Consider the following 144179-nt stretch of genomic DNA (forward strand, 5'->3'; position numbering starts at 1 on the left):
AGTAGCCAATAGGGTTTAAGCTTGTGGAGCCCAAAGAACTGTAAAAGAAAGTTCTTAACCAACTACCATCCCCAGGACAGAGCAGAAAGGCAAGAAACTGAGGTGCCAGGCTTTCTGTGAAAGAGGCCTATTACCTTATCTTCATATCTGCACCCTAAGGGGCAGTCTTCTAATTAAACACACATCTAAGGGCTGACTATAATCTTCTCCAGAGACCTCGAGGGTGGGCACTATCTTTACACTCTTCCTCTGCCACACTACAGGGCACCAGTATATCCCAAAAGGGAGCTTGTAAATGCATCTTGTACCCTAGTTTTTACATCTGGTCCCCCAGTTCTTGTGCCTGTGGCCCAGGGATCCTTGATCTCCTGGCTCTGGTAGGCAGTAGATTTTGTGTTCATGGGTCCCATGGAACTGTGACAAGTGGAGAGTTCTTGTCATACGGCACAGCACAGACAGCAGACTGAAACACTCTTTTAGTCTTTCTATGAAAGCAACTATTTGATCACCAGGCTTCGGCAGCCAGTAGGGTTTGTGTTCATGAGTTCAATGGGATAGTAGCAAAAAAAAAAAAGTTCTAACTGGCTATCACTACAGGGCTAAGTTCATAGGGAATAGACAGAAACACCCATTTTCCAGTCTTCCCCTGAAAAAGGCATATTTACATACTTTAAAAGCTGCTTCCTGAGGTTTTGGCTTCCAATCAGCCTGAATCAATGCTGACTGAGATCTTCCCCTTCAGAACACTGACAGGTCTTGACACACCCTCAACTATAGGGAATCACTAAAATTAAAGTAGGCTACTTGGGCAATCACAAAGGTGACAACCAAGAAGTAGGGCAGAATTGAATGATAAGGCTCATCTCCCATACAAGTCCACTCCTTCACAAGTGGGAGAAGTGGCTGTTTTAACTTACCCATGGAAACCAACAGAGTGTAGGAAAATGAAGAAACAGAGGAATATCTTCCAAACTAGAGAACAAGATAAAACCTTAGAAAAATACCTTAATGAAGCAGAGATAAGTGATTTACCTGATAAAGTTTTCAAAATAACAGTCATAAAGTTGCTCACCAAGTTCACAAGAAGAATGGATGAACAAACTGAGGATTTCAACAAAGAGATAGAAAATACTTTAAAAGTACCAAATAAAGTCACAGAACTGAAGAATACAGTAACTGAACTAATAAATACAATACAGGAGTTCAAAAGCAGAATAGATAAAGCAGAAGAAAGCATCAAAAAACTTGAAGACAGGGTGTGGAACTCACCCAATCAGCAGCAAAAAAAAAACGTGGAAAAGAGGTAAAATGTTTAAGGGATTTATAAGACAACATCAAGCAAAACAACATTCACATTATAGGGATCTCAGAATAAGAAGAAAGAGAGGACAAGGGCAGAAGACTTATTTAAAGAAATAATGGCTGAAAATTTCCCTAACCTGGGAAGGAAGCCACTAATTCAAAGAAGTTTCAGCACCATGCAGGTCATAGGAAACCCATGCAGATCCAGAAAGCCCAGAAAGTTCCAAATAAGACAAATCCAAAGAGCCCACACTAAGACATAATTAAAGTGAGAAAATTTAAAAAGACAAAGAAAGAATCTTAAAAGCAGCAAGCGAAAACTTGCCGCACACAAGACAACCCCCATAAGATTATCAGCAGATTTTTCAGCAGAAACTTTACAAGTCAGAAGAAAGTGGCATGATATATTCAAAGTGCTGAAGAAAAAAAAAAACTGCAACCAAGAATACGTCCCCTGAAAAGTTGTTCAGAATTGAAGGAGATATAGTTTTCCAGACATGTAAAGCTAAGGAGTTCATCACCACTAGACTATCCTTACAAGAAATGTTGAAGGGACTTCTTTAAGCTGAAATGAAAGGGTACTAATTAGTAACAGGAAATCATATTAAACAATAAATCTCACTGGTAAGTAAATATATAAAAATGTGTATTTAGAATAATCTAATGTAAAGGTGGTGGGTTAATCACATATAAAGCTAGTATGAAAGCTAAAAGACAAAAGTAGTCGAAAATAACTATACAACAACTTGTTAAGGTATACACAAGATAAAAAGTTGTAAATTGTGACATCAAAAACATAAAACATGGGCTCATGAAGTAAAAATGTAGAGCTTTCAAATGAATCCAAGCTTAAGTTGTTATCAACTTACAACAGGCTGCTATAAATATAAGTTGCTTTATGTAGGCCTCATGGTAAAGCAAGAAACTATCAAAGATACACAAAAAACTATAGATAAAAGAATCTAAGTATATCCCTACAAAAAAATCATTAAATCATAAAGAGAAGAAGAAACAGGAATTATAAAACAGAAAATAACTGATAAAATAGCAATAAGCACACACCTTTACTTTAAATTAAAACAGACTATTTTCATATCAAAAGACACAGAGTGGCTGAATGGGAAAACACACACACACAAGACCCATCTATATGCTGCCTACAAGAGATGCACTTCAGATATAAAGACACACATCAACTTAAAGTGAAGGGATGGAAAAAGATGTTCCATGCAAATGGGAACCACAAAAAAAAAAAAAAAAGCTGGGTAGCTATACTTAGAAAAAGAATTTAAGACAAAGGCTATAATAAGAGACAAAGAAAATTATGATATAATGATAAAAGGGTCAATCCAACAAAAGGATATTAGATTTGAAAATATTTGTGCATCCAATGGAGGAACACTTAAATATATATAGCAAATATTAACAGATGTAAGGAGAGAAATAGACAATACAATAGTAGGGGACTTTAACACTCCACTTTCACCAGTGGGTAGATCATCCAAACAGAAAATCAAGAAGGACGGCTTGGATTTTTTTAAATTTTATTATGTTATGTTAGTCACCATACAATACATCATTAGTTTTTGATGTGGTGGTCCATGATCCATTTTCATATAACACCCAGTGCTCCATGCAGTACGTGCCCTCCTTAATACCAATCACCGGGCTAATCAATCCCCCCTCCCCCCTCCTCTCTAAAACCCTGTTTGTTTCTCAGAGTCCATAGTCTCTCATGGTTCATTTCTCCCTCCAATTCCCACCCCCCTCATTTTCCCTTCCTTCTCCTAGTGTCCTCCAGGCTATTCCTTATGTTCCACAAATAAGTGAAACTATATGATAATTGACTTTCTCTGCTTGACTTATTTCACTTAGCATAATCTCCTCCAGTCCCATCCATGTTGATGTAAAAGTTGGGTATTCATCCTTTCTGATGGCTGAGTAATATTCCATTGTATATATGGACCACATCTTCTTGATCCATTCATCAGTTGAAGAGCACCTCGGCTCTTTCCACAGTTTGGCTATTGCGGACCTTGCTGCTATGAACATTGGGGTGCATATGGCCCTTGTTTTCACTACATCTGTGTCTTTGGAGTAAATACCCAGTAGTGCAATTGCTGGGTCATAGGGAAGCTCTATTTTTAAATTTTTGAGGAACCTCCACACTGTTTTTCAAAGTGGCTCTACCAACTTGCACTCCCACCAAGAGTGTAAGAGGGTTCCCCTTTCTCCACAACCTCTCCAACATTTGTTGTTTCTTTCCCTGTCCGTTTTTGCCATTCTAACTGGTGAAAGGTGGTATCTCAGTGTGGTTTTGATTTGAATTTCCCTGATGGCTAATGATGATGAGCATTTTTTCATGTGTCTGTTAGCCCTTTGTATGTCTTCTTCAGAGAAGTGTCTTTTCATATCTTCTGCCCACTTTTTGACTTGATTATTTGTTTTTTGGGTGTTGAGTTTGAGAAGTTCTTTATAGATTTTGGATACCAGCCCTTTATCTGTAGTGTCATTTGCAAGTATCTTCTCCCATTCTGTGGGTTGCCTCTTTGTTTTGTTGACTGTTTCCTTTGCTGTGCAGAAGCTTTTTATCTTGATGAAGTCCCAAAAGTTCATTTTTGCTTTTGTTTCACGAGCTTTTGGAGATGTATCTTGAAAGAAGTTGCTGTGGCCGATGTCAAAGAGGTTACTGCCTATGTTCTCCTCTAGGATTTTGATGGATTCCTGTCTCACATTGAGGTCTTTCATCCACTTTGAGTTTATCTTTGTGAATGGTGTTAGGGAATGGTCGAGTTTCATTCTTCTGCATGTGGCTGTCCAATTTTCCCAGCACCATTTATTGAAGAGACTGTCTTTTTTCCATTGCATGTTTTTTCCTGCTTTGTCAAAGATTATTTGACCATAGAGTTGAGGGTCCATATCTCGGTTCTCTATTCTGTTCCATTGGTCTATATGTCTGTTTTTGTGCCAGTACCATGCTGTCTTGGTGATCACAGCTTTGTAATATAGCTTGAAATGCGGAAACGTGATGCCCCCAGCTTTGTTTTTCTTTTTCAACATTTCCTTGGCGATTCGGGGTCTTTTCTGATTCCATACAAATTTTAGGATTGTTTGTTCCAGCACTTTGAAAAATGTCTTTGGAATTTTGATCAGGATGGTGTTGAAGGTATAGATTGCTCTGGGTAGCATAGACATTTTAACAATGTTTATTCTTCCGATCCATGAGCATGGAATATTTTTCCATCTTTTTGTGTCTTCTTCCATTTCTTTCATGAGTGTTCTGTAGTTCCTAGAGTATAGATCCTTTACCTCTTTGGTTAGGTTTATTCCGAGGTATCTTATGGGTTTTGGTGCTATTGTAAATGGAATCGTTTCTCTAATTTCTCTTTCTACAGTTGCGTTGTTAGTGTATAAGAAAGCAACTGATTTCTGTGCATTGATTTTGTATCCTGCCACATTACTGAATTGCTGTATGAGTTCTAGTAATTTGTGGGTGGAGTCTTTTGGGTTTTTCACATAAAGTATCATGTTGTCTGCGAAAAGAGAGAGTTTGACTTCTTTGCCGATTTGAATACCTTTTATTTCTTGTTGTTGTCTGATTGCTGTTGCTAGGACTTCTAGTACTATGTCAAACAACAGTGGTGAGAGTGGGCACTCTTGACGTGTTCCTAATCTTAAGGGAAAGGCTCTCACCTTTTCCCCTTTGAGGATGATATTCGCTGTGGGTTTTTCATAGATGGATTTTATGAACTTGAGGAATGTTCCCTCTATCCCTATACTCTGAAGAGTTTTAATCAGGAAAGGATGTTGTATTTTGTCAAATGCTTTTTCTGCATCAATTGAGAGGACCATATGGTTCTTCTCCCTCCTCTTGTTAATGTGTTCTATCACATTGATTGATTTGCAAATGTTGAACCACCCTTGCATCCCAGGGATAAATCCCACTTGGTCGTGGTGGATGATCCTTTTAACGTATTGTTGCATCCTATTAGCTAGGATTTTGTTGAGGATTTTGGAATCCATATTCATCAGGGATATTGGTCTGCTATTGTCCTTTTTGATGGGGTCTTTGCCTGGTTTGGGGATTAAGGTAATGCTGGCCTCATAGAATGAGTTTGGAAGTTTTCCTTCTGTTTCTATTTTTTGAAACAACTTCAGTAGAATAGATATTATTTCTTTGAATGTTTGGTAGAATTCCTCAGGGAATCTATCAGGCCCTGGACTCTTTTGTTTATTGGGAGATTTTTGATCACTGCTTCAATCTCATTACTGGTTATTGGCCTACTCAGGTTGTCAGTTTCTTCCTATTTCAGTCTTGGCAGCTTATAGGCTTACAAGAAGGCTTCCATTTCGTCCAGATTGCTCAGTTTATTGGCATATAGTTGTTGATAATAATTTCTAATAATTGTTTCTATTTCCTTGGTGTTAGTCGTGATCTCTCCCCTTTCATTCATAATTTTATTAATTTGGGTCCTTTCTCTTTTCTTTTGGATAAGTCTGGCCAGTGGTTTATCGATCTTATTAATTCTTTCAGAGAACCAACTTCTAGTTTCATTGATCTGATCTACTGTGTTTCTGGTTTCTAATTCATTGATTTCTGCTCTAATTTTAATTATTTCTCTTTAATGCATGGCTTAGGCATCATTTGTTGCTTTTTCTCTAGTTCTTTAAGGTGTAGAGTTAGTTGGTGAATTCAGGATTTTTCTTTTTTTTTTGAGTGAGGCTTGGATGGCTATGTATTTCCCCCTCAGGACCGCCTTTGCAGTATCCCATAGGTTTTGGACAAATGTGTTTTCATTCTCATTGATTTCCATGAATTGTTTAAGTTCTTCTTTGATTTCTTGGTTGACCCAAACATTCTTGAGCAGAGTGGTCTTTAGCTTCCAAGTGTTTGAATTTCTGCCAAATTTTTTCTTGTGATTGAGTTCCAGTTTTAAAGCATTGTGGTCTGAGAATATGCAGGGAATAATCTCAATCTTTTGGTATCAGTTGAGACCTGATCTGTGACCCAGTATGTGGTCTATTCTGGAGAAAGTTCCATGTTCGCTCGAGAAGAATGAGTATTCTGTTGTTTTAGGGTGGAATGTTCTATAAATATCTATGAGGTCCATCTGGTCCAATGTATCATTCAAAGCTCTTGTTTCCTTGTTGATTTTCTGCTTAGATAATCTGTCCATTGCTGAGAGTGGAGTATTGAGGTCTCCTACAATTAACGTATTGTTATCAATATGACTCTCTATTTTGGTTAACAGTTGGCTTATGTAGATGGCTGCTCCCATGTTGGGGGCCTAGATATTTACAACTGTTAGATCTTTTTGTTGGATAGACCCTTTAAGAATGATATAGTTTCCTTCTGTGTCTCTTATTACAGACTTTAGCTTAAAATCTAATTTGTCTGATATAAGAATTGCTACCCCAGCTTTCTTTTGAGGTCCGCTGGCATGGAAGATGGATCTCCATCCCTTCACTTTCAGTCTGGATGTATCTTTAGGTTCAAAATGAGTCTCTTGTAGGCAGCATATGGATGGGTCCTGTCTTTTTACCCAATCTGCAACCCTGTGCCATTTATGGGAGCATTTAGGCCATTCACGTCGAGAGTGATTATTGAAAGATATGAATTAATTGTCATCATGTTGCCTATGAAGACATTGTTTTTATAGATTGTCCCTGTAAATTTCTGTTGTATATCATTCTTGAGGTCTTTCCTCTTTTTTTTTTTAAGATTTTATTTATTTATTTGAGAGAGAGAGAGAATGAGAGACAGAGAGCATGAGAGGGAGGAGGGTCAGAGAGAGAAGCAGACTCCCTGCTGAGCAGGGAGCCTGATGCGGGACTCAATCCTGGGACTCCAGGATCATGACCTGAGCCGAAGGCAGTCGCTTAACCAACTGAGCCACCCAGGTGCCCCGAGGTCTTTCTTCTTTTATAGAACCCCCCTTAACATTTCTTTCAGGGCCGGCTTAGTGGTCACATATTCTTTCAGTTTCTGCCGGTCGTGGAAGCTCTGCATCTCTCCATCCATTCTAAATGAAAACCTTGCCAGATAAAGTATTCTTGGCTGCATGTTCTTCTCACTTAGTACCCTGAATATGTCTTGCCAGGCCTTTCTGGCTTGCCAGGTCTCTGTGGATAGGTCTGACATTATTCTGATGTTCCTCCCTCTGTACATAAGGAATCTCTTCCCCCTAACTGCCCTTAAGATGGTTTCCTTGGTTCGAAGATTTGCAAGTTTTACTATTACATGCCGGGGTGTTGGCCTATTTTCCTTGATCTTGGGAGGGGTCCTCTCTGCCTGTAGGACTCTAATGTTTGTTTCATTCCCAGATTAGGGAAGTTCTCAGCTACAATTTGCTCAAATACATCTTCTAGTGCTCTCTCTCTCTCCACTCCCTCCGGGATTCCAATTATTCTGACATTGGAATGCTTCATGGTGTCACTTATTTCTCTGATTCTATTTTCATGGATTCTGAGTTGTTTTTCCCTGGCCTCCTCTTTTCCCTTTTTATCTATTATATTGTCTTCCAGGTCGCTTATTCGTTCTTCTGCCTCAGTTACCCTAGCTGTTAGATTATCTAGATTGGATTGGATCTCATTGATAGCATTTTTAAGTTCTGCCAATTCACCTTTCATTTCTGCCCTTAGAGACTCTATGTTGCCATTAATTGATTTCTCCATTCTAGCCATTGTTTTCATAATTGCTAGCCTGAATTCCATCTCTGACATCTTGGTTATATCTGCATCCATTTGTAAATCTGCAGTGTAAGTCATAATCTCTGAGTCTTTTCTATTTGGGGGGGCTCCTCCTTCTAGTCATTCTGTTGATGGGTGTTTGAGGGAATGTATAGAGTCCAAATTATTGACCAGAACCCAAGCAAGATGCACCTGTTTTCTTGGGACCTTAGGGTTGTTGGCTTGTTTTCCCAGCCCGTCTTCTGTGGGAGGGGCCTGCCACACTGTTACTCAGGCAACCCTGTTTGGGTGGAGTTGCCCTGCCCCCCTATGGCGGGGGATGGGCTCAGCGGGAAGCAGTTTTTGGGGCTTTTGTTCTCTGGCAGCTTTCCCTGGTGGCTTTCCGTGTCTCTTCCATGAGTCAGAGCAGAAGAGACCATTTCCAACCCTCTGCCTCAGAGCAGAGAGACTGCAATCTGTTCTTCAGTGAGCTCTCCAGGCCACACCGTCTCCATTTCTGTCCATGCTGCTATAAACTGCAGCGTCCTGGGTTGTGTGCCCCTCCGCAGCGCCCCCAGTCCTGCCTCCAGGTTGGACCATGTCTCTGCCCTTTGTGCTTCTAAAACCACCAGCTGCTCCCAGCTCTAACGCATGACCCCACTGCTCCGGGTTTCTGCCCTAGGGGCTGCCTAAAGTCCTTTCCCTGCCACTACCGGTCTGCGAGTCTGTGCCCGTCCCCAGCGTGCGAGGCTGTCACCCACCAGTGGTGTAGGATCCCCACATCCAGGCACCCCCCCACTGCCATTTATCCTCTGATATCTGCCCGTGGAATCATGGCTCCCTGCTTCTTACCTCAAAACCAACTGCCTGTGATATTCTGTTTGTAGAGATCCAGATCTTCTTACATCTCAGGCTGGTTTTGTGGGTGCTCAGAGTGGTCTGGTAGATATCCAGCTCAATTCCGGGGACCAGTTGAAATAGGGTCCCCTACTCCTCCGCCATCTTTCTTCTCCCCACTGGAAAGTTTGGATTTAAATGACATGTTCAACCAGATAGACCTACCAGACTCGTGCAGAACATTCCATCCAACAGGAACAGAATACACATTCTTCTCAAGCGAACATGGAAAATTATCCTGGCTGGATCATATGTTAGGCCACAAAACAAGTCTTATAGATTTAAAAAGATTAAAATCATATCAACCATTTTTTCCAACCACAATGGTAAGAAATTAGAAATCAATTACAGGAAACTGGAAAATTCACAAATATGCAAAGATTAAACAATACTACTAAACAACTATTGGGTAAAAAAATATATATATATTAAAAGAGAGATCAAAAAAATGCCCTGAGACAGATAAAAATGAAAATAAAACTTACCAAAACTTATGGTAATGGAGCAAAAGAAGTTATAAGAAGGAAGTTTATAGTAATAACTGCCTACATCAAAAAATAAGAAAGATCTCAAACAACCTGGATTTGCACCTCAAGGAACTAGAAAAAAAAAAAAAGAACAAATAAAGTACAAAGTTAGTAGAAAGAAGCAAATAACAAAGATCAGAGTGGAAATAAAAGAGACAAAAATAACAATAAAAAAGATCACTGAAACTAAGAGATGGTTTTTTGAAAAGATAGACAAAATAGACAAGTTTTTAGCTAGACTCACCAGGAAAAAAAAGGGAGAGTACTCAAAATCAGAAATGAAAGAGGAGACATTACAACTGGCCACAGAAATACAAAGGATCAGAGGAGACTACTATGAATCATTATATGCTGAAAATTAAATTGGACAATGTAGGAAAAAATGAATAAATTCCTAGAAATATATAACCTACCCAGACAGAACAAGAAAAAAATAGAAAATCTAAACAGATCAATTACTAATAAGGAGATTGACTCAGTAATCAAAAACCTCACAACAAACAAAAGTTCAGGATTAGATGGCTTCAGTGTTAAATTCTACCAGATATTCAGAGAAGAATGAATAAAAAACCTTTTAAACTCTTCCAAAAAATAGATTATGGAACACTTTCAAACTCATTTTATAAGACCAGTGTTTCTCTGATGCCAAAACCAGGCAAGGATGCAATAACAAAAAGAAATTATAGGGGCGCCTGGGTGGCTCAGTCATTAAGCATCTGCCTTCCGTTCAGGTCATGATCCTAGGGTCCTGGGATCAAGCCCCACATTGGGCTCCCTGCTCCATGGGAAGCCTGCTTCAACCTCTCCCACTCCCCCTGCTTGTGTTCCCTCTCTCCTTGTGTCTCTCTCTGTCAAATAAATAAATAAAATCTAAAAAAAAAAAAAGAATGCTTAAAAAAAAAAAAAAGGAAATTATATGCCAATATCCCTGAGTACATAAATGCAAAAATCTTGAATAAAATATTAGGAAACTGAATTCAACAATACATTACAAGGATCCTAAACCATAATCAAGTCAGATTTATTCCAGGGATACAAGGATGGTTCAACATCCACAAATTAATTAATCTGATGTACCACATTCATAAAATAAAGGATAAAAATTGTATGATCATCTCAATAGATGCCAAAAAAGCATTTGACAAAATTCAACATCCATCTATGATTAAAAAAAAAAAATCCCAACGCAACAAACTGGATATAGAGGGAAGTTACCCCAATATAACAAAGGCCATAGAAGACAGCCTCATCACTGACATCATACTCAATGGTGAAAACCTGAAAGCTTTTTCTCTAAGACTAGGATGTCCACTCTCATCACTTTTATTTAACATAGCATTGGAAGTCCTACCCAGAGTAATCAAATAAGGAAAGAAAAAAGGTATCCAAATAGGAAAGGAAGACATAAAATTATCAGTTCACAGACAATATAATGTTATATGTAGAAAACCTAAATATTACACACACACACACACACACACACACCTGTTAGAACTAATGAGTAAATTCAGTAAAGTTGTAGGATAAAAAATCAACTCACAAAAATTAGTTGCATTTCTATTCACTAAAAACAGGCAATCTGAAAAGTAAATTAAGAAAACAATCCCATTTACAATAGCATCAAAAAGAATAAAATACTTAAGAATAAACTCAAGAAAGGAGGGGATCATTCCCGGGGACAGAGCAAGATGGCGGAGGAGTAGGAGACCTGGATTTCGTCTCCTCTCAGGAATTCAGCTGGATAGGGATCAAACCATTCTGAACACCTACAAACTCAACAGGAGATTGAAGAAAAGAAGGGCAACAACTCTCTCATCAGAAAAGTGACCACTTTCTGGAAGGTAGGACATGCGGAGAAGTGAATCCGAGGCGATATTCGGGAGGATAGATGGCGGGGGAGGGGCCTCCGTCGGCCGCTTCTGGCAAGTGATAGAACCACGGAGCACAAAATCGGAACTTTTAGAAGTCGGCTCCACTGAGGGACATCACTCCAGTGGCTAAGCAGGGGGTGGAAACCTCATGGGACAGTGTGGTCTCAGGACCCTCGGGGTCACAGAAAGACTGGGGGTGCCTGAGTGTGACAGAGCTCCCAGGTATCGGAGTGGGGAAGCCGGCTGCAGAGACGGAGCCCAGGCGCAGGCTCTCAGCTTGGGGTTGTCATAAACCGTGATCCGCAGCACAGTCGGGCCCCTGCTCCTCCAGCAGGGACCCAACAAGCGGCAGATCCAGGGAGATTCCCCTTCCTCCCCTGGGAGGAGTGGCGCGGGAGCGCACTGCAGGAATCTGCTGGGTTTGGAGACTCCACACCCAGTCGGGTGCCAGAGATAGAAACGCAGGGTCACAGGCTGGGTGAGCATGGAGTGCTGCCGGAGACTGGGGAGACGGGAGTGACTGACTGCTTTTCTCTGGGGCCTCACTGAGGAGTGGGGCCTGAGTTCTCGGCTCCTCCGGGGCGGAGATTGGGAGGCCCCCATTTTCACTCTCAGCCTCCAAAGCTGTACGGAAAGCTTGCAGGGAACAAAAGCTCCCGAGAGCAAACCCGAGCAGATTACTTAGCCCGGACCGGGCAAGGGCAGGGCAATTCCACCTCCGGCAAAGACATTTGGGAACCACGGCAACAGGCCCCTCCCCCAGAAGATCAGCGAGAACAGCCAGCCAAGACCAAATTTACCGATCAACAAGAACAGCAGAACTCCAGCACTAGAGGAATACTGCACATAGAATCCATGGCTTTTTTATCATGATTCTTTAGTCTTTCAAAGTTAATTTTTTTTAACTTTTTTTAAATTTTTCTTTTTCCCTTTTTCAACCAACATCTTATCAATCCCTTTTTTAAAAAACATTTTTATTTTTCATTTTTAGAGTCATATTCTATCCCTTCATAGTAGTTACCCGTATTTTTGGCATATATATATAAGTTGTTCTCTCTTTAAAATTTTGAGATAGTTTCTTCTAACAGATCAAACTATACCCTAAATCTCTAGTGTATGGCTTTTTTCTACTCCCCTGCCTGATCATATTTTCTCCTTTTTAAAAAAAAAAAAAAAAACCTTTCTTTTTTCAAACAACTTATCAATTCCTTTTATAAAATTTTTTATAATTTTCATCTTTACGGTCATATTCCATCCCTTCATCATATCAACCCTTATTTTTGTACATATATAAGTTTTTCTTTCTTTAAAATTTGGGAGGCACTTTCTTCTAACACACCAGTTTACACCCAAAATCTACTGTGTGGCACTGATCTATGCACCAGCATGATCATATTTGATCATATTCTGTTTTTTTTGTTTTGTTTTGTTCTGTTTTTTCTTGTTTTTATCTTTATCTTTATCTTTTTCTTTTTTCTCTCTTTCCTTTTCTTTTCCCCCTGCTTCAGGTCTTTTCTGATTTGTTTGGAGTACATTTTCTGGGGACATTGTTACCCTGTTAGCATTTTGATCTCTCATTAATCTATTCTCTGGACAGAATGACAAAATGGAAAAAATCACCTCAACAAAAAGAACAAGAGGTAGTACCGACTGCCAGGGACCTATTCAATACAGACATTAATACAATGTGGGATCTAGAGTTCAGAATCATCACTTTAAAGATACTAGCTGGGCTTGAAAAAAGCATGGAAGTTACTACAGAAAACCTTTCTAGAGAAATAAAAGAACTAAAATCTAACCAAGTCAAAATCAAAAAGGCTATTAATGAGGTGCAATCAAATATAGGGGCACTAACTGCTAGGATAAATGAGGCAGGAGAGAGAATCAGTGATATAGAAGACCAAATGATGGAAAATAAAGAAGCTGAGAAAAAGAGAGATAAACAACTACTGGATCACGAGGGCAGAATTCGAGAGATAAGCGATACCATAAGATGAAACAACATTAGAATAATTGGGATCCCAGAAGAAGAAGAAAGAGAGAGAGGGGCAGAAGGTATATTGGAGCAAATTATAGCAGAGAACTTCCCTAATTTGGGGAAGGAAACAGGCATCAAAATCCAGGAAGCACAGACAACCCCTCTCAAAATCAATAAAAATAGGTCAACACCCCAACATCTAATAGTAAAACTTAGGAGTCTCAGAGACAAAGAAAAAATCCTGAAAGCAGCTCGGGAGAAGAGATCTGTAACCTACAATGGTAGAAACATTAGATTGGCAACAGACCTATCCACAGAGACCTGGCAGGCCAGAAGAGACTGGCAGGATATATTCAGAGCACTAAATGAGAAAAATATGCAACCAAGAATACTCTATCCAGCTAGGCTGTCATTGAAAATTGAAGGAGAGATAAAAAGCTTCCAGGACAAACAAAAACTAAAGGAATTTGCAAACACAAAACCAGCCCTACAAGAAATCTTGAAAGGGGTCCTCTAAGCAAAGAGAGAGCCTAAAAGCAACATAGACCAGAAAGGAACACTGACAATATACAATAACAGTCACCTTACAGGCAATACAATGGCAATAAATTCCTATCTTTCGATAGTTACCCTGATGTAAATGGGCTAAATGCCCCAATCAAAAGACACAGGCTATCAGACTGGATTAAAAAACAAGACCCATCGATATGCTGTCTGCAAGAGACTCATTTTAGACCCAAAGACACCCCCAGATTGAAAGTGAGGGGGTGGAAAACCATTTACCATGCTAATGGACACCAAAAGAAAGCTGGGGTGGCAATCCTTATATCAGACAAATTAGATTTTAAACCAAAGACTGTAATAAGAGATGAGGAAGGACACTATATCCTACTTAAAGGATCTATCCAACAAGAAGATCTAACGGTTGTAAATATCTATGCCCCTAACATGGGAGCAGCCAATTATATAAGGCAATTAATAACAAAAGCAAAGAAACACATCAACAACAATACAATAATAATGGGGGACTTTAACACCCCCCTCACAGAAATGGACAGATCGTCTAAGCAAAAGATCCACAAGGAAATAAACACTTTAAATGACACACTGGACCAAATGGACTTCACAGATATATTCAGAACATTCCATCCCAAAGCAACGGAATACACATTCTTCTCTAGTGCCCATGGAACATTCTCCAGAATCGATCACATCCTAGGTCATAAATCAGGTCTCCACCGGTACCAAAAGATTGGGATCACTCCCTGCCTATTTTCAGACCACAATGCTTTGAAACTAGAACTCAATCACAAGAGGAAAGACGGAAAGAACTCAAATACATGGAGGCTAAAGAGCATCCTACTGAAGAATGAATGGGTCAACCAGGAAATTAAAGAATTTAAAAAATTCATAGAAACCAATGAAAATGAAAACACAACTATTCAAAATCTTTGGGATGCAGCAAAGTCAGTCCTAAGAGGAAAGTATATAGCAATACAAGGCTTTCTCAAGAATCAAGAAAGGTCTCAAGTACACAACCTTATCCTACACCTAAAGGGGCTGGAGAGAGAACAGCAAATAAAGCCTAAACCCAGCAGGAGAAGAGAAATAATAAAGATCAGAGCAGAAATCAATGAAATAGAAACCAAAAGAACAGTAGAACAGATCAACAAAACTAGGAGCTGGTTCTTTGAAAGAATTAACAAGATTGATAAACCCCTGGCCAGACTTATCAAAAAGAAAAGAGAAATGACCCAAATCAACAAAATCATGAATGAAAGAGGAGAGATCACAACCAACACCAAAGAAATACAAACAATTATAAGAACATATTATGAGCAACTCTATGCCAGCAAATTAGATAACCTGGAAGGATTGGATGCATTCCTAGAGATGTATCAACTACCAAAACTGAACCAGAAGAAATAGAGAACCTGAACAGACCTATAACCACTAAGGAAATTGAAGCAGTCATCAAAAATCTCCCAAAAAACAAAAGCCCAGGGCCAGATGGCTTCCCAGGGGAATTCTACCAAACATTTCAAGAAGAATTAATACCTATTCTTCTGAAACTGTCCCCAAAAATAGAAATGGAAAGAAAAGTTCCAAATTCGTTTTATGAGGCTACCATTCCCTTGATCTCAAAACCAGAGAAAGACCCCAACAAAAAGGAGAATTACAGACCAATATCCTTGATGAACATGGATGCAAAAATTCTCACCAAAATACTAGCCAATAGGATCCAACAGTACATTAAAAGGATTACTCACCACGACCAAGTGGGATTTATCACTGGGCTGCAAGTTGGTTCAACATCCGCAAATCAATCAACGTGATAGAATACATTAACAAAAGAAAGAACAAGAATCATATGATCCTCTCAATAGATGCAGAAAAAGCATTTGACAAAGTACAGCATCCTTTCTTGATCAAAGCTCTTCAGAGTATAGGCATAGAGGGTACATACCTCAATATCATAAAAGCCATCTATGAAAAACCTACAGCAAATATCATTCTCAATGGGGAAAAACTGAGAGCTTTCCCCCTAAGGTCAGGAATGCGGCAGGGATGTCCACTATCAGCACTGCTATCCAACATAGTATTGGAAGTCCTAGCCACAGCAATCAGACAACAAAAAGAAATCAAAGGTATCCAAATTGGCAAAGAAGAAGTCAAACTCTCACTCTTTGCAGATGATATGATACTTTATGTGGAAAACCCCAAAGACTCCACACCAAAACTGCTAGAACTCATACAGGAATTCAGTAAAGTGGCAGGATATAAAATCAATGCACAGAAGTCAGTGGCATTCCTATGCACCAACAACAAGACAGAAGAAAGAGAAATTAAGGAGTCGATCCCATTTACAATTGCACCCAAAACCATAAGGTACCTAGGAATAAATCTAACCAAAGAGACAAAGGATCTATACTCAGAAAACTATAAAATACTCATGAAAGAAATTGAGGAAGACACAAAGAAATGGAAAAACGTTCCATGCTCATGGATTGGAAGAACAAATATTGTGAAGATGTCAATGCTACCTAGAGCAATCTACACATTCAATGCAATCCCCATCAAAATACCATCCACTTTTTTCAAAGAAATGGAACAAATAATCCTAAAATTTGTATGGAACCAGAAAAGACCCCGAATAGCCAGAGGAACGTTGAAAAACAAAAGCAAAGCTGGCGTCATCACAATTCCGGACTTCCAGCTCTATTACAAAGCTGTCATCATCAAGACAGTATGGTACTGGCACAAAAACAGACACATAGATCAATGGAACAGAATAGAGAGCCCAGAAATGGACCCTCAACTCTATGGTCAACTAATCTTCAACAAAGCAGGAAAGAATGTCCAATGGAACAAAGACAGTCTCTTCAACAAATGGTGTTGGGAAAATTGGACAGCCACATGCAGAAGAATAAAACTGGACCATTTCCTTACACCACACACAAAAATAGACTCCAAATGGTTGAAAGACCTCAATGTGAGACAGGAGTCCATCAAAATCCTAAAGGAGAACACAGGCAGCAACCTCTTCAACCTCAGCCACAGCAACTTCTTCATAGAAACATCGCCAAAGGCAAGGAAAGCAAGGGCAAAAATGAACTATTGGGACTTCATCAAGATAAAAACCTTTTGCACAGCGAAGGAACAGTCAACAAAACCAAAAGACAACCAACAGAATGGGAGAAGATATTTGCAAATGACATATCAGATGAAGGGCTAGTATCCAAAATCTATAAAGAATTTATCAGACTCAACACCCAAAGAACAAAAAATCCAATCAAGAAATGGGCAGAAGACATGAACAGACATTTCTCCAAAGAAGACATCCAAATGGCCAACAGACACATGAAAAAGTGCTCAACATCACTTGGCATCAGGGAAATCTAAATCAAAACCTCAATGAGATACTACCTCACACCAGTCAGAATGGCTAAAATTAACAAGTCAGGAAATGACAGATGTTGGTGGGGATGCAGAGAAAGGGGAACCCTCCTACACTGTTGGTGGGAATGCAAGCTGGTGCAACCACTCTGGAAAACAGTATGGAGGTTCCTCAAAAAGTTGAAAATAGAGCTACCCTACGATCCAGCAATTGCACTACTGGGTATTTACCCCAAAGATACAAATGTAGGGATCCGAAGGGGTACGTGCACCCCGATGTTTATAGCAGCAATGTCCACAATAGCCAAACTGTGGAAAGAGCCAAGGTGACCGTCGACAGATGAATGGATAAAGAAGAGGTGGTATATATATATACAATGGAATATTATGCAGCCATCAAAAGGAATGAGATCTTGCCATTTGCAATGACAAGGATGGAACTGGAGGGTGTTATGCTGAGCGAAATAAGCCAAACAGAGAAAGACATGTATCATATGACCTCACTGATATGAGGAATTCTTAATCTCAGGAAACAAACTGAGGGTTGCTGGAGTGGGGGGTGGGGTGGGAGGGATGGGGTGACTGGGTGATGGACACTGGGGAGGGTATGTGCTATGGTGAGCGCTGTGAATTGTGCAAGACTGTTGAATCTCAGATCTGTACCTCTGAAACAAATAATGCAATATATGTTAAGAAAAAAAAAAGAGGAAGAAGAAGATAGCAGGAGGGGAAGAATGAAGGGGGGGAAATCGGAGGGGGAGACAAACCATGAGAGACGATGGACTCTGAAAAACAAACTGAGGGTTCTAGAGGGGCGGGGGTTGGGAGGATGGGTTAGCCTGGTGATGGGTATTAAGGAGGGCATGTTCTTCATGGAGCACTGGTTGTTATGCACAAACAATGAATCATGGAACACTACATCAAAAACTAATGATGTAATGTATGGTGATTAACATAACAGTAAAAAAATTAAAAAACTAAAAAAAAAAAAAAACTCAACCAATGAGGTAAAAGATTTGTACACTGCAAACTACACAACATTGCTGAAAAATTAATGAATATACAAATAAATAGAAATTCAGCCCATGTTCATCGGTTGGAAGACTTAATATTGTTTAAAGGTCTGTACTACCCAAATAAGTCTATAAATTTATTCAATCCCTATCAAAATCCCAATAAATTTTTTGCAAAAATAAAAATCCATCCTAAAACTCATGACATCTCAAGGGAAGGGACCCCAAATATCAAAAACAATCTTGAAAAAAGAATAAAATTTGAGTCCTCACTCTTCCTGATTTCAAAACATTACAGTTACAGTCATCAAAACAGTGTGGTAGTGGCATAATATCAGACCACTGAAATAGAAGAACCCAAAAATAAACCTTCATATATGGTCAATGACTTTCAGCAGGGCATCCAAGACTACACAATGGTACAAGGACAGTCTCTTCAATAAACGGTGCTATGAAATCTGGATATCTGCATGCAAAAGAACAATGATGGACCCTTACTTATACCATAGACAAAAATTAGTTAAGTCTAAATGTAAAGCTGAAACTGTAAAACTCTTAGAAGAAAACATAAGAAGAAAGTTTTATGACATTGAATTTGGCAGTGATTTCTTGGATACAACATCAAAAGCACTGGGAACAGAAGAAAAAAATAGATAAATTGGACTTCATTAAAATTAAAACATCAAAGGACTATATCAACAGAGTGAAATGGCAGCCTATGGAATAAGAGAAAATATTTGTAATCCATAGATCTGATGGGGGTTAGCATCCAGTATTATAAAGAACTCCTACAGCTCAACAACAACAAAATATCCAATTAAAAAATGGGAAGGGGCGCCTGGGTGGCTCAGCCATTAAGCGGCCGCCTTCAGCTCAGGTCACGATCCCAGGGTTCTGGGATCGAGCCCCACACTGGGCGCTCTGCTCCAGGAAGCCTGCTTCTCGCTCTCCCACTCTCCCTGCTTGTGTTCCCACTCTCCCTGCTTGTGTTCCCTCTCTTGCTGTGTCTATGTCAAATAAATAAATAAAATCTTAAAAAGAAATAAAATAAAATAATAAAAAATAAAAAATGGGAAAAGGAGACTTCCAGTGTCCAGTTCAACAACTACACAGCTGAACAGACTGAAAAATCAACAACTCTTCTTGGATCAGTAAGAGAGTTGAGGTCAAAAGGCAGATCACTGTCCCCAAAACTGGAGAGACAGGTGGGCAGATATAAGGAAACATGGCCAACTGCACCAGACACCCACATGTGAGAACCAATGTGAGAACTAGTGTGAGGGCAGGGGAAGTGTGGGGAGGAAACACTGAACTGTAATTGACAAATTTCTGGAGACTCAGCTTGGACAACTCTAGAGTTTAAAACAGCAAGGGAATCCCATCATAGAGGAGCTCCCTCACTTTTGTGAGTTTGACCTCCAGGAGAACCTCCAGGCTCTCATAGTATATATCAGAAGAAAATTCTTCCATGCTTCCAGCAAAGGGTGGAGGAATGGAACCATTCGAAATATGCCAGAATATTCTATTACTCTTAATAAGACCTGCACTCAGGAAAAATAGTAAACCAGAGCCTAACTTGCTGGAAGATTGGCAGAGCCAGGCCAGATAGTGTATCTCACTGAAAGACTCTGATGAGCACTGGGTGTTATAAGCAACTAATGAATCATTGAATACGACATCAAAAACTAATGATGTACTGTATGGTGACTAACATAACATAATAAAAAAAAAGTAGACAGCATGTAAGAAAAGAGGGGCATGTAAGCACAGAGATGTAAATCCTAACAAAGAATCAAAAAGAAAGGTTAGAGATTAAAAACACTGTAACAGAAATGAAGAATGCCTTTGATGGTTTCAGGGTAGACTAGACAGAGGTAGGCATCTCTGAGTTTGAAGATACATCAGTAGAAACCCCCAAAATTAAAAAGCAAAGAGAACAAATACTGAAAAGAACAGAATATCTAAGGACTGTGGGACAACTAAAAAGGCGTGACATGCACATAATGGGAATACCAGAAGGAAAAGAAAAAGGACGAGGAGAAATATTTGAAACAATAGTTCCCCAAATTAATGTCAGACACCAAACCATAGGTCCAAATAGCTCAAAGAACACCAATCAGGATAAATGTGAAAAATAAAAACTAAACTTAGGCATATCATTTTCAAATTATAGAAAGTCAAAGATAGCAAAAAGAATTCTGAAAGAAGCCAAACAAGGAGAGAAAAAAAAAAAAAAACTTACCTATATAGGAACAAAGATAAGAATTGCATGCAATTTCTCCTCAGAAACCATGCAGTCACTAAGAGAATGGAGTGAAATATCTAAATTGTTGAGAGGAAGAAAAAAACCCCACCAATCTAGAATTCTATACCCTGAGAAATTGCCCTTCAAAAACAAAGGAGAAATACACTTTTTCAGACAAACAAAAATTGAGGAAAGCTTTTGACAGTTTGCATGCTTTGCAAAAACATTAAAAGTTCTTCAGAGAGAAGGGAAATGATCCAAGTCAGAAACTCAAATCTACATAAAATAAGAAAGAATTTGTGAAGGTGAAATAAAAACTTGTTTTTCTTATCCTTGATTGATCTAAGATAAATTTTTCAAAATAATAGTAACAATTATATATTTGATTATATTTACTTATGTGTGCTTATACATAAGTCAAATGAATAAAGGCAATAATACAAGGATAGGAAGGAGAATTAGGATTAATTTGTTATTATCGGTATCTTCATTACCCGTGAAGTGATACAGTGTTATTTGAAAGTGGACTCGGATTGGTTGTAAATGTATATTGCAAACTCTATTATGGGTCTGTTCAGGTTTTCTATTTCTTCCTGTTTCAGTTTTGGTAGTTTATATGTTTCTAGGAATTTATCCATTTCTTCCTGATTGCCTAATTTGTTGGCATATAATTGCTCATATCATTCTCTTATAATTGTATAGAAATGCAACAGATTTCTTTACATTGATTTTGTGTCCTGTGACTTTGCTAAATTTGTGTTTCAGTTCTAGCAATATTTTGGTCACGTCTTTTGGGTTTTCTATATAGAGTATCATGTCATCTGCAAATAGTGAAAGTTTTACGTCTTCTTGGTCAATTTATTTCTTTTTGTTGTCTGACTGCTGTGTCTAGGACTTCTAGTACTATGTTAAATAACAGTGGTAAGAGTGGACATACCTGTCTGTTCCTGACCATAGAGAAAAGCTCTGTTTTTCCCCATTGAGTATATTAGCTGTATGTTTTTTGTGTATGGCCTTTATTATGTTGAGGTATGTTCCCCCTCAACTACTTTGTTGAGGGTTTTTATCATGAATGGATGTTTTACTTTGTCAAATGCTTTTTCTGCATCTATTGAAATGATCATATGGTTCTTATCCTTTCTTTTATTAATGTGGTATATCATGTTGATTGTTTGCAAATATTGAACCACCCTCTCAACCCAGGGTGCAAATAAATCCCACTTGATCATGGTAAATGATTCTTTTAATGTATTGTTGGATTCAGTTTGCTAGTATTTTATTGAGAATTTTTGCATCCCTGTTCATCAGGTATATTGGCCTATAGTTCTCTTTTCTAGTGGGATCTTTGTCTGGTTTTGGTATCAGGGTAATACTGGCCTCATAGAATGAATTTGGAAGCTTTTCTTCCTTTTCTACTTTTTTGAATAGTTTGAGAAGAATAGGTATTAACTCTTCTTTAAATAGAATTCACTGTGAAGCCATCTGGCCCTGGGCTTTTCTTTGTTTGGAGAATTTTTTTATTAGTGATTCAGTTATTTTGCCAGTCATCAGTCTGTTCAAGTTTTATATTTCTTCCTGTTTTAGTTTTGGTAGTTTATATGTTTCTAGGATTTTCTCCATTTCTTCCAGGTTATCCAACTTGTTGGCATATCATTTTTCATAATATTCTCTTCTAATTGTATTTCTATGGTGTTGGTTTTTATTTCTCTTCTCTCACTTGTAATTTTATTTATTTGGATCCTTTCTTTTTGATAAATCTGCTTAGGAGCTTATCAATTTTATTAATTTTTTTCAAAGAACTAGCTCTGGTTTCATTAATGTGCTCTGCTGTTTTTTTAGTTTCTATGTCATTTATTTCTCCTCTAATCTTTATTATTTACTTCCTTCTGCTGGTTTTAGGTTTGGTTTGTTGTTCTTTTTCTAGCTTCTTTAGGTATAAGGTTAAATTATTTATTTGGAATTTTTCTTGCTTCTTGAGGTAGGTAACACTATATACTTCCCTCTTAGGACCACTTTTGCTGCATCCCAAAGGTTTTGGACATTTGTGTTTTCATTTTCATTTGTTTTAATGTATTTTTTAATTTCTTCTTTGATTTTCTGGTTGACCCATTCACTGTTTAGTAGCATCTTGTTTAACCTCCATGTATTTGTGGTCTTTCCAAATTTTTTCATGTGGTTGACTTCAAGTTTAATAGCATTGTGGTCAGAAAAGATGCATTGGTATGATTTCAATCTTTTTGTATTTGTTGAGGTCTGATTTGTGATCCAGTATGTGATCTATTCTGGAGAATGTCCATGTGCCCTTGAAAAGAATGTGTGTTCTGCTGATGAAACCCACTTTAAATAAAAAGACACATATAGATGAAAAATTAAATGGATGGACCAAAATATACTATGCCAATGCTAATCAAAAGAAAGCAGAAGTGGTTATATTAATTTCAGACAGAGCAGACTTCAGAGCAAGGGAAGTTATCAAGGATAAAGAGAGGCATTACATAATGATAAAAGGGTCAATTTTCCAAGAAGGCAAACAATCCTTAATGTGTATGCACCTAACAACAGAGCGTCAAACTACATGAGGCAAAAACTGATAGAACTGCAAGGAGAAACAGATTAATCCACTATCATAGTTGAAGACTTCAACACTCCTGAATCAGGAATGGACAGATCCAGCAGGCAGAGATTCAGTAAAGACAGAGTTGAATTCAACAACACCATCAATCACCTGATATAACTTACATCTATAAACTACTACATCCCACAACAGCAGAAAATACATTTTTCTTTTATGTTTTTTTGTTTTGTTTTGTTTTTTACTTAAATTCAATTTAGTTAACATAAAGTGTATTGATAGTTTCAGGGGTAGAATTCAGTGATTCATCAGTTGCATATAACACCCAGTGCTCATTACATCAAGTGCCCTCCTTCATGTGCATCAGCCAAATACCCCATCCCCTCCCTTCCAGCAACCCTCTATTTGTTTCCTATAGTTAAGGGTCTCTTATGGTTTGTCTCCCTCTCTGTTTTTATCTTATTTTATTTTTCCTTCCCTTCCTCTATGCTCATGTTTTGTTTCTTAAATCCTACATATGAGTAAAATCATATGGTATTTGTCTTTCTGTGACTGACCTATTTCACTTAGCACAATACCCTCTAGTTCCATCCACATCGTTGCAAATGGCAAGATTTCATTCTTTTTGATGGCTGAGTAATATTCCATGGACATCTGGGCTCTTTCCAAATTTTGACTATTGTAAACATTGCTGTTATAAACATTGGGGTTCAGGTGCCCCTTCAAATCACTATATTTGTATCCTTTGGATAAATACCTAGTAGTGCAATTTGCAGGTCATAGGTTAGTTCTATTTTTTTTTTTAATTTTTTTTTTAAGATTTTATTTATTTATTTGAGAGAGAGAATGAGAGACAGAGAGCATGAGAGGGAAGAGGGTCAGAGGGAGAAGCAGACCCCCCGCTGAGCAGGGAGCCCAATGTGGGACTCGATCCTGGGACTCCAGGATCATGACCTGAGCCGAAGGCAGTCGCTCAACCAACTGAGCCACCCAGGTGCCCCGGTTAGTTCTATTTTTAACTTTTTGAGGAACCTCCATACTGTTTTCCAGAGTGGCTGCACCAGTTCGCATTCCCACCAACAGTGTAAGAAGGTTCCCCTTTCTCCGCATCCTCACTAACATCTGTAGCTTCCTGAGTTGTTCATTTTAGCCATTCTGACTGGTGTGAGGTGGTATCTCATTGTGGTTTTGATTTGTACTTCCCTGATGCCTTGATTTCTCTTTTTGCTGCTTCATCATTAGTGTACAGAAGTGCAACTGACTTCCGTGCATTGATTTTATATCTTGTGATTTTGCTGAATTCCTGTATCAGTTCTAGCAATTTTTTGGTGGAGTCTTTCAGGTTTTCTACAGAGTATCATGTCGTCTATAAAAAGTGAAAGTTTGATTTCTTCTTTGCCTATTTGGGTGCCTTTTATTTCTTTTTGTTGTCTGATTGCTGAGGCTAGGACTTTCAGTACTATGTTGAAAAACAGTGGTAAGAGTGGACATCCCTGTCATGTTCCTGACTTTAGGGGAAAAGCTGTTTTTCCCCATTGAGGATGATATTCTCTGTGGGTCTTTCATATATGACCTTTGTGATGTTGAGTTATGTTCCCTCTACCCCTACATTGTGGAGGGTTTTTATCAAGAAAGCAACCCAGTAATAAATCCCACTTGGTCGTGCTGAATAATACTTTTAATGTACTGTTGGATCCTATTAGCTAGTATCTTGGTGAGAATTTTTCCATCCGTGTTCATCAGGGATATTGGTCTGTAATTCAACTTTATAGTGGGATCTTTGGTTTTGAGATGTAGGTAATGCCAGCCTCATAGAATGAGTTTGGAAGTGTTCCTTCATTTCTCTTTTTTGGAACAGTTTCAGAAGAATGGGTATCAATTCTTCTTTAAATATTTGGTAGAATTCCCCTGGGAAGCCATCTGGCCCTGGACTCTTGTTTTTGGGGAGATTTTTGACTACTGATTCAATTTCTTTGTCGGTTATGGGTCTGTTCAGGTTTTCTATTTCTTCCTGTTTCAGTTTTGGTAGTTTATATGTGTCTAGGAATGCATCCATTTCTTCCAGATAGCCTAATTTATTGGCATATAATTGCTCATAATAGTCTCTTATAATTGTTTATGTTTCTTTAGTGTTGGCTGTGATCTCTCCTCTTTCATTCATGATTTTATTTATTTGGGTCCTTTCTCTTTTCTTTTTGATAAGTCTGCCTAGGGGGTTATCAATCTTTTTAATTCTTTCAAAGAACCAGCTCCCGGTTTCATTGAGCTGTTCTACTGGGTTTTTTTATTTCTGTATCATTGATTGCTGCTCTAATCTGTATTATTTGTCTTCTCCTGCTGGATTTAGGCTTTATTTGCTATTCTTTTTCTAGGTCCTTAAGGTGTAAGATTAAATTGTTTATTTGGGATTTTTTTGCTTCTTGAGGAAGGCCTGTATTGCTATATCCTTCCCTCTTAGGACCACCTTTGCTGCATTCCAAAGGTTTTGAACGGCTGTTTTCATTTTCATTTGCTTCCATGTATTTTTTTAATTCTTTAATTTCTTGGTTGACCCATTCATTCTTTAGTAGGATGTTTTTTAACCTCCATGTATTTGTGGTCCTTCTAAATTTCTTCTTGTGGTTGTCTTCACGTTTCATAGCACTGTGGTCTGAAAATATGCATGGTATTATCTCAATCTTTTTGTATTTGTTGAGTCCTGGTTTGTGACCCAATATGTGATCTATTCTGGAGAATGTTCAATGTGCACCCTAGAAGAATGTATTCTGCTGCTTTAGGATGAAATGCTCTGAATATATCAGCAAAGTCCATCTGGTCCAGTGTATCATTCAAAGCCTTTGTTTCCTTTTTGGTTTTCTGCTTAGATGATCTGTTCATTGCTGTGAGTGGGGTGCTAAAGTCCTCTACTATTACTGTATTATTATCAATGAGTTTCTTTAAGTTTGTTATTAATTGGTTTATATATTTGGCTGCTCCCAAGTTATAGGGCATATTTACAATTATTATATCTTCTTGTTGGATAGACCCCTTTATTATAATATAGTGTCCTTCTTTATCTCTTAGTACAGTCTTTGTTTAAATCTAGTTTGTTTGATATAAGGATGGCTACTCCAGGTTTTTTTGATGTCCATGAGTATGATAAATAGTTCTCGACCCCCTCACTTTCAATCTAGAGGTGTTTTGGGGTCTAAAAATGAGTTTCTCATAAGCAGCATATAAATGGGTCTTTTTTTTTAATCCATTCTAATACCCCATGTCTTTTGATTGGATCATTAATCCATTTACATTCAGAGTAATTATTGAAAGATATGAAGTTAGTGCCACTGTGTTACCTATAAAGTTGCTGTTCTTGTAGGCTGTCTCTGTTCCTTTGTGGTCTTTGTTACTTTTGGTCTCTCTTTCTGCTCAAAGGGTCCCATTATTATTTCTTGCAGGGCTGGCTTAGTGTTCAGAAATTCCTTTAGTTTTTGTTTGTCTTGGAAACTCTCTCTCTCCTATTCTGAATGACGGCCTTGCTGGATAAAGTATTCTTGGCTGCATATTTTTCCACTTAGCACATTGAATACATCATGCCCGTCCTTTCTGGCCTGCCAGGTCTCTGTGGACAGGTCTGCTGCCCTTATGTGTCTACCCTTATAGTTTAAGGACCTCTTATCTTGAGCTGCTTTCAGGATTTTCTCTTTATCTTTGTAATTTGCAAGCTTCACTATAATATGTTAAGTTGTTGACCTATTTTTGTTCATTTTGAGGTGAGTTCTCTGTGCCTCTTGGACTTGAATGCCTATTTCCTTCCCCAGATTAAGGAAGCTCTCAGCTATAATTTGTTCAAATAAACTTTCTGCCCCCTTTTCCCACTCTTCTTCTTCTGGGACTCCTATAATATGGATCTAAAATCAATAATCTAATTTCTGCATTAGGAATCTAGAAAAAGAACCAACTACATTCAAAGTAAGCATAAGAAAAGAAAAATAAGAGCCCAAAGCAATCCACAGATTCAATGCAATCCCTATCAAAATTCCAATGACATTTTTCACAAAATGGAAAAAACAATTCTAAAATTTTTACAAAATCACAAAAGACGCTGAATAGCCAAAGCAATCTTGAGAAAGAAGAACAAAGTTGGAGGCATCACACTTCCTGATTTCAAACTATAATACAAAGCTATTCTAGTCAAAATAGTATGGTACTGGCATAAAAGCAGACACATAGACCAATCGAACACAATGAGGAGTCCAGAAATAAGGCCATGCATATATGGTCATAATCTTTGACAAGGGTGTCAAGAATACACAATGGGGGTAGGATAATCTCTTCAATAAATGGTTCTGGGAAAACTGCATATCCACATGCAAAAGACTGAAATTGGACCTTTATATTACACCATACACAAAATGAATTAAAGATTTAAATGTAAGACCCAAAACAACTAGAAGAAAACAAGAGAAAAATCCTTGATGTTGGTCTTGGCAATGATTTCTTAGATATAGCAACAAAAATGTAGCCAACACAAGCAAACTCAAACAAGTGGAACTACATCAAACTAAAAACCCATCGTAAGCTAAGGAAATAATAAAATGAAAAGGCAACCTCATGCCATTCACAAAAATTAACCTGAAATGGATCGTAGACTAAATGTAAAAGTTAGCTCTAAAAGAAAACAGAAGATTTTGGAGTGGGCCAAAAATGTTTTTGATAGGACACAAAAATCAAAAATCATAAAAGAAAAAATTTGATAAATTGGATCTCATCAAAATTAAAAACTCCTCACTATTATGTAAAAATTAGATGCGTCTTCAAGTCCCACTCCTTCAGCTCTGTTCGATTACTTGAGGTTAACCTGCCCAGAAAGCTTCTGTCTCAGCCCTGGTCATTTAAGGTGAAACTTGAGGCTGACACATGCACTGTAACACATGGCAATACATTCTAAGCAAGTGTATAATGCACTACAAGAACTGCATTTAATGGATTGCTTTGAAAAGAACAAAGAATCTTTTTGGAATCTGTGGAGTTCTCCAGGCTTATATTTATTGTCCTAACAGTTGGACTTGTCTCCTGGAGAGTCTTTGAGGTCTTGTCCCACATCTTACAGCTGGAAAGAAGGAGGCAAAAGGAGACAAGAGTCAGGAAAGATGGACAAGAGGACAGGAGAGAAGGGCAAATAGGTACCACGCATCACCTGACAGACCAGAAGGGGATCCAAAGAGGGAAGAGGGTAAAGACAAAAACTAGTGTTCCCAAGACTGAGACCCCAGGCACATGGCTGAGAGATGGGGCTCTCCCTGTCCCATGCCAGAAGAGAATAACTAGCTTGCCCTGGTCCAGGGAGTGAACACCATGAGGGACTCTTTTCTGCCAAGAGTCAGGACTCCTTGTGGACTGTGGGAATGGGAACTGTCTGCCTTCTTCTCACAGTACTGGGCAAGTAAGACTCTGAAAGTCAAATTCAGCAAATACTAGGGCATTAAAATGGACATAGTCCTGCCCTCAGAGACAGTCAAGTGGAAAGACATATATAAACCCACCAAGATAAAATTACAAACCAGCATAAGCGCTACAGAGAAAAAGAAGATGTTTCTAATGTAGATTCACATTATCAGATGTTGCCAATACAGGGCCCCAGGAGGGACACAAGCCTACCCCAATCACCTACCTGCGATTCAGCTCTGTGTCCTCTCTCTGGCAGCCCCCTCAGCTGAGATTCAGGGCCAAGGCATGTCCTAGCTGCCATCACTAACTGGGAGCCGGTGGGGGAGACAAATGGATCCCTCCCACACAGCATGGCAAAATACTTACAGCAAGGGGTGCCTGGGTGGCTCAGGTGGTTAAGCATCTGCCTTCAGCTCAGGTCATGATCCCAGGGTCCTGGGATCGAGTCCCGCTCATCGGGCTCCCTGCTAGGCGGGGAGCCTGCTTCTCCCTCTGCTTCTCTCTCTCTCTCTCTGACTCTCATGAATAAATAAATAAAACATTAAAAAAAAATACTTACAGCAAAAGGGGCTTGGCTAGAGGAAGACTGGGGTCCAGGACATGTTATATAAATAAACAAATGGCCTTCCCACTTCTCATCACCAAAAGAACATGTGAAAATAAAATCTTAAAAATTCACTTAGCAATAATAATAATAATAATTAAACTCCTGTTCTAAAAATATCATTAAGAAAATGAAAGGGCAAGCCACAGAGTGGGAGAAAATATTTACAATATATATATATTTGAAAAAGGACTTGCGTCTGGATAGATTTTTTTAAAGGGAAAAAACTCTTATAACTCTAAATAAGACAATACCCAATTTAAAAATGAGCAAAAAAAAAAAAAACGTGAACAGACACTTCACAGAAGATTTATATAAATGGCCAATAAGTACATGGAAAGATACCCAATATCACTGGTCATTAGAAAAGTGCAAATCAAAATCAAAATGAGGAGGTATCACTACATACCCAAGAGAATAGCTAATATTAAGAAGACTGACAATATCAAGCATTGGGATGGATGTAGAGCACCTGGAACTCTCAAAAATTGCCAGTGGGAATATAAAATGCCAAAATCACTTTGAAAAATCATTTGGCCTTTTCTTTTAAGGTTACTTATAGCAATATGACTCAGAAGTCACACCCATAGGTATCTACCTAAGAGAAATGAAAGTATAGGTCCACACAAAATCTTACACAAGGAATGTTCATGACAGCTTTATTCATCTTAGCCAAAAACTGGAAACAACCCAAATGTCCACCAACAGATAAATGAATGAACAAATTGGGGTATATACATACATATAAATGGAAACGAGTCAGAAAAAATAAATTAACACACATGACCTGGATAAATCTCAAAAACATTATGCTAAGAGAGAAAAGCCAGACATAAAAGAATACTTACTGCATGATTCTACTTGCAAGAAGCTCTAGAAATGTCGAATCTAATCTGTAGTGGCAGAAAGATCAGTGGGCACAAGGAAACATTTGGAGTAATGGAAGTGGTCTATATTTGAACGTGGTAACAATGTACACCTGGGTGTAAACATTTGTCCACACTCACGGAACTGCACATCAAAAAAATGGGTGCACTTCATTGTATGCATATTATACTTCAAAGAAGTTTAAAAAAAAAAAAAAATCCCAGGTCTGGTGACTTAAAACATGACACTGCTAAAATAAGCAAGTCAGGAGAATTTTCTCAGTGAGAAAATAGAGCTGAAAATTGCCTATTGCCTCCTGCTAGCTCCACCCTCTGTGGGCACCTTCTCCCAGTGAGACCCAGATTTATGTTCTTGAGCTGCCTACACAGAAAATGGCACTTCTGTACAATAGTCCTTAAAATATATAAAGGGAAATAGTATGTTGTAACAAGCCCTAGACTGAGGAATCAAAAGCCCCTCAGTGCTGCCCCTGACCAGCCAAGCAGCCTAGGTCAAGGAAGTAGCTTCAAATCGGTGACCCCTGGACTCCTTATCTGCAAACTTAGGGTAACCACCAAGAGCCCTGGTGGCTTTTGAGAGGGCAGCACACTGGGATGATGAGGCAGGAGCCACACCAAAGGGGATTTTGAAGGGAGTTTCTGAAGAATAAAACGCTTTTTGTTTCTGATGTTTCATCCAGCTTGACTGGAGTCCTTTTTTTTTTTAATTTTTTATTGTTATGTTAATCACCATACATTACATCATTAGTTTTAGATGTAGTGTTCCATGATTCATTGTTTGTGCATAACACCCAGTGCTCCATGCAGAATGTGCCTCCTCAATACCCACCACCAGGCTAACCCATCCTCCCACCCCCCTCCCCTCTAGAACCCTCAGTTTGTTTCTCAGAGTCCATAGTCTCTCATGGTTCATCTCCCCCTCCGATTTCCCCCCTTCATCCTTCCCCTCCTGCTATCTTCTTTTTTTTTTAACATATAATGTATTATTTGTTTCAGAGGTACAGGTCTGTGATTCATCAGTCTTACACAACTCACAGTGCTCACCATAGCACATACCCTCCCCAATGTCTATCACCAGCCACCCCATCCCTCCCATCCCACCCCCCACTCCAGCAACCCTCAGTTTGTTTCCTGAGATTAAGAATTCCTCATATCAGTGAGGTCATATGATACATTTGACTGGAGGCCTTAACGACAGGATATGGTTTGACTTAATCAAGAAAACAGGCATGTGAGCCCACTGACAGTTGTTAAGGGCTGAGCAGTTGTAAAAGATTGGCACTTTGTCCCCCTCCTGTATCTTCTCGCTTCTCCCATTTCCTCACCTGATCTTGACAAGATAGCTCTCTCCTGGACATCTGTGCTGCACTCAGAACAGGCAGGCCCCAAGGGCTGCCTTATTAAGTAGTGAGTCCATTCCTTTCCTCCAGCCCTGTTCCCTCTTTCCAGGATAATGTCAACAACTGTGTGATGTAATCCATGTTGGAGTCAGCAGTCTGCAGCACCTACAATCACATTGTATCAAATTATTTTAAAATTCAATGTCATTCCCAGAAGCAGGACTGTAGCACTTTGTGGGGGAGGGCACTTGCCAGGGGCCCACCTCCAAGCACCCTCATTCCAGAGTCCCTAGCCCAGCACCTCCCCGTACACCTTCGTTATTTTGCCAGAATATTTTTTTAAAGGTTTTATTTATTTATTTGAGAGAGTGAGAGCACTAGAGAGAGAGAGAGCAAGCATTAGTGGGGGGCAGAGGGAGAGGGAGAAGCAGGCTTCCTGCAGAGCAGGGAGCCCGATGTGGGGCTCGATTCCAGGACCCTAAGATCATGACCTGAGCCGAAGGCAGATGTTTAACAGACTGAGCCACCCAGGCACTCTTGCCAGAATATTTTGCTGTATTTACTTATTCCCCAACTAATTTTCTTTAAACCAACTTCAATTCAGTTTATTATTCTGTAACTTAGCCCATTCTAAATAATATCTGTGAAATCATGGGTGTGATGTGTTAATAATACATTTTTCTAATTTTAAAAATTACATATTTATAATTCATATATACATTTTTATATATTTATATATAATATAAATATTATATATATATATATATATAATTACATATCTATAGTCCACCCCACCAGGGTTCCACATATCTCACTTTGGGTAACACCTCCTAAAGGCACCACCATGATCCAAGCCTACACCTCAACATGGCAATAACACTCATCAATCCAGACCCCATTTTTTGGTTTTGGGTTTGTTTGGTTTTTGTTTTTCTTTTTTTTTAGGGCAAGAGAGTAAGAACAAGGGAGGGGAGGGGTAGAGGGAGAGGAAAAGAGAGAACTTTAAGCAGGCTCAGACCCAGCGCAGAGATTGACATGGGTCTGGATCTCACAACCCTGAGATCATGACTTGAACAGAAATCAAGAGCCAGACACTGAACCGACTGAGCCACCCAGGTGCCCCACAGACCCCATTTTTTAAATAAAGCTACAGCTGTATGCGCTCAGTTTGGATTGAGGTTACTGCTTGTAGGGGGCTATATTAGTTTCCTAGGGCTTCCATAACCAAGTACCACAGACTGGCAGGCTTAAACAACAGAAACTTATTTCTTCATAGTTCTGAGGCTGGAAGTCTGAGATCGAGGCGTCAGCAGGGTTAGCTTCTTCTGAGGCCTCTCTCCTAAACTTGTAGATTCTGCCTTGTTACTGTGTCCTTGTAAGGTCTTCCCTTTGTGTCTATCTGTGTCCTAATCTCCTCTTGTTATAAGAATACCAGTCATACTGGATTAGGGCCCACCCATATGACCTCGATTAACTTTTATTATCTCTTTATTAGTTTTTTTTAAGTTTTTATTTTAATTCCAATTAGTTAACACACTGTAATATCAGTTTCATCTTTACAATATAGTGATTCAATAATTCCATACATCACCCAGTGCTCATCATAACAAGTGCCCTCCTTCATCCCCATCACCTATTTCACCCATCCCCCCACCCCACCCCCTCTGGTAACCATCAGTTTGTTCTCTAGAGTTAAGAGTCTGTTTCTTGTTTTGCCTCTCTGTCTCTCATTTTTCCCCTTTGCTCATTTGTTTCTTAAATTCCAATATGAGTGAAATCGTATGGTATTTGTCTTTCTCTGACTTATTTCACTTAGCATTACACTCTCTAGCACCATCCATGTCATTGCAAATGACAAGATTTCATTCTTCTTTATGGCTGAATAATATTCCATTGTGTATATATACCACATCCTCTTTTTTTTTAAAGATTTATTTATTTATTTATTTCAGAGAGAATGAGAAAGAGCACATGAGAGGGGGGAGGGGCAGAGGGAGAAGCAGACTCCCTGCCGAGCAGGGAGCCCGATGTGGGACTCAATCCCAGGACTCCAGGATCATGACCTGAGCCAAAGGCAGTTGCTTAACCAACTGAGCCACCCAGGCGCCCACCACATCCTCTTTTTCCATTCATCAGTCAATGGACACATGGGCTACTTCCATAATTTAGCTATAGTAAATAATGGTGCTAGACACATAGGGGGACATGTATCCCTTTGAATCAGTATTTTTGTATTCTTTGGGTAAATATCCAGTAGTTCAATTGCTCGATCATAGGGAGTTCTATTTTTTTCTTCTGATTCCTTTTGTTTATTCTTTTTTTAAAAAATTTTATTGTTATGTTAATCACCATACATTACATCATTAGTTTTTGATGTAGTGTTCCATGATTCATTGTTTGTGCATAACACCCAGTGCTCCATGCAGAGCATGCCCTCTTTAATACCCATCACCAGGTTAACCCATCTTCCCACCCCCCTCCCCTCTAGAACCTTCAGTTTGTTTTTCAGAGTCCATCGTCTCTCATGGTTCTTCTCCCCCTCTGATTTCCCCCCCTTCATTCTTCCCCTCCTGGGAGTTCTATTTTTAACTTTTGAGGAAACTCCACATTGTTTTCCAGGGTGACTGCACCAGTTGCATTCCTACCAACAGTGCATGAGTGTTCCTTTTTCTCCACATGCTTGCCAACACCTGTTGTTTCTTGTGTTGTTGATTTTAGCTCTTCTGACAGGTGTAAGGTGGTATCTCATTGTGGTTTTGATTTGCCTTTCCCTGATGGTAAGTGATGTAACTTTTATTACCTCTTTAAAGGCCCAATCTCCAAATACAGTCACATTCTCAAGTACTGGGTGTTAGGACTTCAATGTATGAATTTGGAGGGACACAATTTATCCCATAACAGGGTTTATGCAGGATGGGCAAGAATGGTGACTTAGGGGAATGGCTGGGAGAATCAGATTGCAGGGGATTTCAAAGGGAAAGCTAAGCTTTGAAAATGAAATGAGGAACAAAAAAAGCAACAAGTGAAAAACAGGGCCCAAACAACAACAAAACAAATAAACAAACAACAACAACAAAAAAAAAACAGGTCCAAACATCTGAAGACATTATTCATGGCCAAGAAGTGTTTATATACCAAAAGACTGATGAGTTCCTAGAACATCCCAAATCGAGTCAAAACAACCCAAAAGTTGTTTAGTTACAACTGAAATTAGGAAGGCATAAACAACAGATCAGATGGTCCTTGTCCAAAGACAATGTGTGTAGGGTGTCTCAGGAGGTAAAGGAGGTAAGACAGAAACACATGTGTCTGTGTATCTCAGGCACTGTCCAGAAGCAAGGTGTAAGGTGTGAGGGTCGGGGCGGATGGTGGTGGAGTGGGTTGGTGACTTACCCAGGAACACCAGTATCTGGAGCGACCTTAGTGTAGAGCCAGATGCATCAGGACAGCCCAGCCTGATGTTGCTATTAGGATGACCCCGCTGACTGCCCCGCCTACAAAAGTCTGACACTGGTGGGGAAATGTGTCCATCAGTGAGCACAGGTCCAGTTAGCTTGATATGCAATGTTTTTCATGTTTTATCCATCAGTCTCCTATAAGCATGGTTAGCAGGGTAATTAGGACTACTCCCAAATATTCCAGTTCTCTCCTTCCAAGAACCTGCTAGAATTGCATTTCCCTACTCTTCTGAAATTAGGTGTATCAACTTGACTTGCTTTGGCCAATGAAAAGTGAATTAGTGAACCCTAATGTAAACTATAGACTCTGGGTAGTAATGATTTGTCAGTGTAGGTTCATCAATTGCAATAAATGTACCCCTCTGATGGGGGATGTTGATAATGGCAAAGGGTTGGCATGTGTAAAGGCACAGGTAGATGAGAAATCTATCTTCTACTCAATTTTGTGGCGAACCTAAAACTGCTCTAAAAAAATCTATTTTTTAAGATTTATTTATTTATTTGAGAGAGAGAGAGTGCGTGGGTGGGGAGGAGCAGAGGGAGAGAATCTTCAAGCAGGCTCCCTGCTGAGCATGGAGCCTGACACAAGGCTCAATCCCAGGACCCATGAGATCATGATCTGAACCAAAACCAAGAGTCAGACACTCAACCAACTGAGCCACACAGGTGCCCCTAAAGTCCATTTTTTTTTTTCAGTGAGTGGAAATAACATGGTCACCTCTAGGTAAAGAGTTTCAGAGGAAGTAAGGGATTTGCCTTGGTCCTCTTCCTTCCTCTGTAATTTTTAAGGTGGAGCCTGTATCAGCCTGTACTCCTCCAGGGACAATGATGAGCAGAAGCCCTCTGCCAAAGTACATTGAATGTGTAGCATAAGTGAGCATAAGCATAAGTCTCAGTGCTCACTGAGACTTGGGGATTATTGTTACTGTAGCAAAACCTAGCCCATGCTTACTGATATAGTTGTGTAAGGCAACACTGCTGAGTCTTCTCATCTCATTTCATGGAAAAGAAAAATAGAATTTCTGAACAACAAAGCTGAGAACCGAGCCTTGAGGCAAGGTAACCAGTCTTGAGTGGCTAACTAGCCTTTCTTCTCTTCAACTTGCAACCATTACTACTTGAGGTCTTTCATTTGGTTTAATGACAGCAGCTAACTATGGGAGAAAGTCTGTATCACCCCATACACACTGGCTGCCTGTGGGCCATAACCAACCTACAGACATATTCCTTCAGTTGTGCTTAAAATCCTTAATTAGTTAAAATAAGAAAATTTTACACAAAAATCCACCTTCCAGATTTCTGGGTGCTCAGAAGATATTTCAATCCTCTGTGCCTTTGCATCCTACTTCCTCTGTCTAGAATGCCTTCATCATCTCTACTGACCTCTGTGAAGGCCCAGCTCAAATACTACCTTCTAGGGCAGCAGATGTCAACCTTGACATCCATCATCCCTTCCTACAACTCTCTGCCTTTGAGTCAGAGATGATATGTACCCAAGTCCTGGCAAATGAGATGAAAGTGGAAATATGTTGTGGGCTTCCAGGAAGGCTGCCTGCAGGAAAATGTCTCCACCAGGAACTGGCATTCATTGACACCTTTGCTCTGCCCTCAGTCCAGCCTCTAGAACATGGAATGTGGCCTCTCTCACTTCCAAGTCCCTTCATGAATGCCACATCTAAGTGAGAACTTCTCTAACCATTCTCTTTAAAATATTGATTCCCTCTCCCTTCCAACACTCCTGACCACACTTTCTCTACCTTTTCCTTGCATGACACTTACTTTTGAATGTACTATCTAGTGTATAAAATTATATTATTTATTGCCTGCTCTTCCGTTAGACTATAAGCCTCACAAGGGCAGGGAGTTGTCTGTGATTTTTTTTTTTTTTCTGCTGTGTATCCCAAGCACCTAGAACAGGCCTGTGATAAACATGAATACATATCTTGAATGAGTAAATAACCCTCATCCATTTCATGCAATTTGAAACTCAGGCATTTTTAAAGGTTTGGCATTACCCCCACTTTCAGTTTACACCAAGTCCTGTAGACTGCACCTGTGTATCACCTCTCAGATGTGTCCATCCACCCTCTGCCCCCAAATACCACCTGCATGTGACTCTCCCTCACTTCCCTCTATGTATTACAACAGCACGCTAACCATCTTCCTGCTCCCAACTCTTCCCCTCCATCCTGCAGAGGACCTCCCACATCACTACCCTGCTTAAAACCTTTTTACGGCTCCATCGCCTCAAACTAAAGTGCAAACTCTACAACTGTCCACAGACCTACACAATCTGGCCCCAACTCCTACCATGCCTCCTTATCCTCTAATCCACCTCCAACATACCCCAGACCTAGAAAACTCCTCACTGTTGTCCAAAGAGCTCTCCTACACACCTTTATATCTTCCACCCCTTCTGCTGAAAATGCTCTTCCCTGCCTCTTTCACCAGGCTTGCTCTGGCTTATCCTTGGGAACTTGTGTACTACCTCTTCCAAGAAGCCTTCCCTAACTGCTCCTCAGGCTGAGCGAGCTACCCCTTCTTTGTGTTCACATATCACTCCATATTTATCCCCGTCAGCTTTCTGACTTCATCATGAGACCACATGTGCCTTGAGATGGAATTTTGTCTTATTCTATAACCCCAGTGTGAAGAACAGCACCATCACGTAGTAGGCACTCAGTAAATGAGAAGGGAAGGAAGGCAGGAAGAAAGGAATGAGGAAAGAAGAAAAGAAGGAAAGAAGGAAATCACTGGGTCATAAATGTGCAGCTGTCTTCTGAGCCCTTGAGTTCATGCCTGGCTGTGTAACCTGCTATGGCCCATGAAATGTGAGTGTCACTCACGTGCCACTACTTGACAGAAACTGAAGGGGCAGTCTGTGATCTCCAGGCTCTTTTCGCTGCCTGTTGAGATGGAGCCTCTGTCAGCCCGGGCCCTGAGGGACTAACGGGAGTGGAGCCTGGCTGACCTGAAGCATGCTTACAGCATTAATGAGAGTGACACTCTGTTCTTGCTGAGATGTTAGAGTTTATTACTAACCCAGCATAATTATGTCTGTTCTAACACAGCTGGTTTGAAGTATGGGGGGGGGGAATCACACATTTAAACCTTTTATTTCCCAAGAATATCGGACACCACCTTGCCTTTCCCACTGCCATGCAAATTTCAATCGAATTTTATGTTTCTCCACAGCTTCCTTCTGTCATTGCAAAGACACTATAAGATAAACTGCTCTGAGAGTATTATCCCCTCTCCTACAGACTCAGAAAAATTACAAAAATGACTTACCTAAGACTCCCTGGGTGGGAGAGAGGAGAGCTCATTCTAGCACCAGCTCCCTCTGACACCTGACTGAGTGCTCACTGCCTACTCCAGGAAATAAAATAAAATAGCCCCGGTCTAAATATAGTCTAAAATGTGGGGGCCTATGCCAGAAAGGGCTTCTTCTCTTGCTACCGAGGAAATATATCAAAACCAACAGAATGGTGGGCTCTGGAGCCAAGCTGCCCTGAGTTCCTTCCAGCTCCAGGCTTCAGTACCCAGAGTCCTTAAGCAAGTTGCTACATTTCTCCCAACCTCTGCTCCTGCAGCCCTGCAATATGGGGACAACAATCGTACCTACTGCATTCTCTCCTTGTGGGTTTTCCATAAATGAATCCATGATGGAGGCCTGGCATGGCGTCTAGCACATAACAAAATCTCAATACAACTTAGTTATGACTGTCCCTATTATCACAGATGGAAGTCACTCAGTCCTATCTTTACCAGCTGTACTCTGCATGGTAATGCCAGGCTCTTGCCACAGGGTGGCACTCTTGTCTCTGGTCACCCTTCCTTCCTGACTTACTAAAGCTCCGTTTCTCAAAATGCCAAGTTGGGCAAAGGTGGAAGGGGGACCCAGAAAAAAATAACAAAGTCTGGGCACTCCAACCAAAAAGATGTCTTCTCTATCACATCAAAAGTGAAAATACAACTTCATTCATTCACCTCTGCTGCCCCTTATAGCTGCGTCTCTCAGCCTGGCTGATCCCCAACCTTGAGAAGAGGCTAAAGGAGCTAGGAAAATTGTGTTGTCCGGCCCTGCCTCCACACGCCACCGTGGGGGGCAGTCAGAAGTTGCACCTGGGAATCTGATGGAAAAGGGTGATTGGAAGCCACTGCTGTAGAGCAGGTCTTTCTAGGATTTTGCAGCGCATGTAAATCACCTGGGCACCTTGCTAAAATACAGATTCTGATTCAGCTGGGCTGGGGTCGAGCCTGGGATTCTGCGTTTCTAACAAGTGCTCAGGTGATGCCCAGGCTGCTGATCCATGCACCATGATCTAAGTACCAAGAACCTGGAGGACCTGGCCCATTGCCTGGTGCATGGAAGCAGTAGACACTTTCTGAGTGCTGACCAGGCGTAAGCCCCTTCAGTATACTAATTCATTTCCCCCTCACAATAGCCCCATGCAATCAGTCCTATTGTCACTGTTTTACTGATGAGAAACAAAAACATTAAGTAACTGTTCCAAAATCATAACAGCTCATTCGTCGCAGAGCCAGGACTCACAATATACTTTTGCTAAATCCAATGTTACTGTTTTAGGTTGAATTAAAGTAAGCACCATCCAGCTTTCCTCCCTAACTTTCCAGGACAAAGAGGAAAGATCCCTGAAGCAGCATAACGGAGCGGTGAAGAGGGCAGGTTCTGGAGCCAAATTACCCAGATTCACAATCTCAGTTCTGCCTCGTAGGAGCTGTGTGACTTTGATGGGTGGTTTGACCTCTCTGTGCCTCATTTTCTTCATCACAAAAGTGGAATAACAATAGCACCTACTTCAGGGAGTTGTTAGGAGGATTAAGTGAGGTAACTGAATACGGTGCTCGGTAGGCACCTGGTAGATGGTAAGTACTCAGCATTGCCTGCACCCAGATCATACTTCCAAGGCTGTGAGAACTGCAGGGACAAATGAGTCCCCACTTTGGGCTTTAAGGAACTCACAGTGTTAGGGGCACCTGGGTGGCTCAGTCAGTTAAGCATCTGCCTTTGGCTCAGGTCATGATCCCAGGGTCCTGGGATGGAGCCCCATGTCAGGCTCCCCGCTCAGTGGGGAGTCTGCTTCTTCCTCTCCCTCTGCCTGCCACTCCCCCTGCTTGCTCTCTCTCTCTCTCTCTCTCTCTGTGAAATAAATAAATAAAATCTTAAACAAAAAAAAGTGGAACTCACAGTTTAATGAAGGAGAGGGAGAGAAAGTCCATGGGGGGCAATCATCACCATCCAGTACAGCAAGAGGCAGCCCTCCAGCACCCCCCACACTCACGACTTACATTTATTCACCTGTATGCACCTCCCCCCCACAAAAAAAGCTTAATGTCTTGACTGATGCCACCCACCACCCCACCCAACAAGCCCAGAGAGGGCATGAGATGGGGGCTGTGAACCTGCTGGGCCCTCTGTTCCAAAAGCCTCTCCTAGTGTGAGCTGACCACAACGTGGGTGACTGCAGTGTGTAGACACTTGATTTGTACCCCAAGGCCCGGAAACACACCTCTACTACTTCACATGGCACTGTGATCCATTCCAGTGCTAGAGGAAAAACAGCATGGGGTTTACTGAGAGAAGGTGGCCAGTCTTGAACGTGCGCCTGTCTATTTTAAAGGGTGAGTCTAAATAACACATTTCACTTTGCAGTCACAGTTTAAACCCTGGGTAAGTTGAGCTGGCTCCTTTGGGTGGTAGTTAACAATGTGTCTTCATGAGACTGGAAACAATCTCAACACCCATCAGCTGGGGAGTGGTGAAAGAAATTATAGTCCCTGTACAATAGCAGCTTAAAAAAGGAATAAGGTAGGGGTGCCTGGGTGGCTCAGATGGTTAAGCATCCGCCTTCGGCGCAGGTCATGATCCCAGGGACCTGGGATCGAGCCCCACATCAGGCTCCCTGCTCAGTGCAGAGCCTGCTTCTCCCTCTCCCGCTGCCATTCCCTCCACTTGTACTCTCTGGCTCTGTCCATCTCTCTGTCAAATAAATAAATAAAATCTTTAAAAAAAAAAAAAAGGAATGAGATATAGCATTATTTACAATAACCAAGGTGTGGAAACAACCTAAGTGTCCATCAATGGATGAATGGATAAGGAAGACATGGTATATATATACAATGGAATACTATTCAGACACACACATACACAAAAAATCTTTCTGTTTGCAACATGGATGGACTGTGAGGGCATTATGCTAAGTGAAAGAAGTCTGATACAGAGAGACAAATACCATATGATCTCACTGATATGTGGAACCAAACCAAACCAAACCAAAACAAACAACAACAAAAACCAAGCCCATAGGTATAGAGAACAGATTGGTGGCTGGGGAGTTGGGGGGCAAAATGAGTGAAGGAAGTCAAAAGGTATAAACTTCTAGCAATAAAATAAGTAAGTCCTGGAAATGTGACATACAGCATGATGACTATACTTAATGATACTGTATTGCATATTTGAAAGTTGCTAAGAGAGGAGATCTTAAAAGTTCCCATCACAAGAAAAAACATTTCTATAACTATGTACAGTGGCAGATGTTAACTAGACTTATCACGGTGACCATTTCACAATATATATAAACATCAGATCATTATGTTGTACACCTGAAACTAATATAATGCTTTATGTCAATTATACCTCAATTAAAAATAAATAAGTATAAATGAATTTTTAAAGGATGAGGGGTTCTCGATGTTCTGATGTAGAACGATCTCCAAGTTATTAGTGTCCCCAGACAATAATAAGATGATGATTGGTATGGATAGTTTGCTATTCTTTGTGCAAAAAGAGCAGGGGTTGGGGGAGGATTACCTGTATTGTGTGTATTTTTAAAAGCTGAAAGATCCATATAAAACTAATAGTGATGGTTTCCCATGGTGAGACAGACAAGGGACACTGAATGCCTTTTTTTTTACTTGTAAAAAAAAAAAACCAAAGAACATAAAATTCACCATCTTTACCATTTCCAAGTGTACAGTAGTGTTAACTGTATTCACATTATTGCATGATGGTACTGAATACATTTTAATATTTTTTTAATTTTGGAACCACATAATTGTATTGCTTGTATTTTAAAAGTTAACTTTAAAATCATCATGCCCAGATAATAGGAATAAAGAGAATCATTGTTCTGGAAAAAGAAAAAAGAACATGCGCTTTGAAATCAAAATGAACTGAACTCAAATCTTTTGTCCCTTCCATTGCTGGTCTTGGGCAAGTCAAGTAAATTCTTTAAGCCTTAGTCTCTCCCTCCTTTAAAATGAACCAAAAAAAATGGTGAGCATCCCCCTATGGTGATGTGATGATGAGCATTAAGTGAGAATTCTCAGAAAGCACCAAGTGCAGTACATAGCCCAAAGTAAGCTTTCAGTTCACAGTGATTTTTTTTTATGACATCCAGAAGAAGCTGGACAAAGGAGTGCCTTTTAAGCCTGCACAAGTGCTTTGTTACCTCTGGAGGACCAGAATCACCCAGGGTGCCTGTTAGAAATATACATGCCCAGGGCCCCACCCCAAGCCCCCCATCCCCCCACCACTCCCCACTCCCCCCAGACACTCTTCTTTCAACATAACCGTCCCTTTAATTCAGATAGACCAAAGCTAGAGAACAACTAAGGTGAAAAGCTTCTGTGCCCCTGGACCGCACCTCCTGGCCTCCAACTGAAAACTCCAGTGGACTTTGAGAATCTTTGCTCATAGTTGCACTAGGCAGAGGAGCCCGGTGCTGGGGAGGTGGCATCCCTGTTAGACTGGCACGCAAATGTTGCATTCTGACCACAGAGGAGTTCCAGCCCCATCACTGAGACTGCTAAGAAAGAGAGCTTTGCGGAGCAATTTCCCCACATGTGGGAGTCGAGGATGTCCTCTGTGCACTGACACCTTGCATCACCTTCCTCTCCACTTAAAGTAAAAACAGAATGAAAAGTCCCGAATAAATTAATTCATCATCCATTTATTGAACCTCTGATGCAGCTCCCTAGCTGCTCTCTCCACACCCAGGGCTGCGGTGGGAAGCAGACCCAGTCCCTTTCGTTGCCTGGAGGTGCTTTTTGTAAGCCTTTATTCATGTCGGAGAAAAGCATGGCTAAATTGGCCTGTTGCTGCTTGCCCATTCCTTCTGGTTCCCTCTGAGGCCCTTCCATCCATGGGAGGCTTTTCTGCCAATCACACAGATCCATTTACCTTGCCTCCCCATTCGGCCTTGCCACCTGTTCCCAAAAGAGATGCCTCCCCAATTTCCCCAGGGGATTCTCCCGCGCGCTCCCAGCAAAGGAAGGCTTGAAACCAAGCCCACTCCGCCACTGTCGGAAGCTGCACTGGCGCCGCTGGGACAGCAGGTGGCGCCCCGGACGGACTTCGGTGGCCGAGACCGGGAGCCGGTGAGAAACAAGTTTTCTTAGAGCAGAGGTGTCTGGGGCGCGGACCGGCGCAGTAAATATTTGATAAGGGAGCGAGTGTGCGCGTGAAACGTGAAATCGTTTCCCGTGACACTCTGTACCCTGGTCTAAGCTCCAACGCTAGCAGGAGGGGGAAGGAATGAGAATGTGTCAGCTGGAAGGGCCGCAACCTCGTCATTGCAGAAATGGGGAACTCAGCCCACAGCAGGGGAGGCTCACCCAGGCACCCACGGAAAAGGGGCAGAGCCAAGACAGCCCTTGGACCCTCAGACGTGGGTCTTCCAAAAGATCTGCCACTATTAGCACATGCCCTTGCATAAGGGACAGGGGACAGGGTCCCAAAGCACCAACTACCATGAGTATTTCCCACACTTGAGTCCTTTATGTTCCCTTTCGTGATTCTGGCCATTTCCACACACCACCCGAGTTATTATTCCATTAATACATTTTCTTTAATCGACTCACGCTTTAAAGTTAAATATAATTATAAGGGAAATACTTACTTCATTGCTACAACTGGAAGTTCAGTATTTCTTGCCAAAAACAGGACTGTAAAAAATAAATATATAACAATTACAATTTCTTCGAAGTCTGGCTGTTTACCAATGAAACTCATCTGCCATTCCATCAGTGGTGTTTTCCACCCTTTAGTAAAAACTGGGCTTCTAGGACTACCTCTCACTGTAATTCCAAATGAGGTGAAGAGGTGGTCATGGGGAGCCAGAGAGAGAGGCAGCCACATTGTTGACGCCGTTGTGAACAAAGGGAACCCTGACATATTCCATGTCCTTCCTGCAGTACACACAAACTTCCGAAAACTACAAGTTGTTTTTTAGTCTGGAAAGCTGGAAGGGAAGGGTGGAGACCTGGCTTCCTGTGAGCCTGCCCCACCCTGGAGCTCTTAGGGAATGCATAAAGTAGCATCTCAGGATGAGGAGGTCCTTAGAGGTCACCCAGCCAGGCTCCTGTAGCTGGGCTGATCTCCTCTCCCTCCCCTTGGGGGGCAGGGGTCTTCTGGCCACTACACCAGCACAGTGCCTGCTGCCAGGGCAGCAGGAAAGATGCCTGTGACCTGCGGATGGGGATGGAGAAAGACAAGGCCCTCCTCTAGACAAGGTGAACCTGGCTCTTAAAGAGGTTTGTCCATTCTGGATTGGGTTGTAGGGAAAGACAGTCATGGGTGTGGGTAATTCACTTCCCCTCTCTGAATCTTGGTTTTCTCATCTATACGGTAAAGAGGGTGGACTGGACAGGGGCCTTAAGTTAGGGCCAGCCCCAAGCACCTCTCCAGCCTGCAACTAGGGGCTGTCAGGAGGAGATGCCCCCTGGCCAACTCTGTCTTCCAGAGCATTCAGGAGTTTTATAACAGGACTTCCAGACCTGTCTTCCACATCTCCAGAGCACAAACAAGAGACTGGTCAAGTAGGAGAAAGACCTTCCAGCTATCCGTGTCTTGCAGTCCTGGAATAAGGAAAACTCATTTGTGCCTTCTTGTCCTAGAGATCTTCAGGTCAGCAAGACCCAAGTATTGGCCCTGGGCAGTCACTGAACTAGCCTGGTACATGCCTGGGTGCAGGAGAGCTGGAGGGGAACCAAGGCGTGCCTGCCCCCTTCTGGTTCTTCCATACTGCAGACCTGTGGTGCCGGTTTGGGCTCTGCCCCTTCCTCTCCTTCCTAGGGGTATGGACCTCAGACAAGTTACTTGACCTCCCTAAGTCTCAGTTTCCTCATCTTTAAAATGGGCATAACACCTACTTCATAGAGTTGTTTGTGGGGGTGGACAAATGAGATCATTCATGTAGAGTCAGCCAATCAATAATTTGTGGAACATGTACTGTTCTGAGTGCTGGGTGCATAACCCAGTTCCTTGTGTTGCATCAAGCATGCAAGGGGCATTTGGAAAACCAATGTATAGATAGACACATATACATATGTTTAGATAGCATGTCTTCCATGCCATAGCAATTCCATCCAATTCCTTCCTCATTTGTGGTCTCTGCATCTTTTACCTGCCCCTCACTACTTGATTTCTGTCCCTCGTGGTGGTGACAGCATTCTATCTTTCATTATGAAGACATTACTTTCCTTCTCTTGCTCTTCTGGGAAGATAAGCAAAGACCACCTTCATCACTGTCACCCCTCCTCCCACCCCCACTGGTGACTTCAGAATATCCTGTACATTATGGGCACTCATATGAACTTTGTCTAAAATTCCACTGCCCAGGTAGCTCAGACCAAAGGTCTCACAAAGTGGTTATCTTTGTTTGGCCACATTATCCTAGAGGTATCTGTATCCACCCAGGTGTTAGACCAGATTGCAATACATGCAGCTGAGCACCTGGAGTCTCACACCTAGAGTGGTGGCCTCACCCAAGTATAGGAACACTACGGCCCCTCCACTCTGACTCCAACACAGTTCCACAAACAGGAAACTTGATGACAAGACTGCTGAAGCCCTCGCAGCTCTGCAATTTGCAGAATCTATTGATCAAGGAGTGTCGATCATCTTCTAATGTCTTCCCATCACATGTAAAATAAAGTCCAACACTTTCCCAGGCCCACAAGGCCCCCATGCTCTGGCTGTTGCCCACGTCTCAACCTCAACCTCTTCTCCTCCTCTCCATGCTCACTCAGCTCCAGGCACATGGGCCTCCTTGCTGCTCTGCAAACACACTAACCACTCTCTGCCTAGAAGCTCTTCTCCAGATATCCCCAGGGCTCCCCGACTCCACTCAGATGTCAGCTCCTCAGAGAGGCTTTTCTTATCTGGCCCATCTAAAGGGTTGCAAATGCATCTTATCCATTTCAGAATCCCCATCACTGTTGGGGCACCCTTTTTCTTTATTCTTCATGTTTCCTGTGAAGGAGACCAGCCAGACCATCTCTCTTGGCCTATCTCCCTCCCTGTCACTCCCTCCTCTCTATGGGAAGATTGAGTTGTCTGATTGATGAGTTTGGGAGAAGACACTGAGCATGGCCAGCTCAGCCCTCTTCTCTTGGGGAGTCAGCCTATCTGCAGAGAGCACACTCTTGTCTGCTCTCTGACTCACAGAAAGGGGCTCCCCACGTGCCCAGAGGATAGGAAAGAAGAGAAGCCTGGAGGGTGACCAGCTGTGCCTGTCCCTGGACTCTGTCTAGTTCATGAGTAGGGCAATAACTAGCCACAACCTCCATTCAACATCATAGTTAATAAGTTTCAGTATCTGTCTGGCTTCTATGTTGCCTGTCAGTTGGTTATGAATTTAAATGTTTCTTTATCTAGTGCTGCATAACAGATCACCCAAAACTCAATAGCTGAATTAACAATTTACTATTTCATGTAAGTCTGTGGGTTGACTAGATGGTTCTTTTGTTTCACAGGTTGTCCGTCAGCTGGAATGCTGAACCAGCTGGAAGTCCAAAATAGCCCTTCACGTGACTGGTACTTGGTTATTGGCCACTAGCTGGGAGCTCATCTGGGGGCTATCAGCTGGGAAAATGAGGACCTTGGCCCTCCTCCACATAGTTGTTTGGGCTTCCTCTTGGCATGGTAACTAGGTTCCAATCAGGACTGTTCCACAAGCAAGCATTCCATAAGGAAGGAAGTAGAAGCTAACAGTCTTCTTAAGAATTGGTCTTGAATATCCTGGAATATCATTTCTACAGATGTTATTGGTCAATTCAGTCACAGAGCAGCCCAGATTCCTGATATAAAGAGCAGTATGACCACACAGGGAGGAAAAGCATTGTTGAGGGCCATCTCTGGAGACTAGCTACCACAGATGGGGGATAGAATATTGAGCCCTCTAAATTCCCACAGCCACTTCCCGGCATTATACCATTCATTCATTCATTCATTCATTCATTGTCTCTTCCCTTCTAGTGAGTTCATGAAAGCAGATACTTTGCTTTGTTCATTGCTGTTTTCAGGACAGTGTCTGGCACATAGTAGGTATTCTCTAACTATTTGTTGAATGAATAAATGAATTATAGAACCAGTCATTCAATTGCCCTAGTCAGCCACAGGAAGCTGAACAGGCCAGCACATTTTCTCAGAAGTGAGACTTAAGCTGGGCCTTAAAGACAGGCGGGCCTAGCAAGAACATGTTCTGTAGGTAAGCTGATGAGAAGCAGTGATGGGTAATGGGCGGCCAGTTGCCAGATCACTTACTTGGTGGCCACACACCTGACCAGGACCCTCTTAACCCATGTTGTTCCATACTCAGTCTATACAGGACAGCATATCAGAGGGAACTCAGAGAGCTTTCATTAGATTTGGTGTGTGTGTGTGTGTGTGTGTGTGTGTGTGTGTGTGTGTGTCCCATAGAGAAAATGCAGAAGAGAGAAGGAGACAGAATTCCGACTGGCTCAGTCCCAGGGACAGGGCTTTCTCTGCACTGCTGTGTAGATCAGCGGTTCTTAATAGGGATGGGGACATTATACACTATCTGGAGATGTTTTTGTTGTTGTCACAACGGGGCTAGAAGGATGCTACCGGCATCTGCTGAGGGAGGCCAGGGTTGCTGCCCACCATCCTGTAATTCACAGGATGGGCTGCCACAACCAAGAATTATCTGGCCCAAAATGTCAATTGTGCCATTGTTGAGAAACCCTGCTGTAAAGGGTGATAGGAAAATACGGTGGATTCAGGGCATCTTGGAGCTGGTAGGTTGCAGGCAGTCATGGAGTAACACTTGGCCCAGAAACTGTATTCCCACCTGAGACGACTGAGATTTATAAATGACTCTCCATGCTGTAGGAGGTTAGCAGTTTGAATTAATGTCAGAGGAGTTCCAGTAACATGGGTAATAACAACACAGAGGAATTGTAAAGGGAAAGAAACGTAAGACTGAAGCCGCAGGAGCACCAGGGCTTTTCTGCAGCTAAGGAGAAACAAGCCCCCTGTACTTTACTGTTGAGGTTTTACTACCAAAATACCTCTCAGATTCCTCCTCTCGGCCTCCACTCCAACTTCCCTGATCCAAACCACCACCATCCGTCTCCTGGACCAATACCCCCTAAATTCTACTCCCAGGTCCACTCTGGCCCTCCACGCTTCCTCTCCCAGGGAAGAGAGGGGGATCTCAGAGCACACACTGAATGGTGCCCTTGCTGCTTAAAACCCAGGAAGGCTTCCCAGTGTACTTAAAACACAGAATCTGTAACTGGCCCACCAGGTTGGTTCTGGAGGATCCAGCCTCATCCTACCTGTGGGTGTCCCGCTACCTCAGCACTCTCTAGCCATAAAGGGCTACATGCTGCCCTGCTTTCCATTCCTGAAATAATTCAAGCTCATTCCAGCCTCAGGTGACAGCCCCTATGGAGCTGATGGTCTGATGACATCTGGAGATGGACATGAATCAATCATATCACACAAGCATATGTAAGACTGATCCCAGTGATATGAGCAAGAGGGCCACAGTGTCCCCAAGAGCCTGTGACAAGGCAATTTGATTCATCAGAAAAGCCAATGAATGAATTCTTTTTTTTTTTTAAAGATTGTATTTATTTATTTATCTCCACAAGCAGAGGGAGCAACAGAAGGAGAGAGAGAAGCAGGCTCTCCGCTGAGCAGAGACCCTGGGTTCATGACCTGAGCTGAAGGCAGACACTTAACCAACTGAGCCACCCAGGCACCCCCAGTGATTGAATTCTTAAACAAGTGGATCTTGAGCTGAAATCTGATGGAGAAGCAGGCATCAACGAAGTAAAAAGAAAACAGGAAGAAAAAAACCAGCCTGTGCAAATGCCCTGAGGCAGTGTAAGTTAGGCTAGGTGGAGAGAGAAGTACAGGAGGAATAAGCAGGTGACAGTTCTTGCAAAAGCTGAAACCTACAGTAAGGAGTTTGGATTTTATTCTGAGCATAAGGGAAAGCCCTTGAGGGGTCTTAAGAGATTGACTGATGAAATTTGCCATTTGAGAACATACTCTGGCTACAGCATCGATATTTGTAAATAATTTCTCCCAACCAGATGGCAGTTGTAGCTCTTCAAATTTGGAGAGAGGGCAGGAAGAATGTGGGAGGTGGACCCCACAGTTGTCAAAGCGAGAAACGATAGTGGCTTGGATTAGTGACAAAGGAGATGAGAAAAACTGAACAGTTTGTAAATATATTAAAACGTGTGTGGCTAAAACACAATTGTATTCCTATTTTCTACTCTAAAGCCGTAGATGTCATTATACAAAAAGAAAAAAAAAAAAAAGAACCCAGGAGGACTCACCACCCTAGAGACTGGGGCTGGAGGGCATGTTGAGTCAGGGTTTATCAGATTGGTTGGTTGTGCCAAGCAATGTTACTTGTGCAAATCTGTCTATTTTTGACAGCATTCCAAGGCAAGTAGGGCCCAAGGGTTAGGAGGTCAGTCATGAGAACATATTATCTCCCCTTGTTTACTTTTGCCCAAGGCCAGAAAAGGGGGTTGGGTGCAGATGAAGGCTTTTCGTCATTAAGGCATAGCATACATGAGCGCTCCAGCACAGAGGGCCTGGATTCAAATTCCTATTCCTATCACTTGACTTCCCAGCTCTGTGAAACATTTCCAAACCTCTCTATGCCTCTCTTTCCCCACCTTGAAAATAGGAATGATAATAACAGCAACCACTGTTGGCATTTTAGAAGACCAATAAACACTTTCTGCCCCTCCTGCTTTCAGAACTGAGACCAAAAGCAAGTGTCAGACAGCTGGAGGTCAAATGGTCATCTTCAGGGCGCCTGGGTGGCTCAGTTGGTTAAGCGACTGCCTTCGGCTCAGGTCATGATCCCGGAGTCCTGGGATCGAGTCCCACATCGGGCTCCCAGCTCAGCAGGGAGCCTGCTTCTCCCTCTGACCCTATCCCCTCTCATGCTGTTTCTCTCTCTCTCTCTCTCAAATAAATAAATAAATAAAATCTTTAAAAAAAAAAAAAAGGTCATCTTCATTACTGACAAAGCTGGACTGGAGGATGTGACTGAAGTGACCCAGTGAACAACTGCAGACAGCACACAATAACATACCTTCTCTGGGGGAGGATGGTCCAACTTAGTCTTCTCAGAAAGCCACTGGTCTGCTGGATCAGGTAAGTCTTCCTCCTGCCCTGGGGAAAAATGAGGGAGGGGTAGATGGAAGCTAGGATGTATTCCTCCATACTTGGCCCTGCTAGGGAATAAAGTAGGAATCCACCCCCCACCTCCATGAAAATATGAGAAGGGGAAATAAGTGATTCCCTCAACACTGTTTCATGGGGCTCTTATGGATATTAGAGAAAAAAATAGGTAAAGGGTTTGAAATATAGACTCCATAACAGTCTCATCCTTGGCATCAACTGTCCTGGGCTGGTGACACTAGCCAAGATAGGCAAGGCTGGTCAACTGAGGAAAGTTGTGGTTCAGAAATTGCAGGAATCAAGGGAGTTTCTTAAAAAGGGGATTTCTCTTTCTCCCTCTCTCCTAGTTCCCTACACTCAGGAAACCTTGAGAGTTCCCTAGAGGGAAATGCTGACCAGATATGAACTGACAAGTCTTTTAAATAGGGGAAAAACCCCAACAGCTGTATGTCTGGTGATACACGAATCTAGTGACTTATGAACACAGTATAATGGCCCAGCTTTCTTTTATGGGTGTGTGTGTATGCACTACTTTTGTTGGTATAGGGCGGGTTTTTGTTGGGGGACAGGAAGGAGCTGTTGTGTGTTTTTCAAGGCAGCCTCTCCTCACCCCTTACAATTAAGCAATTAAGAATCACTGGCCAGGAAGTCAACTGGGAGCAAACAGGAAAGCCCTGGGGAAAGCCTTGGCCAATCACTGAACAATAGCAATTCCTTTTAAGGTGAGTGCAGCAAGAAGACAGGAAATAACATGTGTTGAGTCTAGCTCTGAGTGCAATCTATCAACAAGGCCATACTCACCACCTGCCTTGTCTCAGCCAATCTCAGGTCACCTACCTGATAGTTGTGTAGACACCAAGGGAAAAGCCCAGGGGAACAGGAAGTTGTTGGTCTGTGAGCCTAATGGTTCTCTTCCCTGTGTTGAGTCATCTCTCATTGGGGCACCAGGGAACCACACCTGCCTAAATTTCTGAGGCAAATGGAAAACCCCAGCAGCCAGGATCCCTAAGAGGTTTTACCTTGGGTAATCCCTCTTACCAAGACCATTCACCTTTGGCATTTCCAACTGTAACATCTTTAGATCCCCTTCTTTTTCCTTAAGGGGAAATCTACACAGATGGAGGGGGCTCCCAGGGCCACAAGTTCAACATGGTTGTATAATCCATACAAAGTTTTTCCATGAAAAAAGAACCTTAAATGCATTGCTAATTTAGCAATAGTAGTAGCTAATACTTAGTGATCATTTACTGTGTCCAGGTACTGCAGTAATTTTCACAATAGCAGGTACTATTGTTGCCCACATTTCACAGATGAGGAATTAAGACATAGAGAAGTTAAGTAATATTCCCACGATCCTTATCTATCTATCTACTATATCCACATTTAGCCCAGAGAAAGGAAACCAACATTTATCTCCCACAATATCTTGTTATGGACTCACAGAATGGAAGATCTGGAAAAGCCTTTAAAGATAACTGAGTAAACCCATGATTTTATAGATGAGAAAACAGAGCTGGAGAGGGGTTAGGGTGTATTTATTCAAGTCCCACAATAAAACGAATGCACCCCTAATCCCCCACTTTTTGTACCTCTTTATAACATATCCCGCTTCTTCCCTCCGGAAGAAATCACTCTCTTTAATTTTTTAATCATTTCTTTGCTCTTCAATTCTCCATATTTATTATTCCCATTTTCTTCTCTTCTTGTTACCATTTTTACCAAAAGAGCAATAGGAAAGAAAAGAGGGAAGGGAATGGAAAGGAAGAAGATGGGTAGGTAGAGAGAAAGAAGAGAGGGTGAGAGGGAAGGAGGGAAGGAGGGAGGGAGGAATGAAGGAAATCTGCCTAGCAATTACTGAGAAGCTGGAAGGGAGGAAGAGAGGGTGGAAGGGAGGAAGAGAGGGTGGAAGGGAGGGAGGGAGGAAGGAAGGAAAGGAGGGAGGAAGGTGGGAAGGGAGAGAGGAAGGGAGAGAGGGAGACCATCTGCCTATCAGTTACTCAGAAGCTAGAAAACTTCAATTGCTAGAGCCCTAGTTTGGGCTTCAAGATGTCTCAAGACAAGCCACATCCCTTGTGACATTGGGTCAGTCCCGTCCACTGATTCAGAGCCTCAATTTCCCCATCTGTAAAACCAGAGATTCACCATCCATCAGGTCACCCAAAAGCGTTCTGCCCTCACCAAAGAAGGCCAACCGGGCCCCTCTCCGTAGCCGTCGCCTTGCCCTCAACAAACATGGCCACTGCGCGTGACGTCGAGTTCCGTCGCCTCCGCCCTCCCTCCTTCCCTGGGGGGCGGCGAGCATCAATGACGGCGGCAGGCTGGGCGCATGCGCGGCGGCGGGGCCCTGCCCGCGGCGGCGGCGGCGGCGGCGAAGGGGCGGAGGGGTTCTCTTCCCGCAGTTGCCAAGCTGCGGCGGCCGTGCAGGGATGGTGTAGCTGGGCCTGCGGGCAGGCGGCGGGGCGCGGGCGGGGGCGAGGCGGCCGCGACGGCCGACGCCGCCTGACGGGCTCGGGTGTAGCGGCAGCACGCTGAGGGGGCGTCGCCGCCGCCGGCCCCCGGCGCCGCCGCGGGAGGCCGCGCCCGCCATGGCGGCCCGGGCGGTGCTGGACGAGTTCACGGCGCCCGCGGAGAAGGCGGCGCTGCTGGAGCGGAGCCGCGGCCGCATCGAGGGCCTGTTCGGCGTGAGCCTGGCGGTGCTCGGCGCGCTCGGGGCTGAAGAACCGCTGCCCGCGCGCATCTGGCTGCAGCTCCGCGGGGCGCAGGAGGCGGTGCACAGCGCCAAGGTGAGTCCCGTCGCCGCCCCCGCGCGCCCGCCTTCCGCGGCCCGGCCCCCGCGGCCTCGGCTCAGCCGGGCTGCCTGGCGCCCCCACCCCTTTCCTGCCTGCCCTTCGTACGGGGACGCAGCGAAGCGCCGTGGGTAAGAGCGCAGCCTTCAGAGTCCACGGACCTGCGTTCCCAGCTTTTCGAGCCATGTGACCTTGGGCTAGCGGTTCAGTCCTGGGGCGCCTCAGTTTCCCCATTTGTAAAGTGGCGCTGACGAAAGGATCTCCCTCGGAGGGCTGTCGCGAGGAGTGGAGTAGGTGCTGTTGTAAAGCGCAGAGCTCAGTGGCTGGCGTGGAGTGAGCACGCTGCGAATGCTGCCTGTTGTCTTTTCCCTCCCGGCCCTGGAATGGTGCGCAGGGCCTGGTATCAGGGCCCACAGCCTCCTTGTCCACCACATCAGCCACCTTTCTCTTCCCAGGCCTCCAGTACAGTGGTTCTGAACCTTTTTGGGATTTCAGTCCCTTTTGAGAGTCTGACAAAACCATTCTAGTAGTAAAATACACAGAATATCAAGAAGAGATAGGATGTTTAATAATAGTGTTAAAAAGAGCATTATTTCTTGTATTGATGTTATGTTCAACTAACATTTAATGGTTATAGCACATCAGACGTTATGCTGAACACTTAAGGATTATCTGTTGCAGCTCTTAAAAAATCCACTGAGGTAGATTTTATTATCTTCCTCTCTCTAAATTAACAGCTGGGGAAACTGAAACTCTGCAAGTGGTGACTCACCTTCTCTCAAAATCAGCATTTCAGGCTCATACCTACGCAACACCTTCAACTATTCCCCTTCCTTCCCAAGCCAAGAAACTAACAAAGCACATCCCCCCCTTTCCCAGGTGGCCAAGTTTCTCCAGGTTTTCCCATCTAGTACGTGGGGGAACCAGGATTCAGATTTAGGGCCCTTGTTCTTGATACCTGTCTCCCAAATGATGAGCCCTCTGGCTGGGAAGAAAATGCTCCTTTTTTGGCATCCCACTTGAGAAATTTCACAGTGTACTTGGAGAATTAGATATGCTGTAATTCCTGACTCCCTTAGATAAAAAAGCCTGGGTGCTTTTTGTTTTAATATCTTCAGAAGAGATAGGACACTTAACTGTGATTCTTCTCCACAGCATAATTTATTTTTTTTATTTTTTATTATTTTTTTAAGATTTTATTTATTTATTTGAGAGAGAATGAGAGACAGAGAGCACGAGAGGGAAGAGGGTCAGAGGGAGAAGCAGACTCCCTGCCGAGCAGGGAGCCCGATGTGGGACTCGATCCCAGGACTCCAGGACATGACCTGAGCCGAAGGCAGTCGCTTAACCAACTGAGCCACCCAGGCGCCCTCCACAGCATAATTTAAAACATTGAAGATGTTGAATCAGGTTTGCTTTCCTGTGCTTAATCTTTACCCTAACTTTTAATTTTCCCCCTAACTTTTAATTTTCTAAGTGTTTTTTTTATTTTAATTTTTTAGGGTAGGCTCCATGCCCAAAGTGGGTCTTGAACTCAAGACCCTGAAATCAAGAGCCACACATTCTATGGACTGAGCCAGCCAAGCACCCCCTAACTTTTAATTTTTAGCTTCCTGGGCCCCTCATTCTTTTCTCCCTAGCGACCGAATTTCTTCCCACTCCCCAGAGCTAAAAGGTTTGACATGACTAAGTCCTGTTAATGCTTCTGAAAATCTCTTAGATGCACTCATTCCTCTCCTTTCCATTGCCTCTGCTGCAATTAAGACCTTCATTCTTGGTATGTGCCCCTCCCTTAGTTCATTGCCCTCACTCCGTTCCTCCCTCTTTCCCTCCCTCCCTAGTACAACTTGCATTTAACTGATCCTCCCACAGAAAATCATTTTCCTGCCCTGGGACCTCCGAGGACCTCCTGTTGCCTATCTCATTCACTCTAAACTCCTCTAGAGATTTACAAAGCATTTACTAGTCCAGTCCCACCTTATTTTCCCATTCTCTGTCATAGCAACTCTCAAGCTTAAACCTCTCCTGTTGTCTGACTAGTCTCACTGCTTTTACTTGTGCTTCACCCGCTCCTAGTTCAGCTTTACTCAAGACTCATCCCAAGTGTGGAAAGTGCTTCTTTTGCTCTACAGAAAAACCTGGCATATTCCGCCAGACCGTCCCAACTCCTGTTCTCTTGCTTGTCCTGCCACGCAGTTTAGCATAAGCTATTTGGTAAAGGTGTGTCTTAACAATATCTTGGTAGTAAGTGTCACTTGCCCATATATCTTTGTGATGTGTTACTCATAATCCAGTCCTCCCACTTGTAAGAAATCCTGTTTCTTTTTCCTTGAGACTCATGGGTAAGCATTGAATGCCATAGTTGTTCATTGGTTTTGGAGTTTGTTTTACATTGTTTTGAGGAAGAAAAAAACATTAACTTAAAAATTAAGAACAGGAAAGCAAACTTCAACATCTACAGTATTTTAAGTTAAGTTGTGGAGGAGGAGAAAGTTTGGGGGAAGGAAAATTTAGAGTAAATAAGAATTGTTTAAACTAGCTGGTAGGTAGAGTCCTGATTAAGATAAGATACAGGCAACTGTTTTTTGGGTCCCTTCGGATGGTTTACTTTGTTTTCCTGCTCTTTCACGGCATTTAGCTAATGCTAGAGTAGAGGAGAATGTGGAGATTTAGTTTGTTAGGGCTCCATTGGCTAGAGAGAATGGGGCCTACAGGTAGAAAGTGATAATGTCCTAGGTTTACAACAAAGACACGCTCTAGAAAAGTGGCCACTTTTGTCAAAGGGGAAATGTGTTGGGGGAGACAGCACTTGAGCCGGGCTTTGAAGAGCCAATAATATTCCCAGGTGGAGGTAGTTGTGAGCAAAGGCTTGAAGTCCAAAAACACACAGAATATCTTGGTAGGAAGTGTCAGAGCCTTGAGGGACCCAAATGCCAGGTTAAGCCATTGGGCCTTATTCAATAAGTAGTCAGTGAGGATTTTTGAGAGAAGAAGGACTTGTCTTCTCTTTAGTTGGAAGGCAGGAAGACCCAACTGTGGAAAAGACATGTTCCAACCTGGACATGGGTAGGTGACAGTTTTCACTGGGATTTGGCAACTGAGTGGATGTAGGGATTGAGGGAGAGGTTTTAAACCTTGGTGTCAGGAAGGATGGTGGGTATGTTGTTTGACCTGTTGGTGGGGCCAGGTAGCCAACATTTAAAGAAAATTTATGTCAGGAAGTTCACTAATGGTTGCCTCTGGACCTCAGGTAATCCACAGCCTAGTAGGGGAGACAAACTTGGAAACAAATAGTACAGTTTGATACATGTTAACAATTGATATATGTGCAAGGTGTTTACAGTAATACAGGAGAAAAAGGTTGTTCTGCCTAACTGGGTGTTAAAGGATGAACAAGAGTTTTCCAGAGGGAAGAGCATGTGTAAAGTCACAGGGATATGAAATAGTGCTAGTTTATCACTGATTTCTCAAATCTAGCAGTAGATTGGTGGAAAGGGGCCAAGTCGCAGGTACTTGGGGCCTGCAGAAGAACATGGATTTTACCAAGCAGGCAGGTAGTAGAGAGTCACGGAAGTGTTGTGAGAACAGGAGTGCTGCCATCAGATTTACATTTCTAAGAAATATCTCCATTGTCAGTGTTTATACGTCTAGGCTTGTTTTTCTCAGTGTGGTCCATTGCTGGTTTGTGTTGATGTAAGGGTAGAAATTGGGGGTGTTTAGTGACTTTTATGGCAATGTGACATTGCCACGAGGGCTGGAGAGGCGATGTCTCAAAGAGCAGAAAACCAGTGGAGAACTTTGTACGTGGGGGCCCAGAAGGAGGGGGTTGAAGTCAGGGGTGGCCGAAGTTGTGGAATCAAAGGAGGTTGAGGACTGGATTTCAGAGAGGAAGTGTAGGTACTGACTTGATGCTGCCTCATTCATAGAGAGATCAAAGATGCAATGCCTGGGTGGGGTCCTTGGAGTCAGACAGTGGTGGGGAGGGGTGAGGCTGAAAAGATCTCAGCCCTGGGAGCAAGAAGTTAGAACTCTTCCTTTAGCTCTGGGAGCCACAAATTCCATGCTCCATGGGTCCACGTAGAGAGACTGCATGTGGCAGCAGCTGGTTGGTAGGGAGGACCTGGTGAATAAGGTGCTCATGCTTTGTGGGAAAAGGTAACTGCCAATGCTTAGTATTAGCCAGTTGCATAGTAGGGGCCCAGTGATGTCTCATCTCATTATCTGAGAAAAGCCAGGGGTTTGGATTTCATAATGTTAAATCTATTTTGTTTTTTAAGAGGCAACTGATTTATGTTTTAAAAACCATGCATGCTGTGAATGATATCTCAATAAAATTTGCATTAATGTATTCTTTTAAAAGTGTATATGTTAAAAGCAAAAAGCAACCATGCATGCTAAACCAAACATGTCAGAGGACCAGGTTCAGCTTTTTAGGACCTCTTCTTTAGATATAAGAGACAGGATGAGTGATGATATGCTACCCCCTCTCCCATTTGGTGAAGAGGGCAGTTGAACACCTTCATGGCCTGTAGTACTGTCTCAATAAAGTAAGATACCAGTTCATGCCTAGAGAGGGAGGGTGGGAGCTTGAAGATGGTGGAGTGTTAGGGTGGATACAGTGGAACTTGGAAGTGCATTGGAAGAGAACAAAAAGGGATTGGAACTGAAGTAAGGACCAGGGAAAGTTAAATGGCTGAATTTACACTATCACTTGATCCAGAAGTTCTTCAGTAGGTGATGATTTCCCCCACTCCGGGTATTGTGAAGGCAACACACCAAGGACTAAAGGAATCCAAGGTGTAATTGAACAAGGCAGAATGGGGCCCAGGCAATGCTTCTGAGTAGTCAGCATTATTTGGGTTAGAACAATCCAAAAATACATAAGAACCTTCTACTTTTAGTGAACTGACAGCCAGAGAGGTTCAGACTGGAGAGGAGAAGGCAGAAAGGGGCATAATGAACTGTGAGAACAAAGGAAGGAATAAGACCTTAGACCCTGTCCCCTCCTAGACTCATGGAATCATATAGATAGGGCAAGTTCAGTGAGTATTGGAGAATTGTGGAAGTTGTAGTTAGGGAGGAATTTCAGAGATTGGAATCTTGGATATGGAGAAATTCTGAGAACCAAGGAGTGGTGCCTCAGTGGTCTGGGTATGAATGGAAGTATTCCCTTCAACTTAAGAGAATTGAGAAAATAGAGGGGATTAAAGTGTGAGGCATCTGGAGATAACAGTGCTGAGGTCAACAAGGTCCATAGTAGTGAATTGGGTGCTAACGTTAGTTTAGTTGATCCCAGAGCCTGTCCTGGAGGGTAACAAAACAGGAGGGAGTAATGGGAAACAAATGGCATGACTACTTGTACAGTTTTTCCATGAACCTTTAGGTTGCTAACCACAATTGCCTATCAGTTGGTGTTTTAGGCGTTACCTCATAACAGTGAGTAGCCACCATGAGCCATAGCCGGAACACCAGTCTGGAGGACTTAAAAGAATAATTTGGAGGACTGGGAAGCCTTGGTGGCTCAATTGGTTAAGCTTCTGCCTTCAGCTCAGGTCATGATTCCAGGGTCCTGGGATCAAGTTCTGCATTGGGCTCCCTGCTCAGTGGGGAGTCTGCTTCTCCCTCTCCCACTCCCCCTGCTTGTGCACTCTCTCGCTCTCTCTCTGACAAGTAAATAAATACAATCTTTAAAAAAAAAAAAAAGGATTTGGAGGACTGATAAATCTTAAACACTGAAATTATAGTACACCCAAGAAACTATGCTAAGGTAGACTAAACATCTGATCCATTTTAATTTGTAAGGAAGAGAAAAAGAGAGGGAGAAAGAAGGTTGAAGAGTTGGCAGTTGTCCTTAGGGTTTTTACTTACATGTGTGTAGTATAAGAGAGGAGAAAGATAAGGATTAAAAAAAAAAAAATGGAATTCGAGTAGAAGTGGCCCATTACTGCATTGACTTCAGAAGGTTAAAATGGACACTGTATTGTTTCATTTCCTTTTCTGTTAGGAGAGCTTGGTACCTGGTTTCATGAATGAATTCTTGAACAGTAGATTTGTTCATGGAGGAAATAATTTGTAGATGTAATACTGGGTAGTGACATGGAGTTTTTGTTTTGATTTTACCAGAAAGGTGGTGGTGGGTGGCCTCTTTCATTTCCTAGAATGATTTTTTTTTTTAACTCACGATAGTTGTGGAAATCATCTTCTTAAGAAATGGTGGTTTGTTCAGTTTCTTTTTATGGTTAATATTTTGGGGTTATACCAGAATGTTGAAATAAGGGATACTCACACCGGTTATACTGGGGTCAAAGTGATTGCTCATGACCGTAGTTTCCTCTTCCCTGTTTACCAGCTAGTATTGTAGGGTTTTAATTAAATCAAGGACAACATCTTGTTCTGTGTTGGCTTTTTACTAAATTAATGTAACGGTATTAAGTTAGAAGTCTTGCATTTCAAAGCCAAAATTATGGGGGAGGGGAATACTTAGAGTAATTAATTAAAGAACTGTTTTTTTTAGTAAGTTATGTCAAATGGAAACAACATAGGAAACTTTTTGTTTAATTTTTTTTTTTTTAAGATTTTTTTTATTTATTTGAGACAGAGAATGAGAGAGAGAGAGCACATGAGAGGGGGGAGGGTCAGAGGCAGAAGCAGGCTCCCTGCCGAGCAGGGAGCCCGATGCGGGACTCGATCCAGGGACTCCAGGATCATGACCTGAGCCGAAGGCAGTCGCTTAACCAACTGAGCCACCCAGGCGCCTGGAAACTTTTTGTTTAAAGAAACAGAATTATTTGTTATTTTAAGAGGTTCCCTTTGACTTGGAGAAGGTTTTTTGTTCAGTTTAGTGCTGAGAGAATTAGTAATTTACATTAGTTGATGAGTAAAGAGCCACATAATAAATATTTTAGATTTTGTGGACTATACAAGGTGTCTGTCTCATACTCTGTTTTTGTTTTTGCTTTTTTACAACCTTTTTGAAGGTAAAAACAATTCTTATCCTGGGGGCTGTACAAAAATAGTCCAGAGATATCCAGTATGTAGCCACTACCACGTGGCTATTTAAATTAGAGTTCAGTGAAATACTTACTTTCTCAGTTGCATGTCAGGTGCTCCATGGCCACGTGTGACTAGTGTGTACCAGTGTGGGGCAGTGCAGTTAGAGAACGTTTGTGCTGTTTTGTCCAGAAGTTCTGTCAGACAGTGCACCCCTAGATAGGAAATAATCCTTGGTTGGGCCTCCTAGACAGTTCTCTGGCATGACATTGAAAGGACATGCAGCCATTCTTTTACCTTACTTCCTGAGTTTCTGTAATTTTTGTTGTGTCTCCTGTAATCATAAATAACTTCCAAGGACGACTCTTGATCATAGAACACATGCATATAGACTAGCTGCATTGTATTTGGAATATGGCAGGAGATATTAGCAATTAGTAAACCTGGAGAATTATCCTCTATGAAAATTTCACAGGGAACCTTCTGTTGCATTTTTAATAGCCAGGTGGTTTTCATTTTTAATTGCCTTTTATGGCTCTTTTATTCTAAAGCTAGGAAACAGACCTCCAAAAAAATCAAGAAAATCATCTTTCCATATTTCACCTATAGTATCTATACATTTGCATGACTTCTTCTCTTAAGGTTCCCAAAATATGCTAACATTTCTGGCCTGTCAGGAAGTGACTTTCTTTATACTATATGTAAGGCTGGGACCCTGTATGCCACAGAGCAGTTACCAGAGCAGTTCCCTGAGCACTGGTTCCATACATGAACTACAGTCCTTGTTTTGTAATAGTGATGCTGCCATATCTGATCCAGCGGGATTCGTAAATAAGCATTCTAGTTATGGCCTGGGTTGCACATTGAATTTGTCTAATTTTATCCTAGTTAAAGTGAGGACAGATTGTCACTGATCCCTACGCAAATAACCACATTGCCATGAAAAAGTAGAAGAAACCAGACTTCCTTTTTGATTTGACACAACTTAATAGTGTTACACTACTTAAGAAATATGGAGTACCCGGAAATAAGTCACCTAGTTTTAGCATCCTTCTTGTTAGAAGGTAAAAGACAAATCTTTGTGACTGATTGCTGGGGACCTTTGGGAAACCCCAAGGATAATTTAGGAGTTAATGCTTTCAGAGCTGTATACTGCATAGCACTAATGTGGATGAACCTCAAAGATAAGCCGAGTGAAAGAAGACTTTTATAAGACTGTATATTGTATGATTCTATATATGTGAAATACTGGATAGGGCAAAAAATTGTGTAATTATGGTGAAAAAATCAGAATAATTAGAGCAGAACAACTGGAAAAGGACATTAAGCATAGACTGAGTATTAGCAGTACTAGGGAATCACTGTTCATTTTGTTGGGTGCCGTAATGACATTGTGGTTTTATTAGAAAGCCTGTATGTGTATGTGTTTAAATTGCACTTGGTGTCTGACTCATTTGGAAATTAATGATGTATCTAAAGAGGACCTTCGTTAACCATTTACTGTTAGTCCAAAGTTTTAAAGTTAACAAGGATATTGAAAATTATGCTTATGCTGACAGCTGAATAGTATATAATTTCTTATATTACGAAAGTTGTCAGTGTTATAATTCAATTTAGTTGAACATATAAGCTTGTATTTTTCCTAATTATAAATGTGAGTAATCATGAGTAATATTAGCTTATCTGATTGGCAAGCCAGCAAAGTTTAGAAAGTTCAGATGTGTCTTCTTCATTTAAAAAAAAAAAGTCTTATTTTTAAAAAAAATATATGCATGCATTGTATTCTACACTGATGAAATCAGGAAAGGGATATCTGTTTTTAAATTAGCATTAAAATTATCAAATCAAACTGTCCTAAGGATTATTTTCATTACATGAATTAGGATTCTTAAATAAAAATTCTTTTGAAGTGTCAGTTTCTATGAATTTGTGAGATTTTTTTCTTTGGGTCCTTAAAAGGCTAACGTAAGTATTAGATGTTTATTTATTTTCTAGGAATTCTAGGTATATAGATTTATGTAAAAGCTTGTTATTCTCTATAAACCAATTAGAACAGCAGTTCTTTAAGAAACTTTCTAATTTAGGGGCGCCTGGGTGGCTCAGTCGTTAAGCGTCTGCCTTCAGCTCAGGTCATGATCCCGGGGTCCTGGGATTGAGCCCCGCATCGGGCTCCCTGCTCAGCAGGAAGCCTGCTTCTCCCTCTCCCGCTCCCCCTGCTTGTGTTCCCTCTCTCGCTGTGTCTCTCTCTCTCTCTCTCTGTCAAATAAATAAATAAATAAATAATCTTTTAAAAAAAAAAAAGTTTCTAATTTATTAATACCCCTGGAGGTAGGAATATATTTCATACTCACACCATGAGAAATAAATTTTTTTTTAAAGATTTTATTTATTTATTTGACAGAGAGAGACATAGTGAGGGAGATAGCACAAGCAGGGGGAGTGGGAGAGGGAGAAGCAGGCTTCCCAAGGAGCAGGGAGCCCAATGCGGGGCTCCATCCCAGGACCCTGGGATCATAACCTGAGCCGAAGGCAGACGCTTAACGACTGAGCTACCCAGCTGCCCCACACCATGAGAAATAAAGGCTTTTCCTCATTTTATGGATAAAAACATGCAGAGAGCTTTGAGTTCTGGTTCCACAGTCTTAGCCATACGTCAGAAGTAATCAAAAAACACAAAACTGGTCCAGATTTCAAAAAGGCTGTTCTTTCAGTGGTTCTGAGACATGTTCTTACACAAACAGAAAAGACGAAAACCAGATTTTCTTGTAGTCTGTCATCCAGTAGAAAATAGATTCATCCTCCACTGACAGATCCCTTGGTCAGACTGTAAAATCAGATTACTGTAGTCTAGGTTCGTGTGTACCAAGGGTGTAGTTGGGGCTGACCTGGTAGTATGTAACCAATGGTGCAGGTGCAGAAAGGGACATGTGGCCAAGAACTCTAAAACGAAAACAAAATCAAAAGAAGGAAAAAACAAGGAAATAGCACCAGTAAAATTCTCTTCCTGCTTGGGATTCACTCTGGGACCCAAAATGAGACATGGTTGGGCTTATACAACCCATGCAGTCCTCTTTGTGGGCCACTCAGTTTAATAGCTCCAAGCAGGTGAGTCCACTTGGACATCTCCATGAGTCCTATAAACTGCCAAAGTGTAAGTTAAAAAAAAAAAAAACCAAAAAACTGTAAACGTGACTTTCAGACAGATAACTCATGAATGAGGGAACCAGCAGTAATGTAAACTGGTTCAGAGAGCATTTGAGGATCTGAGTATTTACACTAAAAGAATGGTGGAGTAAAATTGCTTGATGAGATACAGATTGCTTTATACCTCTCAGAGCAGTAAAAAATGGAGATACTGGCATCTCTGCTGGACAAAAAAATCTACATTTTAATACGTAGCATCCCGGTTTAGGCCCAAATGAGTAATGAATGTTATGTCAGACAGGTAAATTTCCCAGAGAATTAAATACTCTGTGGGTGGGCCAAAGAGAATGCTCCATTATGATCGAAAGGCTATCCTTTTGCCTTATTTTGGAGTATTTAAAACTTTCTTAACGTTATACAAACTATTAAAATGGGACCCCTCCCCCCACCTCATTTTGGTCATCTTGGCCATTTTCTCTTTTACAGGATATCCCACATCATTGATACTAGGCTGGATGTTGGCTTGTGTTCTCAAACTTACTGATTCCTTTCTTTTTTTTTTTTAAGATTTTATTTATTTATTTGACAGAAACAGAGTTAGCGAGAGCAGGAACACAAGCAGTGGGAGTGGGAGAGGGAGAGCAGGCTTCCTGCCGAGCAGGGAGCCCGATGTGGGGCTTGATCCCAGGACCCTGGGATCATGACCTGAGCAGAAGGCAGAAGCTTAACAACTGAGCCACCCAGGCGCCCCTCAAAGTTACTAGTTTCTTTTTGAATGCATATTTGTTCAACATTCATTGATTAGTTCAGGGTTTCTCAACAATGGCACTATTGACATTTTGGTTAGAGAGTATTTTGTTGTGGGGGTTGTATTGTGCTTTCTAGGATGTTTAGCAGCATCCCTGACCTCTACCCCTGAGATGTCAGGAGCACCCCATCTGGGTGACAATCAGAAATGTCTCCTGACACTGCCAGTGCCCCCAGGAAGAGCAAAATCATCCCTGGTTGAGAACCACGGTGTTAAATAACCAAGGCCAGGCCCCGCACTGTCTAGTCGAGTTGTGTAAATGCTGTAGTTCAAATAATGAGATAACCGTTGTGTGTAGAAAACATTAACATCTCCCTCACCCTGTTCTTGACAGGTGTTTTTGGATGAATATAAGGAAGGAAAGGTTAAAGTAGGCTGCAGAAATAAGAAAATGGACTAAAATCCAAACCACAGAGGACTTTGAATATGGTTCTGAGGATCTTGAACATTAATGCTATGTAGTGAGGACCTTTAGAAAGTTTTTGAGTAAGGAAGTGAAACAGGTGTGCTTTCACATGTCACCAATACTGTTACTAGGGGGTGGAGTGTGACAAGACTCGCAACAGAAAGAAGGGTTTAGAGTTGGTTGCAGTAATACTCATGTGAGACAAGATTTGTGAAAAATTGCATGTGATGAGAAGGAAAGAAAGCTTTGAATCCAGGCAACTATGTTTCATTTTCAAGGGAACTTGGACCAAAGACAAGTGGAGAGCTGTGAGCTCTGATGCAGATCATTAAATTTGAGGCACTTGTGGGACAGTCCAGTAGAAGTGCCCAGGGGATGGATAGTTTGCAGCCTGTTGGTTTTAAGGGCTAGAGATGGAGATTTGGAGTTGGCATCATAGAAGTAAAAGTTACGGTTGGAACCTGAAGAGTCTGTGAGAATATAATTGAGGGAGAAGACCAGGAAGGAACCTTGGGGAAGGCATACGTTTAAGGTGCAGTAGGAAGTGGCAGCAGAGGATTTTGGGAAGTAGTCAGAAAGATAGGAAGTAGACAGCTAGCAGTATTTCCGAAGCATGGAGAGGAAATAACTTGTCAAGGAGAAGTTGGGCAACCATATCGTGCTACGGAGAGCCGGAGTAGGGGAGTACGGGGAAGGGGCCTTTGCATTTGACAGTAGTTGTCACGGTTGGCTTCAAGAAAGCGGTTTCAGTTTGAATGGGGGCAGAATCCAGATTTCAAGGGGTTGGCAGTGAAATGGAGTTTAGGCTACTTTTTCAAAAAGTGTGGAAATGAAGACAGAGATGGAGCAGTCCCGTGCTTAGGCAGTAGGGCTGAAGGAAGTGTTCTGTAGGATCAGGGAAACCCACACAGGTTTGTAGGTGGGCAGGGGTGAGTGAAAAGGGAGTGATGAATCAAGACCTGGGAAAGGGGCGTGGCTTTGAAACAGAAGGAAGGAGAGAACAAATTAATGAAAGGTAGAATTTTTTAGATGAAAAAGGAGAGGCAGTTGAAGAGGTTCACAAATGTTGGCCTTTGGACTGTGATAAAATAATTTATTTTACTAAGAGTGAGAAGAGTAACAAATGAAGTTTGGGACCTGAACATAATTTGGGAAGAGTGAAGAATAAACTGTTCAGGAGAACTGAAAGTTTTGGAAGCTGTAGAATTTCAGAGATTTACAGGAATGGGGATGAAGTCAAGGGTAAATACTGAGTGTGGCCCCTGGTCCTGTTTCAAGAAGTACACTCAGAGTGAGCATGAAGGAAGTTCTTCCCTGTGGAGCTGTTAAGGCACCCCTCCTGGCAAAGAACTTGGTAGACATTTTAGAAATGAGATTGAAGAGAAAGATGGAACAGAAAGCAAATGTGGGAAGTGCATTGGAAAAATGGCTAATATGGTTATTCATTTTATAGCAATATTATTAATATAGATAGCCAGATAGATACCTAAAATGGATCTGTTACAAATTTGTAGATTAATGATGTTAAAAAGCTTGTTTTTTTCTAAGGCTTATATGGTGCTTCGAACTTACACATATTCTTTGGGATTCATGTCAATGTCTAAAAATCTCATTACTCCTCCTACTTTCTTTTTCTCTTAGAGATAACATACAATACCATTTATGCAAGAGTCTCCTAAATATAAGAAATCTTTAGAATCCTGAAGTGTGCAGCCAGAGATGAGAACTACTGTTCCAAAACATTTTAGGAATCTCTCTAATGTATTAAGAGCTTCCTTGCCTGCATAGTTTCTTTTTCCTCGATGATTTGTGGCCCACTTGAGTGTCTTCTGTTACGTTGTGCTAGGGCACAGTTACGCTCCTGGCGGCTGCCAAAATGTGTTAGATTTGCACTCATGTTACCTGATCTTGAGTTGCTGTGGTTTTAACCATCATGTCTTCCTTAAATTTGTTTTTGCACCTCTGCTGTCCGTTGTCATCTACTGTTATGGGCTCTGTAGGTAGTGCCCTCTGTTCCTTCTGTACTTTCAACCAGCTGCTTCAAACCATATGTGACCTGGGCCACAAGCTGACAAAGCCCCTCACGTGTGCGCCCATGATAAGAGATGGTAGATGGTGAACAGTGGTGCCGAGAAACCTTTCCCCGGGTCAAACCTGTAGACTCTTGAGTAGCCACTTTGATCTTTTCTGATTTTAGATAGGTTCTGAAGGGCACAGGTTGCCAGGACCTTCTGTCTGGATTTGTGAAATGTTAGAATAGAGTTGAGAAGAGCTGAGTTTGTAGAAGGTAGAATAATAGAAAGTCACTTTGCTATTGAAAGGGAAATTATTATTGTATATACCAGATGCCTCCTCCCCTCCTTTTTTTTTCCTTAAAAGCCTGAGTAGAGTAAACGGAATATGAATATTGCAGGATGGGGGAGACAGTTTTTGCCTAACATTCAAATGTTCAGATAACCAAATACAGCCAAATGCAAATGATGGATATTTGGGTCCACAGATGTTTATCAGTGCAACTGATGGCCAGACATCTAGAATGTAGTAATACTGTACGCTTGTATACTTTATTGTTCACTTCTGAATTTGAATATAAAAATCCATTGTTGCTACTTAGTAATTCACAAGAGTAAATTATTAATGAAAAAATGGTAGTCTCAATCTCAAGGGATAATTACTCCTTTCTTTTGGGAGTATACACATAGTTTTGTGCATGTGAAGCTATAACAAGCTCTTAGCACAACTCTCCCTCAAAATTATGCATTTAATCTTGCAGTAATAGTTTTAGTTTCTTGGGGAATAATGTCAGATGACTCTGCTTATATTGGGCATTTCTCTGCCAGTCCTCCTGGTGCTTACACACTGAGAGCCACCGGAGCTCTCCTGAGGCCCTCTGTCATCTTTTCAGAGGATCTCACTTTTACTTAATTTTTTTTTTTTTCTCTGAAAGATAGTAATCTAAATAGTATCTGGATACATCCCCAAGAATATCTCTTGCTGTGAAATGATTGTATAAGCAATGAAAAGTAAATTGATTTTTTCTAAATCACACATCAGATTTACAATTTTAGAGTATGTATTTTCTGTAGGTTCAAATATATAAAATTAAGTTGGTAAAAACATACAAACTTTTATAATTATCATTAAATGATAATATGGGAAATCTCTGTACCTTCTCAATTTTGCTATGAACCTTTAACTGAAAAAGTATTTTAAAAAATCAAAATCAGGATTTTCACTAATCTTTGCAGTTACCTGTCTTATCTCAGCATCCAGTTTAATTTTTACCTTTTTTTGTTGTTGTTGCATAGGATTGAGAACATCCTAAATCAATCAGTACAATCACAATTAATTAGTTATAGCTCTTCTTGAAGATTATACCAATCCAGAAAAATAACAGAAATAATGGAAAATGTTTGTTTCAGAGATGAATCACAATATTTCAAAACAGCTAACATTTTTTATGTTAAATGTCAGATAAGAATGAAGCAAAACAAAATTAACACCAAAGCTATCACTAATATAGCATCACAACATGCTATGTATCCATTTTTAAAATTTAATTAAAATTAGAAATAAGGAGTATACCAAAATAATATATGTACGTGGTTAAAACAAAAAAGTAGTACTGAGGGTTTTTATAAGAAACAGTAACAGTCCCTTCTACTTCCTAAAGGCAACTACTTTTTACAGTTTTTAGCTGTTTGTTTTGATGGTTACCTAAAGAATTATAAATATACTGCTATTTCTTATAAATTTTAGGCATTATCCACTTTCTTTAAGATAGATGAGGTGGGGCACCTGGGTGGCTCAGTCGGTTAAGCATCCAGCTCTTGGTTTTGGCTCAGGTCATGATCTCGTGGTCCTGGATCGAGCCCCTCATCAAGGTCTGCACTCAGCGTGGAGTCTGCTTCAGATTCTCTCTCCCTCACCCTCACGCTCACTCTCTCTTTATCTCAGATGAATAAATAAAATCTTCAAAAAAAATCAGTGAGGCAAAAACTACCCCCCATTTTCCCATTTGCTGTGGTCTGAATATTGGTTCTGTCACAATTCATATGATGAAATCCCAATGCCTGATATGATGGTATTAGGAGGTGGGGCTTTGGGGAGGTGATTAGGTCAGGAGGGGCGCAAATGAAGTTAATACCCTTATAAAAGAGGCCCGGGAGAACTCCTTTGCTTCTTCCACCACGTGGAAGTACAACAAGAGGTCTTTACCTGAAAGAGAGCCCTTACTGGAGCACACTGGCCCTCTGATCCTAGGCTTCCAGCCATCAGAACTGTGAGAAATAAATTTCTGTTGTTTCTAAGACACCCAGTCTGGTATTTTGTTAGAGCAGCCTGAGTAGACTAAGACACCAGTATAGTTATTTTATTTTTAGTTAAAGCAAGAAGCAAGGTTTATGTAGTAATATGACTTATGTAAATATTACTGCAAAGCCCAGTACTGTATTACATTATGTTTTCCTTCTGATACAGCTTTTAATTTTTACTGTAATTTATCTGCCCTCTTTTCATCTACTTGTGAAATATGATTTAAACACACCCTTCATATTGTACAGATACTCCTTTATATCAGCTACTCATTGAGCTTCCTTTTCTGGGAGAACGTCCCTTGAGCCTCCTTCCCTCCACTCAGCTAGTTGCTCAGCTTGTTTGCTGCACAGCTATAGTTTTTGGACTTCGTTTGCCAGTCTTGGATTGAATTTCCTAATTATTCATCTCCCTTATTTTTGGTGGCCGTCATCTTCAAATAGTTTTTCAAGAAAACAGTCTGTGGGAGTAATTTTGTTGGCTTTTAGCATGTCTAGAAATGTCTTTAATGTGGATGGTATAGAATTATGGATTGAAAATCACTTTCCCTTAGAATTTTGAATGCATTGCTGTCCTTTTTCTCCCCCATTCGTCCAGATCTGCTGTTGAGAATTCCTGATATTCCGATTGTCATTCTTTTATAGGTGCCCTATTCCCATCCTGTCTGCAGGATTTTTTTCTTGTGGGCCTTTAAAAAGTAATCATGCTTGGATATTCTAGGGACCCTAAGATAGTACCTGTGTGCTTTAGTTCCCAAACAGGATTTGATGTAACTTTTTCACTGATCATACATGGGTCTTATGTATTTTAGTTCCAGGAAATTATTTGTTATACTTCTTTATTAATTGCCATTCTGTTTTTGGTTTTGGTTTTGGTTTTGGTTTTGGTTTTTTTTTGGAATGTCAGTTATTTGGATTTTGGATATTGTGTATGGACCCTTAAAGTTTCTTTTCCCTCCTGTTTTGCACTTTGTTTTTTGTGGTACTTTTGGAGAGATTTCTTTCGCTATGTCTTTGAAATTCTTCTGTTGACTTTTATTTTGGTCATCATATCCTTAATTTACTAGTACTCTTATTTTGATTATTTGTCTTTCTTTAGCATCTTGATTTCTGTTATATGAATTCATTATCATCGTATATCTTTTTGAAAGCACTAATTAAACTTTTGTTGAAGTTTCCTTTCCTATCCTACATTCAGTACCTAGTTTCGCTCTATTTTATGTTCTATTCTATTGGTTTCTCTCTTTCATATTTGAGATCTTATTCTGACATGGGTCCTTTTTATATTTCATATGGAATCTGAAAAACTAGTTGGAAGCCTTGTGTCTGGGTAAGATCTGTTGCTAGGTGGGCTTTACAACTTGGATCAATTTGAGAGTTAGCCCTTGTTTGAGAGGATACTTGTTTTAGAAGCCTTTTATCTGGAGAAGAAACCTCTTCTCTCCAGGTTGGCTAATAATTGCTGGCATTCCACTGAGTGGGTGTGATCAACTTTCTCATTCTGTGGCTGCACAGTAGTCTCAACAGTATTTGACTCATGTGGATTCAACCAAACACTTACTTATGCTAAACAGGCAGCATTACTTAAATATTAACAGGAAGCCAGGAGATTCTAGTTCTGAGGAAGATAGAACAAGCATACTCTACCCCGGCACTTCTATTGAATATAGTTAGAAAACCTGGATAGAATGCATGGAGCAGCTAATATGAGGGCTCTGAAAAGTAAACAGTAGGCAGACTGGGTTAGAAAACCAGAATTCAGAGCACCACCAAACCAGTGGTGAGTTTGCCATTTTTTCCTCTCTTTTGTCCCCCAGCCTGAATTTAGCACAGCTCAACCTGGAAGTGAAATGAGCACCAAGGCATAGAAAGAGCAGTAGGAGAAACCCTCTAGTTTGGGCTCCAGGGTCAGAAAAAGGAGCACCTAATAGAAGGCAAAGGCCATTTTCTTCATTCCAATGCATACCAGCTTCCAGATAATCTTGTGACTGTGGCAGGGGGAGGTTGCAGGAACCAAAATTCTGAGGGAGGATAACCTTCCTCTCCAATTGGTGGAGTTGTGGTCTCAAGAGGATGGGGCCAGCCTCATTACTTTCTCTGTGTGTGTCCTCTGGGATGACCCAGGCACAGCTGCAGAATGCAAGGCAAAGTGGGGTAACCAAAGCCCCAGCTTTCTAACTGGAGGACTGAAAAAAAGACCATCAGGGAACCAGAAAGCACTAAAAATATGGCAGAGAAGAAGGAGCTCAGAAAAGTGACTCCATAAAGTTTGTTGATGATCTCCTGGGTTTATCCCTAAACTGCACATGTGTGGATCTACTTTTCATCAGGATAACAAAGACTTTTGAAAACTGAACTAACAGAAAAACTACCATCCAGGTCCCAGATTGGCCTCTGGTAGCACACATGCGGAACAGATACAGATAACATCGCAGAGACTTTAAAAACTGAATTGACACTAGAATCACAGCTTACTGAAGACAGGTTGCAGCTTGCAGCCTGAATCTAACTAGGTCAATTACCTGCTAGAACAGAAGTATCAACGTTCATCCTAGGATTTAAATAAGACTCAGTCTCATAATATTCAGAATGAATACAATACAGAATCACTTGGCATGTGAAGAACAAGGAAAATATCAGCTCTCCTGAGAAAAGACAGCAGACACTAATGCCAAGATGACACAGATGTTAGAATCATCTAACAAAGACTTTTTTATTTTATTTTTTTAAGATTTATTTATTTGAGAGCATGCCCACGAGCTGGGGAAGGCGGGGCAGTACGAGAGAATCTCAAGCAGACTCCCTGCAAAGCACAGAGCCCAACTTGGGGCTGGATCTCACAACCCTGAGATCATGACCTGAGCCAAAATCAAGAGTCGGATGCTCAATTGACTGAGCCACCCAAGCGTCCCTTACCTACCTACCTATCTATCTGTCTATCTCTCTATCTCCACACCCATTGTGGAGCCCAATGTGGAGCTTGAACTCATGATCCTGAGATCAAGAGATCTGAGCTGAGATCAGGACTCAGACACTTAACCAACTAAGCCATCCATGTGCCCCATCTAAGAAAGACTTTAAAAACATCTATTATAAAAATGCTCCAACAGACAATCACAAATACTCTTAAAAGTAATTAAAAAATAGAAGGTTTCAGCAGGGAAATAGAAGATACAAAGAGGGCGCCTGGGTGGCTCAGTTGGTTAAGCGACTGCCTTCGGCTCAGGTCATGGTCCTGGAGTCCCGGGATCGAGTCCCGCATCGGGCTCCCTGCTCGGCAGGGAGTCTGCTTCTCCCTCTGACCCTCCTCCCTCTTATGCTCTCTGTCTCTCATTCTCTCTCTCTCAAATAAATAAATAAAATCTTTAAAAAAAAAAAAAAGAAGATACAAAGAACCAAATGGAAAGGTTAGCAGTGAAAAATACAATAACCTTAATTAAAAACTCACTGGATAGGCTTGATTTTAAAATGTAGGTGATAGAAGAGTCAGTGAGTTTGAAGATAGAAAGTAGAAGTTATCCAATCTGAATGAGAGGAGACAAGAGTGTGGCGCTAAAAAAATTTGGAGAAATAATGGCTGAAGACTTCCAAAACCTGGCAGAAGATGTAAACATGTAATTTAAGAAGCTCAGTGAACACAAACAGAATAAGCTCCAAGACTTCCACATCCAGATGTCATAACCTCAGTGCTGAAAACTGAAGACAAATGAAAAATTATGAAGGCATCTAGAGAAAAACACATGTAGAGTAACAGCAATTAGAATGAGTACAGGTTTCTCATCAGAAACCACAGAGGCCAGAGAAGTGGCACAATATTTTTGAAGTCGTAAAAAACAAAACAAACAAAAAAATGTTAACCAAAAATTCCCTATCCAGTGAAGTTATCCTTCAAGAATGAAAGTGAAATAAAGCATGATAAAAATTCTCAGTTGCAGAAAAACTAAAATGAAATCATTGCCAGTAGCCTGCTCCAAAAGAATTGGTAAAGGAAGTGCTTCAGACAGAAATGATAAATATCTGGATAAATATAATAGATTACTTTCTCCTCTTGAGTTCTTTAAAATGAGTTAATGGTTGAAAACAAAATTTATAACGTAGTCTAATGGGATTTCAAATATATATACATGTAATTTATGTGATAGCTATAACATACAAGGGAGGGCAGAGAGAATGGAGACCAAGGTTAAGGATGATAGTGGTGTTCTAAAATTTATACCCAGGGGATTTTAAGTTACGGAAGTGACTGAATGATGGCGTGGAGAAGTCAGTGCCACTGAAGGAAGATTTTAATTATTTATATCTCCCAGGAGAAGGATGCATACTTCACTGTGCTGGGCTACAGGTGAAGCATCAGGTTTTGGTCAGGAGGCAGAAGCAGGAGCAAGGGGGAAGGCAAGGCAGGATAGGATAAACTGCTTAGAATTGGCTAGTTTGGGTAATTCTAGTGGGCTTTGGGACATAAAGACTGCTTTTAGTTGTCTGGTTTCTGGCTCAGGCTTGATACAGGGTAGGGGAAATATTGGCTTAGTGTGTGAGTTAGATAAGGAGATGGGGGTGGAGGGGGCCCACAGCCCTAGATCGGTCAGTCTGCACACATGTCCACCCCTGATAGAAATCAGAGGTAAGTCTCTCCTCAGGTCTGAAAGGCCCCCTAAGATGTCAGAACATCTTAAGATACAGAAAATAAAAGAATGGCTAGTGCAGACGATAAGGTTTATACATTCTTTTTGAAATGATAAAATACTGACTTTGAAGTGGATCAGTTATGTTATAATTGATATCATGACCGCTTTAAAAACTATACAAAGAGATATAGTAAAAAATGCAATAAATAAACTATAATACTAAAAAATATTTGTATAAGGCAAAAGAAGGCCAGGTAAGGAAAAAAAGGATTTAGGAGTAGGGAACAAGCAGAAAATAAATAAATGGTGGACTTAAACCCAAACAATAATTTCATTAAAAGTAAATAGTATAAACACACCAATTAAAAGAGATTGTCAGAGTGGATTTAAAAAACATAACCAAACTATATGGTGTCTTCATGAAAGTTATTTCAAATATAATGATACAGGTAAGTTAAAATGAGGGTAAAACATACTGTGCAGCCATTAATCAGAACAAAGCTGGAATGGCAATATTACTGTCAGACAAAGCCTTCTGAGCAAACAGGAGTATTTACATAATGATAAGAGGGTCCAATCACCAAGAAGACCTAACAGTGCTTAAATGTGTATATTCCTAACAGTACAGCTGCAAAATATATGAAGCAAAACCTGGGAGAACTGACAGGGGAAATTCTCTCAACAAATGACAGAACCATCAGAAGATCAGCAAGAGGGGCGCCTGGGTGGCTCAGTCGTTAAGCGTCTGCCTTAGGCTCAGGTCATGATCCCAGGGTCCTGGGATTGAACCCCCATTGGGCTCCCTGTTTGGTAGGAAGTCTGCTTCTCCCTCTCCCACTGCCCCTGCTTGTGTTCCTCTCTCGCTGTCTCTCTCTCTGTGTCAAATAAATCTTTAAGCAAAAAAAGATCAGCAAGAATAAGAACTCAACATCATTAGCCAGCCAGGTCCAAATAGATGTTTTTTGAACATTGCCCAAAGGTCGCAGAATGCACGTTCTTTCCAAGTACCCACAGAACATCCATCAAGATAGATCATATCCTGGGCCATAAAACAAATCTCAACAAATTTAAAAAGTAGAAGTCATTTAGTGTGTTCTCTGATTACCAAGGAATCAAACTAGAAATCAGTAACAAAGATAACCAGAAAAGCTCCAAATATTTGGAAACTAAACAACACTCTTCTGAATATTGAATAATTTCTAGAGAAATTTAAAAAATACATTGAACTAAATAAAAATGAAAATACAGCATATCAAAATGTGTGGGATGTAGCTTAAAGTAGTGCTGATTTATAACATAACTACTTTAGAAAAGAAGAAAGTGTCAAATGCATAATCGAAGCTCCCACTTCTAGAAACTAGAAAAAGAAGAGCAAAATAAGTGCAGAGCAAGCAACAGTAGGGAAATAGCAGAAGTCAACAAATTTGGAAAAAACAGAAACAATAGAGAAAAATCAATGAGATAACAAGCTTATTCTTTGGGGGAAAAAATCAGTAAAATTAACCTCTTAGCAACCCTTAAGAAAGCAGACATGAATTACTAATATCAGGAATGAAACAGTATCAACTGTAGAGTAGACCCTGCAGACATCAAAAAGATATGGAAACACTACAAACAACTGCACGCATAAAGTTGACAGCTTAGTGAAATCGGTCAATTCCTCAAAAAGTACAAACTACCATAATTTATCCTTAAATGTGTATATTCCTAACAGTACATAAGTTAAAATTTCTATTGTTATGTTAATCACCATACATTATATCATTAGTTTTTGATGTAGTGTTCCATGATTCATTGTTTGTGCATAACACCCAGTGCTCCATGCAGAACATGAAATAGATAATTTGAATAGACTTACAGCTGTTAAGGAAATTGAATTAATAATTTGAAAATTCTTAGAAATCTCTCACATGAGTCCATCAACATCCTAAAGGAGAACACAGGCAGCAACCTCTTCGACCTCAGCCGCAGCAACTTCTTCCTAGAAACATCACCAAAGGCAAGGGAAGCAAGGGCAAAAATGAACTATTGGGACTTCATCAAGATAAAAACCTTTTGCACAGCAAAAGAAACAGTCAACAAAACCAAAACACAACCGACAGAATGGGAGAAGATACTTGCAAATGACATACCAGATAAAGGGCTAGTATCCAAAATCTATAAAGAACTTATCAGACTCAACACTCAAAGAACAAAGAATCTAATCAAGAAATGGGCAGAAGACATGAACAGACATTTTTCCAAAGAAGACATCCAAATGGCCAACAGACACATGAAAAAGTGCTCAATGTCGCGTGGCATCAGGGAAATCCAAATCAAAACCTCAATGAAATACCACCTGACACCAGTCAGAATGGCTAAAATTAACAAGTCAGGGAACAACAGATGTTGGTGGGGATGTGGAGAAAGGGGAACCCTCCTACACTGTTGGTGGGAATGCAAGCTGGTGCAGCCACTCTGGAAAACAGTATGGAGGTTCCTCAAAAAGTTGAAAATAGAGCTACACTACGAACCAGCAGTTGCCCTACTGGGTATTTACCCCAAAGATACAAATGTAGGGATCTGAAGAGGTATGTGCACCCCGATGTTTATAGCAGCAATGTCCACAATAGCCAAACTGTGGAAAGAGCCAAGATGTCCATTGACAGATGAATGGATAAAGAAGAGGTGGTATATATACACAATGGAATATTATGCAGCCATCAAAAGGAATGAGATCTTGCCATTTGCAACGACGTGGATGGAACTGGAGGGTATTATGCTGAGCGAAATAAGTCAAACAGAGAAAGATATGTATCATATGACCTCACTGATAGGAGGAATTCTTAATCTCAGGAAACAAACTGAGGGTTGCTGGAGTGGGGGGTGGGGTGGGAGGGGTGGGGTGGATGGGTGATAGACGTTGGGGAAGGTATGTGCTATGGTGACCACTGTGAATTGTGCAAGACTATTGAATCACAGATCTGTACCTCTGAAACAAATAATGCAATATATGTTAAGGGAAAAAAAAGATAGCAGGAGGGGAAGAATGAAGGGGGGGAATTGGAGGGGGAGACGAACCATGAGAGACGACAGACTCTGAAAAACAAACTGAGGGTTCTAGAGGGGGAGGGGGATGGGAGGATGGGTTAGCCTGGTGATGGGTATTAAAGAGGGCACGTTCTGCATGGAGCACTGGGTGTTATGCACAAACAATGAATCATGGAACACTACATCAAAAACTAATGAAATAATGTATGGTGATTAACATAACAATAGAAATTTTTAAAATAGGACTATTAAAAAGAAAAAGAAATCTCCAGGTCCAGATTGTTTCACTGGAGAAGTCTACAAAATGTTTTGGAAAGAATTAACATCAATTCTACACAATCTTTTCTAGAAAATACAAGAGAGAATACTTTCCTTCTTCACTCACTCATTATTATTCTGATGCTAAAACCAGACAAAGATGGTACGAAAGTGGAAAACTGCAGACTAAAGTCCCTCGTGAATATAGTTGCAAAAGATGCAAAAATTCTTAACAAAATATTAGCAAGTAGAATTCATCAATATATTTACATATCAGGACCAAGTGGCAATCATTCCAGGGATACAAGGCTGGTTCAGTATTCAAAAAATCAGTCCGTGCAACCTACCATATTAACAGGCTGGAGAAGTAAAGTCATATGAGAACAGTTGATACAGTAAATAAAGCATTTAACAAGTTTCAGTACCTGTTCATATTCCTGTTCCTAGATAAGTAGGAATACAGATTGACTTCCTCAACATGATTTTTTTTTAAGTATATGAAAATCTAACATCATAGGGGCACCTGGGTGACTCAGTTGGTTGAGTGTCTGCCTTCAGCTCGGGTTGTGATCTCAGGGTCCTCCCGCCACTTGTGTGCATGCTCTCTCAAGTAAATAAGTAAAATCTTATTAAAAAAAAAAAAGAAAAAAATCCTGAGGAGTCTATAAGAAAAAATCCTAGAACTAGAAATAGGTTTAGCAAGGCCATAGGATACATGATCAAAATCTGTTTGTCTCTATTACCAGTGAACACATAGAAATCAAAATTAAAATAGAGTGCCATGTTCAGTCACTCCAAAAAATGAAATATTTGGATATACAGGGTTTGTATGCTCAAAATTATAAAACACTGATGAAAGAAGGCAAAGATCTAGAGAAACAGACTTTGTTCTTACAGCAGAAGACTCAGCAAATGTCTGTTATCCTCAAGTCAGTGTGCTAGCTTAACAGAACTGCTAAACGATAGCTAAACAAGATTATTCTAAAATTTATATGGAAAGGCAAAAGAACTGGAATAAGAATAATTTTAAAATTAATAAAATAGCAGTTACTATTACTATCCAATTTCAAGACATTATATAATTACAGTAATCAAGATTGTGTGGCATTGGTGAAGGGATAGATACCTAAGTCAGTGGAACAGAATAGGAACCCAGAAATAGCCTGACACAAGTATGACCAACTGATTTTTGACACCTGCAAAAGTAATTAGAGGAAAGATAGTCTTTTCAAGAAACATTGCTAGAATTAGATATCCATAAGCAAAAACACAAACCTCAGCCTAAATCTCACATCTTATACGAAAACCAACTCAAAATGGCTTGTAGATTTAAATGTAAAACTTCTGGAAGATTAACATAGGAGAAATCTCTGAGACCTGGGGCTTGGTGAAGAAAAAGCCAACAAACTAGACTTCCTTAAAATTAAAAACTTTTCCTGTCACAAAAGACCCTGTCAAGAGGATGAAAAAACAAACTATAGAACAAAATATTTGTAAGCTGCATATCTGAGAAAGGACTCCTGTCTTTCTAGAATATATCAAGAACTCCCAAAACCCAACATAAAACCCAAATATTCCAGTTAGAAAATGGACCAAAAAATTGAGCAGACAGTTCACCGAAGAGGGAATATAGATGGCAGATAACACATGGAAAGATGTTCAACATCACTTGCCATTAGGGAAATATAAACTAAGACCATGGTGAGACATACTACACTCTTAATAGAACAGCTAAAATAAAAAATAGTAGTGATATCAAGTGCTGGTGAGGATGAGGAGAAACTGGATCTCTCGATCTCATACATTGCTAGTGGAAATGTAAAATGGTAGAACTATTCTGGAGCACAGTTTGGCAGTTCCTTGAAATATAAACATGCACTTACCATATGGCCCAGCACTTGGACTGCTGGGCATTTATCCCAGAGAAATGAGAAGTTAATGAAAGAGGAATGAAAATCTGTTCATGAAAATCGTTCATAGTGGCTTCATTGTAATAGCTCCAAACAGGAACAACCAAAATGCCACTTGGTAGATAGTGGTTAAAAACCTATAGGTCATCTGTATCATGGAATAGTACTCAGCGATAAAAAGGAATGAGCTTGATAAATGCAACAACTTGGGTGGGTTTCAAGAGCATCATGTTGAGTGAAAAAGGCCAGTCTTGGGGCGCCTGGGTAGCTCAGTGGTTAAGCGTCTGCCTTCGGCTCAGGTCATGATCCCAGGGTCCTGGGATTGAGCCCTGCATCGGGCTCCCTCTCAATGGGGAGCCTGCTTCACCTTCTCCCTCTGCTGCTCCCCCTGCTTGTGCTTTCTCTCGCTCTCTGTGAAATAAATAAGATCTTAAAAAAAAAAAAAAGAAAAAGACCAATCTCAAAAGGCAGAAACTGTATAATTCTATTTATATAACATTCTTGAATTCACAATATGAGAGACAAAAACAGATTGGCTGTTGTCGGGGGTAGGGATGGTGTGGGTGGAAGTAGGGGTAAATAGGACTAAAAAGGGGTGGCATGAAGGTAATCTTTGTGGTAATGGAGTAATTCTGTATCTTGATTGCAGTGGTATTTGCTTGAATGTGATAAAATAGCACACAACTATATACACACTGTATCAGTGTGAGTACCCTGATTTTGATACTGTGCTGTGATTAGGTAAGATGCAAGTTCTGATTGGAGAGGACTGGGTGAAGAGTACACAGAACCTTTATGTCCTGTCTTTGCAGCTTCCTGGAAACCTAGGATTATTTCAAAATAAAAATGTTTTTAAAGAGAAACAACTTCAAAACACAACCTAAATGCAGCGTAGGTTCAAACAAGTGGTAGCAAAATGTCCATTCGGAGGTGTTCAGGGATGCTGACATCAATATTTAGCACTCTGCTTGCACATCCAGGAAAAAAGGATGTTTGGTTACTGTACTTTGTGTTTAACGCAGTTACCGTGTCACAAAAATAGCAGGCTGCTCTAATAAACAACCAGCCTCCTGTGTCCAGCACCAGTCATCTCCCGTCTTTACCACCAAGCCCACCGACACTCCAGGTTTATCCAGGGGACATAAGGAAGCAAAGATCTCATGACTGAACATTATACAGCTTAGATCAGGCTTTTCCTCTGCGACATTTTCCTCCTGTTTCTGGAGTTTCATCTACTCACAGGAATGTTCTACGTGTGTGAACAAGGGATTGGTGTATGAGTTCTCCCTGAAGTCGTGTGACCACTGTGACACCAAGCAGGCAGTGGGGGCAGGGCCCCAGAGCCTCGCTGGCACCCAGTGCCGCACACGCTGAGCTCTTCAGTAGCACCATCTCGGGGAGCACCATTCTGGTTTTTGTGTCAAGTATGGGTCATGTGTTGCCAGGCTCATTTCTTATAAATGTCCATAATAAGTTAGGAGTGTTACTATTCAGGAAGCACTTACTAGGTGCAAGACGGTGTCGTCAGAACTTTATTATCTCCTCGAATTTCCTCAAAACACCTGGGATTGCACCGTCTTCCTCTTGCTCTTACAGTTGGGGACATGGGGTTAGAGGGGCTGCGGAACGGCAGCAAGGCCCCCAGACCCCCATGGCTGGGGTTTGAGCCCAGGAACGGACTCCAGTGCCCACGTTACTAGGTGTATCCCACCATGCCTGTGTGTGTGCATGCGTGTTCAGTGTTCACGTCATTCACACTTAGGCCTCTGGGAACAACCTAATTGGTGGAGAACCCAGTTTCCTTTCTTACCTCACTGAGGCCTTGTTTAATACCAAATTTACTAGAAACTCTGGTTTTCTGTCTGAGAGGAACAGTACTGTTCAGCACTCTCTGGTTCTTGATATTTAGGTCTACATTTAAACAGTCTGGCCTTTCTATTAAAAAAAAGACATAAGGGCGCCTGGGTGGCTCAGTTGGTTGGGCGACTGCCTTCGGCTCAGGTCATGATCCTGGAGTCCCTGGATCGAGTCCCGCATCGGGCTTCCTGCTCGGCAGGGAGTCTGCTTCGTCCTCTGACCCTATCCTCTCTCAGGTATTCTCTTTCTCTCATTCTCTCTCTCTCAAATGAATAAATAAAATCTTTAAAAAAAAAAAAAAAGACATAAAATTATATAAAATCTGTATTGTTCCAGCCAGCTGGGGAAAAAATTGTGGGGTTTTGTTTTGTTTTGTTTTTGTTTTTAAGGCCTTCAGAATCTCTCTTTGTTTTATCTGGAAACTAAGGGCAGTAGTAGCAAAGCAAAAGTCAAGGTTTATTCTGGAGTAATTGTTTGACTTGGTTATCTTATCTCTTAATTATGTCATTGTATCAATAAATGCCTGGTAGCAAGCAAAAATGTTTGTTCTTTATAGATGTAAATAAGTCCAGTCTTGTCCTTATCCACTGCAGTTGGGCAGACCCCAAAGATCACATTGCAAGATATATTATTGAAAATGTTACGAACACCTGCTTTTTAGACTTAAAGGCAAAGTTTTCAAGGGCAACGGAAATGATTAAGCAACTTACATCTGTTATCTTGAATCTTTTATTTAGAACATGGCATTTTTTTCCCAAGTTATTAGCATGCTTTTGATTTTTGTACAGCTTGACATTTGTAAATACATGTGTAACATAATGGGTGCTGTAAAGAGCTTTTGTAAATTGATCTAATTTCTTATCTCCTCTTCACAGGAATATATTAAAGGAATCTGTGAGCCTGAACTAGAAGAAAGAGAATGTTACCCCAAGGCCATGCACTGCATTTTTGTTGGGGCTCAGAGCCTGTTTCTGAAGAGCTTGATTCAGGACACCTGTGCTGATCTCTGCATTCTGGACATTGGTCTTCTTGGCATCAGAGGAAGTGCCGAAGCTGTGGTCATGGCTAGGAGTCACATTCAGCAGTTTGTAAAACTCTTTGAGAATAATGAGAACCTACCCAACAGTCAGAAAGAATCCGAGGTGAAAAGGGAATTTAAACAATTTGTTGAAGCTCGTGCAGATAACTATACAATGGACTTGTTGATTTTGCCCACTTCCTTGAAAAAAGAGCTTTTGACACTCACACAAGGTGAGAATTTATTTGAAACGGGAGATGATGATGTTATTGAAATTAGAGATTCTAAACAAGCAGAGGTTCCACAGAGTGCTGCCACAGGGCTGAATATTTCCAGAGATGAAATTGTTTTGCAGGAAGATGCAAGAAATAAAGCTGGCACTCCTGTTTCTGAGCTTACAAAACAAATGGACACGGTCTTTTCTAGTTCGCAAGATGTCCTTTTTGTTCCAATAAATGGTCTAACCCCAGATGAAGAGGCACTTTCCAAAGAGAGAATTTGTCACAAAAGGAGATTTTCTGATTCTGAAGAAAGGCATACCAAGAAACAGTTTTCTTTGGAAAACGTTCAAGAGGGGGAGCTTCTACATGACGGTAAGACATTAGCTGGAAGTGTAATCATTGACTTATCTGATTCTTCTGCTGATCCTGAAAATTTAAGTCCAGATGTGAAGGACACTACTGAGGAAATGGAATACAACATCCTCGTAAACTTTTTTAAAACCATGGGCTATTCCCAAGAAATTGTTGAAAAGGTAATTAGGGAGTATGGGCCATCTACGGAACCATTATTGCTCTTAGAAGAAATTGAAAAAGAAAATAAAAGATTCCAAGAAGACAGAGAATTTTCACCTGGTACTTTGTATCCAGAGACCAGCAGAACCAAAAACAAAGGTGTTTGTAGCAGCATAAATGAGCTTACAACAGATTCCACTCCAAAGAAAACACAAACTCACACACAGCAAAATATGGTAGAAAAATTTTCTCAGTTACCATTCAAAGAATCAAAACCATGTACCTCAAATTGCAAAATTAGTACTTTCAGAACAGTGCCAGTAGAACAGAAACAAGAAATCTGGAGTTCAAACCAGAATTACATTTGTAACATGGACCTTGAAACTGACGGCCTTTCACCCTCTGTTGTCCCTTCAAGTCCCAAAGAAGCTGTCAGTTTCGTGTCAAGAGGAGCTTCACATCATCAGCCCAGAATTCCAGTGTTTCCTGAAAATGGTTTGCAGCAGCAGGCAGAGCCCTTACATCCAAGTAAGATGAAGTCTGCCTGTGAAAACCGTTCAGGGTGTTGTAGCTCTCCCCAGTCGAAGCCACATTGTCCACCCCTTTCTCCAGCAATGCCACTGCCCCAGCTGTCACCTTCAGCTACTGACGCAAGGTTGGCGGGAACGTCTGATCACACTGATTCCTCAGTCACTGGCGTTCAGAGGTTCCGAGATACTCTGAAAGTACCCTACAAGCTGGAATTAAAAAACGAGCCAGGAAGAACGGATTTGAAGCACGTTGTCATAGATGGGAGCAATGTCGCAATTACGTAAGTCCACTCTCTGCAGGTTATATTATGCTGTAAATAGGGTCCTGAGCAGTGCCTCGGAATCACATGCAGTTGTAGGAACTTGGGCTGTGCATCCGTCTAGGTGATCGATTTTCTTACCTGGGAAAAAAAAAAACACGAAACAGCTGTTTGGAGAGTTGTGTTATTCCCTCTTCTGGAGTTGTACACTTTGCTTTTCATCCTGCTGAACCTGTTTCTGAGGGCGAGAGGTGATAGGAAATTTGTCTTCACTTTGCATTGCCTAGTCAGCGATAAACAGTATAGAGATTTTTAAATCATTAGCTTTTTTTTTTTTTTAATCATTAGGTTCTGAATACGAGGATGCAGCTTAAAGCCAAAAAAGATTTTTCTGTCTCTATACTATAGTATGTTAGGTCTCTAGGCAGGAGTGCAGTGATAATGGATGTGCTGTATTTCTGTTATACTTTGTTGACAGAGTGATAGCAATTTCCTTTTTAAGGAAATTCATCAGTTTGAGCTTCTTTATGGTCCTCTGCTGCTACTAAAAGCTTGTATATTTGCTTTTAGTAAAAAAGAGTTAAATGATCATTTCTTTTTTTTTTTTTTAAGATTTTATTTATTTATTTGAGAGAGAGAGAATGAGAGACAGAGAGCACGAGAGGGAAGAGGGCAGAGGGAGAAGCCGACTCCCTGCCGAGCAGGGAGCCCGATGCGGGACTCGATCCAGGGACTCCAGGATCATGACCTGAGCCGAAGGCAGTTGCTTAACCAACTGAGCCACCCAGGCGCCCTAAATGATCATTTCTATTTAACCTGTCTTGGAACCCTCTGAAGAGTCTGATTTTATACATCTGGTACGGGATTGGGTTTCTTCTCTCGGGGTGGTTTAATACAGTGACTATGAAGAGGAGAGGGGGTCAAGTTAGAGTATCTGCCCCATTGTTTGACCTCGTGTAGGTTTTTGCCTGAGTTTCATTTGCTGTATTTTGTTGCCTTTTGCCCTGTCCTAAAGGGCATCTTTATCATGCCATTTCAACAACTGGTAGGTAAAGTCTCTCTCCAGTTTTCAAAATCAGTCACTCCGTTGATTTTGAAGAATTCTGCACGGTCTGGCATTTTAAGTGGCTGTCATTTAAGAAAAGGGGCCCTGGACATGGGATGAAGATGGTGATACACTCTTCTGAATTTTAGCGAATAGTGTGTGTGGCCTCTCTCCTAGGAATTCTATAAGTTATATATTTATTTTTTGTTTTGTTAATTTTTTACTAGAATTTTCAAACAAATACATTAAAAGGTAATAGAATGCATCCCTTTTTGAATTTGGGATTTCCATGTGCCCATCCCCCACCTTCAGTAGTTCTCAGCTCCTGGCCAGTCTTGTTGAGCCTATACCCCCACCTACTGCCTTTCACCGGAGTTATTTTGAGGGAAAGCTCAGCTGTGTCATTTTATCCATAAGTACTTTAATGTCTATTTTTTAAAATAAGGATTCTTTTTATTTTTTGACTGAATTGTTGATGCTGTATTTTGCTGTCAAAAGAAAGAAAAATCCCAGCATTCCCCATGTTAAAGTTTAAAGATAGGCTGGAAAAATATGTAATATACTTGTCTTCATTTCTAAATAATACTGTTTGTTGTCATTTCACTTTGCTTTTTGGCAGTTCTTTTCGGGGAAACCCAGCAAATGGCCCACAGCTGCATAGCTTTATCTAAGTAAAAATGTGAAGTGCAGTTTCAGTCACCCACAGTCCAAGCCCAGCACCAGTTCCTCATTGTTACAATTTCTTGAGCCAAGTGGTGATATAAAATTTAGGTCATGATTGTGAGTAATATTAATCCTTTTTCAATTTCTGTAAGTGCAAAGATGTTCCAAATTGGTGTTCAAGGACTAAGAAATGCAAATTAACATAGAATGAGCACTGATGATGACACTATTTAAAAACCTTTTGGGAGTAGTAACTAATGTATTTCTCAGAGGGGTCACTATTGGAATTTAGAGTGGTACTGCCTGGGCGTGACAGGATGTTTTGCATATTTAGTCCCTCCTACTTTGCCCATAGTACCTCCCCCCGTCATTATGACACCCCAAAACACTCCTACGTATTTCCTAACACCCTTGGGTACAGTGCCATCTCTTTTGAAAACCACTGAATTAGTGCACTAAGAAACCACGAGCAGACTTTCATTACTTTTTCTTTTAAAAGCTGATTATCTGGGGAGGATTCCAATTTTCTTTGAATTCACAGATGTCTCAGTTTAAAAGCAACATTTATTTATAAGGATGTATTATCCAAAAATGACAGACTTATACTTAATCTAATAAAGATTGATCTGAAAATATCAGTAACTAAAATTAACTCTTATTCTGGAGGAAAACTGCTTAATAGGTACAGGGTCTTACTTGAGAGTGATGGAAATGTTTTGGAACAAGATCTAAGTGCTGATTGTACAATACTGTGAATGTACTAAATGCCGCTGAATTGTTCACTTTAAAATGATTATGTTATGTGAATTTCAGCTCAGGCTTTTTAAATTTGGGAAAAAATCAACCCTTATTTGAAATCCCTTTGATAGTAAATGTGAATTATAGATTGTACATTCCATGAAGGAAGTGATTTATATGTGTCCTGTTCACTGAAATACCCCCAAGGTCCATGGTGCTTGCACATGGTGGGCACTCAGTAACATTTTGTTGAATGAATGAATGAATGAACTAAAGACTTAAGAAATATTAGGATTTTTAAAATGACTTTTCACCACTCTTTTATAACTTCCTATTCCAATGATCAATTTAGATTAAATTTTGACTGAGACATTTTTCAGCAAGTATTTGGAATCTTAAAACTGAAACACCTGTTATGTGTCAGGTACTTATCTCTTTTAAAATGTAATCTTCACACTGATTTGTGAGATAAAATTGATCCAATACTTTTATATAACATGAAGTGGCTTAAAAATCTTGTCCAATATTACACAGATAGGAGATGTGGGCCCATAGGCTCCCAGAGCCATCATACATCCTGCCTCCCATAGAAGGTGAGGTTGGAATTTTCAGGCCTTGGCAATATAAAGTACTTAAGTCTCGAGTTGTTTAAGCATTGCTGAGTAAACCTCACTTATTTGACCCACCTAGTTGGGGAAGTAGTTAAAAATGAAATTTGAACCCTTAAACAATAGGATTTGTTGGTTTGATCCTACTCAGCAGCTCAGACCTACCCATCCCTGGGTTTCTGCCAGTCCTTTATTATATTAGTCTATCCAGCGTGCTGTCTGCAATTCACACACACTGTGAGAAATTCCAAAATACCCACTTCATGCTGCTAATCATGCATATTTTTACTTGGTTTTTCCCCTTGTCACCATGAATGAGTCAAATGATGAGTAAATGGAAATTGTTTGCGGTACACGGCTAGACATCACAGTAGTGGCTAGATAACACTCAGACTCGGTCAGTTTGAAACTTCAGCATTAGGACACCTGACTTATCTGGGTAGATAATTTTCCGTGTAGATGAGGTTTGCCCCTTCACTTGCCAGCACTATGTATTTTAACCATTTTTTTCATGCTAGTCTATATCAGGGTCCCGTGGCTATTTTTATTAAGTGGAAACGATAGAAGGAAATGACTCTTTCCCAGGGTAACTCAAAAAGAGTTTTTTTAACCATTTCCCCTACACTCCCCGGTCTGGTTCTGTCACTGCTGTGAGTTTTTAATCAGGTATCTTGCCCATCTCCTCTCTGCTTGGGACAGTCTTCCTTCCAGTTTACTGCCTGCTATAATATGGAAAACAACTGGATGATGTAACTTGTTTCCAACTACATGAAACAGTAGTTTAAATCTCCCTTGAAAGCCCACACACCTGGCCTCTCGGGCCTATTATCTGTTCATTGGTGCATTTGGAGCTGGAAGCCCCAGAGCTTTGGTCTTCTCAGAACAAGAGAAGGAGTTACGGTATGTAAATCCTTTGTCTTCTTTGAGTGTAAATAGACAGTTGGTCTGGGTCTACCTGTCAACAAGTTCCTCTGGCTTGACTGCAGGGAGGTGAGGAGGCGCATTTCTGCCTAGCCAGGATGTGGGGGAGTTGAAGTGGGAAGCAGCAGGGACCTTCCATATTACTTAGAGGACACGAACTTGGCTCCACTTGATTTTCTTGTGTAGTTCTATTTTCTGTCTAACTCTGTGTTTTCCACTAGAATTTTGAACTGCTCTTTTTATTCCTAAAACAGCTCTCAAGATTTTTCAGGGTATCCATAGTGATTTGATCTTATCACTGAGGATAACACTGGAAATTAGTATAGAGCTAATGTTTCTGGAAATGCCATTTCTTCCGGTCTAAGTTTGAGCGTGGTACAGGACAGCGGGATTGCATCTACTTGAATTTCCCTTCATTTTTCTCCGGGACCCAGTGGCACGGAGCTGGGTTCCACCCACTTTGAACTTTTGCAGTCAAAAGCTTTATAGGGAGAGAAGAAGTTCGCACACATTTGTAGCTGATGAATAAGCCAAACTTGACAAGCTTTTTTAGTGCATTTCTCTCAAGGATTGTTCTTTTCAGATTTAACTAACATACATATCCCTTGGTTTTTTTAAGAACCAGTAGGCTGTTGTATTTTGGATTTTCATGTTCAGGCTGTGGTTGACATTAACTCTGGGTGTGTTCTTGCTGTTAAGCAATTAGAATGATTTTTAAAGATACTCTAAAAAGATGACGCATACAAAAACTACCTCTAGCCTTTCTCCAGTAACAGATGTCCTGGTGCTACATTCTTGCCATATTTTGAATGCTTTTAGATAAACCACTGCTGAGTTACTTCATGGAGAATGGGTTTACTTGCATGTGTTTTCTGGAGCAAAGCTGATGCCGGTGCGGTCTCTTATTTGTGACTCACTGAGAAGAGCGTGGGCTTTAGCCTCTTAAAGGAGGAGTTTCTGAGCTGCTCTTCTGCGTGTTAGAGGTTTATTGAATGTCCAGCCCATTCCTGCTTCGTGAGAATATAGATTTAGGTGGGGACAGTCCCACTGTGGGATGGTAGGAAGGGCCCAGGAATAAGGAAGCCTGAATAATCCCAGCGCAACCACCCTGTGGCAGTGCAGCCTGGGAAAGTTGCTCAGCCTCCCAGGGCTTTCGTTCTTTTTATCTAACAGGAATCTAACTCCGTTCCATCTCCTAAATTCTGTCATTCCAGTGGACAGTACAGGATAGCAAGACAGGAAAGAGGAGAGATGATTGAGGGCCTGTTTCTAGAAATGGCTTCATAGAAGAGGGTCTGAATTGAGTCCCGAGGCACTGGAGGAAGGTTAAGAGAAGGTCTACAAAGATTGCAGCAAAAAGAAAGCTCACTGCCCAGGAGGAGGGAGATGGCAAGCAAACGTGGCCAGAAATGAGTGTGGTGACACATGGTGGTGGCTAGATCCCTCCTGACTAGTTGGGTGTGGAGGGGACCTTGAAGCCGTGCCCTGAGTTTGTCGAGAGGAATCCTGCCAGTAAAGACCCTGAGCAGGATCAAAGGCCTCATGGCTGCATTTCAGGGTCTGTCTAACGAGTTTGAGGAGGGATGGGAATTGGGAGAGCCTGGGGTTGACTTGGGACACATTGTACCTGAGGTGGCAGGAATTTTAAGTGAAGGAATTCTCCACCAGGTGGTTTTGACATGGAGACACTAGACATGAAGAGAAGACAGGACTGAAGATGCAGGATTTCCTGTCACTGGAACCTCAGTGACTGTTGAAATAGTAAGATAGATTATGCTCATTTCATAAACTGTAGCTTCAAAGTTTGGGTGGGTTGATTTTTTTTTTCTTTCTAATACTCATGGTTAGACAAATGGATTACCACCTACAAAATTCAAACTTTGAAAACCCTTTTTTAAAAATCTCCACTTTTACTTAACTGTGGGAGAATACAATTTAAATATTTTTTCTCGTTTCTTTTGAAATTTGTTACCACATTTTTGGGTGGGGTCAGTTTTTAATCCACTATACCACGGGTTGCGAACTGTGGGCCAAATCTGGCCACCACCTGTTTTTGTAAATAAGGAACACAGCCACCCTCATTCATTTCCACTTGGCCGACTTGAGTGGTGCGGCAGAGACCATATGGCCTGCAAGGCCTATCTGGCCCTTTACAGAAAATCATACCCTGACTTACGTTCTGTAATGTTCCTTGTTTGTTTGCATCTGCCCCTGGCACTTTCTGCTTCCTTCAGTAAAATCATTTGCCATGGCCCCCAGATAGTTCCATTGGAATCATGTCCTCAGCTTATCTCCAGGAAGCTGTAAACTGAGTAGGTTTCACAGTTCCCTAGAAGGGGTATGGAGCCCTGGAGCTGGAGGCATCTGCAGCCTTTGGAAGTTGTGAGGACCACGTCATGGGAGAGTCCTGTCTACTTCTGCTTCAGCAACAAGTTTCTTTTTTCCTTTCTTTTTTTCTTTTTTTAAAGATTGTATTTATTTGAGAGGGAGAGAGCACAAGCAGGGGGAGCAGCAGAGGGAGAGGGAGAAGCAGGCTCCCTGCTAAGCAGGGAGCCCGACGCGGGGCTTGATCCCAGGAGCCGGGATCATGACCTGAGCTGAAGGCAGACGCCCTACCGACTGAGCCACCCAGGTACCCCCAGCAACAAGTTTCTTAATAAAATATATAAAATATTCTTAGAGGTCAGTGACCAGGCAGGACTCTTTGGAATGGGCTCTCTAAAAAAAACAAAAACAGAAATAAAAAGTGCAATAAACACGTATTACCATGAAGCTCAAACTGCCTTCTGTCCCAGTAGCACATTCAATTAAATTAACTAAACAAAGTATAAGAAAAATCATAAAGCTGTTAAGAATCACATATCATGCAAAGGCTTCTGTCTCGGCTTTGCAAAGTCATAAACTATGCAACTTGATGCCAAAGAATGTAAAAGAGTATTAAAGGGAATTTTGTTGTAATTGTTTTTGTTGTATATGGAGTTCACCTTTTCACTTTTTCATGGTGAAACTTTAACATACTTTAAGCTGAAATAAATTTTGTTTTCTTCTAGCCACGGTCTGAAAAAGTTCTTTTCTTGTCGTGGAATTGCAATTGCAGTTGAATATTTTTGGAAGCTTGGCAACAGAAACATCACTGTATTTGTCCCACAGTGGAGAACAAGACGTGATCCTAATGTCACAGGTGAGGCAAACTGATCCTTTCAGATTTCTCCTTTTCTAGATGTTTAATGAGTTGGCTTATAATTGCAGCACATACTACTTAGAGCAGGGCCATGTGCCTTAGGTAGCAGTTTTAAAAGCAAAATGGTAAATCTGTTGCACCCAGTAGAACATAAATTGGAGTGTGTTACAGCATAAGAAGTACTTGGGGGAAGGATGGAAAGGTAACATAGTTGTTTATGTAGAAAGTTACGTTAGAGTTCATTATACATTACAAAAATTTTCCTGACTTTCTAAAAAGTAGGTTAAATCTGTCTTTCCATTAGTCTGGGCTTCTGCCTCATTAAATAATCTTTTCTAAAATGGTCACTTGATAAATCTGGGAACCCCCATATAGAGTGGGTTTTGAGCAGTCTATTTAATAGCTTAATATAAATTATGCCTGTTAATCGTGTGGAACTGCATGATTGACTGCAGGCCACATATGAGAGCTTTGAGCTTAGCGAATTGTGCAGTAGTCCAGAGAAACCTAAGGTTGTTTCTTAGGTCAAGTAGGAGGAGTGGCGAGACTATGCCAGGCAGCTTAACACAGCAGCGGCTAGACACAAAAGGTAGATTGGGAGGAGAAAGGGTGAGTTCAGAGCTCACACAGCACTTAAACAGGAAGTGAAACTTAGTCACTGTTGAGGTGGAAATGGTAAGACCACACATTTCTCAAGTATCCCAACTTCCCTCATTTTGGAGAGCGTATTTGTCTTTTTTTTTTTTTTTTTTTTTTTTATTTATTTATTTGACAGACAGAGACAGAGCGAGAGAGGGAACACAAGCAGGGGGAGTGGGAGAGGGAGAAGCAGGCTTCCCGCCGAACAGGGAGCCCGATGCGGGGCTCGATCCCAGGACCCTGGGATCATGACCTGAGCCGAAGGCAGACGCTTAACGACTGAGCCACCCAAGCGCCCCATGGGAGTGTATTTGTCTTAACTGAGGGTGCTTGAGGACTGAGGCAGAGCCACTGATTTTTGCAATAGGATCAGTGAGAGGGTCTTGTGACCCCTCCTGTGAGCCCTCCATGCTGTGCATCTCTAGGACAGTAAAACATGGCGGGGGGGGGGGTGTTCAGTCCAAGCCAGTGGTGAGTACTGTTGCAGGGGATACTCTCTTACCCTGAGCTTTTTCTTGCCCATTGACTGGTTTTCTAAAGTTTGGCTTTGACCCTCTTTTCTTCTCTGTCATGACCCACTCCCATGAAAATCAGTAAAGGTTCATGCAGATAACAGAGAGGTTGGATACAGTGCCAGCTAGAGGGATATTTTGACATACTCTTGGAATGGGGTCCACATAGGCCTTCCTTGGGATGGGGCAGAGCTGAGTGTCCCTGCCACTCCCTCTGCTTCCAGCCCTGTTTCCTGCCCCACCCCCACCCTCTTTCTGGGACTTGTGTCATCAGTCTCTCTGTCCTACTGCTTGTGATGTGAGTGTGAAAAAGTTCTGGATGGTAGGGTCCATTAAATACAGGTTTATGGCTTACTCTTAATTTCAGGAGCAAATGAGTTGAACTTTTTTATATTTAAAAAAATAGCTAAGATCAGTTTTTATGTTGTATTTGCCTTAGTATGTATGTTGCTTGATTCTTTTCCCCTTCCCAATGAGTTAGTCTTCTTGAGTCAGTAAAGGTTTTCCTAACTCTCCAAGTGAAACATTTGGGGGTACTTTTATTTATTTAAACATCTGGGAGGATAGCCTTTTTCTGAATGTGTATTCAACTTATTCCATGAACAGAACAGCACTTCTTAACCCAGCTCCAGGAGCTTGGAATATTATCTTTAACTCCTGCCCGGATGGTCTTTGGAGAAAGAATTGCTTCTCATGATGACAGGTACGAAAGGCTGTTTTCCTTCCTGAGGTGGGTGCGGGATGCTGAGGAGCCCACCACCTGCTCCATTGGACAGTTTGTGGTGCTCCTGTACCCCATGCATAAAGGGCTTAATAGATCAAGGGGTTTGAGAATTTTAATACTTATGGTCACTAGGGTTATATACTCAGCGGGTTATTTTTTTTTTGCCATATGGGTTTAGGAACATTACCTAAAATCTGTTTGGTTAGAATGTTTGTTTGTTTGTTTGTTTGTTTCTTAGTGATACATGACTGAGAATCCGTAAGTAAAGCAGACATTGAGTTCTCTTTCTTGGTGCGTACTAAAAGTAATGTTCAGGTGAGGTTTGTCTCGTCTTAGTGTGGCAGCCTCAAGAATGCTTTTCAAACGTTATCTGTCTCCTGCTGGTTGATTTTGGCCAGTGACTTAGTTTGTCACTGTCATACCTGAGCCCTCAGTATTTCTTCCATGTCATAAAAGATGGTCTCAGCTGACCCAAAGTATGACAGGAGTAAGCTGCATTTCTTAGGTTGGTGTGTCACTCAGAAGAAAGCAGGTGTTAGTGCATTGGAGACAGTAGGCTTTAATCTGCACCTTTTACATTTTTTTCTAAAAGCTTTACTGAGCACCAACCAAGTGCAATGCACAGAGCTAGGCTCTGGGAACACACATGATTCAGACACATTTCCTGCTGTAAGGAGTTTGTGATCTAAAGAAGAAGGCACACAAATAAATAATAGGGGGGAGTTCTGTTGTGGTTGAATAAGAGAAGGTCCCAGATATGACCGGTGGCATGACAGCCAGTTTTTCAAACCCTTCTCTTTGGAGGGAAGTCAATAGTAGCAACCCGACCAGTATCTGGGAACCTAAGTAGTGGCCTCTTTCTCTTTCCACTCCTGCATTCACCCCCTTTATGATGTTCTGGCCTGAAGCTCTTAGAATGTGCTGGTGGTTTTGCCTCAGTATTCCGCCACAATGGTCCCCCCACCTTGAAGACAGTGCTTGGCTTATAACCCAAACTAGTGAATGATAGTCAGATGGGTGAGAGATGAAAAGAGGGGCTCAGGAGGGGGGGCACAGATTTGGGATGACAGGCATTCCTTCAGCAAAAGGTCCACAGGGCCTTCTCCTTGCCAGCCCCTTGCCCTTCTCCAGGCTGGAATGAGAGACCAGATCAGATGGGGAGAATCAGAGGTGATGTGAGAAAATAGCATGAGAGGAAGTGGAAGGAGAACAGCACGTCAGGGTGGGGCAGGGCTGAGAAAGGACTGGGAGACCAGTCCCACTCCTCTCTGTGATACTGGCCTCAGACCCTGCAGTACTCGGGTAGAAGGGCAGGAGGGCTGCTGGACTCGTGAAGAACCTTCAGATCTCTAACACTGTAGCTGCACACCTGCAGAATTTCAAGGCATGTGCAAGTATGCAGACTAAATAAGCTTGTGCTTAATTTATGACTGGGTTTTTAGCAGACCTGGATCTATGTCTTGATTCATAGTACATGCACTCAGAATGCCTTACTATTTTTGTTAGTGCCTCTGAGCAAACCTCACCACTTACAAGTCATGCCAGCTAGGAGTAGTTTATAAAATATTCATTAATAAATCAAAGTGTTAATTCATACTTTCCAAGGCATCCTAAGACCTCTGAAACTAATGAGGCTTGTTTTTTAATTCCTTTGAAGTATTCACTATCACTAATAAAAGCAGTTGTTTGCACCTTTGATTCTAGTGATTCTCTTAATGTATTGTTTTGTCGTCTTTGTCTACATTGCCTTAGACAAATGCGGTCTCCCTGACTAAGGGAGAAAACTCAACATTATTATCCTCACAAATCTCTCATTAAGAGGGTTTGAGCGTGAATAATCTCCAGCGATGAACTAGAATTCTCAGTATTGAATTCTTACCCTTCTGTATCACCAGTGCAGCTTCGCATAAATGGCATTCGATGGATCTATAACTGGGGCTAAACAGAATGATAGTTCTAGACATCTCAAGTCTGAGCCGAAGATGTGAACCTGTGGGTTTTTGTTTTTGTTTTTTGATGCAAGGCTGACTGTACCAAGCATAGAACCAGAGTACTATAGCTTAGCAACCAAAACTTGAAGAGTGATTTCACAGGCTTGTCAACTCGAATTTATTCTCGACTTTAGTCCTCGTGCATCATCTGATGACCACTATCTATGATAATACAACTTTTCTAGAAAAATGTGTAAATCATGTTTGAGATCATTTTTAAAAAGAGAATAATACTGTATGAAAACCAAACCTTCATTTATAATTACACTAATAATTTCAGAGGTATTCAGTATTTCAGATTGATCTTCAGCTGACAAGGGCTTAACTTTTCTACCTCCTAGCCATAGTTAAATTCTCTGGTGATTTTCCTGTGAAGAGGAAATCCTTCTGTTTTCTTATAACATAGCTTCTGTAAGCCAGGAATGCCTGCTTGCCCATTTTAACCTCTTATATTACTATAGGTTTCTACTACACTTAGCGGACAAAACTGGTGGCATAATTGTAACAAATGATAACTTCAGAGAATTTGTGACTGAGTCACTCTCTTGGAGAGAAATTATTACAAAAAGGTAATATTTTCTTCTTTGTCTTTGGTTAAGTGTTTTTTGTTGTTTATTGTTTAGTTTTGTTTGGTGTCCACCTTGGCCCTGCAGAAAGCAGTATAGGGAACCAAAGTATCCTAAGACTGTCCTCCCCGTCCCCGTCCAAGACTCTGGCTGGCCCCTCTAGGTAAGTGGGGGTCCCAGTACAAAGCCGCAAAATCAGCAGGTGATGTGTGGGCATGCTGTGGTGGCTGCAGGGGGTCTTCGAGAGATCCGGTGTTCCCTGACAGGAGGCAAGAGGCATAGGTTTATGGCATAGTTAACCCTTGTTAACATAACAGTGTAGTGGAGCAGAAATGGCCTCCTAACTTGGCTTTGCCCTGATGCCGGGGGAGACTTTGGCAACTCACTGGGTGTCCGTGCTTGATTCAGCCATGAAATACGAAGGGTGGGTTTAATGACAGCGCTGTGATTCCAGTAAGCGGATGGAACCAAAATCAACCTGCTGATTGAGTTTTCACTTCTTGGGAGTGGGAAGAGTGTTTGTGCTTTTTAATCTGTGATGCTTTTCTTGATCATTTACTATCATAGTTTACTCATATATACTGAAAACGTGTTTGAATATCATCCAGAATAAAGTCAAGAGTTGAGCATTCACAGATGTGTTTTATTTGTGATGATACTCTGAATATGTCCACCTGCCTGAAAATCAGTGAACACTGGCTTCCAGGACTTCTTGTTAACAAGCATCATCTGATCGAGTTACCTTACAGCAACAGTCTGTGATGATGGCGCCAGACAGGAGGCCCGTATGCCACAAACCTAAAAACATAAATCAGCATACCTTGAGCTGTGTATAAGTAGTATGTAACAGGTATAACTGGAAATTTACCTCTGTTGGGGTTTCACAGTTGCCCCTTGTCTGATACTTGTATTTTGCAAAATCATTAGAGGATTTTAGAAAATAATTCTTTGCTGTAAGTGCTCAGGTGTGAGTTAATTACTCTGTGCATTTTGACTCACATGCTGTTAATAAGCTGTTGGTGAGAGCTGAACTGAGAATTGGTCTTTGACCTTCTGGGCACAGTTAACAAGCCATTAATCTTCTAGGACATGTTTCTGTTGGATCTTTGCCCTGGACTCACTGTCAGTATTTATTGGACACTCATCTGTGTATGAAAGGTCTAAATGCAGTCAGGACTCATGTTTCTATACCAACCCATTTCTTTTAGAACTCACAAAACAAGGCAGAAACCAAGGTCTAGACAACAAAAACAAGCACTTGACTTTTTTTTTTTTTTTTACATCTTGCTGAGATTTACTAAATCATGCTGAACTGATCTCACATTTTCTGTCCTCATAGATCATATTGTTTTGTTGTTTTAAGAGGTTTTCTTCAGTGGGTTTGCCTGTAGACACAACTATTCAAAACAAAAGTAAAACCTTTGTGGAGCCCCTGTTGTGTCCTAAGCTGACAGTCTTTAAATCTTGTTTTCAAAGTTGTATTAGGAGAAGCTGCTTCCTAAGCCCAGATAAAAAATCTGTAAGTCTCAATAAGAAATGTGAGGGCCAACTGATAAAAGTTTCCTACTTTATTGAATTTGTATCCAAGAGAGAAATACAGATGGTTTAACTTGGATGTTGTTTTTTTCCATTAGGCAATTAAGCAGCCTTATGATTTTATAGGTGACTGTTGCCTTGGAATTAGGTGGCCACTGCTACTTTCTTCTCAGTTCCTGCAGCAGTAAAAGCTTCATCTTTTCTCCAGCATTGTAATCATACTCTGTGTTGTAGATTGCTTCAGTATACCTTCGTTGGGGACATATTTATGGTTCCTGATGACCCTCTGGGAAGAAGCGGACCTCGATTAGAAGACTTTCTTCGGAAGGAAGTCTTCCTTAGGTATTTGCTTTTTCACATTGTTTTGTATTTACAGACTTGTTTCAGTTCTTTGTGCTTTAGTGTAGGTGATGTCTCTGAAGGACTAAAGATGGCACTTTTAAAATTTTTATTAGCCTTAGACTTAGTGCTGGTGTAATATATTTGAAAACTAATCAAGCACACACCTTAAAGAGCAGATTTTCATTTGTGGTCCTTTTGGTTTTAATCCTAGGAGAGGATGGGAGCCAAACTTCCTGTAGGTCTAAAAAAATAAGCAGATTTTGCTGGTGCTCACTTATTAGCAAATGCCACTTAGGTTCGTTTTGTACGTGTGAATTTCCTTCTGTATTCATTTTCCAAAGTCATTTGCTTTTTTAATTTCTTATGCTCCTATTAATTTACTTACTATTCAGGAATCACTACCTGGGGAACTCTCTATCTCCACTGAATGGAGAAGCCAGTATTTCATACTCATCTGAAATTGATTTGATAGTTTAGGTTTTCTTTGTTGTAGTTTGGGTTTTTGTTTTGTTTTTTTTAAAGATATGTTGCTAGTGGTTGTTTCTGTTTTCAGAATTCTCGGGTAATGGACACTGTTAACTAGAGTATTTGTGTGCCCAGCTGGCAGACAGTATGACCCGGTGACAGCTGATCTGTTTTATTTATAACCGGATCCCTTCGGGGTTCTAGGTTTGGATTTGGGGGTAGTTCATATAGAGGTACTTTTACAGAGGAGACCAGCGAGATTTCAGCTCCCTGGTCTTAGAAATCATTTCTCTTTTGAGCCTTTGGGTTTTATTATATAGACGAGGGCTTACTTCCCAAGGTTCTGCTTCTCTTCCCAGACCAAGGGAATGGCGGCCATTTTAACATCTGCTGAGCGTCGTTGCATCTCCGCTGGGCTTTTAAGACCCAGTGCCTGTGTGCAAGCATCAAGGCCCGTGGGTCAGACTTAATGGAAAGAGCGTTCTCTGGCTCCTTCCACACCTCAGCAGCCTGGCAGCAGGGTCCATCCTGCCTGCACACCTAATCGCTCTTTACAGTGTGTTAACTAATTGAGTAAGAAGTTAATAACAACCCCTCACAGAGGGTCTAACTTGGGAATTCCAGTTAGTTAAGCTTTTGCAGTTGGGAAAAGTGTTCAGCCAGCCCATTTCTCGCCTGCAAGTCCGAGTCACCTGGGAAGCTTCTTAATGAGACATATGCCCTTTATGCGTGCGCGCACACGCATGCACACGCACACACACACACACTCACACCCATGAACATACAGGTTGTGGGTGCCAGCACCTCGCCCAGACCGGGGGCCTACCGGAACCGGAAGTGGCTCCTCTCCCCAAAGGAGTCCCTTTTTCTAAGCCCTTCCAACCGGGGCCCCACACAGAATTCGAGTCTCCAGAAGAGTGAGACCCTGTTACGTGTGTCTCTTGAAAGCTCCCAGGTGATTCTGGCAAACCCAGGCTTAGGGCCAACAGTTGGCTGGGGTCAGTTCTCGCAGCTACAGACCTGGGAGGGTGGGGTAGCTGGTGAAGAGCTATCACTCCCCATCATGACCAGTCGGGAGGTGGTGTAGGCACCAGCCCCGTGGACCCCTCCGTGGGCAGCTTGCCTTCAGAAGCCGTGGAGCAGCACAGCCTCAAGGTCACCAGCAGATCTTTTTTGACAGGTTTCTCATTTCTCTTATAACCCAACTCACCAGACTCACTCTATTCACAGAGATATGCAGCCCCTACTCAATGCCTTGCCAAATGTGGGCATGTTTGACCCCAGCTTCAGAGTCCCTGGCACCCAGGCAGCCAGCACCAGCCACCAGCCTCCAGCCCGGCTTCAGGGCGCTCCACCCAGCCACTGGCTTCCTCAGCAGCCCCGCTTTCCAGTTCTGCCGAACCTTCCCAGTATGCAGCAGAGCGTGCCCATGCCGGCACAGAGGTCTCCTGCAGAAACCAGCGAGCTGAGGGAAGCCCTTCTGAAGATCTTCCCTGACTCTGAGCAAAGACTGAAAATCGACCAGATCCTTGCGGCCCATCCGTACATGAAAGACCTGAATGCACTGTCTGCCATGGTGTTGGACTAAAGGTCACACTTTAGCTTGCGTCTGCACGTGGCAGCAGGAAGCGACATAATGTGAAGAGACCCGATTTCCCAGTGGAAATTCTGTTGTAGTGTATAGAAAAGAAAACAGATGTTTTGTGTATAAAAAAATCTGGGTTTTCAAAACCAGCTTTTTCTATATATAAATAATGCTGCTATTACAGATTTAACATTTTCTGTAAAAGGAAAGTACATTTTCTGCCTGTTCAGAACTGTTTAATAGCAGTTACTCTTGAGTGTATTTACATTTTTATGTTTTTTAAACTATTTTCCTTAAAGCTGAAAATATTGACAAATGGATATGATTAGCTTTCTAAATAATAAAAAAAAAAGAGTTGCTTTTTTAGGGAAAGCAAGATCTCTCAAAGTATATTTTCTTGAGATGACTATGTAACGTCCACTAATACGAAGTGTGCTCACCACTCCCCAGCCTCCTCTGCCCTCACGCCTGGAATTAGGGTCCCAGGAGTAGGTTTTGCTCCTGTGGGTCTTTTGTTGGAGCCATTTGTGAGAGGGGGCAGGTGGTGCCACTAGATGGCACCTGTGCCTAGCCATTGTGAATGACCAGGGCTCAGTTAGACTCCCAGAATGTCAGGGCAAGAAGAAATTCTAGAACACCTGCTAGAACTCCTGTAGTCCCACCCTACTTCCCCTCCCACCCTGCAGAAGAGGGAGCTGAGGCTCAGCATGCTCGCCTCCACACACGCCCAGGTCCGCAGCTGTGGAGCAGCTGGGCAGGAACCAGACTCCTCGTCCAGTGCTCTGACACGTTCACCAGGCTGAGGCCTCGCTATACCTGGCCTGACTCTAGAAGTCATGTCTTAGCCTCTGAAAATAATAGCGGGATGTGAGGAAGATCCATGAAGAGCCCCGTTGTTACCATAATTTTGTGTCCACAGCCTCCATGCGAAGTCTGTGCAGCTTTGCCAAAAAGTGGTTTTCTATTCTCAAGAATGACCCAAGCCAATAAATAGCATTAGTAGCTGCCGTGGGGGCTCAGCCCCTTATTTATTTATCCTGTGTTTGTCTTTTTAGTGTTCTCCTCAGCCGTCCTTCCAGTGAGTCTATCTCAGCATTGGTATCTTGGTATTGTGTTTTCAGCGTTGCTCAAATTCTGTGTCAGTGAAGTTCTTTTCCTGGGTAATTACACTTAACATCTTTACTGTTCTCTGGACTTTCAAAGGGCTTTGTATTTTCTACCTGTTCTCTCCCCAGGCTGCTCACCGGCAGTTTCGTGTGTGCCCTGGGGGTCGTGCCCCTCCCAGCCCCCAGAACAGCTGCTGAGGACTCGGGGCGGTCTGTTCTTCACGGTGAAGGGACTTTGTTGGCCGCGAGCAGAGCTGGTGGCTCCCCAGGAGGCTCCCTCCCCGTGTGTATGACCCCTCCTTCCCTCAGGGGATGAATCCAGAGTCCTCCAGGTGGCTGGACTTGCATTTCAATCATGTTTTTCTCTCCCGATGCCTTTAAGATGCCTCCCAATGAGGAACTGGTTGTCAGCTGCCACTTTGGGGCAGGTGGCCAGAGTCACCCACCCAGCTGTGGATGTGGAGGTGGGAGACTTGAGGTGGGCAGGAAGTGACTCAATCGCAGCCCGTGTGCCTCGGCTTCAGAACTGGTGGTTTGTTAAAGTGTGGCGGACGTGTGAGGGCTAGGGCTGTCTTGCAGTGACTCTGATCTTCTGGGTTGAGGTTTGGTCTGACAGCCTTGCCAATCCAGTATTTCTCCTATTTGCAGAGAAGGACCCAACAGTAAACCTTGCTGGCCCACGCTTAGCCACACAGGTCTTCCTGGAAGGGGACTGGGCCTCCAGTGACGCCAGGTGGGGCTGGCTAGGCCAGGGGTTCCAGAGTTTTCCTGGGCTCTAGAAGTGACTTGACCCTTGACCTTTGGGTTATCTAAGCCTCTGTATTCTTAGTATTGTTTCTGAGGGCTCTACCTGCCCCTTTCCTCTTTCTAGGGTATGGGAAGGAAGGATGCAGGAAATTAAGTGGGTTAATTACTTCCCTTGATAAATTACAACATAACACGAAAGTCACAGCTCTTTCTGAAACTTGAAAATTAAAACTCCATCTTCAAACCATTAAAGAGTCATTACTTGTTCTCAGCCTTCTCTTAATACTAGGCTCAGTGTTGACGCTACTCAAATGTTTCTTCATGGTCTGCCCCCAGCAGTCGATTTCTGAACCACCTTGGTGGTGTTGGCAGCAAAGCGCCTCCTCCTGCAACTCCTTGGGCGTTCGTGTGTCGTGGCTCTGCTTCCTGCACTCCCTGGCATTCCTAGAAGAAGGGGGCTGGGCAGGGGGTGCCACCTCGTTCAGTAGACGGGCGGGTGTCTGCTCCTCAGAGAGAGGTTGTCCAGGGTTAGAGAATTAAGTAGATGGTGATACAGGATGGTTCCCGGGCCTGCCTTCTGCCCCAGGTCCTGGCTGCCTTCTCTGGGGGAAAAAAACCTCGTTTGACCTTTCTGTCCAGTAGCCTGTGTTTGAGACCCTGTAGGCTGCGGGCGAGAAGACGGGGAAGGCATCTCAGCCATCCTGGATGACGGCTCAGCTTTGTCTGGCAGGCTCAGCTGTGGCTTGGCAGAGTTGCCAGGGACTCAGGCCTGTTGCAGCTTTTGGTTTCTGAGAGGAGGCCTGGGGTCTTGCTTCCTTAGGCTTATTGTGGCCCTTGTGGAATCCGATTCACGGAGAAAGCCATGCTCCCAAGCACCCTCTTCCATCACAGGAAATGCCCTGGGCCCTGGGCCCCCCTGAGTTTGGGCCTGGGCAGGCACCGTTCTCTCTCAGCTCCCAGCCTGGCACCTCCGAGATGTGGCCTTCCTACTTGGAGCTCTCCACCAGCACTGCCATGTCCTCTCCTGCCCTCGTTTCTGTGTCCCTGTCCTCTCCTAACCATGGTCTGTTCCGTCGGCCACGCGGCTTCATGCCATTTGTTTCTTCATGATCAACCTTCCTGTTATTCCCCGTTATTACAGTTCAGACCCTATAAGAACGTCACCTGATTTCTCCTAAGAACCTCTCCATGCATTGCTGCTCTCCCTCACCTTCCCACTCTTCCTGTTTGGCAAACTTGGCCTTCATCCCACTGCTTGGAAACAGTCTAGAAGTCACCGGGGGCCACGAAATTGCTGAATTCAGAGGTCTTAGTCTTCAGTCTTCATGTCCACACTCAGTGACCAGACTATTTTGATATTGTTGCCCCTATTTTCCCCATTCTCTGAGATTTCCCTCCCAAATGTTCTTCATTCCTTTCTCTTCTTTTACTGGAAGGCCAGTCTGATTTTCTTTCTTGACAGGTGGTTCTCAAACTTTGGACCAGCCATGGAACTCATGGTGGGGAGGGCAGCTCTTACTAAAAATTGCAGTTACTGGATGCAGCCCACAGAGCTGTTTATTCGGTGGCCCTGGAGTAAAGCGTGGAAATCAGAGACTTCAGCAAGCTCCCTGGGTGTTTTCCACGCAGGCTGTCCAGGGACCACATGGTGAGAAAGTGCACTCACCCTTAGGGCTCACTAACTCCAGCTTTCGTCCTCCCTAACTTTCCTAGCTCCACGTGTACCTCCTGGGCAGCGACTTGTAGTCCCACCGCTAGGCCTGCCCTGCAGGAACACGTTTCTAGCTCAGCAGGGAGCCCTGTGCCTTCCTCAGACTCAGTCCCCAGGCCCTCCACCTGCATCTGTCCCTCACTCTCCATCCCCACCCCACCTGCCACAGAGTCCCCTCCATCCACCCTTGTCCGTGGGTGGCGGCCCCTGACCAGTCAGCCCACCCCTCCCCCCCAGACTCCACAGTGCTCCCAGATTTATCTTCCAAAACCACATTGCTGGTCACACTCTCATCTCTGTTCAGTGATCTTCAGTGCCTCGTGACCAGAGCACCAAGCTCAGCCGTCCCCAAGTGTAGTCTCTGTGCTGTCCGCCTCATGGCCACGTGTGACTGCCCACTTGGAATAGCCCTTCGCTGGACGCTCACTGCAGCCCACACACATTTCCTCAGTTACCTGTGGGCCCCTGCCTCTGCGTGCACCTCTTTCCTCGGCTAGAGATGCCCTTTCTCCCAAATGGCTTCCCCCTGAAAGGCCCAGCCCGCGTCCTGTTTGTACCCTTGCCCATGCTTCTGCCCAGAAGCAACCGCATGGCGCTCTGTGACCCACAGCACTTGTGTCTGGCTTTTGGCACTTGCCGCGCTGGCTGGTGTCACCACAGCTGATTGTGTACTGTGTCTCACCTCCCTTTCTAGACTGTGAGCTCCTCGCGGGCAGGGACCGTCTGTGTTCACTCTTTGTATTTCCCATGGCACCTAGCACAGTGCCTTGCACTTAATAGGTGCTCAATAAACGTCTGCTCAATTGAACTGGACGACAGTGCCTTCTTGACTGCGGTATCTGGCAGCCGATAAGACCTTCAGAAGTCCCACTGTCGGCATTTGCACCAGGGCCTCCACTGCTCCGCTGCAGTAGACCGCGGGTGGGGTGTCTGGCTGGCTTTCCCCTTCCCTCTGAGGCTCCCAACACACCATGCGGTCCAGGGTGGGCCCCGGACAGGCTGAGCCAAGCCGTGTGCTCTCACTTCTGCCCGCGAGTGGGCCAGGGGCAGATACCTGGCCCAAGCTAGGCCAGTCAGAGCCACTCCTTGGGCCCTAACCCCCCTGCCGGTGGGTCTGAGGAGTGTCCTGCCCGGATCTGTTGGAGGCCATTTCCCGCCGCAGGGGGAAGCTGACTATGGTAGAGAGGTAGGAGCAGGACAGCGAGATTCCTGGGCGGGGGTGCCAGGCTGCTGGTGTTGTGGGAGCGTGATGGCACCCATGCCCTTCCGCAGCTATCGAGAAACGCACTTCCCTTTGCTTAAGCTAGGTCAGGTTGGGTTTACAACCCTTGAAATCAAGCGTCTTGAGTAAAATGGGTATCACGGCCCCTAGACTCAGCAGATTAAATGGGAGAGGCTCATATCTTTAGAAAGATCCCAAAGACTGGTGCAAACAGAACTTAGGAGTGTTCACCCCAGTCAGAAAATGGTGGTAAGAGGCTGACAGTTTCTGATGTGTTTGAAACTTTCCCTTCCACCTCCAGGAGAGCGCCGCCCCCACCTTCAAGCAGGCTGTTTCCTGCGGCCGCTTTCCTTCTCAACATCCCCACTTCCTCTTGGGGCTGTCTGGAAAAATCCCTGATGTGAATTTCTTTGTTCAGTTCCCCGGCTGGGCAGACACCAGGCCTGTCTGTCCGGAGTCAGACCTTCCCATACCGTTCCATGTCCCCACTTGTCAGACGGGCGTAACGGAACCACACGTCCTACTCCAGGGGCACTGTGCAGAAGAGGTGTGTCATACCCGTGACGCGTCCGTGACAGCAGTGACATTCAGAGCCATCACCGTGGCCCTGATCAGTAGCCCCTCTGGGACACCCACTACTGTTCACACCCTTGCAGTTCGCCCCTCATCTCCTAACCAAAGGTCCAAGAGCTTGTCTCCAAATGCTCAGAGAGCTTGTCCTCCAGATTCCAGATGCTCTTCTGTCCCTGCCGACTCACTGGGAGTGTGGACCACACCTCCCTCAGAGCCTCAACAGGACCATGGAAGTCCAGCGAGAGAGGGCACTGCTCCTAAAATCTAGGCACCCAGGAGGGCCCCCCAATCTCACCACCAGGGAGGGGGAGAGGGAAGCGTGGCCACGGGATGCGTGAGTGGGAAGACCCCGACAGCTGGTGCTGAGCACTCGCCACGCCTGGTTCTGTCTTGTTACCCTCACCACACTCCTCTGAGGTCTCTGGGAAGAGCCGGAGCACGGGGCTACTAAGAGAGATGCATGGACAGGATTCGTCACCTTCCCCAGAAGTGACGTGGCAGCCAGAATGGTGCCTGAGACGGACCCCCTGCCCCCACCCAGGGAACAGAATCGAGGGCCCGTGACCTGGGTCCAGGCTGTCAGTCTGCGGAGCAGAAAAGCTGTGGAAGGAAGCTGCCTCCCCAGCCCCGCCCCCGCCCCTTTCCGTGCAGCCGGGGGGCGCGGGGCCACGCCCAGCACTGTTCTGTGGGAGGGCACCAGGAGCAGTTTCCAAAAGGAAAAGTTGACCAGCATTGTCCGGAGTGAGCCCATGTGTGCATCATACCCACCTTCCATTTCACTTAGGGTGACGCAGATCAGTAAAAGGACCCTGGGTGGGTTTTGAAACCTGAAAGAAGCCTTTTTCACAGCTCCAGTCCTCTGACATTGTGGTTCCAAGGTGGGCGGCAGTGACTGGCAAGCAGGGATTTGCCAGAAACAGGGCAGAAGTGCCTACAGCCAGTGCTGGAGCTGGAAGCCCAGGGGCCCTGGGACTCCTTGACTTAGCCCCGCCCACTGGACTCCAGCTTTGGGGGCTTTCCTTCCCACCCCCACCAAGGCCCCAGGGAGCTCTGCCGGGCCCCACAGCCTGAAACGCAGTCTGGGGTCAGCCTGGGCAGGCCCTGCCCTTCCCGGTCCTGTTCCCAGAGAGGAGGAGGCCGCCCTGAAGAGAATGCGCTTGTCTGCGCGCCTGTCTGGCTCCAGCTTCCGTCTAGAGTTTCACCCACCAAAACAGGCTGCAGGAAGGACAGGGCCTCCCACTGCCGGCCAAGGAGCTGCAGCCGCTGCTGGGCCCCCATGCCTTCCCCAGACCAGAGTGGGCCTCTCCCCTTGCCGACCCAGCACAGGCCACTGGTCCCCTCCAGGATGGGCGGGGTGCTGTGCTTCCTCCCAGTGTGGGGCTCAGGAGCCCGACGCCCCGCTAGTAAGGGGCTGAGATGGGGCAGGAGTCTCCGACACCCACATCCTTCTCTGCCTGCTTCTGCTTCCCACCCCTTCTGTGATTCCATCTCCTCTGTTCACCAGCGGCCCCTGAGCGGCTGCTGCGTGCAGGGGACAGTGCTGGGGGCAGGGGGACAGCCAGATGGCCCCCTTTCAAATCCCAGCCTGGCCTCGTGGGCTTGGGCCCAGCGCTGGCCCTTCTTGCCATGTGACCTTGAGAAGGTAACTCAGCCTCAAGGTCTGTTTCTTCATCCGAGTGGAGGTGACGCTGCTACCCTTGGAGCTGGTGGTTTGCAGCCCTGGCTGCACATTCGGATCACCTGTAGGGAGAGCTTCCAAAACGCTCGCGGCCAGGCCACACCCCAGACTATGGAGATCTGAATCTCTGTAACTACCCAGGTGGCCCCAGGGTGCCCTCAGATTGCGAACCAACACCCTCCCGGAGAGTTGCTGCAGTCAGAATGAAACCCTAAGAAGCAGGCCCAGCCCCTAGGCGAGTGCTTCTCCTTCCTGACCCCCACCGCTAGGAATGCACCTCGAGGGCCTGGCAGTGCCCCTCACGATGCATGGCACTCCGGTAAGGCTTCCTCCTCAAGGCCTCATCTTACCTTTGGTGTTTTCCAAACCCAAGATGCTGCCGAGGCAGGACGCCACGGGGAGCACTGAGCCAGGGGAGCCCAGAGGAGCCCCTCCCAGGACTCTCGTGTTTGCAGGACTGACCTTGATTTTCCCCTGCCCTCGGCCCAGCTGTGTATCATTCACTCCTTGGCAGAAGCTGGCTCCGATCACATCCCGGGACAGTTTCTGAAGAACAAACGGGAGGGGCGCCTGGCACCCATGAAACATGCAAGCTACTCTCCGCCAAACCCGCGCCATCCCGCTGTCCATCACGCACAGCCCCAGGGACCCCAGTCGCCGTCCAGCAGAGCGCAGGGGGGGCCTGGGAGTCCAGAGGGGGCAGTACACACCGTGGGGAAGGACAGGAGTCATCCAGCCTGGGAGAACGCCTATTTCAGGCCGGCTGAAAGAGGCTGGCTGGCTTGGGTTCCCACGACCATCAGCCATTAGGTGAGGCAAGACTCAACTCCAGATCTTAATCCAACGCCGGTTCTCTTCACTGCCTCCCTGGAACAGTGTTTTCCAGTGACACATGCAGGTGCACCCCCGGCCCCGGAGCATTGACATGGAGGACCGGCCTGAGCACCAAGTGCACAGGGAGGTTCCCCTGAAGTGGGGATGTTGGATAGTGACTGCCCGAGTCCCCTGGTTCCTCGGTCCCATATCCCCGGCCCTGGGAGGGCACCTGGGAGAGCTGCTGGGAAGAGGCCTTCCTCCACCACAGAGATGGCCTTGGCAGAGGTGACGGTCTCCCTCCGATGTTCCAGCACCCAGGCCTGGGTCCATCTGCTGCCCTGAAGCTTGTTTCAACCGAAACAAGCAAAGCTAAGGCTTTGCATCCCCATATCACTGTTACCATAATCCCCAGGAAACTCTGCATGATGGGGCCTGAGAACCAGCCCCAGCAGCAAGTGACTCTATGACAAACCCCTTTCCAGACTGGAGATCAGGCCCCTTCTGTTTGGTCTTTTCAGGTGTCCCTCACAGCTACCCCCAGTCCCAGCCAGGGCTGTTCACCAGCCTCTTACTAGGACCGAGCTCCACCACAGCCGGTGGGTAGAGTAGTTATCCCATCTTGCACATGTGGAAACTGAGGCAGAGCCATTCTGTGACCTGCAGAGCCAAGACTCGAAGCCAAGCCTCCACACTCGGTCCCTCCTGCGATGGCTCGTGTCCACCAGCTCATCCACCGATGTCAGGCTCTAGTCAGACCTGCCAGATTCTGAATTTCTAGTGGGAGGAGGGCTGAGGGCTGGAGGGCCAGAGAGCAGAAGTGTGAGTGGGGTGACTGGGAGGCAGCCAGTGGGGACAGGGGAGCTGTGGAGGGGGAGGAGTGTCCCTGTCAGAGGAAACAGCACATGGAAAGGGAGGCCAGGTGGAGGGACTTAGGAGAAGGTCAGGGAGGACGGTCTGGCCCTCCATTTCTAGCCTCCTTGAGGGGCCAGCACTAAGGGGCCGGCCAGTCCTGTCACCTGAGACCAAAATCCCATGCCCTTCCCTGGTATCAAGAAAACGCCTCCTCCCATCCCTTTCCCCCCGTGGGTCTGCTTCTCCGTAGCAGACCCGGCTTCCCTGCTTCTCTGTGCTTGCAGCAAAAATGGCCACGCCAAACCTCCCTGGCCTCACTGTTCCAAACTGCACCAGGACCAACTACGATCACCGTGTACCACTTCCACGTTACAGGAGGTAGACTCTGAGGAGTCAGCTTGTATCAAGCGGTCCACTCCTAGCCAACCTGCTATGGCCCAGGTGTGCAGGGGCAGGCCACAAAATGAGAACAACCACAGCTCGCATGTATGATCTCCTAGCACGTGCCCAGTAGGACTGTGGGAAACGAGGTACACACTAGGGGACTCTCGCTGAACCGACGTAACAACCCTCTGATGTTACAAGGGTCACCCCTGCTCCGAGTCCAGAACTGCCAAGTCCCACACCTGGGCGGGGCCGCCCAGGACCAGGGCTGCTCCAGCTTTAAGCAAGACACGTGCACCACAAGCTGTGACGAGGCCCCAGGGAGGTGGGACACTGAGATGATGAGGGGTGACAGCTGGGGTGCTCCAGGAGCAAGGAGCTGATGGCCCAAGAGCCAGGGGAGGCACCAAGGAGGTGCCTAAGAGCAGAGCTTCGCAGGGATATTTGGGGACGTGGGTTACCAAAGAAGGCTCTCAGGAGGGAGAAGGAGGGAAGCAGGAGGGGCCAGGGACAAAGCTAAACAAGGACGCAGTCTCAGCACAGCTGGCTTTCGCTGACCCCCCAGGAGGCCGTGGGGCATGAGAGGCACTGGAGTTAGTCGCCCCTTGCCACAGCTGTGCAGCGTGATGGTCAGTCGCGGAGCGTAGCCGTCCACACAGGCAGCCCCGCTGCAGGCATCAGCCAACACTTGCGGCCACAGGTGGACACGCCGGCCCAGCCACGGGGTGTGGCTGTGGCACCACCACATCCCTTTGGACGTAGCCCGGCAGCTCTCAGCACCCATGTGGTCATGATGTCTGGGAGGGCGTTCCAAGGGACGTCAGTGGGACGAGCTCCTGCAGCCGGTCCCGAGGCCGTACCTGGCTCTCATCATCTCCCTTTCGCATGACCCGTGCTGAATTCTCATCCCCCTGCTGGCCTAGGTGGCTTGTCTGCTGGGGGACCCAGACCCTCAACTCCGCAGGGACTCATGCCCTCTGTTGGCTGTGCTTGCACACTCCCAGTTAAAACTGGGCATGGCAGGTCAAAGTGGGGCTCCTGTGGATCTGGGCGCCAAACGTGTGCCTCCCTCCCCCTGGGATGTGGCAGAAGTCCCCTCTGCTCTTGATGGGCAGGGTCCCCCTGCCACTGTGCCTGCAAGCCTCTGGGCACACAGGGCCCAAAGTGACCATATGGAGGCCATAGCCTGAAGTCGGTAAGGCTCGTACTGTGTCCCCGATGGAAGCACCATCCCCCGTGGGAGCCAGGACCTCCAGATTCAAGAGCAGAAAGTTGCGAGGACAGGAAGCCCTGAGTCCTCAAGTGCTCACTGGAAGGAACGGGGCCATAACGACTTCCATCCCTTGGCTCCCAGACCCGTCTCCTCTGCCTGCGGAGTAGCTTTGGCTTCAAGGAGTACACTGCATCCGATACAGGACAGCTCCCCGTCCTGGCGGGTGACATCACCAAGCTCGCACCTCCCCCGTGCTCTTAAGAGACCATTCCACTGCGCTGTCAGGATGAAGCTTCTGGTCGGGCAGATGGGCAGGACAGTGGCCGCCACGGGCACGTGCTCACTTCTGCTCCTTCTTTGCTGCCAAATGAGTCCCTTGGCCTGCAGGAGGTCTTTGCTGAGGGATCTCTGACCTTAGGACAGTGGTGCCGGCTGAGACTCCGCAGGCAGGGAAGGCAGACCCTCACCTCCCCCAGCGCAGTCTGCGTGGGAGCAAGCACCCGAGACAATCTAACTCTCCCCGAGTCTAATCTCGCTTAGACCTGAAAAGGGTCTCTTTGATGTCTTAAATGGGGGAAAGAAGGAACAAAACCAGGTTTAATCTCTCACAAGGCACTCTGCTACGCATGCTATTTGGGAACACGATTTAAACCAACCAGGCCAGGGCCAGGGTGTATCCCCAGTAAATGGGGCAACTCTCCTCTTGGAAAGACATGGTGCTTCTGTCTTCCAAGCACTGGGCCAAAGTCTAGACACCAGTCAGTCCTGGTTCTGGCTCTGACCAGGCTTCACAGAGGTTTCTTGGAGGAACCCTGCCCCTCCCTGGGCCTGCGTCCCCATCTCAGGATGAGGGGTGGAGGGCTGACCTCTGAAAGCTCTTCCATCTCCAACCTTTCCTATTTCTTGGAATCTTTTTTTCTTATCCAGAGCAGAGGAGGCCAAGAGCAGGAAGAATAAGGTGAGGCTTCCTTAGAAAACAAACCAGGAGTTTCTTACAAAGTGAGATGCATATCTACCCTATGACTCAGGAATTCCACTCCTAGGTAATTACCAAAGTGGATGAACACATATGTCCACAAAAAGACTTGTACAAGAACATTTACAGCAGCCTTATTTCTAATAGCAACCTAGAAGTAACCCAAGAGGTAAATGGATAAACTAATTGTGGAATGTTCATATGATGGAATTACTCAGCAGGTACTCAGACCACACTCTTCTGACTCTACAGACAGACACAACAGCATGGACAGATGGGTGAAAAAAGCCAGACATGAGTACACACTGTATGATTCCATTTATATGAAATTCTAGAACAGGCAAAACTGCTCTATGGGAATGGCAATCAGAAAGCAGTGGGTAAGGGGAAAAGACAGAGGAACCTTTCTGGGCTGATGGAAATGTCCTATATCTTCTTTGAGTTCCGGTTATACAGATGATATAGGTATACACAACTGTCAGAACATAGACTGGAAAACTAGGATCTGTGCGTTTTAACGCATGTACATAATGCCTTAATTTTAAGAAGTTAATTAAACTAAAAAAGGAAGAGAAAGAAAACTAGCCACACAGGGAAGCTGGTCCTGGCTTTCCAGCCGAGGCCTGCCCCAACCTCTAAGGAGCTCGTTTGTCTTGTTAATGTTTAGCAGTTTCCAGGCCGGGGACCAAGGGTCCTACCTAGCCACTTTCACAGGCCTGTCATTCAGGGAGGAGACCCTAGGGGTAGAGATGAGGAGGAGGGAGGGAGGACACAAGGAACAGCTTATAAGTTCCTCAGCTACAGCCCAGGAAAAGGGCTCATTTATTCTGTGAGCATTCACTGAGCATCTACTATGTGCCGGACACTGTGGTAGGTACTGGAGATACAGCCATGAGCAAGAGACATGGTCCCTACCCTCATGGAGCTCTCTGGCAGAGACATTGAACAATTTATCACTCCAACAAGCACCTCACCCCCGGGCCACGATCTGAGAAGGAGAAGCACGGGGAGCTCCAAGATCACATGCCTGGGTTTCCCCCCTCGCCTGTGTCCAGGAAGGCCTCTCAGGGGCCATGAGTACAGAACTGGGTTCTGAATGATCAGAAGATGTTAACCAGGTGAAAAATACAAGTGAGAGCATCCCATCCCAAAAGCCAGAGCAGAGAGAACCTGACACAGGAATTACAAAATTAGCTGTCTAGGAGAGGGCAGGTGATCAACAGCAATGGTGGGAAGGTACAGCATCAGGCACCAAAGTCACTGTAGGTGTGGGGACCTCAGGGGCACTGCGCATAGAGGGCCCTTCTGCATAGAGGGGATTGTTGCCCTGAAGGACTGCAGGCCTAGAGTTGCCCTATCATCCTGCATTTTTTTTAAAGATTTATTTATTTATTTGAGAGAGAGAGCATGGGGGGGGCGGGGAGAAGGAAAGGGAGAGAATCTCAAGCAGACTTCACGCTGAGCATGGAGCCCAACGTGGGGCTCAATCTCATAACCCTGAAACCATGACCTGAGTCGAAATCAAGAGTCAGATGCTTAACTGCCTGAGCCACCCAGGCACAAGCCCCCATCATCCTGCTTTTCAAGAAAACCTAGAAATCTGGAGTTTTTAAAATGTAAATGCAAATCAATTTTTAAATCTTGATTCCATGGGGCGCCTGGGTGGCTCAGTTGGTTAAGTGTCTGCCTTTGGCTCAGGTCATGATCCCAGGGTCCTGGGATCGAGCCCCACGTGTGGGCTCCCTGCTCAGCGGGGAGCCTGCTTCTCCCTCTCCCACTCCCCCTGCTTGTGTTCCCCCTCTCACTGTGTCTCTCTCTGTCAAATAAATAAATAAAATCTTTAAAAAAAATAAAATTAAATTAAAAATAAAAAATAAATCTTGACTCCATTTTTTATATCATTTCTATAAATTCAAAGCAATCCCAATCAAAATTCCAGCAGGATTTTTTGTAAATTTTGCAAGCTGGTTATAATATTTATACAGAAAAGCAAAGGACCTAGAATATCCAAAAGGAATTTTGAAAAAGAACAACAAAGAAGACTCACAGTACCTGATTTCCAGATTTAGTATAAAGATCAGAATTAGGACATTATATTTTGGCAAAAGGACAAATTCACAGATCAATGAAATGGAAGACAGCGTGCAGAAATAGGCTCACATATATATAATCCATTATTATTATTATTATCTTTTTGCAAAAGTGCAAAAACAACTCAATGAAGAAAGGATATTCTTTTCAGAAATGATATGTCCATGTGACAGACCCCCATGACCCTCACTTCCTGGTCATGTAAGTCTCTCTCCTTGAGTGTGGGTGGGACATATGACTTGCTTCTAACCAACAGAATATGGCAAAGTGATGGAATGTTGCTCCCATGACTGTTACATTTTATGGAAGTCCATCCTGCAAGCACTTGCCCCAGAGACTCTCCTTGCTGGCTTAATGGAATGAGCAGTTATGTTTGGAAAGTCCATGTGACTAGGATCTGCCTCTAGTTTGGCCAGCAAGAAGCCAGGAAGGAATTGAATCCGGCCAACAACTTGGAATGAACTTGGAAGCAGAGTCTTTCCAGTCAAGCCTCCAGATGAGAATGCAGCCCAAACAACACCCAGATTGCAGCCCAGTAAAACCCTAAAAAGATACCCCAGCTAAGCTGTGCCTAGACTCCAGAAAGAAAATATGAGATAATAAAACATGTGTTGTTTTAAGCCACTAAGTTTGTGGCAATTTATGATGCAACATAGAAAAGTAATAAAATTCATAAGCCAAAAACGAATCACCACCAAATGTTATACCATACATAAAATTTAACTCAAAATAGATCATAGGTCTAAATGCAAAACCATAAACCTAATAGAGGGGGGGAAATAACTGAACACGGGTATATTTGGACAGGCAGTGGCCAAGATGGGAGCCATGGGGTGAGTGGGAGCAGTGATGGAGAGAGAGCCCAGTGGTGGTCCACTAGGACCTGAGGTCAAGGCAGCCTGAAATAGCATGGAGGCAGCCACAGCCTCGGCTCTAGGATCTCTGGTGGCATCTCTGTTCACTCTGGTCTCTTGCTCCCAACAGCCCAGTGGCTCTGTATTCTCTAGTCTGGTCCAAACCTGACTGGCTTAGCTAATGCCACCCCCATGGGTCAGAGTCCTTTGCCCCAAGCCCTTCTAAGCAGCTTAGGGTGCCCTGTCCTGGCAGAGCTCACCCCAGGTCTAATTCGTTTCCACCCCTGTGCACACTCAGCCATCGCCACTTCCTGGCGGGGCCACGGGAGGGACACTATGCAGGTGCAGTGATGGACACATCTGAAAGTTGGCTGGCTTTCTCGGCCTCGACCTCCTCTGCTGCCCACAAGGGCCCAGTGCCTTCCGTGCCCACACTCCACGGTTCCCTGTGGCCCTCCAGTGCCTCCTATGTCATCACAGCTTCAACCACCAGCTCCTGCCGGGCTGCTGGGACTGCAAGCCCAGTCCAGCCACAATTGCCCACAAGCCCCAGCTGAGGAGGCTGGAAAGCGACTCTGCAAGGACAGGTGTGGGGTGGGTGCAGAAGGCTCCCTGGGAAATGCAGGGCCCATCTTCTAAGAAGAGCCTCCAGGGAAATAGGCAGCACAGCCCTGAGTCACCACAGACGACCGGCGCCAAGGGACCTCCGGGTGGCTTTAAGTTCACAAGCATCTATGTGTGCCAGAGCCGTGCAGGGACCAAGAGATGGGAAAACTTTCAAGTAAACAAACAGGATGGCTCGTGATCCAAGCGAGTGTCAGCAGGGCCCCCTAGCAACATCCGTGCAGGGAGGTGCAAAGGGGTGCTCTTCGAAACCAGAGCCCAGTGGAGGGTGCTGGGCACCCAGAGTAAAGGAGGGTTGAGTTCTACGCTGCCTTGGCTGACCCCCAGATCAGTCCCTGGCACAGCCCCCAGCAAGCCCCTCCTGTGTTCTTTCCTCTGTGGACAGAGCCACCAGGGACTGTGGGTGGGGACAGGGTGGGGTGGGGACTGTGACTTCTGGAATGTCCAAAGGACACCAAAGCTGTTTCAAGAATTGCAAAATGTAAATCTCAGCTTCTTTTTGTCCTGCAGTGCCGTAAATGTGCCAATGTCTTCAGCAAGCTAGAAAAGTAGAGTAAAGAAAACTGGGACGGCGCAGAAGGGCTACGCCGGGCAGCCAACCAATTTATGCCCAGAAGGGGAGGTGAAAACCTCTGAGGAAAGATGGAGGTCCCATGCCCCCCCTCCCCAGCACCTCTGTGGCTTGTCACCAGATGTAGGTTGCTACGGTGATGGGGAGGGAAGGTCCAACTGAGCAGACCATGAAAATGTCTCCAGGGCAAGAAGTTGGGGAGAGTCTATTTGCTTGTTCTGTTGTGCACGCAACAAGTTTTTTCAACTTATATTCATTTGAGGTGGTTTGAGGATGTCACACTGCCTCACCCTAGGGCTGACCAGGGGCCACCAAGTGCCTAAGTCCTAATGTGACAGGTGACAAAGGTGACCCAATATATAGGGGGCTCCATCCTGGGAGGCTTCCTAGGGAAGAAACATGTGGGAGTGGGTCTGAAAGGTTGCAGTGACTCTGGCGGGTGGGGCATGCAGCAGGCCAGAGCACTCCCAGTGGCGGTGGGACCAAAGCCTCTGCAGGACTTAGCAAGCTGTGTCCAACAGAATGGGGAGAAACCGAAGGGTTCCCCAGCCAGCGGGAAGGGCTGCCAAGTGGACCAGCATCAGACAGAGAACCAGAGTCTGAAGTTCATCCTGCTCCAGTGGCTATTGGTACCTGCCCTTGGCTGCCACCCACTGCGGCGTCCCCTGCCATCCGGAAGCTCATTGACATCCCTGGAGTCTAGCTGGGACTGTCATCCAGGACAGTCTCATGTGGCCTCACTATGTGGCCTGGACTTCCTCGCAACGTGGTAGCTGAGTTCTAAGGACAAGCATCCCAAAAGAGAAGGAGCAAGGAGGAAGCTATATTGCTTTGTTTAGGCTTCAGAAGTCACACAGAGTCACTTTGGCCATTTCCTATTGGTCAGGGCAGTTATAAAGATCTAGTGGGGCCACATATAGGAAACCTAGACTCTACCTCTTGAAGAGGAGCATCAGTGCCATCTTGTAAGAGCATGGGGGAATGGCGTGTCAACATTGGTGCCGCTATCTTTGGAAAAGAGTGACTACCTCCCAGAAGCAAGCAAAATTTATTTCAGCCTTGAAGGATGAGCTGGAGTTAGCCAGGTTATGGGAAGGAGCATTCCAGGCAGAGAGAACAGCATAAGGAACAACTCTGAGGTGTTCTGCATATCTGAGCACCGAAGAGAAGACCTGTGTTCTTACAACAAGGGTGCACAGATACAGAAAGTGAGGCTGGAAAGGTAGGCAGGGCCAGAGTGTACAGGGCTCCGGAAGCCAGAGCGGGTTTAAGTGAGCCTAAGGGCACTGTGAGGCCACCAAGTGACATGATCAAGTGGATATTCTAAAACGCTTAAAGCGCTGCCGTCTGGAAAATGGGTTGGAAGGGGTAGGAGTGGATGAATGAAGAGATGGTTCTGAGAACCCAGGTGCCTGGGAACAGAGGAGAGAGGATGATCCCCTGGCAGAGCCGTGAAGAAGGCAAGGTGGGAGAAGGCGGGGTAGACTGGCAGGTGGTGCAGGCACAGAGCTCTCTCCGAGGGGAACACGAGCCAATGTGAGCAAAGAGCCGGCCGTTAGAAGCCCCCTGATGTGCTGATGGAACCTTATAAATTACCAAGAACAGATACAAATCCTCCTGAGGCCCTCAAGGTAAACATCATGTTTCTCGGCACTTCTAAACGACATGTCTTGGTCCTTCTAAATAAAATACAATCCATTTGGAAACTCTTTTGGCCAAGGTTGCCAAGATCCAATACCAGCCATGGTTTCGTGGTTTCTTCCCCAGCCTGGGGTCATCCGAGGACTCCAGGACTCAGCTACCTAGGATCTAGCAGGCAAGGCCCCGCTTCTCAGCTGGGGTGTCCCATGCTGGAAATCCGGGTTCAGAATGGAGAGAACCATTGGAAGATAGATGTCTCTAGGCCCAGCCCCGCCACAGGAGTGTGGCTGGTGCTGCCAAAGACAGGATATCCCAACATCGCTGCCACCCAAAGACCAGCCACTTCTTGGTGCTGGGTTCCTACCATGTGGAAAACTGTTATTTTCCCCAAACTCCAGCTTCTCGTGTTGGGCCCTTCCCTGTTCCTCCTTCAAGGCCCACAGCCCGTCCTCTCCCCACCTGAGCTAGCCAGTGCAGTTCTGCCAAAGGGCCCCCGTGTTCATAAGCAAAGCCTCTCTGAGATCTGCCTGGAAACCAGCCAAGCCACTCGTTTCTTCCCCTGGGCTTAAGGTGAGTCACAGGCCTGACCTCCGCATTCCGGAGTGGGGGTGGGGGGAACGCTCTGACAGTCTGCGGTGTTGACAGCAGTGGAGGGCAGACCCCAGGGACACGTTTAAGTAAATCATTCAGTCTCCCCCCCAGTGGAGGGAAGGGATGGCCTGACTTGTCTCTGAGGGCCCCTCCAGCCCTGCTGCTCTGACATTCCAGGTGAACAGAGCTGCATGCGGCACCCACCCCTCAGCACCGAGGGCCCCCCCCCCCATCCCCAGGCCTGCCGGGGGAGCCTGACAGACAGGCCCGCCAGCTCCTCCCAAAACTGCAGACAGCCACCGCCTGGGGAGACAACAAAGGCCGCCTTTTCTTGCCTCCCCACATGTGCTTCTAAAACAAAACCCAACATGCTCTTCACAGCCACCTGGTTGCCCCTCCAGGTCACCTGATGGATGCCAATGAAACCTTAAGGATCCCGGACCTTCAGGACCTGAATCTGGCCAGAAGCCAAGGGCTGATCTGGAATGTGGATGAAGGGGGTGGGTTTTAAGACCCTAGGCGCTCTAAGTCACCAGGCTCTGACCTGGTGGGAGCCAGGACAGCAAGGGGCTTCACCAAAGCTGGGGGAAGTCCAGCCCAGCCTCCTTGCTAGGACTGACTCGTGGGGCCCTGCGTGGGCTCTGAGGTTCCAAGCGGCCTCTACATTTACAGCCCAAGGTGTCTCTCTTCTCTTGACCTCCCGTCTGTCACTGTCACCTCCCTCTAGGGGACTGCTTTCTCCTGTATGTGCTCCCACGCCACCCTCAACCAAAAGCCACGCTCTCCCCTTCCTGCCACCGCCTGGGGATGGGGTCTGGGGCGGGGGCCGGGGTCAGGGCAAAGCCAGCAGGCTCAGACTCTGTCTTGGGACCAAATGACAACCCTTCACTTATCGAGCACCTACATGTGTCTGATGATCAATAAGAGGATGGCCACATAGGTCTCACGGAATCCCCATTTCACCAAGGAGGACACCCAGGCTCAGTGGGGGGAGTGTTTTACCCAAGGCCACACAGTCAGGATTCAACTCAGGCCTGTCTGAACCCAAAGACCACGCCCTCTCTCCATGGCACACCCTTCCTTCACTTCTATCCCCATCACTGAACTCTGAACCTCGCAGGGCTTCTCATTTGTCCCCTCCTTAGATGGGACAGGATGGGTGGAAGGAGCTGGAGTCTGTGTGTCTCTTCCCCCAGGTTGGTTAGGTTCTGATAAAACCCTGAAAGTTCAAGCTCCGGTAAAGCAGTTTCTCCTGGCCTGTTGAGAACAGAGTGCTCTGGCGGATTTCAGCATGGTTCCTTTTCCCATCCCTCTGCTAGATGCATGAGGGGATTCTCTTCTCTGACAGTCATTGTGAGAACTCAGTAGAGTTTCTGGAGGTAAAATTCACAAAAGCCTTGAGAACCCCCATGATGGGCCACCCCTAGGGTTTTTAATTCTCAGACTTGTCCTCATGGAGCCTCCAGCAGCTCCTCAAGTCCAGTCCGGGTTTCCTGCTCTGTCATTGGTTCCTGCCCTGGGTTTCTGCTCTGCTGAGTGACTCCCTGTATCCAGCCTGCCTGTGTCCCCAATTTTGGGGGCGGCAATTTGCCTTGTGACCTTACTTCTCTGACAGGTGTAAGAAGAGTTGTTGATTTTTAGTTTGTTCAGTGGTTTGCTTATTGTTGATGGAGTGGTGATTTGTAAGCTCCTTACATGCTGGACTGGAGACCAGGAAGCCCCTTCCCCTTCCTCTCAATGCCCGCCTGCTAGCAATGTCCCCCACTTGCAAGCAAGCCCATGCAGGTGACTCTCTGGGGCCCCGAAGGCAGGAAGTGAAGCACAAACACTGGGGAGATTACATCTGACTGGAGAAGTGGACTAGTAGGTGGCATAGGGAACCAGAACCACCCCCACTTCTCTCTACTGTCTGTCCTTTGGCCTCACTGCCTTCCAGCTAGAGGCACCACTGAGGTCTAGGACATGCACATGCTCAGTCTAACGCACTCTCGCAGGCCACCAGCTCACCCGGGTGCCCTCCTAACTGTCCTAGTTAACCCTGACCCATCCTCCAGAATAACTCTGGCAACCTGGCCCCCAATCTAGTTTGGGGCTTTCTGACACGCTGTCATGGAACAGAGCCTGGCACACAGAAAGTCTTCAATAAATGTCTGCGGCAGAAATGAGTTCATGGCACCATGTTCTCTTCCTTCAGTGTGTGTGGTTCCCCTGTAATCAAGTACCCGTTGGGACACAGTGTATGGTGTCCATCTTATCACTGGCCCTCTAGGCCAGGAGGACTTACCTTTTCATACTGTATTCCCTACACTTAGCACAATGTGGCCTGCAGTAGGTGCTCAATAAATGTTTGAATGGCCAAAAGGATGACGAAGGGTGAGTGAGTCCCTCAGCCAGCAGAGGATTTAGACGTGTGCAGGAGGCCATGTCATGCATGCGGCAGCAGGGATGAGAAAGCACTGACCTAGGAGAATGAACTCACTGGGTTTCTGGGGAGACTGTCAGAAAGACAATCCTGCACCCGGAGGCCAAATTCCTTGTGGATTATGCAAAGGCATGTTTTTTAGTGGGTGCCCTGGGGCGGCAGGGAAAGGAGACATTTCACTGCAGTCTGTAGCTCATGTCAAAGGTAGGCAGAAGACAGCAGGCTGGCTCAGTGGGATGACCAGACACCCAGCTTGTCCTGACCAGCTTGTCGGGACCAGACACCCGGAAACCAGTCAGCATTCCCAGTAGCTCCTGACTCACACACAGCTTCTGGGCAGGGGATGCAGAAACAGCCCCTCCAGCCCAGGGTCTGGGGCTCCATGTTGGCAGTGAAGGTGGGGATCCTGGACAGCAGGCTGTAGGAAGCTAAGCAGGATGATGGAGGCTCATGGGGCTCTAAGTGAGGTGAGGATGAGGATCCTGGCAGGGGAGGCTGATGTCAGGAACAGGTCCTCCCCGGGTGTTGGGAGGCCTCAGTGGAAGGGATGGAGGACAAGCCCCTTACAGAGCTAGCCTTAGACTTCCACCACCCCCTGGATGGAGCCCCATGCTGGGAACTGGAAGGTTCTGGCTCTTCCCAGTTGTGGGACCTCAGATTTGTCATGGGGACCCCAGAAGGTTAGAGCTGAAAGGACCCATAGGTTCACTGTACAGATGGGAAGATAGGGCCAGAGTGGGTAAGACAATGTCCAGGGTGCCATAGGAGACCAGCAGGTACCTGAACCTGGGGCCAGATTTCCCAGGCCTCCAGGGTCACCCATTTACTATCTTTCAGAGGTGGCTTTAACCTCTCTGAGCCTCAGTGTACTCATCTATAAAATGGGGATAATAACACCTATCTCTGAGGGGTGTCATGAGGATTAAATAGAGATCATTCCTCCATTCAATAAATATTTATTGAGGGCCATGGCAGACTGCTGGTTATCCTCCGCCTGCTGGAAACAGAACCCCAACTTTTATCTGGGAACACATAGAACAGAGTACATCCCTCCCATTTCCTTTGCATATATGGTAATGGGACTTGGGAATATAAGTGAAAGTGGTAAATGCTACTCCTGGGAAGCATCCTTACAATGAGGAAGGAGGGTCAGCATCCCTCCCCTTGCTGGCTGGAATTTGGCAGGGACGGCTAGGACAGCCATCATGGACCATGACATTGAAGCCAAGGGTAGATCGTGCAGAAAAACAAAGTAAAAGACACCTGGGTTCCTGATCATCATGGGGGTCCCCCATTCCATAGTCACAGGATGAGCAATTGTTCTCCTTACCTCTGGACCTTGTTTACGTGAGGCAAAAATAAACGTGCACTTCTGTAAGTCATCGCTGCTACACCAAATCCTAGTTGATACAAGAGCCATGTATGTGCTGGGCCCTGGCCTCTGCACTGGGGATAAAATGGAGAGCCAAACCAGAGGCAGCCTCCGCCCTCCTGAAGCTTCTGGTCGGGTGGAGGCAAGAGACAATTAGAAAAGCATGTGCAGAAGTGAAAAACTACAAATATGCCAGGAGGGTGGACAGTACAGGGACTTGACCTCATCAGGGCGCAGAAGAATCCCGAGGAAGCCCCGTGTGACCAGCGGTCTGATGGATGAGAGGATTTTCCAGGAGGTGGAGGGGTGAAGCCTGGTCCAGGGTAAGGAAATAACCTGTGGCAGGAGGGACAGTGGCAGAAAGGAAAAGTAGAAGAGGACCAGGAAGCACGAGACAGAGCTGGGACAGCATGGTGGGAGGTGAGGTGGGGGCCAGAGCAATGGGCCACGGCAAGTTCAGTCTTGCTCCTATTGTCCATCCATAGACAATAATGCACAGAAGGTGCCCAGCACAGAGCCACTCATGGTTAGTGCTTTCTCTGTGGTTCTTGCCATTGTGTTGTTAACAAAAAATCGTATTTGCTGTTTAAAACCACAGATATCAGCATGTCCATAACAGCAAAAACATGGACACAACCTAAGTGCCCACTGATGGATGAATGGATAAAGAGAATGCAGTAGATAGACACAGCGGAATGTGACTCAGCCATGAGAAAGAAGGAAATCCTGCCCTTTGCAACAACATGGATGGATCTTGAAGACGTTACGTACGCTAAGTGAAATAAGTCACACAGAGAAGGACAAATACTGTATGATCTCACTTATATGTGCAATCTGAAAAAAAGAAAGGCCAAACTCATAGGCACAAAGAACAGATTAGTGGTTGCCAAAGGCAGGGGTGGGGGCAGGGGTAACATAGGGGAAGGTCAAAAGGCATTAAAAAGAAAAAAAATGTTTTCACACACACCAGGGCTATATCCAACAGAGGGGCTACAACGAAAAAGAAGCTATCACTGTTGGTGAGGTTGTGGGGCAACTGAACTCTCCAACACAAGCTGATGGCAGGCGTGTAAATTGTTACAACCACTAGGGAAGACTGGATACAGATCCCCTGTTCCAGATCCCCTGACCCAGCCATTCCACTCCCAGTAGAAATCCATGCGTGTGGTCATCAAAAGACCAAAAGGCATATGCACAATATGTAAATAACAGCCCCAAACTGGAAACCACCCAAATGCCCATTAGGAGTAAAACAGATCAAGTGGGATACAGTCACGTAATGAAACGCCACACAGCAACGAGACCAAAGGTATGCAGCGACACACGACACGATGAGCCTCACAAAGAGCAGTGAGGTGAAGAGGCTGGACACAGAGGAGCGCATGCGGTGTGGCCCCACTGATGGGAGGAACAGAGCCAGGCAAAGGCCTTCTATGCCCTTAGAAGTCAGGACAGTGGTTCTCCTTGGGGAAGGAGGTCAGGAGCAGGGTTTCTGAGTACTGGCTGTGCTCTACTTTTTGGCCAGGGAGCTAGTAACAAATGCATTATATTATACACTCATTATAAATTATGGATTCATCAAATGATGCACATATGATATGTGCCCTGTTCACTCTGTATGTCTCGTTTAATACATATGGTTGAATAAAATGCAGCAGAGCCTCCTGCAGGGAACGGCTCCCGCTGAACCGCAGCTGGGCTGTTTGCTGTGCATTTCGAGAGGTCTGGATGGCGAATGGGAGAGGGCCTCGGGAGAGCCCCCTGGCCAGCAGAGTAAGGGAGAACACAGGGAGCTCTCAAACAGCAGGGTGCAGGGCAGGGAAAGGAGGGAAGTGGAGGTAATGCAGGGGAGGAGCAGGGAGACGCCCTGGGAAGGCCCTTGGTTATTTTGCAGGGTTGGCGAAAAATTTGGTGTGCAGTCCACAGTGTGACCTTTTCTCCTGACGCAGCGGATGAGCCCTCACTCGTGAACGTGGGTGAGATTGGCATTTTTTTTAAGAAACTGGACACTGACCAAGGTGCGGAGCTTCTTCAGGGATCCCCAAGGTGCAAATGCAGAAGAAAGAGCCAAGGCCAAAACCAACTGTGAGAAAGTGAGGCCTCTGGGAATCGGCTCAAACCTTGGGAAGAGCTTTGGACTCCTCAGAGCAGAGTGCGGTTCAAGCCTTGTGTGGACCTCAGAGATCAGACGCCCCTCCCCGACAGTAGGTGACACAGCTTTGAGCTGCCTCTCTTGGGTGACAGGGGTTGGAGGTGAGTCACTGGCTGGGAGAGGGCTTGGTTTGGAAAACTTGAAAAGCCCCGGGCCAGGGCAATGGGGTATTTTGGTCCTCTCAGTGCTTCTGAGTCACCCACCTGCCACTGGCCAGACCCCCGCCCTTGCCACCAGGGGTGCAGCTTTCCCAGGTGAAGCAGAGGCCCAAGATGGAGCTGCAGTTGGGAGCTCAGGCCCTTGGGCAAACCTGCACTAGGGGTTGAGAAGAACCCAGATCGCAGCAGCAGGCTGCGGCACCCCTGCACTTCTGAGGACCCCTTTAGCAAGAAGGGACCCAGACCCCCCCCTGCATCCCACCCCTAGACAACTGATGGCTGCCTGGTTGGTGTTCGCTTGCCCGATGTGCTTTAGACTTTCTTTCCTTCTGTCTTTTCTCTACTTTTCTTTCTTTCCCTTCTCTTTCTTTTCTTTCTTCTCTCCTTCCTTCTTCTCTCTTCGCCTCTCTCCCCGCTCTGCTTCCCTGTTCCCTCCCACCCTTTCTTTCTTTCTTCAAACTTAAAAATTTTATCAAAATAAATACCAAAAATTACCCAAAAGAATAAGGAAGAAAATAAAAACATCTAAACTCCCACACTTCCTGAGATAATTACCGTTTTACGGGAAATCTTTTTGTTTTGAAAAGACTTGTTTTAAAGTAAACTCTTTATTTACTTACTTACTTTTTCTTTTTGACAGAATACCAAACTATATTTACTGTTTACAGTAGCAAAGGACAACAAATAATGTACAAATTGGTGAATAAACAGAGCCAGCAGACATCCCACCCACGCCCGAACAGCAAAACACAAGGAAAATGTGAACACCTTCAGCAAGATTCCAGGCAAGCAAGAGATGATGGTCATGGTCACGTTCTGTGCCTAGAACAAGGCAGCAGTGGGTCCATACACGAAGACAGGAGGAAAACTATCAGTTTAGTTGGTACGGATCCTAAAACATCCCACAGAACCGAAATCACGTACTAAAGCGTAAGTCCCATACCTATTTGGAAAGCAACACAGCCCAAATCCGTGAGGGTGACACGGAGTCACCTTTCCACGAGCTCCATGGGTAACACACTTTGAAGCAGGCCTTTCACACAAAAACAAGTGCAAATTCAGCAATACTGAATCTTGCTTTTTTATAGAGGCCACAATTACTCAGAGGAGGAGAAATGTGAGGCCACGGCACTATGACCGAGTGAGACATGCAGGGACTGCTTTCATCTCTGTTAAGGGGAAAGGCCTATTTCTGTGGTCCCAGGTGCCAGGCAGTGGGTGCTGATGCCCAGGGCCACGTTACTGAAGGACCTGCTTATTTTCCTTTTCACCTCTTAAAAAGCATTCCAGTATTTTCCCTTCAACTTTACCATATCCTGAAATGCAATATTTAGCATTTAAAAAACCTATGCGTATACAAAATAGTGAAAGTTTGTCTCCCATCCCCAAACCGCCCCCAAAACTTGTCCAACAGAAGCACCCCCACTGTGGTCCCGTGAGCTCTCGACTGGAATAAGCAGTGGGCGGGCGGGGATCAACACCTGGGGTCAGATCCCCATCTAGACTAAAAGTGGACATTCAGACCACAAGTTTGGGAGCAAAGTTAGAGGGGAGAAAAAAACAAAAATGAAAGCAAAAACAAACCCCCAAACCCTCACAACTCATTTCACCCCAACAAAGACAAGTGTGACTGGCCCGCTTCCGGCTGCAGGCTCCCCCCTGGCAGACAGAGTTCTGAGTTGCCCTCGCAAAATGTCACAGAGAAGGAAGTAATTTTGGTGACTGTCCTCGGGTTTCCGCAGGCTCCTTTGGGATGGGTACAGTCACGTGTTCACCCTTTAGCAGATGTAAGAACGACAACACAGAGGGGATGGACAGTCCCTGTTGAGGTGGTGCCCTTAGAGACAGCCGCTCTCCCTCGAGTCCCCCGCCCGCCCCTGGAACACGTCGATGGTGTCTTCGTCCTCCATCTCCAGCTGTGCAGGGGTGTCGGTTTCGTTAACTGGCTGCCCATCAAACCTGAATCTAATCTGTCTCAAAGACCGGCCCTGCCTCTCGCAGTACGCCTTCCTCAGCTTGCTAGCGGGGTGTGTCTCTTGATTTTGAACTGGACCACGGAGCCGGCCTGCCCGGACACCTTCAGGTTGATGTGGTCGTTCTCTGTCTTCACACCCTCCTCGGGCTTCTCCTCGGGAGGCGGCGGGGAAGCAGGAACCCCCGGAGCTGGCGAGTCACGCCCGGGGCCCGCCGCAGCTCTTACTTATTTAATGCAGGTGCCACACCCAGCGTGGAGCCCAACGTGGGGCTTGAACTCATGACCCTGAGATCAAGACCTGAGCCAAGATCAAGAGTCAGATGCTTAACTGACTGAGGCATCCACGCGCCCCAAAACTTTTTATTTTAGAATAGATTTGCATTGGCAGGAAATGTGCAGAGAGTACAGACAGCCCCCCCAAAAACTCCCCTGTCTTAGTTTGGGTTGCTATAAACAAAAATACCACAGATGGGGTGGCTTAAACAACAAAACTTCACTTCTCACGGTGCTGGGGGCTGGGGAATCCCAGGTCAAGGGGCCAGCAAATCCAATGACCAGTGACAACCTGCTTCCTGGTTTGCAAATGGCCACCTTCTCCTTGTATCCTCACTCAGCAGAGAGAAGACAGCAGGACAAAGCTGTGTCTCTTCTTATCAGGGCATTCATCCCATTTCCGAGGGCCCTCCCCTCATGACCAACTTACCTTCCAAAGGCCCCGTCTCCTAACACCATCACCTTGGGGGCTAGGACATCAACAAATGAATTTGGGGGCTAGATAGGAACATTCAGTCCCTGACACCTCCACAAGCAATTTCTCCTAATATTATTAACATCGCAGGTATGTGTGATACATTTGTTACAACTAATGAACCAATACTGACACATTATTATTAACCGAAGTCTATACTTCACTCAGATTTCCTTCATTTTACCTAATGTCCTCAGATTTCCTTCATTTTACCTAATGTCCTGTTACCGGTCAAGGAGCCCACCTAAGGCGTCACTTGACATTTGGTCTTCATGTCCAAAGGCTTCCCAAGGCCCTTCTATGGCTGTGTCAGTTTCTCAAACTTCCCTTGTTTTTGACGACCTTGAAAGTTTTGAAAACTGGTCATATATTTTACACAATGTCTCTCAATTGGGATTTGCTTTATGTTTTCCTCACGATTAGACTGAGGGTATGAGGCAGGGTTGGGCCCCTCTGGAAGAGGTGGCCTCTCGTATGTGGGGGAAATGCCAGGCCTGGCCTTCCCCTTAAGCAGAGGGGCTGGTCTGGCCCCTACAGGCCCTCCTGGCATGAGATTGACTTCCCAGGCCAGCAAAGATGAGGAAAGAGGATGCAGCCAGGCTGGGGGTCCTCCAAGGTAATGTCCACCCCCCGGCTTCCTTCCTAAATGACTCCAGCTCATGGTCTGAAGTTGATTATTAAAAGCTATGACCAGTGTGTCTGCAGCCCTTCAGAGTTTAGTAATAGTCTTTAGACTATTATTCATAACAAAATGGATCACTAAAAGAGCTGCTCCAGAGTCAACCTATTGTTAGTAGCCCTGGAGTAGCCTGGTATCATGCCCATTTCACAGATGGGAAACAGCTTCACTGAGGTTAAATGACTTGCCCAGTCACAAGGCTGAGAAGTGAGAAAACAGAGAGGTAAAACCAGATCTGTCCTAACTGCGTTCCAGTGTTCCTCTATTACCCTGCCATCCACCTGCACTGATTTACAACCCTGCTCTCACTTATACAGGTGAAGAAACCAAGGCACATGGAGGAGAGGCGCCTCGGTGCTCAGAGGCCCAGCCTGTCATCACCCGGCAGAACGTGGACCAAAGCCCAGGTGTCCTGATCTGCCTAGGGCCAGCTGGGGGGCAGGGCTGGTATTGGGGCCCTGGGGTGCGGCCTGAGGAGCACTTCACAAGCAGCCCAGCCAGGTGGCATTTCAGAGGGAGGGTGTGTGTGGGCAGAGTCTTGCCCAGGTTCTGGGGCCCCGTGGGGTTGGTGTCCCGTGCAGGGTTGCCCCCAGACCTCTGCAGGAGTACAGGGGTCAGAAAGGACTTCCAGGATGGCCACTTGCTGGATGCTAGACAGCCCGGAGGCTCCAGTCCTCGGGGGTTCCTCGACGCAGCCCCAAGCCTAGCCTAAGGCAGTTGCTCGAAGGACAGAGAAGGAAGGAATACCTCAGTCCAGAGCAACACCCCATCCCCGGGGCTGAAATGCCATCTGTACTGGCCCTGGGGTGCCACCAATCTGGCCTTTCTCCCAGAGATGGGACACTCACTTCCCACTCCCAGAGCACCTCCCTTCAGCTTTTGGACTCTCCTATCTCTTAACATACAAGTTTCCCTTCAACGGAACAAAAACCTCCTCCCTTTGGCAGCAGTTCAACTTTCTGGGCCACACAGAACAGAAGGACTTTCTTCACTTCTCTTAATATTCAACGGGGTGACCCCACTGCACCCCAAATGGCCTCCGCTTCATCTCCAGCCCCACTTCCCCTGGGGCCCTGCCCTTCCCCTGCCCTCCCACCCCCTCCCCTGTCCTGTTCCGCCTGTGATGGGTTGAATTGTGTCTCCCCAAATCCATATGTTGACGTCCTAACCCCCAGTACCTCAGAATGTGACCTTGTTTGGAAAAGGGTCAACACAGATGTAACGAGGCAGTAGGGTGGGTCCTAATCCAGTATGGCTGGTGTCCTTAGCAAAAGGGGAAATTTGGACACAGACGTAGACGTGCACAGAGGGAAGACGATGTGAAGACACAGGAGAAGATGACCATCTGTGAACCAAGGAGAGAGGCTTGATCCTTCCTCCCAGACTTCAGAAGGAACTGACCCTGACAACAGCTTGACCTTGGACTTCCAGCCTCCAGAACCCTGAGACAATATATTTCTGTCATGTAAGCTGCCCAGTCTCTGGGCCTTTGTTACCGCAGCCCTAGCAAATGAATATGCACCCCGGCCCCTTTTCATTCATTCAAAAATACTGAGCCCCTGTGCTAGGGATAAAGCAGTGAAGATTCACAGAAGTCTTCACGGGGCATACACCCTGGTGGAGGGAAAAGACCAGCAGATAATGAATACCTGAAGATAGGAGAATTCTACACTGTGGTAAGAGCTGAGACAGAAACAGACATGGGCTCCTTTGACTCTTCAGCTATTCTCTGCTCCCATCAGCCTTTTCCCTTCTTCCTAGAGAAGGACTCAGGCCTCTGTCCTAAGAAGGTCTTTGCTCAACCTTGCTGTACTCCCCCACCCATCCACCTGTCCTCCATTCTGTTGCTGGAGAAACTTTGAAAGGGTACCCTCCACACCTCCCCCCCCTCAGCTCTCCTGCACCCCCTAACCTCAGAGACTAGCAGCGACCTCCCAGAGCCCCCCAAACCACTCTTCAGCCACCCCTATGTCTCTGCCAACCTCCACCTTCCCACAGTCTCTGCTGCCTTCCTGGACCCATGTCCCCTCTCGACTGCCAGGACCCTGCCCTCTCCCCTCCTATTCTCCATTGCCACCTTCTTCCTCTGCTCCCACTCCTTTAACGTTTCATTGGGAAGAATCTCAATCCTACAGAATAGTTGCAAGAACAGGACAATAAATATCCCTGTATCTTTCATCCAAATTCACCAGTTGTTAACATTTTGCCACTTTGCTTTATCTCTATGTGTATATACCTGGTAGGATTAGCTGCTGAACCGTTGGACAGGAGGATGGAGCCATCATGACCCATCGTCCTGAAATATTTCAGCTGACTCTCCTAAGAGCAGAGCACTCTCTTACGTGACTACAGTTTAAATAGTAACGAAATTTTACATTGATACACTACCATTACTATGATGTAAAATACAGTCCATACTCAAATCCCATCAATTACCCTAATTAATGTCCTTTGAAGCATTTTTTTTTTCCCGATCCAAGAGCCAACCTGGAATCTCGCACTGCACTGAGTCGTCATACCCTCCACCTCAGAAAGCCACCATTTCCAAGCCTGCCTGCCCTTGGGTCATCACCTCTCTGTGGCTGGCTCAGGGTTGGCATCTACACCACCATTTCCAGCCTCTTTTGGTTGTTCCCTCCTCCCTGCACTGCCAGCTTCTCTGGAGCAGGGATTCTAGTCCATCTCTTTATCCTCTGTGCCAGGCCCAGTGCACAGTGAGTGCGCCATGGAAGCGTGGGGAAAACCCTCCACCGCGGTCAGCTAGACCCAACTTAAACTGTGGCTCCACCAGCCTCTGCTGCTGGGACCTCCTCAGGTTCTTTCACAGTTGCTGTGAGCAGATAATACAACCTACCTTGCAGGGTGACTGTGAGAATCTCCTTAGGTACTGTCTGGCACACAGCCTGCCTGGAAGGAGGAAGGGAGCAGGGCAGAGGAAGGACTGATTGTCTGTGATGTCCGGTAGAGCTCAAAATGGAGGAGGGCAACGGGGCACCGACCCTGGGCTCCTGGACTCTCCCCGCTCCCTGGCTCTAAGCAGTCTGACCCTCCCTGGCTTGGTGAAGAGGGAGACTCATGTGAAGGAAAGCACCTTTAATACACAAAAAATCAAGCTGGTCTGGAGCTGGCTCCCAAGATGGAGAGGCAGGATTCAAGCACCTTGGCAAGAGATCCAGCCCATCTTGACCAGACACTTCATGAATATGATAACCTGGCAGTAAATTAGCCCAGCTAGAGAACATCCCCTACCTCCCCACAGAAGAAATGATCGGGGATCCCATCAGCCTAGGGCCTCTCCAAAACCTCCATCAGGGCTGCGATGGGGGTCTGACGCTTCCTGCAGTAGGAAGCACCGGCTGCCCCAGGAATACATTTGTTAATATCAGATTCCAGAGCAATGGATCCAATTTAGCTGCGGAGCATTGACAGCAAGGCCTGGCCACCAGCCAGCACCCCTCAGGAGGCTCCGAGCCTGCCATTCCGTTGTCCACGGAGATAGAGTTGCTAAGGACTCACTGTGCTCATCCAGCCCCCTTGTGCCTTCCAAGCAGCTGGGGAGGGAGAGGAAGTGACCAGCGTTCACTGGTAACACAACCTTTGTTCCCTGCAGACTGGTCTCTCTGCCCACTTTTCCAAAACAGATTGCCACGGGCGCCTGGTGGCAGGAAGTTGAAGGCTCTCTGCCTGCAGAAGGAGTAACATTTCTGCCTAATGCTAAGGGACACACATACACTCATGCTCCCCCCAAACACACACACACACACACAAACACATGTGTGCATGCACACCATGCCACTCTCTGGCATTGGACTTCCATCATGCTCTCCGCTTGGAAATCACAGGCTCTCAGAGCAGGCAGAGTATCTAGTCCAACCCTCATTGTCCAGAGAGGGGCAGGGACTTGGCAAAGAGGTCAACCAGCAAAGCAGGTTTCTGATCCCAGTGCATTCCACTGCAAATCAGTAATATGTATTAATGATAATAGTAATCTTATGTTTACTGGGTGCCTAATTTAAACCAGATTCTTTTGATGGGTATTTGAAATACAGTTGTCCTTTTAAATTAATGGTCAAAATAACTCGAGGCTTGGCAAGGTTAAGTACTTTGCCCAAAGCCACATATTTAATACATGACAAAGCTGGGACTCAAACTCAGGTCAACCTGGTATCAAATGAGAGGATTTCCTCCACCGCAGGTGGCTGCCTGAAATTCCACAACTCAGTCCTCCCAGGCCCTGTCATTAAAATGTAGATGGCCCTGTCAGGTCCTGCCTTAATGCTGCAGCCGACAACTGAGGGGAGCAAGAGAGGGGGACACCAGAGGGGGCTGTGGGGCCTCCCACAAGAAGGTGAAAGGGTGTGAGAGACGCATTCTCCAGCCGTCTCAATTTGTCAGCCTCCAAGATGGAGTTGGAGGTCGAGGCCCCCCGAAAAATCCCTTCCTGGGAAGAGCCCCCTTTTCTGTGGGAGGACAGTTTTCTGGGGCAGGGGGCAGGGAAGCAGGGCTCGGGCACTGTATGTGCAACACATAGATGAAATCCTCCTGGCGATGGTTTGGTCATTTATATTAAGAGCTTTTCAAATGTGCTTACTTTTTGACGCAGTCTTACTGTGCAAACGTCTGTCCTGAGCTACCGTCTTTGCCTGATACTCATTTCCCTCATTTTGAGAACTATGACCCCAGTCCAACCCCGCAACAATCAGTCCACCTCTTCCAGGTGGGGTGGACATGCTGCTGAGTCGTGGCCAGTCAGATTCCTCCCATCCGGCCACAGCGATTGGTGTGGGGAGAGCACATGAATCAAACCAGGCCAGTGGGATTCAACTCAGACTTTTGTTGGAACTCTTGACAAAGAGAACTCTTTTTCTGGATACTATGAAGCTATAAGAAGGTGAGCCTATTGGCAGCCATCTGCCCCCTCAGCTCCTGCCCCCTCTTCCTCATGATGGGGGATGGTGTGTGAAGTGGGAGCCGAAATTCTCCTGCCCCTCAACCACATCATCTGAAATTCCACCACGATTGTTCCTTTGGCTCATGTAGGCCTTCCAGACTCACAACGGCAATGCCTTTGGGATGTGTTGTATGGGTTAACAACAAAATCAATCCACATCCTCACCTTTCAGCCCATTTACTGTGGGGCTTCGTGAAAATAACATTGAGGCAGGAGCTAAGAATCCAGTGAGGTTGTCAAGATCAGGCACCGATGGACAGCATCCAAGTGCTTCTGTCCATCCCTGTAAGTCTTTGAGCATTTGAAAAAATTCCTGTGGGTGGGCGGTGTAGTGAAGGCACCTGATGGTTAGGACGCTTGCAGAAAGTAAAGAGAACATGTGAGTTGGAGGTTTAGAAAAAGCAGGTTGAATGAGAGAAGACCTTGCTGGGCCTAAAGAATTAAAAATGCACAGATTGACTCAAGGGAGTCTTTGACTGTGTTGGAAGCCAGAGGTTTTTGTTCCTTACTCTAAGCAAGAAGTAGTTTGTGCAAAACAACAGGACACAACAAAGAACATTTTGGGGGTTAGTCAACCCCCAAAAGTAGCCAGGAGAGAAGTTAACTGCCCTTTTGATTCCATTCGTTTTAGATTCTGCTAATGAATCTGGTGGCAGTCACAGGGAGACTGAAGCTGACGTGCGGGCTGGGGGATACAGGTTCCCACCCACCTGCATGTTCACCCTCAGCCATCAACTGTGCAACCAGGTGCCAAAGTCAAAGGGCAACTAATGAAAACAGGTCTTCTAAGCCAGAGTTGCATCTTACAAGAAGTTGGGGCTGTATGTTCATTAGGGATCTGTTGGTTAAAAGTCTGGGATTATAGGCCTTGTGTAGTCTTTTGCAGGGCAAAGTGAGCCTTCCCCAGAAAAATAAATTGCCCAGCTGGGGGCATAACCTTCTGCTTTGGTATCTCCAGAGTTCTGATTTTAATGACCACATACATGGGTCCCACCGGCTTGGAGCTAAGATCTGGACTGATGGGACAGGTTATTGTTATCAAACATATTTCCTTCTTATTCTTGTTGAAAAGCTCTCAAAGGGACTGGGAGTTTATTTTGAGTTAGAATACTCCTCACTTTTTCTCTCTCATGAAAAACATTGCGCTAGTCACGGGCCTGAAGAATTATAAACGTGTGATTTTAGTTAAGAATGTGCTTTTTATTTTTCTTAGAGGCTTTCTGACTTCGAAGCTAGTTCTCAGTATCTGACACCACATTGGCAGAGACCAGCAGGAAAGGAAGGGGATTTAAATTGGCAACATGCCTGGAAATGAGAGAGAGAAAAACTTCTTCCTTCCTAGAGCTGGTAGCTTAGCCAAGGACACAAAGAAAGAAAGATTCTTGTGTCACTTTTTTTTCCCTTTAAGTTTTCTTTAAAAATTCACTGAAGTAATACAAAAGTTTTTAAGAAAATCAAGGGTTACGGAAGGACAAATAATAAAAAGCAATTATTTCTTGTTCCTATTGCTGCTCCTAAGAAGGAATGACTTTCAGCTCTGACTTTTGGTGGATCCTTCTGTATCTCTAATTCTCGGTGTACAAAGCTGTTTCTGTTGTTGTTTTGTTTTTTATTGAGGCATAATTCAATGGAACAAAATTCGTCCTTTTAAAGACTGCAACTCAGTGGTTTTTTGTATATTCATAAAGTTGTGTGACCATCACCACTATCTAGTTCGAGAACATCGTCATCACCCCAAAAGGAAACCCCGAACTCATTGGCCGTTGTTCTCCATTACTCCCCTTCCAGACTCTTGGCAACTCATCTACTTTATGCTTCTGTGGATTTGCCCATTCTGGACACTTCATATAAATGGACCCACACAATATGTGACTTTTTGTTATCTGGCTTCTTTCACTTAGTAAAGTGTTTTTAAGACACATCCATGTTGTGGGGCGCCTGGGTGGCTCAGTCATTAAGCGTCTGCCTTCAGTTCAGGTCATGATCCCAGGGTCCTGGGATCGAGCCCCACATCGGGCTCCCTACTCCGCGGGAAGCCTGCTTCTCCCTCTCCCACTCCCCCTGCTTGTGTCCCTCTCTCGCTGTGTCTCTCTCTGTCAAATAAATAAAATCTTTAAAAAAAAAAAAGATACATCCATGTTGTAATATGAACAGGCACTTTATTCCCATTTATGGCTGCATAATATTCCATGGTGTGGATATATCACATTTTGTTTATTCATTCATCAGTTGATGAACATTCGGTTTGTTTCCTCTTTTGAGCTATTATGAATAATGCTGCAGTGAACATTCATGTGCAAGTGTTTGTTTGAGCATCTGCTTTCAATTCTTTGGGGCATGTATAACTGGTTTTGATTTATCCCTTTAGCATTCCTGTTATGAGAAATGAGGATTTTAACTTGTTCATACTGCCCTCTCTCTTCCCTGCCCCATCACACTGATATATTTTTACTTCCTCTCTTCATTGCATTTATAATCACAGCAGCTGTGATTGCTTTCCACTCGAGTAACAGAAACCTTACTACAGTGGCTTAAACACATGCAGATATTTTTCTCACTTCACAAGTCCAGCTTATTGTTAGTTCAGCCACCAGAAACTGCCAGCAATAGTCCAGGCTCTCTTTATCTTTCCTCTCTGCTATCCTTAACACACTAGTTTTATATTTATGTTTGCCTCCTTTACAAAATAGCTGCTGCAGCTCCAGACATCACATCTGCATGTGATCTCTTGCATACAAGAGAGGAAGAAGCAAATGGGCAAGAAACTGAAGGTATGTTGGTTATCTTTTATCAAAAAAGCATAGCTTTCTTAGAATTCCTCCCACCAACAAACTTCTACTTAAATCTCATTGGCCAGAACTAAGTCACAAGGCCACACCTAGTTGTCAGGGAGCTAGAGAAACCTACAAGAATAGGACTGACATCATTGGCTTAGATTGGTGGTTCTCAACCTTGGGTATATGTTAGAATCTTCTAGGGATATTTGAAAATGTACTGTTGTGTATATGGTCTTACCCTAGTCCAAATGGTTCTCAACCAGGGGTGTTTTTGTCCCCCATGGGACATTTGGCAATATCTGGGGACATGTTTTATTGTTGAGAAAGGGGGTGGGATGTTCCTGGCATCCAATGGTTAGAGGCCAGGATACTGCCAAACATCCTACAATGCACTAAACAGCCCCCACAACAAAGACTTATCCAGTCCAAAATGTCAATAGTGTCAAGACTGAGAAACTGTGCCCTAGACCAATGAAATTATAATCTCCTCCAGGTAGTTCCAATATGCAACCAGTGTTGAGAATCACTGGTTTCGTGAATGACCCATTGCCTGTGGTTGGGCACATTGATACCCTGAACAACACTGGGGTTCTCTCACTAGGACATAGAGTGAAGTGGATATTGGTTAGGTAGTATGTCTGCTCCAGTAACTGTCATATACTGACACTTTACTTTTAATTCAGTATCTTTTGGCTCTCTTTTTATGAGATGAAATTAGTCCCCTCACTTTGAATTCTTTTTCTCCCTTCTGCCTTTGAACTTCTATAATTTGAACTTTTACATTGACAAAGTTAATAACATTTATTTTCTGTCTCATAACCAAAGTTATATCTGTATGTTGTATAACTATATATCCTAAAAGTTGAAATTTAATAAACAGGATTTATATTTTGATGATATAAATGTTTACTGCAAAGCCAAGAAATGGTTTTTAATTACATTTTTTTCTTCGTCAGCTTTTTGTTTTTCTTGGAGTTTATAATTTCATTCTTTCCCTTGTACTATTTGACTGAGGTCATTTTATTTATTTATTTTTAAGATTTTATTTATTTATTTGACAGAGAGAGACGTAGTGAGAGAGGGAACACAAGCAGGAGGAGTGGGAGAGGGAGAAGCAGTCTTCCTACGGAGCAGGGAGCCCGAAGCGGGACTCAGTCCCAAGACCCTGAGATCATGACCTTAACGAGCTGAAGGCAGACGCTTAAGGACTGAGCCACCCAGGCACCCCAACTTAGGTCATTTTAAAGAGTTGTTCATATAACCCCATTTCTATGTGGTATAAAAGAATGAACAAGGAAGAGATAAGCACTAAAACTGACCAAGTTCCTTTAGAACTGGAAGCTTTCACAATCACCTACTTCTAATTAGATAAAAAAGTAACTGAGGAATCTAATTAAGGTAAAGTTGGGGATACAGAATTGAGTGCTAATATTACAATCCTATGTACCTGATGTTCAATAAATATTTGGTGAATATTGTTAAATATCTGCACCTGTTTGAGAAGTCTTATTGGATGCTTCTAATTTAAATAAGAAAAATATTTCTTCTAATTTAAATAAGAAAAATATTTCACTGATGTGTTTGTCAAGTACATATGATTTTATATATCATGCAATGGTGATGTAAGGATTCAGCAATAGATTAACTAGCCATGTAACAATTGTAGACATTTTTACCTGCAATGGATATTTGTCATTACTGATTGCTCTATAGACAAAGAACTTTAATGTGAACCTACATTCAGATTTCCTGTGACCAAGAAGCAAGTTCCCTACTGTTGTGTACGTCTGTAACAGGAACATGCTGTGACCTTCAGCTGCTGAACACTTATCCTGATTGCAATTCCACATGTGAATCCCTTCTAGACCTCAGTAGTAATTTAAATAACTTTTATGATATGCTTTCTAGATCTCTACACAGCAGTGTAGATGAATACTTGGATTCCCAGAAGCTGTGTAATTCAACCTATCCTATAGGTAGCACAATATCATATTTCCACAGACTATTTTTGCATTTAGTGTTGTTGTATTTTCTGTTACTCTTGCTTGGCTAATTTTTATTAAGGTAAAATTTATATACAGTGAAACACACAGATGTTAAGAACAATTCAAGGAGTTTTGACAAATGCATACACCTGTGTTAACAAGCACCTTAATTGGTTAATTTTCTCCAGGGAATTTAGGGTAACTATTAATTTGAGATAATGCCTGAAGATATCTGAAAAATATTTTTTTTGCTTTCTAAAAAAGTTTTTTTATTGTAGTAGAATACACATATAATAAAGTTTACTGTCAGTGACATTTAGTACATTTGCGGTGTTGTGTGGCCATCATGTCCATCTAGGTCTAGAACATTTTCATCACCCCAAAGGAAACTCTGTACCATTAAATGGCCACTTCCTATTCTCCCTTCTCCCTAGCCCCCTGGCAACCACTAATCTGCTTTCTGTCTCTGTAGATTTGCCTATTCTGGACATTTCATATCAATTAAATCACACAGTATGTGGCTTTTTGTGTCTGGCCTTTTTTTTTTTTTTCCTTAGCATAATGTTTTCAAGGTTCGCCCATTTTGTAACATGTACTTCATTTCTGTTTATACCTGAATAATATTCCATTGTATGGAATATTTCCATACATCCATCTGTTGATGGACATTTGGGCTATTTCCACCTTTTGGCTATTGTGAATAGTGCTGCTATGAACATTCATGCACAAGTTTTGTTTGAACATTTGTTTTTGGTTCCAAAAAAAAAGGCATTATTTTATTTGTCACCTAAGTAATCCAAATCTGATAAGTTATCTTCAAGATAAGAGCTGCATTGGGACCTGCTATTTTGTTCCCTCGCTGCCTGTTACTTCTAAAACAAGAGAAAATAAAGTAAGAAGAGCAAGTCAGTGGTGAAACTGCCAAAGAAGAAAAAGTCAACAGTAATCATGCTGCTTGGCATCATTTTTGACAACACCCTTGGCCAGTGCACAGGAACATGAAAACCACAGAAATGGAGAATAGAAATGAGACACTGGTGTGTTTTGAGTTATCAAAATCACAAGCTTTTCTAGCATATTGTGTGAAAGGCTTTGATTCCTGTCTACGTCCAAAGAAGATTGTCATTTGATCCACAATGGCTTCTTAGTGGCTCGTTGCAAACCAGGTTGAAGTGTGTCAAAATGGTAAAAGTGATAATTATCCAACAAGCAGTTCAGGCATTGGCTAAGCCCACATGGCCGCGTGCAGACCTTAGCAAGGAGGGACAGAATGAGTTACAATGAAAATTTGATGGACCCTGTCCACAGGGATCCCCCCACCCCTGGAATCCAAGCAATTCTAAAACTCTGAGAAAGTGTAATGTCCCTGTTTGGCCAGTACAAACAGGACCTGGGACCTGGGGATTAGTTGAAGAGCAAGCAAGAGCATCTCAGCCCAGTGTTCCCGAGGTTGAAAGGCCTGGGAATATGGTTGCCGAGGCAGCGAGGAATTTTCTTCTGTTCCTGAGCACTCAGCTCACCAGAGACAGTCTGTCTTCACTTGTGTGTGACTGCTTAAGGATGGATGGATCCCTTTACACCCTGCTACTAGCTGTGTGATCTTGGACAACTTATTTAATACCCCTCAGCTTTAGTTTCCTCAACTGTAAAATAGTGTTAATAAAAGGGCCGACCAGGGCGCCTGGGTGGCTCAGTCGGTTAAGCGACTGCCTTCAGCTCAGGTCATGATCCCAGGGTCCTGGGATCGAGTCCCACATCAGGCTCCCCCTGCTCTGCGGGGAGCCTACTTCTCCCTCTGCCTCTGCCTGCCACTCCCCCTGCTTGTGCTCTCTCTCTCTCTCTGTGTCAAATAAATAAATAAAATCTTTTAAAAATAAATAAATAAATAAATAAAAGGGCCGACCACTTCAGGTTAATGAGAGAATTGGGTTACTCTGCAGAAAGCACTTAGCAGAGTGTCAGGCATACCATCAGTGACAGGTTTGCTGACAGAGTGAGGAGAGGACAGCGGGACTACAGATGAGATATTTGCTCCCTGGGCTCCCTGAGCCACCCCCCAGGGCCCACAAACGGGGAGAGGTGGTGAGAAGGAACGGTGTAGCCAGATCCCCAGATATCAGGGAGCACTACCAAGAGAAGCCAGTCTCTGTGCTCAGCTGCTAGCCGTACACCTATGGCCTGTCCTGGAAAGACTCTCTAGTTCAGCCTGGGGAAGTGTTCCAGCTGATTAAATGCCTGGGGATTGTCGGGGAGCCTGGCTGGCTCAGTCTGTAGAGCAGGTGACTCTTGATTTCAGGGTCGTGAGTTTGAGCCCTGTGTTTGGGGGTAGAGTTAAATTTTTTTAAAGATTTTATTTATTTATTGTACAGAGAGAGAGAGAGCATGCACACCTGCAAGTGGGGAGAGGGGCAGAGGGAGAGGAAAAGAAAATCTTCAAGCAGATTCCAAACTGAGCATGGAGCCTGATGCGAGGCTCAATCCCAGGACCCCGATATCCTGACCTGAGCCGAAATCAGGAGTTTGACACTTAACCAGCTGAGCCACCCAGGCACCCTGAGATAATTTTTTTTAAGATTTATTTATTTCAGGGGACGCCTGGGTGGCTCAGTCAGTTAAGCGTCTGCCTTCGGCTCAGGTCATGATCTCAGGGTCCTGGGATCGAGTCCCACATTGGGCTGCCTGCTCAGCGAGGAGCCCGTTTCTCCCTCTGCCTGCTACTCCCCCTGCTTGTGCTTCCTCTCTCTCTCCCTACTAAATAAATAAAATCTTTAAAAAAAAAAAGATTTATTTATTTCAGAGAGAGAGAGAGAGCTTGCATGTGCCAGGGAGAGAACCAGAGGGAGAGAGAATCTTTAGCAGACTCTGTGCTGAGCACAGAGCCCGACACCGGGCTCCATCTCACAAACATGAAATCATGACCTGAGCTGAAACCAAGAGCCAGATGCTTAACCAACTGTACTGCCCAGGAACTCCTAGAGATAATTTTTTTAATGCCTTTTGATTGTATAATTCTGCAGGTAAGTTTAAATATACAAAAATTTGTCTTACACACTCGTTCACTCAACGACTATTTATTGATTACCTACTCTGTGCCAGCCGTTGTTCTAGAACTGGGAACACAGCAACAAGACACACACGCATTTATGCTCTCGTGAGCATACATTCCGGAGGTGCTGTGCCACGCCATGCCTGTGTTCTTAACTTCCTGTCACTGAACCTCTCTAGCTCTCAGTTTTCTAATCTGTAAAAGGAGTATGAGAATAAGAAGAGCTATGTCATAAAGTCGTCATGAGTTTTTGGGTTTTGTTTGTCTTTAAAGAGGTGTACATGACACTGTATTAGTTTCAGGGGCACAACATAATGATTTGATATTTGTATACATTATAAAATGATCACCATAATACGTCTAGTTAACATCATCACCATAGGTAGTTACAAATCTTTTTTCTTGTGGTAAGGACTTTTAAGATCTACTCTCTTAGCAATTTTCAAATATGCAATACAACATTACTAGCTATGGTCACCATGCCCTACATTACATTCCCATGGCTTATTTATTTTATAACTGGAACTTTGTATCTTTTGACCCCTTCTCCCGTTGTGCCCACCACCCTCACCTCTGCCTCTGGCAACCACCACTCTGACCCCTGTGTCTGTGAGTGTGGAGTTTTTGTTGTTGTTGTTGTTGTTACTGTTATGTTTTAGATTCCACATCTAAGTGAGATCATAAAGTATTTCTCTTCCTCTGTCTGACTTACTACATTTAACATCATGCTCTCAGGGTCCATTCATGTTGTTGCAAATGGCAAGATTTCCTTCTTCCTCATGGCTAAGTAATATATACACACACACACACACACACATACACACACACACACATATATATACATATGCCACAATTTCTTTATCCATTTATCCACTGATGGACACTTAAGTTATTTCCATATCTTGGCTATTATAAATAATGCTGCAATAAACATAGGGGTGCATTTATCTTTTTTAATTGTTTTCATTTTCTTTAGATAAATACCCTGAAGTGGAATTGCAGGATCATATGGCAATTCTGTTTTTTAATTTTTTTTTTTAGGAGGTGGTGGCAGAGGGAGAGGGAGAAAGAGAGAATCTTAAGCAGGCTCCATGCCCAGCATGGAGCCCCATATGGGGTTTGATCTCAGAACCCTGAGATTGTGTCCTGAGCCAAAATTAAAAGTTGAATGCATAAGTGCCTGAGCCACCCAGGCGCCCCTATTTTTAAAGGAACCTTCATATGTTTTCCATAATGCACTGATTTACATTTCCGCCACCAGTGCACAAGGGTTTCCTTTTTTCCATATCCTTGCCAACACTTTATTTATTGTCTTTTTGATAATCATCATTCCAATGGTAATGAGGTGATGTCATCGTGGTTTTAATTTGCATTTTCCTGATGATGAGTGATGTCGAGCATCTTTCATGTATCCATTGGCCACCTGTATGTCTTCCTTGGAAAAATGTCTTTCTTAGCTCCTCCATCCATTTTTTATTTAATTGGACTGTTTATTTTTCTTAATGCATTAATATAAACACTTAAAACAGGGCAAAACACAGAATATGCACTGTGTATGTGATAGCTATTATTATTTGGGAGAAGTTTGAATGAGAAGCACGTTTGGGGAGAAGATAAGGAGTTTCTTTTGGATGCACGTTAACTCTGAGATGTCTGTTAAACACTCAAAGGAAGATCATTGATCAGGAGCTCAGATACATGAGTCTAGAGGTCAAAGGACAGGTCTGAGTTGGAAATGTAAATGTGGGGGTAACTGCATATGGTTAGTATTTAAAGTCATGAAACTAATTGTATCACCAAGGGAGTAGAGGTGGAGAAGAGAAACATCCCGAGGACTGAGCCCTGGGGCACCCCAACATTTAGGAGTTGTGATCTGAGCAGGAATAAGCAGGAGACTGGGCAGGGGGGCACCAGAGTGGTAGGAGGACAGCTTGGAAAGTACAAAGTCTAGGAAGCCCAGTGAAGAAAGCTTTGCAAAACAAAGGGAAGGTTAACGGTCTAATGCTCCTAATGGGTCAAGTGAAATGTGGACTGGGAGGTGGTCCTTGAATGTAGCCACAGGAAGGTCATTTGCAGTAGTCCTGGAGGTGGCAGAGGCAAATATCACTTTGGAGTATGTTTCAAGGAGAATGGGAAGACATGAATTCTTCAATTCCATGAAGTACAGGCATCACGTTTAGAGATATTTCTGTAAAGGAGAAGAAGAAATGAGAGAGACTATGATGTAAAGGACATTTTCTTGTTTGTCTTTATATTTGTAAGATGGGCTTTATTTCATTCAGCATATTCACAGTGAGGTACACATATATTCGAAGTATTCCTTTATGGGACATTTGGATAAAGTAGTCTAATCAAAGAACCGTGTAGAACTCTAGGGGAAATTGTAAGTGTTCTAGGTCATACTGCTCCGTGAGGTTGGAAACCACTTCCAGTATACTGAGTCAAGTTAACTCAAGGGCCTAATAATACAGGTTATGGGTATCTAATAGCTGATGTTATGGAATCGTTGGTAAGCCTTGTAACTGAACACATGTGTGTAGTCTGGAGTGATACAGAATGGAATAGGTTGTATCTGAAAGAAAAGAAGAATGCTGGTAACTCAGAAGGAGGAGGTATAAATTGAACAGTTCTTGTATAGAGTATGCTGGGAAAGGGCTTCAGTGAAGCTCCTGGACTGTCAATAAAACAAACCTGAGTGGTCTCTCTGGGGTCCCCCAATGAGAGCTGTAAACATAACATGACAGGCATCCCCACATCCCAGAGTTCAGGCCTTTGATGCCATCTTTCACCAAAAGGACCCAGAGCTTCTCTGACATGGTCAAGGGGCTGAAAGACTTGGAGTTTAGAGAGCAACAAAAGCCTGAGACATCTAGTGGAGAAGAAGCCAGGATGCTTTCCAAGACTAGAGGGCACTGTGGAGCGAGGGTGGGAGGCCAGTCTGTGGGGAGGACTCCCATTTGGAAGGGCAGCCAAGAAATGAGGAGTTGAGAAGGAAAATCCATCTCAGCCTTTTTGAAGAAGCTGAATCTGTGAAAACTCTTAAGTCCTGAAAAGGGAATGTTACCGTGATCGTTACGATGCTCATGTGAATTTTCAGTGTTGTTTTCTAGAGAAAATGCTACATACTGATTAAACCAAAGTATGAAAGTTTCCTATTAAGATTTTGTTCAACAAGCAAAATGACAAGCTAATTTATTTTGCTCTATCTCTTAGGCAGTTTGCACTGTTATAACAAGAATACCATAGAGTGGTGGCTTATAAACAATAGACATTTATTTCTCACAGTTCTGGAAGCTGAGAGTCTGAGATCAAGGTGCCAGCAGATTCAACGTCTGGTGAGGTCCACTTCCCAGTTCAAGGTCATTCTTCTCGCTCTGTGTTCACATGGCAGCAGGGGGGTGAGCGGGATCTCTGGGGTCCTTTTTTCAAGGGCACTAATCCTGTTCACGAGGGTCCTACCCTCCTGACCTAATGACCTCCCAAAGGCCTCACTTCCTGATACTATCATACTGGGATCAGGTTTCATTGTATGAATTTTGGGGAGATACAAAACACCCCTCAAGCCTTTGGTTTGATTAGATACTTGGAATTTCCAAATCTTCTGTCTCTTGCCGGTAGTTTTGATTGGCATGTAGCATTGGTCAATGTGTTAAACAAAAGGTGCTGATGAACCGTTTTAAACTGGTAAGGTATACACAAGCTGGCCACTGGCCAGTATAACTAGCCAGGATGACAGGTCTGCCTGCCTCTATCATGAGGAAGATAGGTCTCGTTCTTAGGCTAAAGAAATATTGGGGAAATGTTTTCAGCAGAGATCAAGGACAGAGATGTGTCGTTCCCCTGAAGCACTTGTGTTTTTTATTTGAAACTTTCATTTTTATCACCTACTCCCTGTGGCCACTTCTGGTCTCAAGCAAGTTAAAGAAGCTAAGAAGGAAGCTATTCTTCCTACTGTCTGAATCCCACCAAAATCGATTGCTATCCACTTCATGCTCACTGTAATTAGAGGGATAATTCCTCTCACATTTGGACTAACCAGTAAGTATCCAGGGGGCATTTCTGGGGAAAGTAGAAAACTGACACAAATAAGGAAGCGTAAAATCAAGGACCTAGGGCGCCTGGGTGGCTCAGTCGGTTAAGCGACTGCCTTCGGCTCAGGTCATGATCCTGGAGTCCCGGGATCGGGTCCCGCATCGGGCTCCCTGCTCGGCGAGGAGCCTGCTTCTCCCTCTGACCCTTCCCCCTCTCATGCTCTCTCTCTCTCTCATTCTCTCTCTCTCAAATAAAAATAAATAAAATCTTTAAAAAAAAAAAAAATCAAGGACCTAAACTGCCCAGGGTTCGTCACCTTCAGAGACCTAGTCTCTGCCACCCTTTCTGGTTGAGTGGGAGGCCCCAACTGTGATATCATAAAAAATAAATATTTGATCTTTGTCCCTGTTTCCTGGCTCTCAGCTCCCAAAACCCTTGGAATTCCCAGAGTGATAAGAGTCTTTTGTATGATAATGCTATGACTAGCGGCTGAGGGCATGGGGCTGGTCGCCAGGAAGACCGAGGCATGATAAGAGGGCTGGAACTTTCATCTCCAAACCCAGACCTCTAGGAAGGGGGATGGGTTGGAGATCACCAGAGGACAAGGATTTAGTCAATCGTGCCTACATAATGGGACTTCCATCACAAAGGAAATGATGGGGTTTTGAGGGTTGCCAGGTTTGTGCACACACGGAGGTGCTGGGAGGGTGGTACTATCAACTGAACTCAAGGGGTTTGCCACTTGGAGTGCATCAAAGGAACACAATCCGAGGAAGTGTCAAAAGTAAAGAACTTTTGGTTACTTGTTACAAGTAAGGAGACAGGGAGAAAGCTCTCAAAGCACTGTGGGGTTAGTACAGGAAACTTTTATTTAGTGTATCAGGGGCCAGGTGCAGGAAGCCTGCACAGGCCCTGTGGTTCAATGGTACAGACCTAGAGTGTGAACATGCTGGTGCATACACTGTATGTTCAAAAAATAGCAGAGGGCGCCTGGGTGGCTCAGTTGGTTAAGAGACTGCCTTCGGCTCAGGTCATGATCCTGGAGTCCCAGGATCGAGTCCCGCATCGGGCTCCCTGCTCGGCAGGGAGCCTGCTTCTGCCTCTGACCCTCCCCCCCTCATGTGCTCTCTCTCTCTCATTCTCTCTGTCTCAAATAAATAAAAAAAATCTTAAAAAAAAAAAAAATAGCAGAAAACTCCACCCATAAAAGGAAATCTGAGTATTATGAGCTAACAATGACTTCGGGTCCGGTCAGGGGGGCTTCTGCACAGGTCCTCATCTCCAATCCAGCTCACACTGGCTCATGTAAGGGGCCATCAGGTGAAACACCTAGTTGAGTGCCTCTTTGGCTGGAACCGTTGGTTCTGGAAAACAAAGCACATTCCTTCCCTATGTTTGCCCCTTCCCCTCTTCCCTTCTGCTGACAGCATTCTGCTCTCTTATTTGAGGAGCTTCCCCTTGCATCCTAGCTAACCATGCACCCCATACCTTGCCCTGTGCATCTCTTCCAACTGGCTGTTTCTGAGTGGAATCCTTTATGGCAAACTGGTAACCATAAGTAAAGTGCGTTCCTGAGTTCCATGAGTTGTTCTAGTGAATTATCAAACCTGAGGAGGGGGTTGTGGGAACCCCCTGAATTTATAGCCAGTCAGAAGTACCTGAGTCCTTGCAACTGACATCTGCAGTGGGGGCAGTCTCGTGGGGCTGAGCCCTTAATTTGTTGGATCTGACACTGACCCCAGGTAGACAGTGTCAGAGTGGAACTGAATCGTAGGACACACAGCTGGAGAAGCAGTGCTGGACAAGACACCACGAATTTGGTGTCAGAAGCACTGGGAGTAAAGACAGCTCACCAACCACAGAAGCCTGCAGCAAC

At 44.0% G+C, this 144179-nt stretch overlaps 1 protein-coding gene and 1 long non-coding RNA gene across 5 annotated transcripts; one reads left to right on the forward strand and one right to left on the reverse strand.

The window, feature by feature from the left end:
* Positions 1-28883: 28883 nt before the first annotated feature.
* LOC118023811 lies at positions 28884-50955 on the reverse strand. Of its 3 annotated transcripts, none has more exons than XR_004682901.1 (5): positions 50083-50953; positions 43612-43657; positions 31215-31394; positions 29851-29895; positions 28884-28916 (listed from the first exon to the last, which is right to left on the reverse strand). It is a non-coding gene; the product is annotated as an uncharacterized LOC118023811 (long non-coding RNA). The 3 variants fall into 3 exon arrangements; XR_004682903.1 differs by lacking the exon at positions 28884-28916 and having other exon boundaries at positions 29787-29895; positions 50083-50162; positions 50568-50955; XR_004682900.1 differs by lacking the exon at positions 28884-28916 and having other exon boundaries at positions 29787-29895; positions 50083-50947.
* A 1586-nt stretch (positions 50956-52541) lies between these two features.
* N4BP1 (NEDD4 binding protein 1) lies at positions 52542-102733 on the forward strand. 2 transcript variants are annotated; one of them, XM_035025262.1, is made up of 7 exons: positions 52757-52954; positions 81174-82861; positions 89866-89996; positions 91754-91850; positions 94324-94431; positions 96199-96306; positions 98002-102733. In XM_035025262.1, the coding sequence occupies exons 1-7, from the start codon at positions 52757-52759 to the stop codon at positions 98357-98359; spliced, it is 2688 nt and encodes an 895-aa protein (XP_034881153.1). In that variant the 3' UTR covers positions 98360-102733. The 2 variants fall into 2 exon arrangements, with proteins under 2 accessions (XP_034881154.1, XP_034881153.1); XM_035025263.1 differs by lacking the exon at positions 94324-94431 and having other exon boundaries at positions 52542-52954.
* The last annotated feature ends 41446 nt before the right edge of the window (positions 102734-144179 follow it).

The sequence above is a fragment of the Mirounga leonina genome, unplaced genomic scaffold (assembly GCF_011800145.1).
Source record: "Mirounga leonina isolate KUSES-001 unplaced genomic scaffold, KU_Mleo_1.0 Mir_180, whole genome shotgun sequence".
Lineage (NCBI taxonomy): Eukaryota > Metazoa > Chordata > Mammalia > Carnivora > Phocidae > Mirounga > Mirounga leonina.

Coding starts and splice junctions, on each gene's coding strand:
- N4BP1 (XM_035025262.1), top strand. CDS start 52,757: ATGGCGGCCCGGGCGGTGCTGGACGAGTTCACGGCGCCCGCGGAGAAG. Junction 52,955..81,173: donor AGGCGGTGCACAGCGCCAAG/GTGAGTCCCGTC, acceptor TCCTCTTCACAG/GAATATATTAAAGGAATCTG. Junction 91,851..94,323: donor ATTGCTTCTCATGATGACAG/GTACGAAAGGCT, acceptor ATATTACTATAG/GTTTCTACTACACTTAGCGG.